The sequence below is a fragment of the Budorcas taxicolor genome, chromosome 11 (assembly GCF_023091745.1).
Source record: "Budorcas taxicolor isolate Tak-1 chromosome 11, Takin1.1, whole genome shotgun sequence".
NCBI classification, from domain to species: domain Eukaryota; kingdom Metazoa; phylum Chordata; class Mammalia; order Artiodactyla; family Bovidae; genus Budorcas; species Budorcas taxicolor.
Genome location: NC_068920.1, coordinates 81,686,162 through 81,792,291, shown reverse-complemented (window position 1 = coordinate 81,792,291; position 106,130 = coordinate 81,686,162). Strand labels below are relative to the sequence as shown.

The 106,130-nt window shown below is 42.9% G+C and overlaps 1 protein-coding gene across 1 annotated transcript; it reads right to left on the bottom strand.

Moving 5' to 3' along the window:
* Positions 1–19,425: 19,425 nt before the first annotated feature.
* Positions 19,426–77,468, bottom strand: TMEM178A (transmembrane protein 178A). The gene is made up of 4 exons (XM_052649323.1): positions 77,069–77,468; positions 34,845–34,958; positions 31,441–31,578; positions 19,426–20,381 (listed from the first exon to the last, which is right to left on the bottom strand). The coding sequence occupies exons 1-4, from the start codon at positions 77,466–77,468 to the stop codon at positions 20,140–20,142; spliced, it is 894 nt and encodes a 297-aa protein (XP_052505283.1). The 3' UTR covers positions 19,426–20,139.
* Positions 77,469–106,130: the final 28,662 nt, after the last annotated feature.

Below are 106,130 nucleotides of genomic sequence, written 5' to 3'. Positions count from 1 at the left end.
CTGTGACTACTGTATTGCACATCGACTGTAGGGAGGCAAGGGTGGAAGTAGGCCAGTTGGGAATTTTTGCAATAATCCAGGCAAGAGAAGATGGTAGCTTGCCCCAGGATGGTGGCAGCACAAGTAGTAAGAAGCAGCTAGATTCTGGATGTATTTTGTAAGCAGAACCAGCAGGATCTGCTGATGGAGAAGACGCAGGAATGACCACAAGATTTTTGGCCAAGCACCTGGAACAGTGGAGTTTCCCAGTCAACTGTCAAGGGAACAACAACACAGCAGGAGGAGGCTTGGTGTGAGATAGCAGAAGTTCAGGTGCAGACTTGCTCGCTTTGAGATATATATTAAACATGCAAGTGGAGGAGCTGAGTAGGCAGTTGAATAAATAATCCACAGTTTAAGCTGAAGGTCTGTTCTGGAGATAGAAATTTGGGGATTTACAGCATAAAGTTGCCATGAAACTGAATGGGGTCACCATAGGATGGACTGGAGCAAAAGGAAGAGGAGCAGGGCTGAGCCCTGGGTTCCTTCCAACAGAAGAGTGATCTGCAAGGGAGACGGAGAAGGAACAAGCAGTGAGGCAGGGGGAAAACAAGAGCAGTTGCCTGGAAGGCAAATAAAGAATATGGCAGAGGGAGGGACCAACTACTAAACACTGCTAACCAGCCTAGTGAGAGAAGGCCTGGAAATTGACCACTGGATTTAACAATGAAGAGGTCATACGGGACCTTGATAATGGGAGTTTACTGTTGTAGAGAAGGAGAAAAAACACACTGGATTGGGCTCCAGAGAAAACAGGGAAAGAACCAGAGGTAGTATGTATAGGCAATGCCTTCAACTAGTTTTGCTGAAAAGAGCAAAAACTGGAGGTATTAGTTGGTCAGGGACATGGTGTTGAATGATTTCTTTTTTTTTAAGATGAGAGAAGTAGCAGCATTTTTTTATGTTGATGAGACTGTTCCAAGAAAGGTAAAAAACTGATCAGCCAGGAAAAGGGCCAAATGCTAGAACGTCCTTGAATAAGGAGGTGGTACGAGTCCATACATGGAGGAATAAGCTTTCGATAAGAGCGTGAATAATTTCTCCATGGTTACAAGTGGGAAGAAACATACAGGCATTTCTGCTATAACATGATAAATGTGTTCCTGAACACTTTTTCAGTCCAAAATCCATGCACTAAAAATAACAATTTATGGAAAAATAGGGTTGGGGCAGACCATTCCAAACCTATCCAACTTTGCAAACTGCACGCTAGCAAAAACTGACACAGGGTTTTTTTTTAAGCCTTATATTTCATATAAATAAGTCATAAAATAAAGGACTCCACCTTCCCAAGAAAAGGGCAAAGACAGCCTGCTAGAATTTAGGAGAAGGAAGGATAGAAGCTGCTGAGAAACGCCAACGGGTGGCCATTTCCTTCTCCAGGGGATGTCCCTAACCCAGGGATCAAACGCACATCCCCTGTGTCTCCCGCATTGCAGGCAGATTCTTTACGCACTGAGCCATCAGGAAAGCCCCCTCCAGGACAGAACCTGTGGCCAAACCACCAAGACCAGGAAGGACCAGGAAGGAGCGGCGTTACGTCAAGTACCTTATTCTGCAGCTTGTCCTTTCAGCTCACCCCATTGGAGTCCTTCCCATTCGGCAGCTTTTATCTGGTGGAACAAAATATTAATGTGCTGGGGAAAAAAAATCACTTGTGATCCAACCCAATTTCCATATGACAGTGACATCATCCCCCTACTTAGCAATAATATTTAATGCCTGTCACAGAAACACACAGCGTAGGAGAACAGACTGTAAGTGGGAGCAGATGCTGGAAGGTGGGCGGATGTGATGCCAAAAGACTGTGGAAGTCTTCCGACCACTTCCATTTTCTCAGTGAAATAGTATGTGGTTATTTCGCCAGTTTCTCGGTCTGTGGTTGGAACAGCTTCCCTGTGCAGTGAAAGAATCCACGCAATGAGTTCCAAACCAGGAGCTTGGGGTGTCTGTTATTGAAGGACTAAGGTTACGTACTCCCTAGGCTCCCCCTTGCTATCAAAATGACCAAACTAAACCAACGCTGTACGTCTGTAGGAACTGCAGATCTTGCTGCCACCAAGAAGAATGAGGCCCAGATGCTCGAGGGCACGGATCCCATCACTTGGCATCTGAATGCAACCTGTGTCAGCTTTGGGTCTGCTGCTCTGGCCCATTTACTTCTCCTGGAGGTCTGGGTAGGAGACAGCTCTCTAGCCGGTCCAGGCACACTGGAAGCAGCTCTGCATTTTGCCCTTAGGACCCAGGAGAGTGAATGATGCCCAGACAGTCGGGGATCAGCCTGGATGCTGCGTGGACTCTGCCGCAGGTCCTAAAAGGGAAAGTGCAGCTGCAGCTTCTTGGCTTTTGGAGCAAAGCCAAGCTTTCTTATGCAAGTAGTTATTCTTTTGAAATAACTCTTGCTGCTAAGGGCTTGACCATAGGATTTTAGGTGACCATGTGACCTAAGCTATCCATCCTGAGATTCGATCCAGCAAACCAAGAGTGTGAGGGCTCAGTCTGACAGCATGCCTTCATCAGATGGGAGTGACATATACCAGCACTGAGTGTGTGTGACCGACAGTCCTCATCCAGCGAGGCGCCTCCTGCCTGCCACTCCCCTCCCTCATAATCATGGTCCCACAGGGAATTCCCAATGAGCAGATCACCAAGGAGGAAAAAAAGCCAAATCTGGTTTGCAGATGGCTCTGCCAGTTTAGCTGTTATCTGCTGGTATTTAACTCCCAGAGCATTTCAGCCCCACTTGGGGTCAAAGGACGATGGGGAAAGGAAACATTCCCAGGGAGTACCGCTTGAAGTGGTCTGCAATGTCCACTTTACCTGAAAGGAGAAATGGCCTGGGAGGAGGATGCCCACCAAGTCACGGGCAGTGACTACCAGTTTGAAAGGGTGGTGAGCAACATGAAGTGTGGGAAGAGGAATGTGGATGGACATCTCAGGATGGGCCCCCATATGGGAGAATCATTGGGTCTCAGTCACTGGAATGGTTAAGAACTCCCACTGTACATGAGACTCAAGTGTGTGAGCAGCAGATTGCCTGGCCTGTGCCTTCCATGTTTTTCGCGCAACAGCCTCACGGACAGAGTGGGCGTGGTTTCAGACACAGAGATGGGGCACTGGCCCAACGAGGACTTCTCACCAAGGCTGACTGCCTGCTGCCTCTGCTGATGAATTTCCAGCAGCAGTGACCAGCCCTAAGACTTCGATATAGTACCACATGGAGGAGGGGGATTAGAGTGGAGACCCTTCCTGTCCTCACTAGACTATCCGCTCACTCTGGACTCCAACTCTCCAGACCAGCCATGCCTTTCGTGGACCTTGTTTCCCTGCAACAATACTTATCAGAGTTCATTTACAGTGCCGTGTGTGAGACACACCACTATGAGATCTGTGAGACCAATGTTCACTGAATTTCTAGTCTTGTACCATCTGCCCCATCACCCGAAACAGAAGTCCTGATGGCAGGGTGGAAGGGCTACTCGACACTCACTGACTGTGCCAGCAGAGAGAAGTCCTTGAGAGGCCGAGAGGCCTCCTTGCAGAATGCTATATGCACTATGAACCAGAGACCAATAGATGGTGCTCTTTCTCCCGAAGTCAGAAAAAAGGGACTGGGGGTGAAAGCGGAAGGCAAGCCTGTTACCATACCCCACTCTCTGGAAGGGTGTCAGCAGAAGGATCTGGCCTCAGGAGTCAGAAAGGCACAGAGGGCAGCATTCCGGGTCCAAAAGCAATGGTACAAACTGCAGTGTGGGTGCCCAGCAGAGGCTGCAAGGGCTCACTGACAGCAGTCCCGTCACAGCAGGTGGATGATGCTTCTGGCTGGGTAGCCACACAAACTAATTTCCTGCCCTCCTGAACACCTTAATATACATATTTTTAATGATGTCTCTCTGCTAAACTGCCTAGAGTAGATCCTGTCGGTTGCAGCTGGGAACCCTGACCCACACACCTGCGTTACTGAAGCCCACTCCCGTCCTCCGGGCGCTGCCCTCTCCTTCTCGGTGGGGTGTGCTCACCTGTTCTGCATTTATCCTTTTGCCAGGTGTCCATTTGTCCTTTTGCCACAGGTCTTAATTTTATATAATTTCCACACCCCCACTTCACCAAAATTACTTTTAATGTTTTGGCTTCTTAAAGATGTTGAGCAATAATACAGTCTTTTTCATTCTGTGCCTAAACCATACTTGAATATTTAGAAGAGAAAAAAGAAACATGCAAAGTTGGATATCTTTGTGTGTGTAACCAAGATGCAGCAAATGGTAGGTAGAAAATCTGTTTCCTCATGGACTTGAATGACAGTTGGTGGACATCCTCAAAGGCAGTGGTTCTATCTTTGCATACTTGGCAGAATTAAATCATGGTTTCAGGGTCTGTTAAAACAGCTTTAATAATCAAATGCACAAAATGATAAAGCTTTTTAAAATAAGTTTCCAAAATTTGAGGATATCTTCTAGTGGGAGGATTCTATCATATTTTCCCCCACCCTTGGCACAGGGCATGGCCCCCAAGAACAGTTGATATTCCTTGAATGAAATTAAACTGGCTCCTGTTGGCAGGGAACAAATAGATGTTTGTGGATCTGAGGACAGTTAATTAAAGAGACACCCAGAAAGCCATGTGAGAGACAGACAGCTGTCTGGGGAGAGGCCTACTTTCTACATAACCTAGAAAACTAAGCCTCCTCAGGGATTCTAAATATATTGATTTTTCAGGAGGAACCACTCACTTGGATATTGGGTAAATATGAGTGTTCAAGGAGCCATGCAAGAAAGCTTTGGGGCAAAAATTAGTGAGATGAGAGGTCTTCACAGAAAAATCCTGGTAATAAGAAATCTTGAGTATTTTCATGCACATTATACAAACACTACATATTTTTACATAGTGTTTATAACATTTTCAATTCTCTTATTCTTTCAGTCATTCATTTGCTCCTTCATTCATTGGACTGCCAAGTGTCTCTGAGTACCTGCTGTGTGTCAGGCTCTGGGATGCTCACTGGTAAAGTGAAAAGGTGGGCAGGGAGCAGGAAGACAGCAGCCAGAGGTCTCCACGTATGACAGGGCTATCCCCGACCTCCAGACATAGAGGGACAAAATCATTCTCTGAAAGAGCTTGACAGGGAAAGATGGACAGAGTCCAGGATTGAGAGCAAAAAATAATGGATTTGTGGGGAGTTTAAAAAAACTGAACACATGCCTAAGTATGACTAGCTTCACCTTTTAGTTACATCATCTTTTAATGATGTCTCTTCTACTAAATTACCTAGAGTAGAGTCTGTCAGTTGCAGCTGGGAACCCTGTTCTGCACACTTGGGTTATTGAAGCCCACTCCTGTCCCCCGGGCACTGCCCTCTCATTCATATAAATTCTGTGAATTTATGATGCTCAAGAGATTCAAGAATTCGAAGTATCATTTTGCCATCCGAATGCCACAATCATTTAATACTGTCAGTTTTCATCAAGTTCCTTCAAGTAATGGCCTTCTCAAATGTGTAATAAATGAGAACAGTTACACCAGGCCCTCTCCCTGCCCATCCTCCTCTTCCCATTTCTTCTTACCACTGAGTGGCTGTCCTCCTAGCTGCCCTTCTGTGGCTCCTTCCCTTGATATGTCTACACTATTTAGATTGAATTCACCTCGGAAGAGTGGGCATATTAACCATGTATTCTGCCAGGGGCCCCCAAATGCCCAGTCCTGGACTCTCGGTATTAACATGATTCACTGGGCCAGAGGTTTTTTGGTTTTGTTTTTATGTAAGTCAGATAGTTCATCTTTCAGTGTCCTATCTTTTTGCCTTTTCATATTGTTCATGGGGTTCTCAAGGCGAGAATACTGAAGTGGTTTGCCATTCCCTTCTCCAGTGGACCATGGTTTGTCAAAACTCTCCACCATGACCTGTCCATCTTGGGTGGCCCTACACGGCATGGCTCATAGTTTTGTTGAGTTAGAAAAGGCTGTGGTCCATATGATCAATTTGATTAGTTTTTTGTGATTGTGGTTTTCATTCTGTCTGCCCTCTGCCAGATAAGGATAAGAGGCTTATGGAAGCTTTCTGTTGGGAGAGACTAACTGTGGGGGAAACTGGGTCTTATTCTGATGGGTGGGCCATGCTCAGTAAATCTTTTGTCCAATTTTCTGTTGATGGGCAGGGCTATGTTCCCTCCCTGTTTTTTGACCTGAGACCAAACTATGGTGGCCTAAAGGAAATCAGTCCTGAATATTCATTGAAAGGACTGATGCTAAAGCTGAAATTCCAATACTTCGGCCACCTGATGCAAAGAAATGACTCCTTGGAAAAGACTCTTATGCTGGGAGGGATTGGGGGCAGGAGGAGAAGGGGACAATAGATGATGAGATGGTTGGATGGCATCACGGACTCAATGGACATGAGTTTGAGCAAGCTGCAGGAGTTGGTGATGGGCAAGGAAGCCTGGTGTGCTGCAGTCCATGGGGTTGCAAATAGTTGGACACGACTGAGCGACTGAACTGAACTGAAGTCAGATGATATGTATGACTGTCTTGCTCAAAGCCCTCCAGTGATTTTCCCATTTTCCTCAGAATAAAACCTAAAGTTTTTTTTTTTTTTTTTTAAACCTAAAGTCTTGATCTGGCCCCTGGTACCCATCTAACTTCATCTCTGACACATCCTCTCTCATTCTGACCTTGCCAACCCAGGAATGTGCAAAGTTCTGTCCCATCTCAGGCCTTTGGATTTGCTGGCCCTCTCCCTGGGCATCTCCCCTTATGCCTGCTCTGCTCAGGCTCTCAGTTGAAATGCCCTCTGATAAGCAAGGCCATCCACGGCCTCCTTACCTAAGCCAGCCAGCACCTCACCCTTCACATCTAGTCTCAGAGTTCTTTTTCCATTTCTCTTTATATGTATGACATGCCCGTCTGTTGGCTGTCCCCCCACTGTTACAGCAGCAGGTCCTTGAAGGCAGTGGCCTTACTGATTTGCTCACAGTTTCTCTCCTGTACTGAAGTCAGTCTCTGACACATACTAGGCACTCAACATAGATTCGGTAATTAAAAGACCACATGAAGATTCCATTCCACGGTCATCTTCCAACCAGATGAACAGAGCCAGAAAGGCCTGGATGCTAGACCAAGTCCCCCCTCGCTCTGAACAAATGCATGCACTCCAGAAAGGAAAAATGTTCAACTATTAGTCCCTGAAGAGAAATTCCCCCCGCCCGCTTTCTTTTCCTTTGTGACATTAGAATGTATGGAATCACGCAGCCCAGAACCAGCTGCTCAGTCGTTACTAGGTAAAAGCTTGACATTTTCTGTGACACCCTTCTTGATTATGTAGGCGTATCACAGCCCCACAGGCTGGCTGCTTTTAAAAATAATGAAGTCGTACTAAATTTCACTTTAACCCATTGCATTCTTTCCTCCTCTGGCTCCCCGCAGTCACTGGTCTTTTTTTGGACAAGGTTGTGAAAAGCGGGCATCCATGCATCTGGCCCTGTCCAGCTCCACAAAACTCTTAGCCCCTTAATCCATCTCTCTCCAGCTCACCCTCATTACTCCCTCTCCTTCACCTCAGTTCCCTTGAAAACCATTCCTCACTCCTACGAACACTCTTTAAACTGTTACTTGATTTGGAAAATCCTTTGTTTAAGAACTAGCTCATCCTTTGAATCAATACCACATTCATCACATGTGTTATCTCCTCCAGATTACCTTTCACACTTGGTTTAGTTTCCATCCCCCAGTCCACTTTATCTGAGAAATGTGTTGGCACAATAGTGATTTACTGTAGCCACAGCAGAGGCATATAAAGCAGACACAGATGCCCCATTGGCATGTTTGCAGGAACACAGATACTTACTTTGTTCAACCTCAACAGCTACTTAGCTCTTCTGTTCAGGGTTTAGATGCCTCACCAGAGACTGGCTAAGAGAGCTTAGGTTAGTACTCAAGTCTCAGTGTCCTCTCTTGTCAACAGTGATGATGATGAGGGCCTCCACATACCTTCCAAGGCTGCACTGAGGTTTGGTTTGGTTTTGAACACACCACTCAGTGATCAACCTCTCCAAGAGAAAACATAAAATGACGTACTCTCCTTGATTCATTAAAAAAACAAAAATAAGAACCTGTAGGATATCCTTTTTTGACTCAACATCAGATGGCTTTACTTTACTGTTTAATTGCCATGCTCTATTTTCAAAGTCAATTTGCATTCAACTTGGATAAATAAAAGTTTACAGAAGTCTTCCAAGTATTTCATGGGCTTCTCAAAAGTGTGGTGATTGCCAACATCCCTGGAAATCACATAAGCTCATGGATGTCCACGGAGGTTCAGGAGAGGTGATTGGTTTTCGATACTGTACATCAAGACAGTCACAAAACAAGGGCTAAAATCCATGAGTCTCTGAGATCTGATACTATCTCTAACCATATAGCCTCCTTTCTGAGTAATTGCTCTCATTTAACAATTTTTAAAAAGCCATCAGGAATGCTTTCTCAGGACAAAAGAAAGCAGACTCGCCCGATTATATATTAATCTTTGAGCCACCCTGGTGACATGGGAATTTCTCAAAACGTTCAGTGGGGGAAGTGCCAAGAAGGTAATTAAAATTGCTGTCATACCTTTAGGCTGCTGAAGGTCACTCATGTAAGGAGAGGTTCTGTGCTTGTAAAAATAGGTCTGGCATTCTTTAGAGAATTACAAAGGTCAGTGTGTGCTCTGGTTTAGAAATGCAGTAGCTTGATTAAAAACTGCAGAGCAATAACTTCCAAGGGGAAACCATTAAAAAAAATGTGGGGGAGTATGAACGTATCCAGATGTATACAACTTTGAAAAATAAAATCAAATATAGTTAAAAGTGCACTGGCAGTGTTTGTCCTGGGGCTCCAGTAGGTGGTGTGGATGTCATGTGGAAAAGTGGAAAAAGTAATGACTTTAGAGTCAGCAGGCCAGAATCTAAACCTTGGCTCTGCCATTTGATACCTTACCAAAGGTGATTTAACCACAAGGAGCCTTAGTTTCTCCATTTAGAAGGAGCTATAGAACCTAAAATGGACTGAAATCAGTGAATTTAACTCAGATGACCATTATATCTACTACTGTGGGCAAGAATCCCTTAGAAGAAATGGATTAGCCATCATAGTCAACAAAAGAGTCTGAAATGCAGTACTTGAATGCAGTCTCAAAAACAACAGAATGATCTCCATTCATTTCCGAGGCAAACCATTCTGTATCACAGTAATCCAAGTCTATGCCCCAACCAGTAATGCTGAAGCTGAAACTGAATGGTTCTATGAAGACCTACAAGACCTTCTATAACTAACACCCAAAAGAGATGTCCTTTTCATTATAGGGGACTGGAATGCAAAAGTAGGAGGTGCCTGGAGTCAAGAGTCAAGGAGTCAAGAGCCAAAAGTCAAGAGATACCTGGAGTAACAGGCAAATTTGGCCCTGGAGTTCAAAACAAAGCTGGTCAAAGGCTTTGCCTGAGAACAAAGGCAGAGTTTTGCCAAGAGAACACACTGCTCATAGCAAACACCCTCTTCCAACAACTCGAGAGGACTCTACACATGGACATCAACAGATGGTCAACACCAAAATCAGATTGATTATATTCTTTGCTGGAGAAGGAAATGGCAACCCACTCCAGTATTCTTGCCTAGAGAATCCCGTGGACAGAGGAGCCTGGTGGTCTGCTGTCCATAGGGTCACCGAGAGTCAGACATGACTGAAGCGACTTAGCAGCAGCATATTCTTTGCAGCCAAAGATGGAGAAGCTCTATATAGTCAGCAAAAACAAGACCAGGAGCTGACTGTGGCTCAGATCATGAACTCCTTATTGCCAAATTCAACTGAAACTGAAGAAAGTAGGGAAAACCACTAGACCATTGAGGTATGACCTAAATCAAATCCCTTATGATTATACAGTGGAAGTGACAAATAGATTCAAGGGATTAGATCTGATAGACAGAGTGGCTGAAGAACTATGGATGGAGGTTTGTGACATTGTACAGGAGGCAGGGATCAGGAACATCCCCAAGAAAAAGAAATGCAAGAAGGAAAAATGGTTGTCTGAGGAGGCCTTACAAATAGCTGTGAAAAGAAGAGAAGCGAAAGGCAAAGGAGAAAAGGAAAGATATATCCATTGGAATGCAGAGTTCCAAAGAATACCAAGGAGAGATAAGAAAGTCTTCCTCAGCTATCAATGCAAAGAAATAGAGGAAAACTATAGAATGGGAAAGACTAGAGATCTCTTCAAGAAAATTAGAGATGCCAAGGGAACATTTCATGCAAAGATGGGCATAATAAAAGGCAGAAATGGTAGGGACCTAACAGAAGCAGAAGAGATTAAGAAGAGGTGGCAAGAATACACAGAAGAACTATACAAAAAAAGATCATGACCCAGATAACCACGATGGTGTGATCACTCACCTAGAGCCAGATATCCTGGAATGCAAAGTCAAGTGGGCCTTAGGAAGCATCACTACAAACAAAGCTAGTGGAGGTGATGCACTTCAAGTTTCAAATCCTAAAAGACGATGCTGTGAAAGTGCTGCGCTCAATATGCCAGCAAATTTGGAAAACTCAGCAGTGGCCACAGGACTGGAAAAGGTCAGTTTTCATTCCAGTCCTAAAGAAAGGCAATGCCAAAGAATGCTCCAACTACTGCACAATTTCACTTATCTCACATGCTAGTAAAGTAATGCTCAGAATTCTCCAAACCAGGCTTCAACAGTACATGAACCGTGAACTTCCAGATATTCAAACTGGATTTAGAAAAGGCAGAGGAATCAGAGATCAAACTGCCAACATCCGTTGGATCATCAAAAAAGCAAGAGAGTTCCAGAAAAACATCTACTTCTGCTTCATTGACTACACCAAAGCCTTTGACTGTGTGAATCATGACGAACTGGAAAATTCTTCAAGAGATGGGAATACCAGACCACCTGACCTGCTTCCTGAGAAATCTGTATGCAGGTCAGGAAGCAACAGTTAGAACTGGACATGGAACAACAGACTGGTTCCAAATCAGGAAAGGAGTACGTCAAGGCTGCATACTGTCACCTCGCTTATTTAACTTATATGTCAGAGTACATCATGAGAAATGCTGGGCTGGAGGAAGCACAAGCTGGAATCAAGATTGCCAGGAGAAATATCAATAACCTCAGATATGCAGATGACACCACTCTTATGGCAGAAAGTGAAGAAGAACTTAGGAAAGTAATGAAAGTAAAAGAGGAGAGTGAAAAAGTTGCTTAAAACTCAACATTCAGAAAACTAATATCATAGTATTTGATCCCATCACTTCATAGGAAATAGATGGGGAAACAATGGAAACAGTGACAGACTTTACTTTTTTGGGCTCCCAAATCACTGCAGATGGTGACTGCAGCCATGAAATTAAAAGATGCTTGCTCCTTGGAAGGAAAGTTATGACCAACCTAGACAGCATATTAAAAAGCAGAGACATTACTTTGCCAACAAATGTCCGTCTAGTCAAAGCTATGGTTTTTCCAGTGGTCATGTATGGATGTGAGAGCTGGACTATAAAGAAAGCTGAGCACTGAAGAATTGCTGCTTTTGAACTGTGGTGTTGGAGAAGACTCTTGAGAGTCCCTTGGAGTGCAAGGAGATCCAACCAGTCCATTCTAAAGGAAATCAGTCCTGAATATTCATTGGAAAGACTGATGCTAAAGCTGGAACTCCAATACTGTGGCCACCTGATATGAAGAACTGACTCATTGGAAAAGACTCTGATGCTGGGAAAGACTGAAGGCAGGAGGAGAAGGGGACAACAGATGATGAGATGGTTGGATGGCATCACCAACTCAATGGACATGAGTTTGAGCAAGCTCCGGGAGTTGGTGATGGACAGGGAAGCCTGGCATGCTGCAGTCCATGGGGTCACAAACAGTCGGACATGACTGAGCAACTGAACTGAACTGAATGTTTGTAAGAAACATGGCCTGGAACAGTCCCTAAGAAAACTCAGTCCATCCCTTCAGCATCTCATCGATGTTAAGAGACAGAACTGGAGAGGACTTAAAAATCAGAGCTTTCTTTTCCACTTCTCATTTATATCTAACATTTACAAGAATGAAGGAGACCTGGAAATTGACAGGAATAAAACTCCAGCACCAGCCTCTTAAATTCAAGTGCTTTGAAAATGGGAAGTGGGTTTTTTGAGCACCCAAGAGAGTCCAGAACTAACAAATGGAAACCAGGGCTTAGGGAGAGATGAGAAAACCTCAACAATTTGTGCAGCTGCCTGGGTCCCTTTTGCAGCCCAGTGCTTAAGAGCTTCCACCAGTGTGGTGAGCTGTGATGTGTTTCATGTGTGGGGAATGAGCGTGAAGCCCACTGATGCCGCAGCCAGTGAAGTTAGGTTCCAGCATGGCCCAATTCCCAAAGCAAGTACTGAGGCCTCATCACAGTCAACTTGACTGACAGGCAAAGCCAGGAGGATAAAAATAAATGGTGTTTTATAATTGAAGAACTAAACATCCAGAGCCTGACATCTGTCTGATTTTTGAGGGATCTGTTGTGTTCTGGGGGCACCATCAGTGGGGTCCCAGGCCCTTCTTGCCAGGATCTAGTGGAGCCTTCATGAACCCCCACTCCGGCAAAGTTTCCATGCACTTTTCAGAATTCCCAGAGGATGCCATTCCACATCTACACAGTATTTAGGGGATTTACCTCCAGGGGCCTGTGTAGATTTAGAATGTTTCCTAAATCGCTTGAGAATACAGTTCTCTACACTCACAACCCACGCTCTCAAGGTGGGGGCATCATCCGAGACCTGGCCATCCAGAACGAGCAGATGATGGGGTAGTGGTCTGTGCCTTTGGTGAATGTCAGTAATGCCAGCCCTCAGACATGATGGAGACTTAATGAAGGCAGGCCAATCGTCTGTCAGGTAGAATTTAAGCTAGGGGTGGCCAGGGCGTGACATCTGCCTTCCCCATTCACTTACAATCACTACATCCTTTCCTCTCTGGCTGGGCTGAAATCTTCCCAATCACCAGTAATTGATCAAGTTCACACTCACACTGAATCCTATTTGCCAACACTGGTATAAGCAGCTTCTGGAAAACAACTATAAACCAAAGAGGACGAGGCTAGCCATTGGATCAGTTAGAGAGAAGGCACATTGCAGTCACTAGAACACATTCTCAACTACAGCTTTTCAATCCTGGGCTCCACTCAGGATTTATCTTAATCCAGGTGCCATCCTAGGTGACACTGTGTTTGCCATAAAACTTTGTATTGTTTTCTTTTTTTCAAATTACTATATGCCTTTTTGATATAAGAACCATAATTTCCTTAGTAAATAACCTATTTTCTTGGGCTCCAAAATTGCTGTGGATGGTGACTGCAGCCACAAAATTAAAAGATGCTTGCTTCTTGGAAGAAAGGCTATGCCAATCCTAGACAGTGTGTTAAAAAGCAGAGACATCACTTTGCTGACAAAGGTCTGTAATAGTCTTAGCTATGGTTTTTCCAGTAGTTATGTATGGATGTGTGAGTTGGACCATAAAGAAGGCTGAGTGCCAAAGAACTGATGCTTTTGAACTGTGGTTCTGGAGAAGACTCTTCAGAGTCCCTTGGACAGTAAGGAGATCAAACCAGTCAATCCTAAAGGAAATCAACCCTGAATATTCATTGGAAGGGCTGAAGCTGAAGCTCCAATACTTTGGCCCCCTGAGGGGAAGAGCTGACTCATTGGAAAAGACCCTGATGCTGGGAAAGATTGAGGGCAAGAGGAGAAGGGGATAACAGAGGATGAGATGGTTGGATGGCATCACTGACTCAACGGACATAGTTTGAGCCAACGCTGGGAGATAGTGAAGGATGGGGAAGCCTGGTGTCCTGCAGTTCATGGGGTCACAGAGAGTCAGACACGACTTAGCAACTGAACAACCAAAAATTACTTAGTTGTCATCCTTGATAATGTCTCCTCTTTTCCCCCTCTCCATCTACCTTACCAGCATGCATTAGTCAATTCCATCTATAAAGTATATCTCCCCACTTCTATCTTCCTCATCATATTCGTACCCACCATTACATCTCCAGGACTCCAGCAACACCCCCCCCCTTCTCAATGGGCTTCTCCACTTCAAGTCTTGCATCCTTCCAATATATTCTTCATCCAGCAACAACACTGACATTGTTAAAACAGAAATCAGATCCCATTGTTGTCCTTCATTAAAGACTTTCATTGCTTTTCAAGGCCAGAATGAAACCTCGTCTCCTTATGGTGACCAGGAAGGCCCTGCCTATCTTGGAAGTCTCTCCTACACCACTGCCCCTTGCTCTCGCTCTTCCAGTCAGTGGTCTTCCCTCATTTCTTGTCTGCAGACAGACCCTGACAAAAGTCCATGTGTAGCCCAAGGCCTTGCACATAGCAGACAGTATTCTACTGTACAGTACATTCTGACAGAGGAAAAAATAGGAAATAAGACAGAAAAGTATCTTATTTTATAGCCAACCAATTTGTTTTCCTCTTACCAATGCTATAAGAAGACATATTCTGTTAGGTTTTAGAACAATTAGAAATCTTTCTTTTGAAGGATGGCAAAATATAGGTTGTATGCAAAGAGGAAATATATTGGATAGCCATGTTCCCAGCATGCAGTGGGGTGACCTGAGCATCTTCAGGCATTTGTGGTTGTCCTACAGCAAGGAGAACTTCCGGTCAAACGACAGGGCCCCAGGGAAATTCAAATAATGCCGTTTAAAAGGGTTCTTGGTCCGTATAGCTATTTACATTCAAAGGAAATAATTTTTGAAGCATTCCTTTCAGAATTCCAATTAGAGATTTGAAACATATCAGCACATAAATGGAGAAACTTTAAAATGAGGTGTAGAACCATAATGAGGTTACTAATGTAATACTGTTTGAACCATCAAATAAATGTCCCATGGTACTTAGTTCATAACACATTTCACATTATATCTGGGATAGTTTAATAGTCCTTTTAATTATTCTAATGAGACTTCCTTGCTTGCCAAGCTATATTCTCATTCCACTTAGCCTATAATACTACTGTTTATTTTTTATGGGATCCCTAAAATTGGTGCTAACAGAGTCAGCTCTGTCTAGGGAAGAAGAGAGTTTGTTTCTATGACTGAACTCATACATTTATTCCACAAAGGTTTATAAGCACCTGTTGGGTTCCAGAGCTAAACACTGGAGACAAAACTCAAACAAGACACAGTTTACACCTTGCAAGAGTCTATCATCCCGTTAGGGGTGAGCAGGTGATTAGTCAACTGGGAAGTCTTCAAGAGGCAAACTCATCCCCCTCGCCAAAAAAAAAAATTTAATAATGTACTTTTCATGTTACTGAGGATAGATTCAAATAAGAATGATATGAAGTGAAGTACATAGCCAATGAAAACATAATTCAAAAGAAACTTACTTAATAACTGGATTGAATTATTTTAATCCTGGATTTATGGAATCCTGTGGGGCCTGAAGGGACTTCCTAGGTGGTGCTAGTGGTAAAGAATCCACCAGCCAATGCAGGAGATCCAAGAGACGCAGGCTTGATTCCTGGGTCAGGAGGATCCCCTGGAGGAGAAAATGGCAACTCATTCCAGTATTCTCATCTGGAGAATTCCATGGACAGAGGACCATGGCGAGTTATAACATATAGTGTTGAAAAGAGTTGTGTATGACTGAAGTGACTTAGCATGCACATGGGGCTTAAAAGGGTAACAAATTTTTTATTTGTATTTTATTGCATTTCACTAGAAAAAGCTTCACAGGGGCAATAATTTTGGTCTGTTTTGCTTCATTGGTGTTCCCCAAGTGCCTAGAAAACCACTTAGAATTCAACAAATATTTGAAGTATACCAGGACTCTTGCTTTGGAGGGGGCAATGGCACCCCACTCCAGTACTCTTGCCTGGAAAATCCCATCGACGGAGGAGCCTGGAAGGCTGCAGTCCATGGGGTCGCTGAGGGTCAGACACAACTGGGCGACTTCACTTTCACTTTTCACTTTCCTGCATTGGAGAAGGAAATGGCAACCCACTCCAGTGTTCTTGCCTGGAGAATCCCAGGGACAGGGGAGCCTGGTGGGCTGCTGTCTATGGGGTCGTACAGAGTTGGTCATGACTGAAGTGACTTAGCAGCAGCAGCAGGACTCTTGCTTATTAAGGGTAAGGGTGCTTCAAAGAAGGAGGGGATAGGGTTTCCTTTGAGTGGGCAGCAATGTTCTAACATTGCAAATAAACCAAAAATGGTACTGATAAAAGGAGGGGTCCATGGGGCCTATGATTACCTCATTAAGGCTTTGGGTAGAGCTCTCTGTTTTGGTAAATGTTATCTATATGTGGTAGATGGACCTGAATCTTAGTCTACAATCTTGGGTGTTCTGTAAATTTATTTACTTTTTATTCAAAGCCCTTCCTTGCAGGTTTAGGGGGTATTTGCTCTCAGTCATTACTGGGGACACACACAAACTGTACCAACATCCCCGGACCTCCCAAGGTCAGACAGACCACCACTGAGACGTCCACTGGTCGCCCAGTTGTGTCCAACTCTTTGTGACCCTCTGGACTGTATTCCACCAGGCTCCTCCATCCATGGGAATTTTCAGGCAAGAATACTGGAGCGGGTTGCCATTTCCTCCTCCAGGGGATCTTCCCGAGCCCGGGATCAAACCTGGTCTTCTGCACTGCAGGTGGATTCTTTCACCGAGTCATTGGTGAAATCCTTCCGAGAAATGCACAGACCCAGCTAATCACAGGCCTGCCACCCTTTTCTCTCTCCAGTCTCCGGGATGCCCTTGAGCACTTCTCACCCACAAAGTCAGTCCTCTAGCCTGGCCTCCCTTCTGGATTTCTGCATCCTCTCTTCAAGGAGATCAGCTACCTCTGCTTTCTGCTCTGCAGAAATGCTCGAGGCAAAAAATACACACACACACACACACACACACACACACTCGTAGCCTAGCTACAGGCATGCAACTCCAAGTGGGATAGAGAGAACATGAGAACAACATTAATGAATTCTTCTGCACATTCACTACTGTGTGGCCATTTCAATCACTCCTCATTTGCAAGACAATGAAGAAAACAGCCTAAGGACTGGAAGCCAAATGCCCGTCTTTGGCAACATTTACTCACACTCTAAGACAGTAAATAGAAAGCAAGAAACCTTGCTCTGAGCTCACTTTGGCTGAAAGGCAGGGAAGCTCTGTTCTTGTCAACACAAGTTTGAATCCTAAGTGTACTCCCCTGACTTCTGGGCAAATCTTTCTAGTATGTGAACCCTTCAACCTTCTGTCACTCTGAGGCTCTCTTCCACTCACACCTCAAGCCCCTGGGAAGCTTCTCAGAAACTTCAAAAGTCACTTACTCAGACGCTGCTCTGGTGGTTGGAATATAAATGCTCAAGAGTCCTGACATCTTCCATGGGGCCCTTTAAAGAAAACTTCAAAGAAATGGCTCTCCGGCTTTGAAATTTTCCCACATAAGTAATAAATGAAAATAATTGCCCCTTTCTATACATCTCTGATCTCATCCAGAGGGATGGGTTTATTAAATAGGCCTGAGAGATTGTCGGGGAATATAGCCACAGGCCTCAGCAAGAGCTTATGAGATCACCCGGGTCATCTAACCTCTTCTGAAAGGCTTACGTGACAATATGCGGACACCATCGCTTGGAAATCAAGTTTGATTTTGGGGCAGGGGTAGGTAGATGATCACTGTCCTTTTACAATCACCAAATCAGGTTTTATCATGAAGAGAGAAAAATCTTTTACAAAATTAAAATCTGAAACACTGCTGTACTTCTGGTATAGCATCTTTTCTCCTTTATAGACCATCTTTCTCACATGTTGTGTGTAGAATACCAGATAATGCCAAAGGTAAAAGGAAAAGCAAAAAAGTTAGCTAGTAAACCCACCCTTCCATCTAGGGCTTCCCAGCTGGCACAGTGGTAAAGAATCCGCCTGCCAGCGCAGAAGACACAGGAGATGCTAGCTCAGTCCCTAGTTTGGGACGATCCCCCGGGGGAGGAAATGGCGACCTACTCCAGCACTCCTGTTGGGAAAACCCCATGGACAGAGGAGCCTGGCGGACTATATATAGGCCATGGTGTCACAAAGAGTCGGACACGGCTTAGGAACTAAACATACACACTCTTCCATTTAAAAGATAAGGAAACACCATGGAAGAGTTTTAATTTTGTCCTAATACCCACACATTTGAAAAAAAAAAAAATGAAGCAAATGCTCTGAGTCTGCCCTTTAGCGTCACTGTCAGTAAAATGGAATAAAAGTACCTACCTGGATGATCAGGCCACTCAAAATAGTTCTTCTCTCGCTCTCAGCACAGCCTCTGCTTGATCCATCCCTGCTCTACCTACACTCTACCCAAGGGAATATGCTTGCCCCTGCCCCTTAGGCCAGAATGGCTCCACCTGCTAGTTTATTAAAGGGAAACGTACACCCTCATAATAGTTGTTAACCTGAGGGGCGGGGGCTGTGAGGGAACGTGTCTCAGCTTCGTTTCCCTGGTAACTAATGAGCCAACCTGACTCAATTCCCTTAGAAATGGTAGCCTCCTTCTCCCCCAGGTGGCAAAGACCACTGCCATAGCCTGCCTGCCGTCTACTGAGGGGTATAGCTCTAGGACCTTTTTGCTTCAAATGTGTACGATTTCATGTCCAATAAACTGTTGATGTCTCTCTGTTGCTGTCTCTGGGCTCTGTCTTCCGTCTTGAGGCTGGTCATCCACAAGGCTTGGAGGGTGCTGCCTAACCCCACCTGATAGAACTTTTGAGAAGATTTGAATTTTGATATTATACCTGGAAAAAACATAGTCCAGTTACTGGCACATAGTACGTGCTAAATAAATGTTAGCTATTAAGGAGATACCACAGCTCTGACCCAGTATAGTGATTCTCTATCACAGCTGCATGTCATACCTGAGGTGTTTCTTTCCCCAAAATATTCAAGTTGAGGCCCAGCTGCAGATATTCTATGATAATTGGTCAGAGACAGGGCCCAGTTTAGGTACAAGTGAAGATGATTAAGCAGGTGATTCTGATGCGCAGCCAAGGTTGAAACCCATTGGCTTAGGATGTCCAAGGATAAGGCCAGAAACTGTAAATCCTTATCACTGGCTAAACACCAGCCATACCACAAACATGGAGGAAGAGGGAGAGAAGAAAACTCAAAATACTTCGGTAAGGCTTTAAAAGAAGCTTGAACAATGATATCTTTTGTCAATAGCATGTGTGTGGGTGCCACAAAAAATGAATAAAACTGACCAACCTCACTGAAATGAAACAAGTCTGTTAAAAACAAGAGTCCTCACCTGTCCAAATGGCTAGGGAGACCTACTGCCACGGCTGAAAGACAGAAAAACACACCCAGATTAACAAGGAGGCAGTCATTTAATGCAGAGATCCAGTTGCCATGAAGAGACAGGTTGAACAACACACAGGACTTCAAACAATACTGCATAGTATTACAGGGTAACTCTTCCACGGTTGGTCTGTTTCTCTTATGATTTCGATTCCAATACAAAGATGGAGAAGAGACTTCAATTAAAAAATAAATAAGGCAACAGAAGAATCTTCTTGTAACAAAAAACATCAACGAATAATGCACAAATATTTGGAGCTGACACAACAAGAGACCATTAGGACAAGTTCTGAAGGTGCGGCATGAAAACTTAACAAGCATGGTACAACAACAAGAAAATTATTCTCGCTTTGTTATGAATCCTTTTGCAAATAGAAATGACTCTCGGGTAATTGTTATATACAAACTTTCTGAAATAAGTGGCAATCGTACAAATTTTTCCATTGCAGTTTCCTCTCTTTCTAAACCGAGAAATGTTCCATGGCACTGTTCCCTACTCCTCATAGTCAAAGCATAAATAGTCATTAAAGCACTTGAATCCACAGTAGTCTTGTCCTCAGAAAAGTATGGAGGTTTTGCATGATTAGATATCAGTCATCCACAAGGGGCTGGCAGGCAACAGACTGGAATGTAAAAGACGGTATTTGTGCTTGGGATCCTGACTCAAACTCCGCTCCGTCCCCTTCAAGAGTCGTCCGCACTGTGGACGGGGCCACCAAGCAGTGAACTTGAGTGTGGACAGTCATACCGTGGAGTCCCTGCCAGACTTTAGATGTGCAATCTTGGTCCGGCTGATAAATGGGTAAGCAATGCAGAGACCTCCAGCTGCCACAATAAAGCCTAAACTGCACCAGGCACAAAAGATAGACCAGCTGTAGCCGTGTTCCACATCATCAGGCAGGCTATAAATTAGCTTCGGGAGCCGGTTCAAATCATAGGAGATGCTGGCAGCGTAAGTGCAGAGGGAAATGGTGCAAAATATTCCTATAAATAATACAAAGAGAGCAGAGTGATCCGTTACAGTCTTGCCAGCTACAGGCAAATGCCAGACAGGCCTTTGTGAACATCAGATCAACAGATGAGATGATGAGTCCAAATTAATAGAAGATCCACAATTCTTTCACTTGAATTACTTCATTCAACAAACATTGGCAAAACCTTTACGTGCCAGACTGTATGCTAGGTTCTGGAGACACAGGAGTGAAAAAGACAGATAAGGGAAATTCTGGTAACTTGAATTATTCAGAATTATCTAAATTAAATGGTATGTATATATGAATTTTTTTCTTCCTAAAAACTTAGAAATTTTGATCATTTTTAAGGAAAAAATCTTCTATAATTACTCAACCCTAATACAAACAATTTTCATTTCCTTTTTATTATTTTTATTTATTTTTGGCTGCACTGGATTTTCTTTGCTGTGTGCGCGCTTTCTCTAATTGCAGTGAGCAAGGGCTACTCCCTAGCTGTGGTGCTCGGGCTGTAGGTGGCCAGATCGGTAGATGTGGTGCTCTTTAGTGGCTCCAAGGAATGTGGGATCTTCCTGGACCAGGGGTTGAACCTATGTCCCCTGCATTGGCAGGCAGATTCTTAACCACTGGACCATCAGGGAAGTCCCAAGTCTCATTTCCCTTTGTTCTCTACCTGAGTTGATGCATTTTTTAGAGAGCTGCAATCATACCAAGTCTTTCTTTTTCAAGAAACATTATCCTTGAAATTTATCCGGTTGTCTGTGAATAATATCTTAAATTAATTTTTACAAGTTTCTTTTAAGGCACAGAGCTTGGCATGTTCTAGGGCCTCAAAAATCTTTATTTTTAATGAATGGATAAAAAAAATTTAAATAACATAAATTAAATCCAAGAAGCTGGAGTTGATGTAAAATAGCTGACATTATACATAGGAGATCTATAATTCAGCCACTCAGAATGCAGGTAATTTGGGTGGCCTAAGGAAAATGAGAGTCCCTTGGACTGCAAGGAGATCCAACCAGTCCATTCTAAAGGAGATCAGTCCTGGGTATTCATTGGAAGGAATGATGCTAAAGCTGAAACTCTAATACTTTCGCCACCTCATGCGAAGAGTTGACTCATTGGAAAAGACTCTGATGCTGGGAGGGATTGGGGGCAGGAGGAGAAGGGGACGACAGAGGATGAGATGGCTGGATGGCATCACCGATTCAATGGACATGAGTTTGAGTAAACTCCGGGAGTTGGTGATGGATGGGGAGGCCTGGCGTGCTGCGATTCATGGGGTCACCAAGAGTCGGACGTGACTGAACTGAACTGAAAGAAAATGAACAATTTAACTTGTTCATGTCAATATGCTATATACAATTGTCCTTTCAGAACACTAAAATCAGCATTCTGATAAAAATGCTGCAAAAGCCCAAAAGACAGGATTCTTAGTACTCAAGGATGTAGATGCTTCTATTTCACTACAGTGGACACCCAAGGATGCTCCTTTTTGGTAGGTATGGGATTGCAATAAGGCAGTTGCTGAGCTGAAGGTGGGTAATAAATACAAAAATGAAGTCAAGTATCAGAATGTTTCATTCTGTTCTGAGTCCTGCACATCTGTTTTTAGTATTTTGGTTTATCCCTGTGTACAAAGGAGGTTATATCCATTTGCTGGAAAATTGCTTTGGTAACCTTAGGGATCTCTGCAGCATCTCCATAGGATTCAGAGACAGGTTTGGAACTGTAAAGAGAGGGTGAAAAGTAACAGACCCCTACATCCCTTTTTAATAGAGCTTTGGGTATAAGAAACACCAGAAGAAAACAAACTCAGAACAGGCACCAACTGGGAGGAAATAAAGATCACCTTAATGCCTCCTTTTTTCCCCTTAATGACATTTTTAAGTGCTAGAATTTTTAAGTGCCTGCACTTAAATCGCATAAGGACACATTGCCGGAATCCTTTTCCAAATGTGCGTTTAGAAATGTTTTAAATGAAAAGGACACTTGATCTGAGGTGATTTGATATCTCCTACTCTTGGCATAATTCTATTTTTAGACTCTAAAGCGATTATGTTTTATAAAATCTTGTTTTCTGACTTCTTGCTCCAAATTATTATGGTAAACACATTGCTTTTTGAGTTCTCTAAAGAAAGATCATGATGGAAATAAGTCTTTCATAAAGGATTGGTCCAGTTAAAACCAGAATACTATTTTCAAACCATGTAAAGAGCAAATGTTCTTGCATCTACATGAATCTTTTCACTGGCAGCAAAACAAAGACAATGTTTTATATGTAACAAGGCCTGTCTAATGAGTGCTGGTAATAGAACAATAGGCAGAAGAATTTGATCTCTAGAGTATCAGCGGGTAAAATATTAAAAATAGAACAGTAACCTGCTCACAGGAGAACCAACTCTAATCTGCATCTATCTGTCTGCACATAGCTGAGTGCTTGAAAGTGAAGCTTTTTATAAGTAACATATTTTTAATGACCTCAGAAAGTATGAGTTCAAACTAAGACTCTTAAGCATCCTTTGATGTCCAAATGCATTGGGCTGGGATGAAGGTAATATGCATTCTGGTCCCCAGCTCTACTACTAATCACTGTGTGACCTTGAAATTACCTAACCTCTCTGAGTTTCATCTAGGAAAAAAAATGGGGGCTTGGTTCCTGAAGTCCCTCGCTGTGGCAATTTTCAGGGATTCTATTATTCCACAATATAGCATAGAGCCAGGCCATTTCCCAAAATTTCCAAGTGAATCTAGTACTCAGTATTATACAGCTAAATAAAAATTGAATGAGTCATGAATTTTTCTTTCTGCACATACTCTTTTTGATTTTATACTAAACTTAGATTTTATTGGCATCTCTCCCCTGCCAACACCCAAAACTGCTTTGAGTGAAATGAACTTTTTTTTTCCCTTGGTTTCTCCTCTTTTTTTTATATAAACAATGATTGTACTACAATTAGAAAATGCACATAATACAATATTGTGATGGTTTTTGCCATACATTGACATGAATCAGCCACGGGTGTACATGTGTCCCCCATCCCCCATCCTGAACCCCCCTCCCGCCTCCCTCCCCATCCCATCCCTCTGGGTTGTCCTAGTGCACCAGTTTTAAGTATCCTTCTTAATGCATCAAAACCTGGGCTGGTCATCTATTGAGTGAAATGAATTTCAGTGTAACAACACCAGCTCATACTGAACAGAAAAAGATTGTAACCTGAGGATTTAATCTCTCTCTGCCCTGAGTGTCATGCCCAGGGCACTTAGTTTGTTCTTACCTCATGGACACTGTGAATGATATCACTAATAAAAGGTTTTTGTTTTTTTCCCCCCCAGCACTAAGTTGCCAGAGAGCTGAAACTCCCCTAAAAGGTACATTTGTACCCACACCCCACACCCAGGAGCAAAAACTGGCAAATTCATGGCATGCTTTTTGGCTACTGACCTCACCCTTGGATCCATCTTGCCTCGCAAACTTGACTGCTTCTTTGTCTTATTTGTATTTCTCATTTTTATTTATCTTATCTTGAAATATACACATCTCTGTGCCACTTAAGTTCTTTCTGGAATAGGGCATCACCGAACCTTGATGAAAACCTGCTTTATTTCCTTCTGCCTTTACTCTCTCAGCTGGGATGGGGTAGAGGAGACTCCACGAGCCTATAAATATGCCTGATATCTGCTCCTCCCTCTCCCCACAACTGTCCCCAGAGGCTGCTCTTCTGGGGACATTGTTTTCTCCCTCCAAGATGCTCTTGAAGTGGTTCTGAGTGAGAGAAAACTAAAGATGAGCCAAAGAGCATATCTAGGAATTTCCCCTTTCTGGGCCCTCACAGCTCTAAGGAAGTTTGCACATACATAGCTGCCACAGCTCTTATTCATGGGCTGGGCAGCACTGTTTCTGATTATTACAAAGAAATGGAGGGACAGAAGACAAAGCAGTGTTTCCAATGCTTGCAACCAGCTTTTGGAAAAGAGGCCTACTCCATTCAAGATATCTTTAGAAGAGGAAAGAAAAACCCTAACTTCAAAGACGCTAAGGAAAAGTGTTTAAAGGATGAAAACATCTTTGGTGTAGCTAGACTTGGTCAGTTTTGACCCTGTTGAATTCTATTTCCCTACACATGTCTTATAGCCTACATGTGTGTTAGTTGCCTGGGCTGCCTTAAGAAAGTAGCAGCAGACTGGAATGGCTAATACAACAGAAGTTTACTTTATCACAGTTCTGGAGGCTAGAAGTCTGAGATCAAGGTCCTAGAAGGGTGAGTTTCTTGCAAGGCCTCTCTCCTTGGCTTAAAGCTGGTGGTCTTCTTGTGCCTTCACACATCCTTCCCCAGATAACTATTTGAGTCCAAATTCTTCTTCTTTATAAGGATACCAATCACCTTGGATTAGGGCCCACCCTAATGATCTCATTTAGATTTAATTACCTCTTTAAAGACCCCGCCTCTAAATACAGTCACACTCTGAGGTTCTAGGAGTTAGAACTTCATACGAATGGGAGGGGGGCCACACAATCCAGCCAACAACATTGTGTGCATGTGTTCAATGTATGAAGTACATTTCTATCCCTTTTATAGGCCTAAGCAAAACTTTACTGTTTTAAGAGTTATTTACTCAGTTTGATCCCTGGGTTGGGAAGATCCCTTGGAGAAGGGAAAGACTCCCCATTCCAGTATTCTGGCCCGGAGAATCGCATGGACTGTATAGTCCATGGTGCCTCAAAGAGTCGGACACGACTGGGCTTTCTTTCACTTTTCACTTTCTTTCACTTTCACTCAGTTCCTCAAGAGTTATTTATAAGTGGAATTCCCTGGAGGTCCAGTAGTTAGGACTCTGCACTCCCACTGCCAAGGACACAGGTCCCTGGTCAGGGAACTAAATTCCCACAAGCTGTGAGGCATAGCCAAAAAATAAAAGAGAATTATTTGTAAGCCCCTCCTACATTCCAGACCCAGTTCTGATTATCATAGAGGTAGCTGAGTTGAATGAGTTCTTGATGGTCACAGCCATCATTTTCTTGACACTAACATGATTGTGAACCCCAAATGTTCTTTCCATTCACTTCCAAGCACGCATCTCAGGGAAAAGGAGTAGAGACCCCCTCCCCACCCCAGACTTCCTGTAAGTTCCACATGGGGCCTAATAGCACAGAGGACACGGGAGTCAGCAAAACCTGCTGAACAAAATTGAGTTCTGCAATGCAGTGAGTTCTACACACCTAAGAACCAATTCATCCCAAATTGCCTTCTGTAAGATTTACCTTGGAAAAGGAAATGGCAACCAACTCCAGTATTCTTGCCTGGAAAAATCCCATGGACAGAGGAGCATAGCGGGTCACAGTCCATGGGGTCACAAAGAGTCGGACATGACTGAAGCAACTTAGCATGCAAGATTTATCTAGATATCAAGTTATTTCAGATAATGTTGCCTTTTTGTCAGTAGCAACTTAGTTAATGCAAGATATGGGATGAGGGCACGGAAAGATAAGGTACCAACCTTGAATTTCTAAGTTCTAAATCAAATGATCCTTCTTAAAAATCCACGAGGAGAGAGGTCACCTCTCTTCCCTCTTCTCTTAGACTTTTCCTTCATTTTCTCCTCTCTCCTGACCAACCAGGAGCTCCCTGGGGCAACCACCACTGATACTTTTCAGCCCAGCTAGTGGTGCCAAGGAAAAGGAGTTTATAAGTCCCAAGCCTCTACCCTGGCTATTGCTGGTAGCATCCTCAAAAGGGTGAATAATTACTGGTTCTGAAGAGCCCTGTAGGCAGTTACTTTTCTTATAAAATATTAAAAGATTTTCTGCCAAAATTCTTAATTAATTAGAAGATACGGTGATATCACAGAATTACAAGACTGGAAGGGATATTTTCAGATCAGGAAAGAAGTGAATTTACGCTGCATCTCAGATCATCAACCTAATTTCCTTCCCTAAACTCTTCCCAGTGCCCGTGGCCAGCTAATACAGTGTAATTAGGGTAACTGGGCCCACTCTTCTGACCATCCTCCTTTGATGTGCTTGAAAGGCAGAAGAGAGCAGAAGTTGCTTCATTCTGGATAGCCTGTTTGATAAATAACGTAGCTGCAACACCCAAAGGCATAAACATTGATTTTTTTTTTTTTCCCCACTCCTTCAAAAGATGGCCTGCCCATCATTCTGGTCTCTGCAATTCCACAAAAAAAAAAAAAAAAGCCTCACACTACTTTTCACACAGATTACTCAAAGAGCCATTGCTAAGTTGCCTTAACTAAATGACTGGGCAGGACTAACAGAGACAGATGACACTTCTTGAAAAAATCAAATACATGATCCACAGGCTGCAACTACTAAACCCAGAAAGCATCCAATCTTCTTCTGAGAGATTGCAGCAATGTCATTGACCAGCAAATCTTGGTCTGATGTGACACAAGGCTATTGACAGTCCTTATTGATCCTGCCTACTGTGAATATTCATATGTTTGGCTGCAGAAATGTTAATGTATTTGATTTTAGACCCTGCTTAGGGTGTTAGATAATACAGAATAATATTACCTTTCTAAAAATCTAAAAAAAAATTTTTTTAATCCTGAATTCCAAAGTGCACCTGGCCCCAAGAGTTTCAGATATACCATTAAGAACCTATTGTTTTAGGTAATAATCAATGGATACCCTAGATAAGTCAATAAACCTACAGAGGAGGCCTTTAAAAAAAAAAAAAAATGAATGTATTGAAGCAAAACAATGGATTGCCTAATGTGGGTGTTATCCATCCTGGAACTTGGCTGGGGTGGCCTGGACTGTTTCTTCTTTCTCTGCTGTCCCAAAAGCCCTGTATTGTTAGCAGTGGTCACTCCTGGCACAGCCTATGAAGGGGAATGGAGGCCCCCAAATATTTGCACTGAATAAATTAACTTTTGAAAATATTTATATATCTAACAAATGATAATCATCTTTCTATCACAAGGGTGATCTAATGAAAGCATCATTTGAAGCTGATGCACATGCTCACTAGCAGTGCCTGAAGGCAGTGCTGTCTGGTCGAGGGCAGCCCCTCACCCCGGATCATTAGTCTTACTTCCTTAGTCCTCTGGATATGCCTCAGTGACAGGGTGTGTAACCTCAGAGGACATGAAGTCAGAAGGCTCTATTTGGGGCCCTGTGCCCCTGGCCCTGCTGGAGGACTGCTTGAGAGCCCCCAGGGAATTAGGATGAGAAGTGACAGTTACAGCCCTGCTGTTCCACATGTGGGTAATCAAGAGCTGTCTGTATGCAATAAGACAGAAGGAGAGATCGTTTCCAAGTTTCCATTTTAACATCTCAACTGTCACATCACTGATGATCTTCATTGAAGGTTTGACTAATAAATTCAGGTAGAGTGAAGATGCCAGCACCTTAGAGGAGGCTAAGATTAGCATCAAAAATCGGTGGGAGTGACGCTGACTAGGACCGCCGAAGACATTTCTGCTTAATTAAAATCAATTCTTTTAACCCTTATTTGCTCTCATCTCCTGCTGCTCCTTGGAAAGGTCCTATAGCTAATTTATCTCATGTAGTGGATTAACACAGCTATCTCAGTGTTTACAAAGAAATGGAGAGGTATTATTTGTAGTAGCAAAAATGAAACAAACCTCCCTAAATCCCACAGTACAGGACTACAGCACAGCAAATAACCTCCATGGAAGAAAATGCAGCTATTAAAATTGATTAAAAACAGAACACAGAACAATATAGGGACATGGGGAATGGATTTGGTGTGATGTTCAATGGAAGCCTAGGAAAAAAAACACTTCCCAAATGATGAAGGTTGCAAACATTTTTCTTCTTTTTTTCTTTAAACTTTTTCTTCTGAAATAACTGTAGACTCAAATGCAGCTGAAAGGAGTAACATGGTAAGGATGGAGGATGAGTGGGAGGGAGGCTCAAGAAAGAGGGGATATATGTACACTTACAACTGATTCCTGTTGTACAGCAGAAACCAATACATCATTGTAATTATGACCCAATTAAAAAATAACATGTGTGTAGGCAAGATCCTACATACCCATCACTCGATTTCCCCAAACAGTAACGTCTTATATGTCTCTAGGATAACAGCACAGCCAGCAAACAGACAATGACACAATCCATCCCCCTTATTCAGATTTCACCATTTTTATACACACTCACTTGTGTGTGTGCACACTTAGTGCCATGAATGTCACCATGTGTGCAGACTATGTGACCACTTTCATGGTCCAGATACAGGGCATTTCCATCATGAGAACGCCCTGAATTATCTGCCCTTTTAAAGCCACAGCCACTTCTCTCCCCTTTGTTTTCTTTTGTTTTCATGAGACAAAGATGTGGGCAAGACTTGGTTTAGGATAAGGAAAATATTTTCACAATCTAATTTTTCAGATGGTGACATCTATAAGTGGATTTTCCCTTTAGTCCAAAAAAAATGTCATTTGGGCAATCAAAATCAAAAACAAAAAAAGCCAAACCGTGTTATGTGGGTGTCTGTCTATCCTCCGGGACTGGTCATCAAACTTCAAGTTGACAAGTTTGAGATTTTGGGGAGGGGTGTTGCAGTGGGGTTTTGCTATTGTGGCTATTGTTCTGCTTGCTCTTTTTTGTTTAACAATTGCACAGGGACTTTGATAAATCCTGCTGAGCCCTGAGTCAGTCTGGCCCGAAGTTACACACTCAGTTGAGGGTTGAGCGGAGGCAGGTGGGGCTAGCTCAAGAAACTGGAGCCTATTATACAGAGTGAAGTAAGCCAGAAAGAAAAACACCAATACAGTATACTAACACATATATATGGAATTTAGAAAGATGGTAATGATAACCCTGTATGCAAGACAGCAAAAGAGACACAGATGTATAGAACGGACTTTTGGACTCAGAGGGAGAGGGAGAGGGTGGGATGATTTAGGAGAATGGCATTGAAACATGTATACTACCATGTAAGAAACGAATCGCCAGTCTATGTTCGATACAGGATACAGGATGCTTGGGGCTGGTACACGGGGAAGATCCAGAGAGATGATATGGGGTGGGAGGTGGGAGAGGGGTTCAGGATTGGGAACTCAGGTACACCCATGGCGGATTCATGTCAATGTATGGCAAAACCAATACAGTACTGTAAAGCAAAATAAAGTAAAAATAAAAATTAAAAAAAAAAAGAAACTCTGTTCCTAACTCTGCTCCGAGCAGACCCAAGACTGAACTCCCGCCTCCTCTCATTTAAAACTAAACAAGCCCCTCCGCCTCCCAAGAAATGCTCACTGAGGCTGGCTTTTATGGCCCTATGATTTATTTTCATGCCAACAATTGTTTCATATCTAAGAGCATCCTAAATTATTTATGCATTACCCACATTAAAAGTGTCCTTTAAAAACTAGTACTACTGAGGCTTTTGTCTGACCCTCAGCTCCTTTCATTTTCCTAAGGATACAACATGTGACCTTTTGAGGGCTGGGGGTGGTGAATCTGTACTTTGATGCCTATGAGGACGAGAATTAGAAAAATGAGGGCTCAGCTAATAAAGGAAGGGAAGAAAAGGGAGAAGATTTTTAGCCTCCCAGGGCTACAGTCCTTCAGTCTCTGTGTAATCCCCCAAATTTGGAAAAGTTGATGTTCTGCTATGAATTTATCAGGACCCAGGTGACTTCTAAATGCTCTGTTCACAGTGATCATCCAGGTTCCAGATCACTGCCAGTTACAGCTCCATATCACCAGGTAGAAAACGCACCCACAGAACTTAGAAGGAAGGGCCTCTGTGGCAGAACTGGGTTAGGCGGGCTGACTGGTTGACCCTCCACCTGTCAGTCATGAAGACAGAGAAGACAGCGCCAACCACCGAGGGGTGCTGCTGCCTCCAGGTAACACCGGCTTGTGGCCGTGACAGTGAGAAGTGTCAGAAAACCCAGTCATGCTCACTTGAGTAACAGGACTCCAGAGAAGCAAAAATAAGCTTATTCAAAGTGCCTGCACATCTAGAGTAATAGCGCCCTGGTGCTAAGCGTACTCGGGTGAGACTGCTAACTTGGCACTCACTAATCACTATCACACTCACGTCCTGAGAAGAAGCAGGAGGAAAGATTTTTTTCCCCAAAGCCATATTCAGTCAATTTCAGCCTTCAATTCAGCTCTTTTGACTCGTTCTTAGACAAAAATATCCTTCACCTGCTAATCGGTAAGACCAGCTGTGTCTCCACACACTCCCCACCCAACCTCCTGCTTTAAAATGAAGTCACTGCTCGGTTTAAAACCTTCTGGTGACTTCCATCACCCTTGGATTAAAATCCAAGCCACTGCCTGCTTCTCTGCCTCACAGGATGCTGTCCCTCCCCTCCTTGCTCTGCGGCCACACTGGTCTCTCTGTAGCTCAAAACACAAGCATCACCCCAGCGCTCCTTGGGGCTTGGCATTGTGCCTTGCTCTGCCTGCAGCACACTCCCCATTAGAACAGGGTCCCCAGGCCAACTCGTTTCTCTCTCACAGCTTTATGGCTGTCATAAACGATCATTCGTGTCTCCCCACAACAGAAATGGAGAAGGATTTTATCTGCCTTAATCTCTGTGTGTCTTTAGTATGTAAAGCAGTGCCTGGCCCACAGTAAGTATTCAAAAAATATCTGTAGAATAAAATGAATGAATCTGTTTTTGTGCGTAAAAATGACACCAGTGACTCCATCACTAAGGATGGACTGAGCTGACCTTCTGCCCAAAGGCAGACTGTGCTGAGCTATCATTCTCTGCTGGAGGGTTCCTAAGAACCAATGGTCCACTTTTGCTAAGAGTCCACATCAGAGCTAGGGGGGCAATATGAAAGAATGAGACAGAAAAATCAGATCTGCCTCGTACGGAGATTAAACCCAAGACATCTCCATCTAATCTTGTAATGCACCACAATAGGGAAACCAGGACTGTGTTTTTAACATTGCTATTTTCTTTAAATTCTGTATTGCCCACCAAAGCCAAAGAATCTTTTGGTTGCTTTTCTCACAAGTGAAAATAAAATTAACAGAGAGATAACAAAGTGAAGCTACATGCTGCAGAACAGCCTTCACTTTTTCTGGGAAAGGTGTCAGAGGTGCTCCACGTACCTGTCATGAGGAAAAGGAGTCCAGCCACGTGCTGGGTCAGGCTTTCCTCCCAGAAGAAGCTTACTGTGGCCACAATGCAGCCACAAAGCAGGACAGCCACAGCCATGCCCAGGAAGCCAGCAGTGATTCTTCTTAAATCTAATCTCAAATACAAACATTCAAAATAATAAGAAGGAGAGTTATTTAAAATTAGAGAATCAAGAGCTCTGTATACACTGTGAAAATTAATAAGTTGCATAGATAGGCATAGCGTCTACAGGGCCAAGGTGATTTAGGAAATAAACTTCACAGGTATTTAGTAAGAGGACAGATAGGGTATAATGAATTGAGGTATCAGCATCTGCCTTCTCTAAATCCATGGAAAAGTCCATACCAAGTAGAACACAGACCAGAGGACACCAGGGCAAACAAGGGCTATAGATAATGAGTTACTTAACAAACTAAGAGTTTGTTTGCAAACAAACGAGGTTGTACTGAACAAACTGAAGAAGGTTTGCAAAAGAACTTTATTATCCTTCAAAGAGCAACAGAAACCTAGGTCACCACCAACTGCAGTGACTGTAATTAATTTGACTTTGAGGAAAAAGTCTAAAAGGTAAGCTACAGTGAAACATGGTTTTACCTGTGCACCAAGGATGCCAATTATTTTATTTTTTAAGTTATATTTCCTCCTGCCTATTTTCAAAAAGAATTTGAGAAAGTGAAAGCAGTTGTACCTAAAATGGGACCCAAGATGTACATATAAGACATCTGCTCATAAAGTCCCTCTCCCCTTAAACAGGTCCTGCAACCCATGCATCCAAGTAGTCAGGTTAAGGAAGGGCTGTTTTCATGGCCAAGCCCACTGTATATGCAACTGTCAAGTTTGGCCTATCACAAAACCACCAATGGTTGTGATCACTGGGCCAGGAACCCATCCCCTCCCCACCTTCTGGGCCATAACCAAGAGACGGACTGACTTCATGTACTTTGGTGCACTGGGCTTCCCTGGTGGCTCAGATGGTAAAGAATCTACCTGCAATACAGAAGAGCCAGGTTCAAACCCTGGGTCAGGAAGATGCTCTGGGGAAGGGAATAGTAACCCATTCCACTATTCTTGCCTAGAGAATTCCATGGACGGTGGAGCTTGATGGGCTATAGTCCACATGGTTGCAAAGAGTCCGACATGGCTGCGCAATGAACACTTCAAATACTCTGATTGCCCACCTTCCTGTTATTTTCTTTTTCTATTTTCCTCTTTTTTTAAATTTGAATGAAGATACTTTTTTAAATTGTGGCTAAATTTCTCTGAGCCCTCTTAAAGCAATAGATCCCAAACATAATGCTGACCCTGAGACCAGTCAACAGTCCTGGGCAAGGTGGATTATGCGCACCTATGCACATACAGAGCCCAGACAATAGGCACGCCCTGCTGCATGAATGTGGGCTGCTCTGCAAAGGTGCCCAGGCAGACACCACCTCAGTGTGTCCCTGCGGCTCCCGGGCAACTCAGGGTGGTGTATACAGGGTGAATTACTGTAGCTTCCAGTCTTGGCCTTGTCACACATGGTTCATCCCTTTCTTTCAAAAGAATTTCTTATTTCCAGCTCAGAGCATCTATACTGAATCAGGGCATTGCAGCCTAGAAGGGAAGGTGTATACATCAAAGAGCTAGGGGTCACAGACACAGTTCATTTAAAGGGGCTGTTTAATATTACAGTGTAGGTCATTTTGAGACATTCAATGTCATCATAGCTCAGCCACCATAATCTCACAACCTCCTAAATTCCCTGTGATTCAAGTTTTATTTTCTATGGCCATTAAAACGTATACACACAAGGTTCAGATATAATCCACATGTGATTCACATTAGTACCAGACATGTTAAGCTTATCTGGTAAACATGGTACAGATCACCAAGGGTGACTGTCTTGGAAAGAGTCACACCTGAGACTGCCGAAAGCATCTTTCCATGAGAACCTCAAAGAGGATTAGGAGGACAATGCTCAACATGGTCTTGCTGGGCGAGTAAAGAGATAAGGTTTTTTTCAGGACCCTGTAATGATTTTTTCTCACTTAAAACCAATGACCATGTGGCTTTCTGGATAGATAATTAAGGCAAAGAACCCCAAACATGCTCAAAAGTAATTATAAGAACACTTAGATAAGGCTCTGACTAAGATCTGTTGAGAAATGACCATTAAGATCAGCCAGCCAAAAATAATTTTCAGGAATTTTCAGGTTTATTAAGAAATAAACAACATTTAAGCCAAGGACTTTCCAAGTTCTAAACGTGCCAATCACAATATTTGTAATATTATACCACTGCTGTGGGCAGTATCTTAAGAGCTTCCATTTATGTACTTGAGATTCAAAATAGAGCCCTTTGCTCTGCAGAGAGATTTTACTTTGCAAAATTAAACTCTGCCTTTGTAGTGACTTTGGTCACCAAACAAGATCACTGAGGTCCTTGCACTGATTGCATTGGAAATGACAATGTCAACCTCTGACTGGGGTAAACACTAAAAAGAATTAGGCCTAGTATTTTTTTGCTTTCCTGTATTAGCTGTCCCTAGGCAATGTGAATCAATAGTTTGCAGGTAAATATCAGTTTTATTTGGTGTCACGCTGCACGATCCTCTCTGGACTTTCACATTTTCCTGACAGTAACGAAAGAGTTCCTGCCATCAAGATGTGGAGGTAACAGACACCTTCTGAGAAAATTATAACATGCACTCAATAAAGATATTTGAGCAGAAACACCAAGGTCTGAGACAGAAACAGTAACTAAAATGAATATTGGATAAACAAAACAAAAATAAGAGCACCTAAGGTATAATCTGGCCACCTCATGCAATGAGTTGACTCAGACTCTGATGCTGGGAGGGATTGGAGGCAGAAGAAGAAGGGGACGACAGAGGATGAGATGGCTGGATGGCATCATTGACTCGATGGACGTGAGTCTGAGTGAACTCCGGGAGTTGGTGATGGACAGGGAGGCCTGGCGTGCTGCGATTCATGGGGTCGCAAAGAGTCGGACACGACTGAGCAACTGAACTAAACTGAACTGAAGGTATAATCTCCTGGGCTCATTGAGACAATTGCCAGATCAGGGCCTTGTACCCTATGACTTGGTAAAGGAAACACCCAGGATGTGGCTTGTATACAGATGCCACCAGGACAGACAAGCTCTCTGCACTGTCTCCCAGAGCCCCACGCCTGACTCTCACACGTCCGACCTGCAAACAAGCTGTGACCTTGGTATGGTGAGATGACCCTAAGTCTCTGCCCAAGTCAGATGGGGCCCAGAGGCCCACGCAGGATCAGCACAGCATCTTTCAGTCCAGATCTGAAACGGCTGGTGGGAATGCTTTTTGTTCGGAAAGACACCGCTTCCCCTCCGACCCCTTCCCGGAAATACTCACGAAGCAGGTGCCATTCATCTTGCTGGATTGTCTTGGTCAAATTGAAAGGGATGTTTCGCAAGCGGATTGGCTGAGAAAAGTGGTACTTGATGGCTGTACATCGCTGTGCAATACCTTGAAGGAAATAAGAAATGTGAGCTACTAGTTTGTGCATTTGTAGAATTCTGGAAACTGAAGGCAGGATACTGCATCCTAAACTGGCTTGAAGGGACAGGGAAGAAGAATCTATAGATTACTCTCATTAATAGAGACAAGTCAAAGCAGTAAAAACCCAAAACATGAAATAGTTTTTGAAATCACGTTTCTACTTTTGAATGTATTAAATTTGATAAGAATCTAAACTCCCTTAATTGTTTTTTCAACATTGAATTTGTGTTAATTAAACACAAAACTCCTCAAGGAGAAATGGCCTAGAAGTATACAGAGGATTGGGAGAAATCATCTTGGAATGTTAACACAGATAAATTTCATGCATCCAAGTATGATCCAACCTCAAACTCTCAAATGGGCTGCATCAAAAAGTACATGAGGAAGTGTGTTATTTATAAACCAGAAGACATTTTTCCATAAAGAGCCTTCCACATGATGGTTTAAGTGGTAATTAGGTCTCCAGACAACCCACAAGAGCCTAACTAGCCCTAGAGTAGCTGAAATAACTCCTTAATACAAATTTTATTGATCTGAATTTGAGGTCCTAAGAGAAAGGGTAACATTAAAAGGAGAAAGAAATGTGTTTCCTCCCTTTTCTGGTTGTTTGCATAATATTTTGAAAGGGGCAAATACCCACTACTTTATCTAGCAACGTCTTCTATAGTCCCTTCCAATCCATGCTTTTATTGCATAGATTAACACAGGCCTATTTTTCCCCTAAAATTTGCTGGATCCAACAAAAGTATCTATCTTCCTTTCAAAGTAAAATAAAACAAAACGTTGTTCTTTCCTTGTAAATCACCGTGATCAGTTGTTTGGATAAATGCAAACTGATTAATTTTTAAAGAGCTGTGAGTACATGTTAATCCTTTAACTCAGGCAGCTGTTAAAAAATATTCTCATAGATGCACATAAATCTCTAATTGGTAGACTTTGAGTAAATGTAATAATAAAGTGAAATTTTTTTAAAGATTGGACATTGAAAAGGGAGATTAATATTTGAGCATAGTTAATATCATGAGTCAGTTAGCCCCTGATATGAAGGCACCTACAGGATCATCTCTCTAAGTTTCTCAGTCATTAGTGTACATAAGAATCACCTGGGGAGATAGTTTAACATGCAGACCCTGAACCTCACCAAAGATATTCTGAATCAAAAGATTTGGGACGGAGCCACAAACCTGACTTTTAACAAACATCCCGTGTAATTCTGATACAGGCAGCTGAAAAATACTACCCAAGACTATCTCTGCTTTTTGGAAGCTTATTTTTCTTTTCCTTATGAAACCACAGATTCTCCAAAAAGCTCAAAAGTGAGACTGAAGTTACTCAGTTGTGACCGACTCTTTGCAACCCCTTGGACTAGTAGCCTAACAGGCTCCTCCCTCCATGGGATTCTCCAGGCAAGAGTACTGGAGTGGGGTGCCATTTCCTTCTCCAAGGAAATAAAAAGCTCAAAGCTCCCTTTTATTTTTCTCTTTGGTAGTGAGGTCTATAAGCCATATTAGTTCAGTGTTTATATATGTTATGGTAAGCAAGAACTGAAGGGCTAAAGCAGAGTTGAACGACATGCCCCAACACACACACACTGCCCATCAGCAAAGACTGGGAACTTATTGATTCTAGGCGGTTAAGGACATTTCCGTATAGTCATTAGCTTCCCACTAAGCTAGACAAGCAGAAACTTTAGGGCCTACATATGACAAAGGATACAGACTTCACAGAATTAGTTCAGTAGAGTCACTAAAAATAAAAAATAATTTAAAAAATTGACACAAAAAACAACAACAAACTCAGAGCAGGAGGAAGAATCTAATTTCCAGAATTGCTATATAATTTTAAATGCCCAGTTTCAATTAAAAAGTACAAAGCAAACACAGAAAAGGAACATATGACGCGCACATAGGAAAAAAAAGGTCAGTCAATAGAAACTATCGCTGAAGAGGCCCAGACACTGGATTTACCTAACCAAGACTTCACAGTTCAAGGCTTTGTTTCTTGGGTTTTGTTTTCTGTTTTTAACACACCGCCAAACAGGTGAGATCTTAGCTCCCCAACCATGGATTGAACCCCTGACCCCTGCAGTGGAAAAGCGGAGTCTTAACCACTGGACCACCAGGGAAGTCCCTAACCAAGACTTTAAATCAAATGTTCTAAATATGTTAAAAGAATTAAAGGAAACCATGTCCAAGGAACTAAAGGCAAGCGTGAGAATGATGTCTCACCAAATAGAGAATATCAGTAAAGCGATGAAATGTATGAAAAGAAAAATAAATAGAAATTCAAAAGTTGAAAAGTATAATAACTGAAATTTAAAAATTTATTAGAGGGGCTCAACAAAGTTTTGAGCAGGCAGGAAAAATAATCAGTCAACTTAAAGATAGATCAATTGAATTATCCAGTCTGAGGAATATAATGGGAGTTCCAGAAAGGAGGAGAGGAAAAAGGGACAAAAAGAATATTTGAAGAGATAATTGTCAAAAATTTTCCAAATTTGATGAAAAAATGAATCTATACATCTAAGAAGTTTGATGAAGTAAAAAAAGGACAAACTCATATTCAGATACACCATCATCAAACTGTTGAAAGCCAAAGATGGAGACTCTTGAAAACTACAAAAAAAAAAGCAATGTATCATATGTAAGGACTCCTCAAAAGATTAGAAACTGACTTCTCATTAGAAACCATGGAGGTCAGAGAGAGTGGAATGACATATTCAACACACTGAAAGAAAGATTGTCAACCAAGAATTTTAAATGCAGCAAAGTTATCCTTCAGGAATGAACAGAAAATGAAGACATTTCCAGTTAAACAAAAACAGAGAATGTGTCACTAGCAGACCTGCTCTATAAGAAATAGTAAAGGAAGTCCTTCAGGCTGAATGAAATAACAGTAACTGAATCCACATGGAGAAACAAGCAAACAAAAACATCTGTAATGTTACAAAACAGGGAAACATAAATGGAATTACCTTAAATATAAATAGACCAAACATTCCAACAAAATCAGAGATTGCATTATAGGTAAAACAACATGCTCCAACTATGTGATACCCACTGCTGCTGCTGCAACTGCTGCTGCTGCTGCTGCTGCTGCTGCTGCTGCTAAGTCACTTCAGTTGTGTCCAACTCTGTGCAACCCCATAGACGGCAGCCCACCAGGCTCCCCCGTCCCTGGGATTCTCCAGGCAAGAACACTGGAGTGGGTTGCCATTTCCTTCTCCAATGCATGAAAGTGAAAAGTGAAAGTGAAGTCGCTCAGTCGTGTCCAACTCTTAGTGACCCCATGGACTGCAGCCTACCAGGCTCCTCCATCCGTGGGATTTTTCCAGGCAAGAGTACTGGAATAGGGTGCCATTGCCTTCTCTGGTAATACCCACTAGAGACACACTTTAGATTCAAAGATACAAGTAGATTGGAAGTAAAATATGGAAAAAGATACACCATGAAAATAGTCACTGAAAGAGACATGGAATAGCTATCAGTTCAGTTCAGTCGCTCAGTCGTGTCCGACTCTTTGCGACCCCATGAATCGCAGCACGCCAGGCCTCCCTGTCCATCACCAACTCCCGGAGTTCACTCAGACTCTAAACTAATATAAAAAAATTAGACTTTAAGACAAAAACTGTTACTAGAGACAAAGAAAGACATTTTATAATGATAAAAGGGTCAACTCACTAAGAAGATATAACAACTTTAAACACATTTTATCTGCTTACCAACAAAGCCCCAAAATACTCAAAAAAACTGACATAATTAAAGAAAGAAATAGACAACTCAACAATAATAGTTGGAGACTTTAGCACCCCACTTTCAATAATGGTAGAACAGCGGAGAGTTAAGAAATAAACAGAAGGTTTGAACAACACTATAAACCAACTACAGGCATCTATAGAACACTCCACCAAGCAGCAGAATACATGTAATTTTCAAGTGTACACTCCCCAGCATACACCATATTTCATGTGATAAAATAAATCTCAATGCATTTAAAAGTCATACAAAGTATGTTCTCTGACTGCAATATAGTGAAATTGGAAATCAATAACTGAAGGAAATTTCGGAAATTCAGAAATTTGTGGAAATTAAGTAACACTTCTAAACAATGAATGAGTCAAAAAGAAATAACAAGGAAAGTTTAAAAACACTTTGAGATTAATGAAAACAAAATCACAATATGTGGGAATCTATGAGATGCAGCTTGGAGAAGGCAATGGCAACCCACCCCAGTGTTCTTGCCTGGAGAACCCCAGGGACGGTGGAGCCTGGTGGGCTGCAGTCCATGGGGTTGCTAAGAGTCGGACACAACTGAGCGACTTCACTTTCACTTTTCACTTTCATGCATTGGAGAAGGCAATGGCAACCCACTCCAGGGTTCTTGCCTGGAGAAGCCCAGGGGCGGCAGAGCCTGGTGGGCTGCCATCTATGGGGTCGCACAGAGTCGGACACGACTGAAGCGACTTAGCAGCAGCAGCAGCACGAGATGCAGCTAAAGCAGTGCTTAGAGGGAATTTACACCTGTAAATGCCTACATTAAAAGAGAAAGCCTCAACTCAGCAGCCTGACTTTCTATCTGAAGAACTAAAAAGAGAAGAACAGACTAAACCCAAAGCAGGAAAGATTACATAATTAGGGTAGAATTAAATTTAGTAGAGACTAGAAAAACGAGGAAAGTTTTTTTAAAAAATTGATTCTTTGAAAAGATTAATAAAATTGACAAATCCTTATCTAGACCATTCAAGGCAAAAGGAGAGAAGACTTGAGTTACTACATTCAGGAATGAACCAGAAGACATCACTTTACAAAAACAAAAAATGGTAACAAGAGAATACTGTGAAAAAATTACATGTCAACAAATTAGATACTACAGATTATATGAGAACTTCCTAGAGAGACACAAATGACCAAAACTCACTCAAGAAGAAACAGAATATGTAAACAGATCAATATCAACTAAAGAGTCTGAGTTAGTTATCAACTTAGTTAAAAAAAAAAAAAAATTCCCACAAAGGAAAGTCCAGAACCAAAGAGCTTCACTGGTGAACTTTACCAAATGTTTAAAGAAGAATTAACCATGTTTCATAAACTCTTAAAAAAAAAAAAAAAGAGGAGGGAACAATTCCCAAATCATTAGATGAGGCCAGTTTTGCCTTGATACAAAAAACAAAGGCATCACAAGAAAAGAATATTACAAAACATTTCTTATGACTATGTAGTCAAAAGTCCTCAATAAAGTACTGCTGCTGCTGCTGCTGCTGCTGCTGCTGCTAAGTCGCTTCAGTAGTGTCCGACTCTGTGCGACCCCACAGATAGCAGCCCACCAGGCTCCGCTGTCTCTGGGATTCTCCAGGCAAGAACACTGGAGTGGGTTGCCATTTCCTTCTCCAACAATAAAGTACTAGCAAACTGAATTCACCAAAATATAAAAAGGATAGAACATCATGACCAAATGCAATTTATGCCAGGATGGTAAGGTTGGTTCAACATAAGAAGATGAATTGAGATAATATGCCTTATCGATAGAATGAACTGCAGAAACCACCTCAAAGATGAAAAAAAAAAAAAAAAGCATTTGTCAAAAATCATTTGATACCAATTCTCATAATAACTAGATATAAAATAGGTATTATTAATTCCATTAGATAGGAAGGAAAATCTGATGCTCACAAAGTAACTAGACCAAAGCAATAATACAAAGTACAAAGCAATAACCAAATTTTAACTTATATGATGTCACCCAAACTTTGCATAATGCTCACTCAGAAAAGTTAGGAATCCTGACTCTTTTAGAAATGTTTCTTAATTCTGTGGGTAGTGAGACCTGTAGTCAGTTTGTTTTCATGGAAAGGCATTTTATTTTAAACACAGGAGTGTATACATGTTAATCCCAAACTCCCAATCTATCCTTTCCTCTCACCCTTCCCCGCTGGTAATCATAAATTCAAGAACTGTAGTTATTAAATGAACTGTCAGTTTGAAGTGAAAAACAAATTTTTCAGTTTAGTACAGCATATGCTCTTTTGGAAACAAACCTGATACCGAAATTGAGGCTTCTGTCTGTACATTTTCCATACCTTTCAACACACATTATTCAGAGACTGGATTGGCTCATGGTTGACTCAGTGGCTTCAGCCTTCCTGCATCTCACAGAAGCTGCTAAGGCCAGATATGGGGTTGGACTGGGAAGAAATTCTCTCAGACTCAGAGGGCTGGCCTTCTACCAACTCCTGTGCTAAGAAAATGTTTGGTCCCTTGCTAAACATCATTACTAATACTCTCAGAGCCCATTTCCTCCTCCATCCCTGCTGGAAATGGGTGTGATCCCAGGGGGCAGAGGCAGTAGCAGAAAGGAGGGGGGCAGCCAGCCCAGTGTTCTGCTCCCCACACGTGCCAGGGATGAGGTAAGCACTGCACACGCAACCAAATTACCTTCCTTTCCCCAGGAGGCTTCCAGGCTAAATTTAAACTGCCGAGAACTCTGAAATGAGAAGAAAAAGGAAGTGGGGAGAGTGACACGGTCTGAATGGAGCATCTAAAATCCCAAAGATTAGGAGTATAGTGGGGAACCCAGAGCAACTTCCTCGAGTTTGCAAGAAAATGCTCTACAGCCTGGGAGTTACACTCCCTTGAAAGATTATTCGAGATTTCAGGCAGAAGTGGGAGTAAAGATGGAGAAAGGACTGATCAGCAGTAGGGTCAGAGGCCTGCCATTAGCTCTTTTATATCCTTTAAACATTTGTTCCACCATCACAGCAGAAAGTCAAATCGATTTGAAAAGGAAAATATATTATTAAGTTCTGATTTCCTATAGCACACACGTAAAACTGACAAATGAAACTTTACGAAAATCAAACAGGAAAAAATCTATAGTTGCTTGATGGTTTGCTAAAGACAAATTAAAGTTCTTTTGATAAAAAGACAAGAATACATATATACATAGAGGGTGGTCAAGATAGAAGTTCCATGAGATATATTGAAGAGTGATACTGTGAAAATCCACAAGGAGGCATTCGATGCAAATTTTTTCAAAGCCATGCATGCAAACTTTGAAATTAACTGGCTTTCCGGGCTTAGAGAGCAATGAATCTGGTTCTCTGGAAAGGAACACAAAAAGCATGAGATCATAGCACCAGATGGCATCACACAATGGGGGGAAGAGACACGCAGGGGGTTGAAAAGAACAACTCGTGGTCTATATTTAGTGATTAATTAGCTTCTTAAAGGGCCAACAGAGCCACTCTAATGATGAGATAAACCACAGAATAAGATATATAGACTATGCTGCACAAGGGTTAAAACTGGGACTTAGGGGCTGGTGAATTTCTGTTGTTTCTGATGCTTAAGAGAAATGAATCAAATTCTGAGCTAAGTTACAGAAACTCACACTCTAGGTTAAATGACAGGGAAAAGTGAGAAACAGCAGAAGATGCTGTAGAAAATCATCAGTCAATGACGAGGCAGTACATGCAGTGGCTGAAGGCCTTGCGGTCAGCCAGACTCAGACTTGAACCCCAGCTGTACGATTTTGGGCAAATTACTTAACCTCTCTGAGACTCAGTTCGCTCATCTGTAAAAGAGTGGGAACAATGGCAGATACTTCACGGGGTTATTGAGAGAAACAGAGATGTGGCACAGGATGTGGCCCACTCTACGGCTCAGTAAACATCAGCACTGGATTATGAGTTATCTCTCAGCATCTGCCCGTGTTCACCACCAGAACAATCAGACACACTGGGAGTCTGAACCCTAAATGAGCATCACACATCAACCCAAATGCACAGAGAAATACACACACTCATGAAACACCTGACTGTGCAATGGTCTAACCAGTGGCTCTCCTGTTTCCTCTCCTCCTTCACCACCTCTCAAGACTCCTATCGAATCTTCACTTCACACCTGAACAGTTAGCTGGCTAACTGGCCACTCTGCCACTATTTCCCCACCTTCCACCCCACCCTGCATGCCACTCTTAGATAAACCTGCTGTGCGAAGGTGTGGGGCCTCTGGAGCCTTAGGTGCCCATCTGTAAGGTAGGATATGAAAACCTTTATGATTGCTGCTATATCCACCTGTCTTTCACAGTATCATGAACTTAATATGTTTCTTTAAATTGATAACTCTACCAAAGCCTTTGACTGTGTGGATCACAATAAACTGTGGAAAATTCTGAAAGAGATGGGAATACCAGACCACCTGACCTGCCTCTTGAGAAACCTATATGCAGGTCAGGAAGCAACAGTTAGAACTGGACATGGAAAAACAGAATGGTTCCAAATAGGAAAAGGAGTACGTCAAGGCTGTATATTGTCACCCTGCTTATTCAACTTATATGCAGAGTACATCATGAGAAACACTGGGCTGGAATCAAGATTGCCGGGAGAAATATCAATAACCTCAGATATGCAGATGATGCCACTCTTATGGCAGAAAGTGAAGAAGAACTAAAGAGCCTCTTGATGAAAGTGAAAGAGAGAGTGAAAAAGTTGGTTTAAAGCTCAACATTCAGAAAACTAAGATCATAACATCCAGTCCCATCACTTCATAGGAAATAGATGGAGAAACAGTGAAAACAGTGGCTGACTTTATTTTGGGGGGCTCCAAAATCACTGCAGATGGTGATTGCAGCCATGAAATTAAAAGACGCTTACTCCTTGGAAAGAAAGTTATAACAAACCTAGACAGCATATTAAAAAGCAGAGACATTACTTTTTCAACAAAGGTCCCATCTAGTCAAGGCTATGGTTTTTCCAGTAGTCATGTATGGATGTGAGAGTTGGACTATAAAGAAAACTGAGCACTGAAGAATTGATGCTTTTGAATTGATGTGTTGGAGAAGATTCTTGAGAGTCCCTTGGACTGCAAGGAGATCCAACCAGTCCATCCTAAAGTCCTGGGTGTTCACTGGAAGGACTGATGTTGAAGCTGAAATTCCAATACTTTGACCACCTGATGCTAAGAGCCAACTAATTTGAAAAGACTCTGATGCTGGGAAAGATAGAGGGCAGGAGAAGAAGGGGACAACAGAGGATGAGATGGTTGGATGGCATCAGTGACTCAACAGACATGGGTTTGGGCGGACTCCGCAATAGAAATGGGTTTGGGTGGACTCCGGGAGTTGGTGATGGACAGGGCGGCCTGGCGTGCTATGGTTCATGGGGTCACAGAGAGTCGGACACGACTGAGCGACTGAACTGAACCGGGACACAGTTTTACTTGCCATCCTGTAACATTGTATTTTAGAATTCTTTATTTATTTGAAAACAAGGTGCCTTGCACAAGGTAGGTGCCACATAATTGTATAATGAATAGCTTTAAAGCTGTGCCAATGTAGCAGCTTCCACATTTAGGCAAACAGAAGATAAGAACATTTCTAGGGCACTCTGAGAGCAATATGCTCAGAGTTTTCACTGTCCAACTCTGTCTTGTTCCTTCTGAGACCATACCATCAGCTTCCCCCTGAGTCAAGCGCAGGTTACAAGCCCCTACCTTCTATCCCTGACCCCCAGCTCACTTACCTGTAACTGGTCCCCACTGGCTCCCCCCACCCCTCCCAGACATGTCCCATCTCTTCCTATACCTCCAACCTTCCCCTTAGAACAACCCACAACCTACTAAGCCCTCAAGGCTCAAAGTCTTCATTCAAAAAGTCTTCTCTGAGCACATGGCCCATGCAGCTCACCCCCTTCTCTGGCTTTATTTTGATGTTCAAGGCTGAGCCACACAATCTGGCGCTAATTACTCAGCCTTTATTTCCTAGCAAATCAGCAAGTCTGCCTCCCTCGAAAATCTGAAATTCCTTAAGGGCCAGACTGTGACTTCCCTTCTGGGTCTGTGACGTTTAAGAGGTACGTCAGCCACAGCTGTTGACGAATGCAGTATAACTGATACTTCGGCTCCTCTAGCAGGTGAAAGGGCTGGTGAACAGTGTGTGTGGCTTCCTAAAACATTTCAAAAGCAACTTGGAATTCCAAAACTGGCCCACGGGCAGAAAAGAACTCTTTCCCCACCAGCTCTGCCTGCACACATCCCAGGTTAAAAGGAAGGATCAACTGTGGGGTCACAGGGCAGGGTGGCCACCATGTTCCTACCTAAGAGATTTAATTTCAGGGGAAGTCAGATGCTAAACAGAAAAAAGGAAAGGGTTTCCTCATCACCTCCTTGAATCACCATGAACAGCTTTCACTTAGATAAATAAACTAAGTACAGTAAGCCTAGTAGCTTAAAGCTGATTTTTAAGCCTAAAATGACCAAAACCAGTCCTGAAGGGCAAACCCATCATGAAGTGTCCAGAACTGAAGGGAAAAAGATATAAAATCAGTAAACCTATAGTGTTGCTGTCCGGTAGAAATGGAACACAAGTCACATAAATAATTTTAAAATTTCTAATAGTCACATTGTAAAAATAAACAGGGGATATTAATTTTAATATATTTTAACAAGCAATCAAGATTTTGAAAATTATGCATGAGATATCTGACGTGCTTTGTTTTTACACCAAGTCTTCAAAACCTGGTGTTTGTTTTCCCTTATGGCACATCTCCTTTTGGAAGTCTCCTTTCAAGCGCCCGTAAGTCTCGCGTGGCTGGTGCCTCTTGCACTGGAGACAGGAAGTTTCCAGATGAAGGTGAATAAGACTCTATAAAAGCAACTAAGAGCAAGAAGGGTGGATACTGGAAGTGCCTGAAAGGTGTGAACGTTATTCTTTGCTGAGACTCTTTCTCTACAATATACTAGCTTGTTCTACTATAATTACTGATTAATACTAGTGGAGAATCAATTTTTAGCAGTGTGGAATTGTCTTTGTGTTCACTCTGTTGGAGCCAGACAGCCTGGATTTGTATTCTGGCTTCACCACTCACTAGCTATGTGCCCTTGGCCAGTTACTTAACCTCTCTGGGCATCAGTTTCTTCTGTCGTAATATATAGACAATGACAGTACATCTATCTCACAGAGGATTAAATATATAGTACTTATACAATACTCATGTAATATTATTCGTGCACTTATTATTACTATTGTTAATACTACTACTGTTACTACTTCTACTGCTGCTATTTTGAAGAAACCCAGACAACCATACTATTAAAGGTAAGATGCAGGTGAATTCCTTGAACTGTGGTAAACACATGATCTCTGGGGTTCAATGCCAGAGGGATGGTTCAATGCCAAGTCTGATGGATTCAACCTATTGCAGAGATACTGAACATCAACACAGGAAATTTTTTTTAAAAGTGACAGTGGAGAAAACCAGAAATAATACTGGTCAAACAGGCCCAGTCCTGTGTAAAGGTGGACACCATCACTGGGTTAGGGTTATGACTGGTCTGCTGAATTTGACTTTCCTTTAGTTATGTTGCTGGGTCTAAAACATAATCAAACATTTAAAACTTGCAAACCAGGGACTCTCAGTTTTGAACCGTCATGGCGCACCATTAGAGACGTATCTGGTGGCTTGGGGATTTACGATTAGAGGCTGAAGAGAGGATGTGATTTTCTGTGGCTTATGGGGGTGTTAGCCCAGCTGGACACCCTCTACCTCCCTCCCTCCCGCCCTCTTCCCTTCCCTCCCCTCCCCACTCTCTCTAGCAGGATATGAGAGAACTGAAATGTAGAGACAGGTCCTGGCCTCTTTTTTTTCCATCTCAGAGGTGCCAGTATGGGAAACAGGGGAGTGATTACACCACTGGAGAGAAGGCAGATGCACTAGTAACTGACACCCGCTCCCTCGCCCTATTCCCTGAGCCCCGGCTCACGTGAAACCAAATACAGCCATCAGCTAGTGGATCCAGGGGCATTGCACACTGTGGCATTTTCCCTTCCCCCCACAGGGGATACCATGTTGCAGGGACAGGCCAACAGTCATTTCTAGTTACTCCTGCTCTGGTCACAACACGCTGACCTCAAAGAGATCAATACACTCTGGACAATAGCTGTCTTAATAGTACCTGGGTCTGTTGTTAATACATACTTGAAGTTAAAATCTCCTGGACTCAAGAAGGCAACCAAACAGTCAGTGTGGGAAGCACATAAAGCTGTCTGCCCCAGGACTTCAATTCATGTGAATGTCAATGAGTATATGTTTTTTAATCAGAAGGTTAAACTCTTATCCTCTAAATATTGGGAGACACTTGGGAATGTGCGGTTTTTTGTGTGTGCATTTAATCTATGTGTATAAGAAGCAGTATGCGCAGTACTGTGCTCAGTCACTTCAGTCATGTCCGACTCTTTGTGACCCTATGGACTGTAGCCTGCCAGGCCCCTCTGTCGATGGGATTCTCCAGGCAAGAATACTGGAGTCGGTTGCCATTCCCTTCTCCAGGGGATCTTCCCAACCCCGGGATCCATCTCCTGCTCTCCTTCGTCTCTGCATTGCAGGCTGATTCTTTACCTGCTGAGCCACCTGGGAAGCCCCACAAAGAAGCTGCATGCAAGAGTGCAAACTAGATCAGCTTTGGAACCAGCACATTGTGTAATTTAAACAATACGCTTGCCTACCCTGAGCCTCCATTTCATTTGTAGAACAGAGGTGATACAATCTCATAGAACTGTTGATGAGGGTCAAACAAGGTCACATATATGGAGTGTTCTAACACTCCCTAGCCCATAACTGATGCTTCATAAAGGCCAGTGTCCATTCACACCCCTCTCTTCCCACCCTCTTCATAAGCAGGGCCATTACAGAGTGAGTCCTGACTTGAGAGATGGCAGGAATTTCATCCTCATCTCCAGCATTTGGGGAAAAAAAAATACTGGCTGTGTGTCAGTCACTACCTTTGGCCATCAAGAGTCAATCACCTCATCATTTATTCTTTATTTCATTTGCTCATTCATTCAACATTCATTTAGCAAGTGCCCTTTAGATGGAGAACCTGCTTTCTGAATCTAGAACATGGTTCCACAGAAACTGAAAACTAACAATATCAAACCAAACTACAACTCTAAAATGGGGGAAGGGGGAGAGAGTGGAGGATGAATGGGGAGAGAGAGGGAGCAATCTCCCACCTGCCACATATGAAGTATGAATATGAAGCAGCTCAGTCGTGTCCGACTCTTTGCAACCCCGTGGACTGTAGCCTACCAGGCTCCTTCCTCCATGGGATTCTCCAGGCAAGAATACTGGAGTGGGTTGCCATTTCCTTCTCCAGGGGATCTTCCCTAACCAGGGATCAAACCGGGGTCTCACGCATTGCAGGCAGACGCTTTAACCTCTGAGCCACCAGGGAAGCACAATGACCTGCCACATGACGACCTATAATACTGATGGCTTTAGCAATTCCCCAACTACTCAAAAAAGAGCAACTTTCTGGAGAAAAGCTGCCTCCTGTAGAGTGGGTTGGCAGTGTCCCAGGGCAAATTATCCTTAAAAACAATGCACTCCTGGCCCTTTCCAGGTGCCTTCATAGAATTCTTCAAATTGAGCTACACTTTCAAAACTTTGTTTCCTCCATAAAGATAAGCCCTGGATCGAGCTGAATTGACTAACTGCTACTATACATGGAGATGAGGAAAGCAATGTTTGGTAGAGCTAATTTATGAAAATATAGACAAGAGCAATAGCTCTGCTGAGACCGTGAAAAAGATCTAAACATATTTAGTATCATGAACAATGTTCTCGTGTCCCCTTCACCAGATGGGCTGCTGGATTTATGCTGGGATGTGTCACAGACACACATCAAAATAAATGGAAACTAGGAGCCCCTTTAAAACCACCCTTAGGATCTCAAGAGAGAGCCTGTTCTATTGCTGGCTTGATAACTGACAGGGTTGTACTCTTGGGCTTTCATAGATGATTGAAATCAATTTCAAAAAACTATATAAACTATTTTAAAACAATATCTTCAACTTTTTCCAAGTAAAGATCAAGGCTAAGTACTTGGATGTAATCTCACAAATGACAGAATGATCTCTGTTCCTTTCCAAGGCAGACAATTCAATATCACAGTAACCCAAGTCTATGCCCCAACTAGTAACACTGAAGAAGCTGAGGTTAAACACTTCTATGAAGACCTACAAGACCTTTTAGAACTTACACCCAAAAAAGATTTCCTTTTCATTACAGGGGATTGGAATGCAAAAGTAGGAAGTCAAGAAACACCTGGAGTAACAGCCAAATTTGGCCTTGGAGTACAGATTGAAGCAGGGCAAAGGCGAACACAGTTCTGCCAAGAGAACACGCTGGTCATAGCAAGCACTCTCTTCCAACAACACAAGAGAAGACGCTACACATGGATGTCACCAGATGGTCAACACTGAAATCAGATTGATTATATTCTTTGCAGCCAAAGATGGAGAAGCTCTATTCAGTCAGCAAAAACAAGACCGGGAGCTGACTGTGGCTCAGATCATGAACTCCTTATTGCCAAATTCAGACTCAAATTGAAGAAAGTGGGGAAAACCACTAGACCATTGAGGTATGACCTAAATCAAATCCCTTATGATTATACAGTGGAAGTGAGAAATAGATTTAAGGGACTTGATCTGACAGAGTGCCTGATGAACTATGGAATGAAGTTCATGGCATTGTACAAGAGACAGGGATCAAGACCATCCCAATGAAAAAGAAATGCAAAAAAGCAAAATGGCTGTCTGAGGAGGCCTTACAAATAGCTGTGAAAAGAAGGGAAGCAAAAAGCAAAGGAGAAAAGGAAAGATATACCCATTTGAATGCAGAGTTCCAAAGAATAGCAAGGAGAGAATAAGAAAGCCTTCCTCAGTGATCAATGCAAAGAAATAGAGGAAAACAACAGAATGGGAAAGACTAGAGATCTCTTAAAGGAAATTAGAGATACCAAGAACTATTTCATGCAAAGATGATCTCGCTAAAGGACAGAAATGGTATGGACCTAACAGAAGCAGAAGATATTAAGAGGTGGCAAGAATACACAGAAGAACTGTACGAAAAAGATCTTCATGACCCAGATAATCACAATGGTGTGATCACTCACCTAGAGCCAGACATCCTGGAATGTGAAGTCAAGTGGGCCTTAGGAAGCACCACTATGAACAAAGCTAGTGGAGGTGATAGAATTCCAGCAGAGCTATTTCAAATCCTGAGAGATGATGCTGTGAAAGTGCTGCTCTCAATATGCCAGCAAATTGGGAAAACTCAGCAGTGGCCACAGGACTGGAAAAGGACTGCATTCCAATCCCAAAGAAAGGCAATACCAAAGAACGCTCAAACTACCACACAATCGCACTCATCTCACACGCTAGTAAAGTAATGCTCAAAATTCTCCAAGCCAGGCTTCAGCAGTATGTGAACCATGAACAGATGTTCAAGCTGGTTTTAGAAAAGGCAGAGGAACCAGAGATCAAATTGCCAACATCCGCTGGATTATAGAAAAGCAAGAGAGTTCCAGGAAACCATCTGTTTCTGCTTTATTGACTATGCCAAAGGCTTTGACTGTGTGGATCACAATCAACTGTGGAAAATTGTGAAAGAGATGGGAATACCAGACCACCTGACCTGCCTCTTGAGAAACCTGTATGCAGGTCAGGAAGCAACAGTTAGAACTGGACATGGAATAACAGACGGTTTCCAAATAGGAAAAGGAGTATGTCAAGGCTGTATATTGTCACCTTGCTTATTTAACTTCTATGCAGAGTACATCATGAGAAACACTGGGCTGGAAGAAGCACAAGGTGGAATCAAGATTGCCGGGAGAAACATCAATAACCTCAGATATGCAGATGACACCACCCTTATGGCAGAAAGTGAAGAGGAGCTAAAAAGCCTCTTGATGAAAGTGAAAGAGGAGAGTGAAAAAGTTGGTTTAAAGCTCAACATTCAGAAAACTAAGATCATGGCATCCAGTCCTGTCACTTCATGGCAGATAGATGGAGAAACATTGGAAACAAGAGACTGACTTTATTTTGGGGGGCTCCAAAATCACTGCAGATGGTGACTGCAGCCGTGAAATTAAAAGACGCTTAGTCCTTGGAAGGAAAGTTACGACCAACCTCGATAGCATATTAAAAAGCAGAGACATTACTTTTTCAACAAAGGTCCATCTAGTCAAGGCTATGGCTTTTCCAGTGGTCATGTATGGATGTGAGAGTTGGACTATAAAGAAAGCTGAGCACCGAAGAACTGCTGCTTTTGAACTGTGGTGTTGGAGAAGACTCTTGAGAGTCCCTTGGACTGCAAGGAGATCCGACCAGTCCATCCTAAAGGAGATCAGTCCTGGGTGTTCATTGGAAAGACTGATGTTGAAGCTGAAATTCTAATACTTTGGCCACCTCATGCGAAGCGTTGACTCATTGGAAAAGACCCTGGTGTTGGGAGGGATTGGGGGCAGGAGGAGAAGGGGATGACAGAGGATGAGATGGCTGGATGGCATCACTGACTCAATGGACATGAGTTTGGTAAACTCCAGGATTTGGTGATGGACAGGGAGGCCTGGTGTGCTGAGGTTCATGGGGTTGCAAAGAGTAGGACATGACTGAGCAACAGAACTGTACTGAACTGAAGCAATTTTAAGCAAAACTGACAGTTTTGAACTTCACTCCCTTTACAGCTTCAGTCCACTTCTCATAGTTAGGTGGCCTGGTAGGTTCCAGAGGCAGGAAGCAAAGGAGCAAGAAAATCTCCAAATTGGATGAATTATCAATGATTCACTCCAGCAAGAGCTGAGGTTGGCACTCCACCTTCCAGGGGCAAGAACCTTACGGCAGAAGAAGCCAAATCTCCAAGTCATTTGTAGCAGCAGCAGGAATACAATAGGCAGGGCAAGATCCCCCTGTATCCAGCAGCTTTTACACTATTTCCCATGAGTTCTGGCTCTTCCAACAGTTCCATGGGCATTTCTAAATCATGACACAAATCTGCAGCTAGATAGCACACTGTTGAGACCCCCCAGAACTGCTATAGTGCAGTTATAGGAAAATGATAATCATGCTCTTATTTATTATATAGCCTGTGATGCTATAGTCAACGTGCCTTCTCATGCATCCTTTTAAGTTACATAAGGCACCTATCGTGTCCCTTTCACAAACAGGGCACAGTGGTCTGCCTTAGGCCACACAACTAAATGGTGATGATGATAGTTTACCGAGGACTTGTTCTGTGCCAGGGTCTATGCTGAGAGCTTAACCCACATTTCTCCCAGGAGATAGGTTCTGTTATACAGAGGAGAAAACAGAGGCTCAGCGGTTCAATAATCTGCCTGAAGTCCCACAGCTAACAAGTGACAGAGCTGGCACTGAATTTGCATCTGCTTCCAAAACCAGTTCTTAGATATCTTAACAGACTCTGTCAGATGAGCGTCACTGTGATCATATCTGACCACATCTGATCATAACTAATTAGTCCTCTTACATGAACAAGGACAAAGCAGGCAGGCATGGATGGACATATGGCGTTGTTTATTGTAATATTAATGTGTGTATGTCCATCCTCTTTGCTCTCATACTGCCCTTTACCCACAAGGAAGCAGACACAAAGACCGAAGGAAACCATTATCCAAAGCTCTGCAGGCAAAATTTCTTTCCCTGCTCGGTGAACAGGTTTTCAGGTGCTTACAGAGGCAGAGGAAAAACAAAAAGGGCACAGGAGTAGCTGGGGAGAGAAAGGAAGGTGTAGAAAGGATGGGAGGGGCAGGAGGGCCATGCGAGGCAGAGATTCCACCTCAGAGCCCTGGACACACATGGGTCCCAAATCCAGTGACGGGGCAGGGGTGGGGGGTGTTGGGGTTCAATACCTAAAATGAGAATGGAAAGGATAAACTTCCCCCTTGACCAAGCAGAACTCACCTCTGATGGGAATCTCTGTGGGGGCTGGGAGGGGGAATGGGCAGGAGGAGGGAAGGCCCACCCCCCAGCTCCCTACTCTAAATTGAAGTCCCCATCCTTCCCCCTACCAGAACTAACCACCTACCCACACAGTCCAAGCAGGCAAAATAACCATTGGATGCTTAATCCTGAAGCATAAATGCACCTCTGTCCAGTTCCAGGGATAGTGTGAAGGAGAGCTGTGATTCTCTGTTTCCACCTCTGCTTATCACATCTGGTCATCACAAGTCCTTACTGGAGGACGAGCACAGGACAGGATGACCTGAATATAGTCCAGAGCTGTACCTTATTTACTACGATCCTCACTGCACCTTATAACACACACACACACACACACACACACACACACACACACACACACACACACACTTATACACACTGCCAGATTTCAGCCCACATCTCATCCAAACATCCCCACCAAATGTTTCCAGTCCTAATTTTACATCAGTCAGAATAAAAGACACAGACAACCGGGCAGGAAAAAAAACAAAAAGTGCCAATAGGCAGTTCAGCTAAGTATCACTTCAATCAGCTATTTGTGGATATGGCGCTAAGAATCCAGAAAGTAGGCAGAGTTGATCAGAATGACAAAAGTTACAGTTTAACCCTTAGCCCCTACTCATCTAGTCGGGTCAGCAGCAACGAACCTCTCCTTTGCTCCCCACCCGGCCCCCTAGCCCTGTGCTCAGTGAGTTCTCTCCTTCAGCTACCTGCTCAGCCCAGAGCTATAGCCCATTAGCATTCCTATCACTCTCCTCAACCCAAGGGGAAAAACTTCCAGCTGCCTCATACTTAAGCATCACCCTCAGCACCATAAGCCTGAGCCTGTGCATAATTGACAAGGAATATGTTGATAAGGAGTGGGACTGTTCCAAGTTTCTGAAGGATAACTAGGTAATTAAAAGAAAAACCTAATTTAAGAAAAATCATAAGAAATGCTTTAAAACTCTCTGGCAACATCCTTTATGGATTATCCTCTTTTACAGAGACCTCGGTTTTGCCTTTGTCTGCTTTTCAAAGCCCAGGGCTAGATCGCCACTGTTTGAGGGCATCCACAGCCCCCAGCCTCCTCTAGGGGTAACTTAAAAGCCTGGACTAGAAGCAGAAAGGCCAATTCCATTCCTCCTCCAGGCTCAGAAGTATCTGAGTTTTCTCCGGTCTGAGCACCTGGAGGCTTCTTGCTCAGGACTCAGCATAGTACCGTCTGAGGACCCTGGCAGCCCAGCCAGCAGTTGCCCTCACTTTTATCAGGCAACACAAAAGGACTAAGAGAACCCCATGAACTCCCAGGAGCGCCAATATGTAGAGATAAAATCAGCCCATGCAGTGCTCCCTGCTTCTGGCTGCACCACTTACCTGCCTGGCTGGCTTAAAAACATAAAGAGAGCCGGCCAGCTGCCAAAATATACCCTGAGACAGACAGACCCACACACACACACACACACACACCTCCACTACCACACACCAGGTAATCCATGAGCTCCCAATAGACAGCCTGGGCCAGCATGTTCTTCATTCCACTCAGCACCCTCTCCTCGCAATTGGCTTAACATTAAATTACGGCCCCACCCCCTGCTACCTTTGATTTCACAGGCTATTCCAAGGACTATAGGGAGGAAGGAAATGGCAACTCACTCCAGTGTTCTTGCCTGGAGAATCCCAGGGATGGGGGAGCCTGGTGGGCTGCCGTCTACGGGGTCGCACAGAGTCGGACATGACTGAAGCGACTTAGCATAGGGAGCACAGGTACTTTTGATGCTTGATCACCTCCTGCATTGCCCCCACCTGGGGGCATGGGACTGACCTGGCCTTATCTAGTTTGATGTGTTGGGAACAGTTCTAACATCAGCAAATGAACCTTGTGACTTCCCCTCAATCCAATTCTACCTATAAGTGAAAACAAACAAAAGTCTTACCCTCAGGGAGTCTAGTGAAGGCCAGTGGCATTGTTGAAATTAATAGGACAAGCAGATGCAAAATTATGACTCTGACATAAAGGAGACGCACGCAGTGACTGGAAACCATAGAGGAGGGTGTCTGAGTGCTGAAGACAAGGTGGAGACAGTTCAAGCACACTGAGGTCTCGAGGATGAGCAGGATTATCCTCGTGGAGCAGAAGAAAAGGCACACATGAGGGCTTTGCAGAAGGAGGCCTGTGGGACTGGGGTGCAGAGGCCAAGGAGGTGTCAGGGAAGGTGGTACCAGAGGGGAGGTGGAGGCTAGATCACAGAGAGCCTGAAGGTGGATCTCCACTGTGAAACTCCACTGTGAGCCTCAGTGGAAACAACCCAGATTGTAAAAGATCAGAATCAATTAAAAAAAAAAGAAAAACAGCCAGAAAACACTTCCCTTTTTACCCCTAGTGTGGAGAATGGACGGGAGCAGGCGCAGAGTCATTTGAGTGGAGATACAAGCAGGTGTCTACAGAACTGCCCAGAGAAACAGGTTCCCAACCAGGGGAAGGCAGAGAATATCTCCTGCAGTGAATCTTAAAACAGAGCCAGAGTCAGCCAGGTCACAGGGGTGGTGACATTAGAGGCAGCAATGGGCATTCCAGACAGAAGAATAGCAAAAGGGAAGGCAGAGAGGCAAGGAGTGTTTACAGGGACTGATAGGAGGTTCAGTACTGTGTGAGATGGAGCATGATGAGAAACAAAGAGCTAAGAGGGGAGGTTGAAGTGAAGTTGCTCAGTTGTGTCCGACTCTTTGCGACCCCATGGACTGTAGCCTACAAGGCTTCTCTGTCCATGGAATTTTCCAGGCAAGAGTACTGGAGTGGGTTGCCATTGCCTTCTCCAGGGGATCCTCCCAACCCAGGGATCAAACCCAAGTCTCCCACATTACAGGCAGACGCTTTACCATCTGAGCCACCAGGGAAGTCAGAGGGGAGGTTGTCAGAGAAAACTTGATCCTATCAGTTCCCTGCTTAAACCCTTCTGTGATTCCTGATAACTTGCTGGATGAGGTCTCCTATCAGAGACCAAACAGGAAAAGCTCCCTCCCCCACGATGCAAGGCCTCATCCAGCAAGTTATCAGGAAGTACAGAAGGGTTTAAGCAGGGAACTGATAGGATCAAGTTTTCTCTCCAGTAGATGATTCGGTCAGACAGAAAAAGGGGATAGGTGGAGAGACAAGAGCCGGAAAGATTAGTTACCTAGAAGGCTATGAGTCCACTAAAATACTCTGCAGATATTAAAAAAAGATTAAAACTGGAAAACTCTTGTGGCTCAATCCTGGATACAAGGCAGTATATATCATATTATCTAAATATGTCTCTGTACTTTTGGTGACCAGGGTGGAAGGGTGGGAGGAAGGGACAGTTAGGGAGTTTGGAATTGACATGTACACACTGCTATATCTAAAATGGATAACCAACAAGGACCTACTGTATAGCACTGGGAACTCTGCTCAATATTATGTAACAACCTAAATGGGAAAAGGACTTGAAATAGAATGGATACATGTATATGTATAATTGAATCACTTTGCTGTATACCTGAAACTAATACAACAGTGTAAATCAACTATGCTCCCATATAACATAAAAGTAAATATATATATACATATGTCTTTATATATTTGCATAAAAACTGGATGAAAAGAAATCAAACTTTGAACAGGATTATATAAGTAAGTTGGAGGGCTACAGTTGATTTTTGTTTTCTTCTTTGCAATTTTCTGTATTTTCTATAACGAGCACATGTTAATGAGAGTTCATAGTAAGAAAGAAAGATATAAACCACAGAGACAGCATGAACCATCCTATCACACTGATGGCAACAATTAACATTTCGTGAATGCATGATGTTTAGTGACCCTAAATCTTAAGCCACAAGATAAATATCATTCTCTCCCTGTTCACAGAGAGGAAAATAAAAAACAAGGAAGCAAAATGATTCATTTAACATGACACAAAGGGCTAGAGGCAGAAGCAGATAGGAACAAGGTAGACGCAGGGACTCGAGCTGGTTCAATTCCTTTTTTGCTGAGAAACTATTTGAACACAACAATTCATGCACAGTCCCATAATTAAGACAGCCAAAATAATTAGAACCAGCCCAACAGACTGCATGATTATCAGCCCAGATCAATAAAGAAGAAGCCAGTGCAAAGCCGTGGATAGACAAGGCCACAGGCTACACTGTTACAAGGACTGTGATTCCAGAATCCTGAGTGAGATTATGACAGTATTTTTCAAGAAGTGAGGAGGGCCAGCCTTATAAGGGAAGACAGCAGAAGTTGCTTCCACACTGTGCCCATCCTCATGCCTCCCGATGGTGTTAAAAGAGAGGAAAATTCCAACACAAGTGGGACACGGTTGCTCACTTAACTCCCATGCCAGAAGAGGTAGCATGGTTCTATTTCTCTAATTACTGATCATCTCCTGGCTTTCCCCACAGCTCCATGATCCTGGAGCTACATGATCCTGGCTGAAGCCACAGTGACATATATTGGACACTCCTGGCTCCCTCCTCCCTAGGATGAGTTCCTATCCCCTTCCTGGGCCAGGCAGCTGTGGTGCCAGGATAGCACCAGGCCTGACTGCTGTCCTTCCATGAGTGCCCAAAAAACACAGCAAAAACAGCCTCATGGGAGACTGGCCCATGTGATCCTTATTTATTTATTTATTTTAAAACTTCAGAAAAGCTTAGAGAAACCCAGTGGTTTCTATATTATATTTTTTAATTTTTTAATATAGTTCCTACAGCCTAAAATAACATTCTTGGCTTTGCTGGATGGGAGGGGTGAGGTCATGGGGAGGGAGGATGCGAAAGGGAAGAGGCTGCCCCAAACTGCCAAGCTTGCAGATTAAAGAAGCACAAATTAGTCAGTGTCCAAGTTTATGCTAAAATGGACAACACTGAATTTTGCAAGCTAATAAAGTGGTGTTTACTTATAAATATACAGAAAATGAATAACCAATTTACATTTTCTCAATCCACCCGGGCAAGTGGTCTTGAGGATCAATAGAATAACAATTAACTGGAAGTTCAGTATCCAGGGGTCCTAAATTAACCTTACCACAGTAGACCCCCCTGTACATGCTTCATCTAAAGAAGGTGGAAATGGGAGGTCATGGTGGAGAATGGCTGGCAAGTCAAGGTTGTGAACAAGATGACCTTGTGGGATGCCCTACAAACATGACTTAGCCCTGTCTGTCAGTTTCCTGGATACTCTCACAGACCCACACATCTGCCCTCTCAGTGACCTTTTTCTATTTTTGAGCCCTTTTAGTCCCTTGGGCTATGTCATTTCTGCCCAGCTCCCAGTCTGACTTTCTCCCCCGGAAGGATGGTCACAAACATTAGATCATTCCATAAACAAGAAGAGCCGGACACTTTATCCAAGGGTCTCTTCCTGCAACACAGAACACCCCAAAGGCCTCGGGCAGTGACCTGAGGAAGCCTCCAAACCTTCACACGCTGGAGTCCCTCCAGAAACCTCACCTGCGACTATTTGCCCAAACTTCAGACCTAACTCCCAACTTGCTTCACCTACAGCTCCCGGTTCCTAGCCCATTAGAAGCAGCAAGGTGGAACACAGAAAAGGACAGCTCAAGACAGACAATGGAAACAGAAGGAAGTGATATTTAGAAAGCAGCATTAAAATAAAAAATCAGAACCAACACAATCATTTTCGTGAAAAGTATAGTGTTATCGCGTCCTTTGGTTTTGAGGCACATAGTTCCACATACCTCTGTGCTCCCCAAGAGGAACATATCATATTAATATGCTATATCCCAGTTATTATATCATAGTTCATAGCAACAACCTTGAGTCATTCAGCAAAAGTTAAATTTAGCGCTCTCTGTTTCAGAAGGCAGATGAGAAGCGTGCAATCCACTGAATAATACATGCATCCAATTAGATAAAAACAAGTTTCTGAGGCACAAAAAGGTGGGTTTTAGCTCTCTGGAAAACTCACCTTTTCCTTCCTGACACTATAAATAAACCATAAAAAGTAATAATCTGGAAAACTCTGAAATCATGAAGTTCAACTTTAAAAATGAGAAACTTGGATTTAGAGAGGTTTAAATGACTTGCCAAGGTCCCATGGGTGGCACAAAAGCCAGGACCAGGCCCACAGTTCCCGGTTCCCAGGGTTCTCCATCTCCTCCCCACTCCACGTGCCCATCTTCCCCTCCGTATACAAACAGTAATTAACAGCAGTCCCTATGTTATTCTCCTCAACGCTGAGTCAGAGAACATGTCTCCTTTTTCTCGTTGTAAAAACTGCTCTGAGTTATATGGAAGGAATCTGCTGTGTAAATTTAAGGTGTTTTTCCTCATGAATTCCATGAATATCACACTCCTCGTCATATGGCTTCTACAGAGTAATTTCAGTTTCCTAGTGCATTATCTCCCACAGATTTTGTAAGAGTCTTCCTAGTGTTACTGTTTGTAAAAGGAAACAAACAAATTCAAAAAGAACGAAAAGACTTTCTAAGAAATATATCCCCGAATCAACAGACCACAGTGAAGACCGTTAGTGATGACTCTTTCTCCTTGGAATTTTGTCTCCCCCATCTTCACCATCACCAGTCAAAACAGGTCTCTCTCTCTTTTTTTTTCCTTCCTCTTGGATAAACTTCTAAATCTTCCAAATGCCCCAAATGCTTATGATGGGGAAAGGTGAGGCGGTGGTATGCTCAACTTCCAGACCATATACGCACACTGTCTTCCGGATCTCACGCTCTCTCTCAGTAAGAATCACCCCGACTGTGATGGGGATAACTCAGATGATTATCTTGTCTGCCCATCTCTGCTTTGTCTGGAAGGATTTAAGTGAAAACAACTGGTCCAATCAAATATCAGAAGTGGTGCAACAGATGTACCATTCTAATCATTGCCATGGACACCTAAAGAAGTTTACCTGGGCATAGCCTTTTGTCTACATAAAGGAGAAAATGTGGGGGCAAGGAAAGTCATATCAAATTCAAATTTTTTGAATAGGGCTTTCAGTGAAATTAACTATTATGCCAGTGAAATTAACTATTATGCCAGTTACAATATGTGGCAAGCCACCTAAAATATCATTTGAGGGGAGAAAAACAACCAAGTGAATAATGAAGATTCATAATATGAATTAAAGTGATCAAATATAACTTCCAGGTATTTAACACAGTGGATTATTAAATTCAGAGAGTACATCTCTAAAACCTTTGAACAAAATGAATCATAGTAGATAACTGGATTTCTCTGACTTCATGTGGCTTGTGAGTATTAAATACTGTCATGAACCAAAAAAGGAATAAATGCAGGATTTTTTTTTACCTGTAGTAACAAAAAAATGTGTGATTTTTTTCTTTCATCAGAATCTTTCAAACTTCTTTAAAGAAGTTTAAAATGAGCAAGTAAGGCAAAATTTAAATTATATGATACAATTTTCTAAAGGGCACTTCTTTTTTGCTCTCTATTATAAACTCTAACTTCAGTTCCTAAAGCCAGGTATAACTTATTATTACCAATTCCCTGTGAAATTATCTAAGAAGAAGAAAAAAAAATTATACAGTTGAGTCCTTCCAACCAAATGGCAAACATTGCTTGGGCAGAAAAGAATTCCTGGAACAATATGGAAAGTCCTGCTTTCTCCTTTGAAACCCTCAGGAAATGAAAAAGAAAATTAGCAAAAAGAAAGCATGTCACATTCAAAAGAGCAAAGGAAAGAAATGTGGGTGAACAATTGAAAAGAGAGAAAGGTTCTCAGATTTGGCTTGTCCTAATGCTTACCTGCTTCTAGAGAGAAATGACCTTTCTCTATCCTTACATTTTGCTGAGTTAATTAAGCTACTGTTTTGCTGGGCATCCTATAATTACTGCCACTTAATGCTGCAAAAGACCCAGCAGGTTACACCAATCCGACCCATATATGCACAAATGAGAAAATGAAGATCTGAGAGGTGAGGTGACTCGCCCAAGGTCACATAGCTAGTTAATGGCAGAGGCAAGGAGATGCCCCGAGTCTCTGACTCCTGTCACCTCAACAAACTGCAGAATAAACTTGCTGAGAGGGAGCTGATTTCAGCATGCCAGAAAAGCCACCGGTCCCTTGGAGAGCTCTCTCAGCTTGAAGAGCCTGAAGAGCACACTTGAACCCCACATGGTCTTCCAGGCTTTTTGTCAGCAAACAGCCTCCTGCCTAAGACCTGACACAGCATCCAAATAGCTCAGAAACAAGCCTGATGAAGGGCAGCCACCAGGAGTCTTTCAGTGATTCATTCTAGCTCTTGTGCTTTCTGGTGAAAGAAAGTATGTAACTGGACTTGAACAGTGGTACTGAGAAACAGAACATTTAATAAGCCAAACCTGTACAAGGAAATACAGAAAAAACCTGGGAAAATACTACCTATCTATTGAGTTCCTATCATCTGAAAAACCACCAAGTCAGGTCCTGTGAGAGAATAAAGGAAAAGTTCCTTGAAGATAGGGACTTCCTGCTATGGGATATAAGCTGAAAGACGAGAAAATCGTAACAAAAATGTAATCCTTTTGCTAAGGCTATGGTTTTTCCAGTGGTCATGTATGGATGTGAGAGTTGGACTGTGAAGAAAGCTGAGCGCCGAGGAACTGATGCTTTTGAACTGTGGTGTCGGAGAAGACTCTTGAGAATCCCTTGGACTGCAAGGAGATCCAACCAGTCCATTCTAAAAGTGATCAGTCCTGGGTGTTCTTTGGAAGGACTGATGCTAAAGCTGAAACTCCAGTACTCTGGCCACCTCGTGCAAAGAGTTGACTCATTGGAAAAGACCCTGATGCTAGGGGTGGGGGGCGATTTGAGGTCAGGAGGACAAGGGGATGACAGAGGATGAGATGGCTGGATGCTATCACTGACTCGGTGGACATGAGTTTGAGCAAGCTCCAGGAGTTGGTGATGGTCAGGGAGGCCTGGCGTGCTGCAATTCATGGGGTCGCAAAAAGTCAGACACGACTAAGCGACTGAACTGAACCGAAGAACATTTTGTGAGGAAAATCCTCCATAGAGAAGCACCCTGTTAGTTTTACAGTGGTTTTTAGAATACATCAAAAACAAAAGCAACCATAAATGTTTTGTTTTATATAATATTATTACTGCTCTTTTAAAATGCCAATTGCTTTCCCTTCTTTGAATTGTTAGTGTCCTAGTCTTTGAAAGCTCAGAATAAGTCTCTCTTCTCCCTTTTCTTGAACTGAATGAGTGGGTGAAAAAGAATGGACCAAATATGATGGTGATTTGAATCAATCCAGTGGAATTTTTTCAACAACTATTCCATGGGAAGATAGCCATATGCCAGATACTGAGCTAAGTGGCATCTGTTCCCAAGCTAGGTAGGGAGCAAAGTGGGCAAGGAAATAAACCACAATATAATGTGCCTGCATGCTCAGTTGCTCGGTCGTGTCCAACTCTTTGCAGTCCCATGGACTGTAGGCTGCCAGGCTCCTCTGTCCATGGAATTTTCCAGGCAAAAATACTGCAGTGGGTTGGCATTTCCTACTCTAGGAGATCTTCCTGACCCAGGGATCAGACGCAGGTTCCCTTTGTGTCTCCTGCATTGGCAGGTGGATCTTTATCACTGCGACACCTGGGAAACCCCACAATTCAATATAGAAAGTAATAATATAGAGATATGTACAAAGCACACTGGGGTGCTAACTAATAAAGCAATTAATTCTGCAGATAATGAGAGACTAAGGGGAGAGTCAAGGAAATCTAGAGAGGAAAAAACAATGGAATCCTTCAAGGAGTGACCAAATGGACAAGGAGCAGTGGCGTTTCAGGCAGAAGAAACAAATTCCACAGTGACACAGAGTGAAGGGCATAAATACTGAAAGAAGAGCAAATGATCTGGTGAGGCCCGACCCCAGATTTCAAGGAGAAGTGTCTGAGTACATAACAAGGAAAGGAGTTGGAGCCACAAGGAGAAGGCTTTTTTATGAACTTCAAAGAAGTTCAGACTTTTAGATATGGGCAGTGTAATGATTTTGTTTTGGTTTTGCTTGGTTTTGACCCCATTAGCCATTTTAAAGCATGTAATGTCTTGCTCCTTAGTACATTTTATTACCATTCCTACCATCTATCTCTAGAACTTTTCTATCAGCCCCAAAGAAAATCCTATATCCATGAATCGGTCACTTCCCCATTCTTCCCTCCTATTTTGCTATCTCTATGGCTTATTCTGGATATTTCATATTCATGGAATCATATAATACTTTGCCTTTTGTGTCTGATTTCTTTCGCTGAGCATAGTATGTTCGTGGTTCATCCATGCTGTGGCATGTAGCGGTACATCATTCCTTTCTAATGTTCCATTATATAGACATAGCATATTTTCCTTAACCATTCATCAGCTCATGAACACTTGGGTTGTATCCACCTTTTGCCTATTTGGAACAGCGCTGTTATGAATATTCATGTACAAGCTTTTGTTTGAGCCCCTGTTTTTCATTCTAGAGTATATTCCATTCTAGGTTATATTCCTAGGAATGGAATTGCTGGATCATTCGGTCAGTCTGTTTTTACCTTATTGGGGAACCCATCAGACAGTGATTTTTAATCCAAGTAAAGGCATGATAAGATGGTATTTCAGAAAGATAAATGAACTTGATAGATATTTAAAGAAACAAGATCTTAGAGGGTTGGTTCCTCAAAGATCTACCGAATAGTTGTTCATTTGCTCTTTCCTGCTTTATTTCCTGCCTCTCTACTTTTTTTTTTTTTTTTCTTTTTGAACCTGCAAATTGGCATGCAATCTGGTGGTCCTAAAATATGTCCTCCCACATACCTTGTGGCTCTACACCATCTTTTGAGGCTTCTGGGCTGAAATCCTGCTAGCTCAGCCCATCTGCAGCAGTTCAGATTGTCTTCTTGCTTTGTAATTCCTGTTGTAAAGAGGTATCAAGCTTTAATAAATAGGCCTCTCAGTTTCAAATAAGAGGTCCAAGAGGAGCACAGCAATGCCATCAGGAAAGGTGAAGTGCCCTGGAGTGTTGTGACTTGAACACTCCTGCTGAGATGCTTGAGCTTCATCTTAATATGCTCTCCTTCCATCCCACTCCTCCAAACACAGAATTACATGTCGCTGAACAACCACTTCCTTAGGTGACCTTCCAGCTTTGAACAACACTGACCTCATCAACCCAATGTGTATTAAATTTATAGCAACTGCACTATCAGATCTTAAGAGTGCATCAAAATTCTCTAAAATGTATAGTTTTGAAAACTTCACATTCCATTGTGTTAAGTGCAATTATGAAGAAGCCTCCATAAAAACAACCATGCAGTCCCTGGGTTACTAGAGATTAAAGAGTCACCAACCAGCCTTTAGAAAAGCAAAGCACAAAGCTTGCAGGGTGCTTCGATATGCCCATGAAAAATAGAATATGCTGCTCCCAAATATGCCACGCTGATATAAGAATCATTTTGAGCTGAAGGCAATTGAGAAGAAGCAGATACAAGAAAAACTCTGCCCTTCTCCTACTTGCCTAACAGCAGGACATAAATTTATAAAGGTGCTGCCTTCTTCTTCCACCAAGAAGGATAGAAGTTAATTACCAGAGATAACTCTAGATTCTCATCAGTGAAGAGATGGTAGCAGAGGAATCTACATAACAATCCTTGCTAATTTCTAGCCCTGATTTACCACCAGTCTCTCCTAATATTTGCCTTCCCACAATCTGTCAGCCCTAGAAACTCAAAGTCCTTTTCCTTTGTCTTACCAGTTCTCTAAAAACGTACTGTTCCTTCATTAAGATGTCATATAAACCTAAGTCCTAAACACCACTTTGAGCTACCAGTCCCCAAGGGCTCAATTTGCATGATGCACACAGTAACCTCTGTTTTTCTGTCTTCATTTGTCTTTCATGAGTCAATTTACAGGAACCCAACCTGAGAATTTAACAAAGCTAGTGGAGGTGACAGAATTTTAGCTGAGCTATTTCAAATCCTAAAAGATGATGATGTGAAAGTGCTGCACTCAATATGCCAGCAAATTTGGAAAACTCAGCAGTGGCCACAGGACTGGAAAAGGTCAGTTCTCATTCCAATCACAAAGAAGGGTAGTGCCAAACAATGTTCAAACTACTGCAAAATTGCTCTCATTTCACACGCTAGCAAAATAATGCTCAAAATTCTCCAAGCTAGGCTTCAAAAGTACGTGAACTAAAAAATTCCAGATGTGCACGCTGGGTTTAGAAAAGGCAGAGGAACAAAAGATCAAATTGCCAACATCCGTTGGATCATCAAAAAAGCAAGAGAGTTCCAGAAAAACATCTACTTCTGTTTCATTGACTATGCTAAAGCCTTTGACTGTGTGGATCACAACAAACTGGAAAATTCTGAAAGAGATGGGAATACCAGACCACATTATCTGCCTTCTGAGAAACCTGTATGCAGATCAAGAAGCAACAGTTAGAACCAGACATGGAACAACAGACTGGTTCCAAATAGGGAAAGGAGTACATCAAGGCTGTATACTGTCACCCTGCTTATTTAACTTCTATGCAGAGTACATCATGAGAAATGCTGGGATGGATGAAGCACAAACTCGCATCAAAATTGCCAGGAGAAATATCAATAACCTTAGATATTCAGATGACACCACACTTATGGCAGAAAGTGAAGAAGAACTAAAGAGCCTCTTGATGAAGATGAAAGAAGAGAGGGAAAATCTGGCTTAAAACTCAACATTCATAAAACTAAGATCATGGCATCCGGTCCCATCACTTCATGGGAAATAGATGGGGGAAAAATGGAAACAGTGACAGACTTTATTTTCTTGGGTTCCAAAATCACTGCAGATGGTGACGGCAGCCATGAAATTAAAAGACACTTGCTCCTTGGAAGAAAAGCTATGACAAACCTAGACACTGTATTAAAAAGCAGAGACATCACTTTGCCAACAAAGGTCCATACAGTCAAAGCTATGGTTTTTCCAGTAATCATGTATGGATATGAAAGCTGGACCATAAAGAAGAATGACCACCAAAGAACTAATGCTTTCCAACTGCAGCGCTGGAGAAGACTCTTCAGAGTCACTTGGACTGCAAGAAGATCAAACCAACCAATCTTAAAAGAAGTCAGTCCCGAACATTCTTTGGAAGGACTGATGCTGAAGTTGAAGCTCCAGTACTTTGGCCACCTGATGCGAAGAGCCGACTCATTAGAAAAGACTCTGATGCTGGGAAAGATTGAAGGCAGGAGTAGAAGAGGACCACAGAGGATGAGATGGTTGGATGGCATCACCAACACAATGGACATGAGTTTGAGCAAGCTCCAGGAGATGGTGATGGACAGGAAAGCCTGGCATGCTGCAGTCCATGGGGTCACAAAGAGTTGGACACGACTGAGCAACTGAACAACAGCAACAATCTGAGAATTTAGGGATATAGAGAAAAAAGATGTTCTTTTACTCCCCTATCCCCATCAGGGCAGGCTGTAGAGTGGGAATGTGGTAAATCTGGAAGCACCAGCAAGAAATCTGGGTTCTCTCAGTCCTGTTCTCCCTATGGAACAATCGCAGGTAGGACTGGACCATTGTCTGGACTTGGTGCTGCAGCAGCACTAAAGCAGCCACACTTCCTTTAGCTAACAGTAGCCAGACTTCCTTCAGGTATCAGGCAGGCAAGTGCCTCCTGGGGACACTGAAATCTTAGCCTCTGTCATGAGAAGCTTGATTGGTCTAAGGGGATCATGATAATTCCATTCAATTCACTGGGCATTGGTTTAGGAATGGTCATGTGACATAATTCTAACCAATGAGGTCTGTGGGAAATCTGGGAGCCTTCTGGGGCATTACATTCATTCTAAGAATGTTTTAGGAAAAGGGGGGCATGCCCTTTCTCCTGCTTTAGCCTTTGAACTACTGTTGCATGAGGAAGTGACCATCAGTCCTGTTGGTGACCAGGAAGAGACAAGCCTGAAGGCAAAGCTGCCCATGCTGCAACAACTAAAGCCCAAGAGAATTCAATTGACCAGCCTAGTACAGGCTTCCTCTAGACTTCTTGTTTTGGGTGAAAACACATTCTTCTTGTAGGTTAAGTCATTTTTATCTGGGTTTTCTATTATTTAGCATTAAAAGATCTTTAGTAAACCTGCTTATGCAACTGGATAACTGTTAATCAAGTGTTTTATTAATAGCATTTTTAAAAATTAGACTTACAACCAAAATTATAATGTTTCATACCTGACCTTTTCAGAAATTAAAAACTCCAGAAACCTACATATATGGGACAATACTTAGCCGGGGGATGGGGGAGGAATAGGTCTGCCATTTTAACCTGCAAATAGAACAGGAAGAGTGCTAAAACAAGAACCATGTGATAACTGAAAAAATAAAAACATGCTCTAAAAAACACCCATGCCACAAATTTCCAAAATGAAAATCTGGGGCATATTAGTAAGGAACATTCAATTTCCCCCATGGCCTATTCAAATATGACTGCAGAATCATCTGTATACGGGTTTACTGAATTGTGAACTCTGTTTAATGCCTCTCAGGGTCTCTCAGACAGATTTATTTCAATAACTCTGTTACACTTGGAGGGCAAACAAAACTATGACCTTTTATGATTCCTCCTGTCATTTTTTTTTTTTAACTTTCTCAAATCAGGTGTGTTGGGATGGGTTCAGAAGACTAACAGGTAATGAGTTCTTAATAAAGTTCCCAATTTCCAAATCAGAGGTGGTGCCTGGGGATGACTTTGGGAGACTGAAGTACACATGCTCATGGTATCCATCAGCTTCCTGTATAAGCCTCACCCCTAAAAAATACACAAACTGGATAAAGCCTCCACTCCCACAGCCAATCAGACTGCTTTCTCTAAGTTTCTTCTGCATAAGATCAAAGGACCTCCCCTGTGCAAAATCTAGAGTCTATTTTATAAATTAAAACTTATTTGAGATTTTGCTGATAACAACATTCTCTCCTTCACAGACATTCTAAAAACACACTTTCTGAGTGAAAAACAGAGAGTTAGAGCTGGTGTGCCAGGAATTACATGTAATGGGCAGAAGTGTGCAGCGTACAAGAAAATTCTCTATCATGGCATCATAGTAAAAAAAACTGGGTGAGGATCACAGCTCAAAGTTCCTTTCAACTCTATGAATCTTTAATTCAACATGTGCTTACCCATTTTCCTCCAACCAATTTGAGTTTCTTTCAGAAACAAAAGGTAACCCTTGAGAAAAAAAAGGAAAGAAATGCATGACTTTGATGCTTCTTCAGCAGACATTTCTGCCTGGATTCTATCTTCTACTGCTGAATAGTAAGTGAGTTCCTTCTGCCTTTTTGGTTTTGTTTCTTTCAAAAAACTGAACAAAAAGGCAGTATTTTTCATAAACGTTCTTATCGGCAGTCACTGTCGCTTCTTCTGCCACTTGAATTCAGCCTAGCTCTTTCTTTCTGTAGTATTTGTTAGTTTTAGATTCTTTCAACCAACATTTCCATTGTCTGAACATCAAAGTTGCCCTAAAATACTAAGGATCAAACTAAAATGCTAAGGATCCCTAGATGCTAAGGATCAAACCACTGGGAATAAGTGACTAAGTATTAGTGGCATAAAACAAATACTGAACTTTGATTGACCCAGACTCCATTACTGCCATTGGCTATTATATTTTTAGTTTCTCCTCTCCTACAGTTTATCTTCTGCTGAGTCAAATTGTTGCTCTGATGATCAGTTTCATAATCTTTCAATCCCATGACAAGTGATCAATTCTGTTGTTTTTCAGGATAACTTCCTTGAATACCATTTAATGGGATGCCTATACTAAAAATTCCATGACAACTATAAACATTACTGTAAGGAGTTCTCAAAACTGTGAGAACGTAAGGAATGGCATTCAAACTCAAATTAACCAAAAGCCCCTACCCACCTCCTCAGACCCCCTTTCTCGCTACTGAGGGTATCCTTAGAGACAGCAAAACCTCACAGGATAAGGAGGACATAGCACCCACGTGTTACACTAAGCAGCCTCTTATTTTCAAAAGCATTTCTTTTCAACAGTCAGTAACATTTGCTGATTTCTGAATGAAGCAAATACTTACATCCCCCACACCAAATAAAAATTCCTTAAAATACAGGCAAAAGAGATCCAAGTCACATACAGCCTCCTAACCCTACCCCCATCCTCACTCTCTCAATTTGCCAGTTAAAGACCCTAAGAATATATGTCAGTGTTTTCTGGCATGGCAGATGGAAGCATCAGTGTTGATTTACAGTTGAGGGACCTATTTAAAGGGACAGTAAAGCCTTCTGGATTATCTATACATTCAAAATTTCTCACATATTTCTGGAATCACTTCCCTGTCTACCTGTACGGTATCAAACAACCTGGTGGAACCAGAAGGGAACAGATTACATCCTTTTGGTCCTTAGAGGAGAAATGAGTTGATTGATTTTTTCCCATGAACAAAACACTTAAAAGTCTGAACAGTGGGGGCATCCAGCAAGTTGTAGAAAATAATTCAGTGTGTCCTCAGTCAGTCAAGATAACGGAAACTGAAAAATGGTTTGTATTGTTCCCCTTTTTTCACTTGCTAATGCATTTCCTGATGGGTGTCCCCATGACATTATTGTTTGGTCTGCAATCAGCTTATCTGGATGAGTTACAAGAAAGATGGAGTGCAGCCTGGAGTTTCCTGGTACTCTACAGCAAACAAAGGCTGTCAGCTTCGTGATGGCTGATGTGGACTCTCTCGGGCTCCAAGAAGTTCAGTTACATCTTTTTAGTTAAAACTTGCAATAAAACAGATTAATCACTGCAACCATTTTTAACCGCAGGGAAGCACTATATGAAAGTGAAAAAAAAAAAAAAAAAAACCAGCATCAATTTTACCAGGTTTTGAAGATAAAGTCCATTTTCTACTGTCAGGTGCCTTTATTTTGATAAAAATCTTTACAACCAGTTGTGCAAAGCTTTAGACAATAGTAATGGTATGCTGTTTTTAAAATACATATATATATATATATATATATATATGTAGTAGAAAAAACTAATTTGTTACACTTACAGCAAGTCTACAGGGTTAAGATGATCTTATCTGAATTGCCCCCAAATTATTGAGCTACTGTTTTACTCCAAAGGAGATACATTTGCTACTTGTACTATTTGCCAGATCTCCAGCTTAGTTATTTTCAACTTTTTCCTTCCATCTCACCAATTGCTTCTGCAAGGGAGAGGGAAGTGAAGGGGATGACCAAATCAGATTATTTTTATTCTTTTAACAGCAAATAATACAAGAAAATAGGCCTCAGATGGTCACATAATTGAGTATCAAAGAAGGACAATGGAATCTCTCTGAAAGATGAGATGGACACAAGAAAGACAAGCTCAAGGACACTGCCAACCTGATGCCACAGCTTGCTTGGCAGGGGTCACAGCTCAGTTACCTGGGATATACTGCACTGCAGGTGTACTCAAAGAGGAAAGGAGAGTTCATTCTTGATAACTGTTGGGAAAACTCTAGGACCAGCCTAAATTCCTTCAATGTGGCCAATCACCATCGTTTGCCATTTGCCATTGACACTGGGCATCTCAGTTACTCCCTCAGGGAAATGTAACTCCCAGATGCTCCCCCAATAAAAGCTATCTTCTCTTTCAATCAAGAACACTTGCAATTATGAGTAGTCTGCCTGGTGGTGTTTAAGGGCTCTTTCTGAGCTTTGAAGAAGAGAAATCAGGAGCTAAGAAAAAAATCACAGCAACTCTAGTATGATTGGATGTGAACGTTCTATGGCATAGCAAAAAACTCTTCTGTTGTTCCCCTCAAGGCCATTGCTAAATGTAATCCATGAGACATGGTAGATACAAATGTTATTGACTCTGGCAATTTTGATCACAAACCACTTAAAGCACCATCCACTTTTGTGTTTATGAATCACTATTAAAAGGTGACTTCTCTTTGCAGATGGAAAGAATAGAAGCAAATGTCTTTTTTGATATCAGAGAGGCAAGTGAGAATTTAATTTCTATGCAAGATAACCTTCAGGAGTGTTATCAATAGGATGTGTTGAAGCATAGGATGTCACACTCAGGTATGTTCAGCCTCAAGACACTGCAGCACAAAACTACAAATCTACTCATTAAGAGCTGTGTAATATGAGCTAGCAGTTGTTTAATCATAAAGTCGCAGGTAATACTGTTTCATGTCAGAAATGATACGGAAATAAAATGCATCTTCTTCTCTCCCCTGTGCAAGATGAATATGTGATACAATGGTGCTGGGAGACCCACCACAGAGATCAGCCACGATAGTAAAGAACAATCCATCTTCTGCCCAGATGAGAAACTCAGGCTTTGCTGATGGGCAATGAGAGAAGCAGTCTTCCAAGAGAAAGGGGGATATGCCAGGCGGTACACAAGCAGTCCTCTTATGTACCCCCTGGAACATAGACAAACTTTTTTTCTATTTATTAATATTACCCCCATCCCTTCAAGGTTTGTGTTCATTCATGTTTCACGATGTATTGGGTTGGCCAAAAAGTTCGTTCGGTTTCCCACACACGTATATAAAAAACATGAAATTTTTGGACAAGCCAATATATTTCAGTACAGAGTGTGCAAGCATACTCAGTTGCTCAGTCGTGTTTGACGCTTTGCAACCCCATGCACTGTAGTCGGCCAGGCTCCTCTGTCCATTGGATTATCTCAGCAACAATACTGAAGTAGGTTGCCATTTCCTCCTCCAAGAGATTTTCCCCACCCAGGAATCAAACCCACGTCTCCTGCAGCTCCTGCATTGGCAGGCGGATTCTTTACCACTGCATCATCTGGGAAGCCCATGTAAGTACAGTTCCTGTATCTAATTTTTAAATGAAAAAATATAAATTACATAGAGTAGGGCTTAAGACAGTTTCAGAGACCACTGCCTTGAGAAATGAAGAGAGAAAAAGAAGTCTTAGTGATATCCCCAGCACCCCCAAAACTGAAGAATCCCTTTGCCAGCAGCATCTTCTGGTCCAAGAGAAGGTCCGAGAACAGTGTGTAAACTAATGGGTCAGGAAGGAGAAAACAGTGCTCGCCTCCCAGATTTCCCAGATACATCTGCTCTTGGGAGATAATTATTCTAACACAAACGATACTTTGGTCTACAAATGAGCTGGAGAAAATCATCAATCTATTTTTGTGTCAGGTAGAACTTGGTGGGTCCTGTACAGACTATTAATTTCATGGAAAATAAGCCAACAGGGAAAACAGATAAATCATTAGCAGAGTGAGGAAGAGACCCAATAAATTCCTACCAATCCTCCTACTTTCTCTTTCTTGCAGAGAGTAAAATGACAAAGTATTTATGTCCCACTGTCTTTGATATCTCTGTTTATCTCATTAAAGGAAAATGCTTCTGAAACCACAAGGACATATTCTATTTCAAGTTTTAAGAATTCAATCCCAAATGATTTATACAAGTGAACAATATGACTACAGAATTATAATCTTCACATTTCTAAAATTCTATCATTCTTAACTTCATAAAAACAAAACACTACAACATTCATTTCCCTTTTGTTTATTGCAGGCAATATATAATATTAGGATTCTGTTTACATAAACAAGGAACATATATTTGAAAAGTAGTGTGGATTGCTTTTAATGAAAATTTTTAATTAAAAATTTTTTTCAATTAAACTTAAGGCTAGTAAGAACAGTTGGCACTTTTGATATCATTTCAATGACTAATCCCTACTCAAAATTAATTTCTCCAAAGTTCCATATAATGTATTCACAAGACTCATCAATGTTTATTTATTAAAGTCAGTGTTTTCAGTAACTGAAAGAAGCATTATAGAATGTTTCCAACTGAGTCTCTTTCCATCTGTCCTCCTATTTTACTGTTCATCAAGTAGTTTAAACATAAGAACTGCACTTTGAACAGAATGTCTGGTGTCACCCAAAGGATCCGGCTCTTCATCACTCTGCAGTGTACTTTCTGTCATTTACCTACCAGTGCTAGCAGCCTGCCCAAAGTGTTTATCCCACAGCCTACTAAAAGTAGTTACTCTATAACCTACTAGAAAATAACTACAGTACTTGATATAAACTCCACTGGGGCAGGCATTTTTATCTATTTTTTTCACTTCCGTATTTTCTATTTTTTGAAGTAAAAGTGAAAGTCACTCAGTAATGTCCGACTCTTTGCAACCCCATGGACCATTCAGTCCATGGAATTGTCCAGGCCAGAAATTCTGAAGTGGGTAGCCATTCCCTTCTCCAGGGGATCTTCCCAATCCAGGGATTGAACCCAGTTCTCCTGGATTGCAGGCGGATTCTTTACCAGCTCAGCCACAAGGGAAGCCAAATTTTCTATACATAGAAGAAAACCTGACATTCAATACATGTTTATAGAGTAAATAAATTGGATGAATGGTAGGAAAAAAGAATCTATCTTTAGGTCACCTCTTGTCATTTCCTGGGCTCTGTACACAATCCATGCCACCTGCCTTCCTGGCTTTCTTTTATACATAAAGGCTTCTTTCCAATGTGGTATTCCCAGGGGCACAAAGGGGCCTGAGGCCCTCCTCTTTAAACCCATTCTTTCAAGTTTCTACCACAAGGCTTCTTTAACTGTTCTAGCCTTCCTACTGCTGGATGAAGTGAAGTCGCTCAGTCGTGTCCAACTCTTTGCGACCCCATGGACTATAGCCTATCAGGCTCCTCCGTCCATGGGATTTTCCAGGCAAGAGTGCTGGAGTGGATTGCCATTTCCTTCTCTAGGGGACTTTCCCGACCCAGGAATGGAGGATGATTAATTTGCAAACTTACCAGAGACTGTCTTTACTTTGAACAGCAAAGCTTTGTTAGCAACAAAAGTTAGCTGCAAGAAGGGTCTACAAGGAACAATAATTAACTGACCAACTCAAACGCAAAAGAACTCTCACATGTGTAGCTGAAATCTTCCTAATATTAACTGACAGAATAACAGGGTTTTGATGGGCATTTATTTCTATAATGCAGTGCGAACTTAATATCTCTACAGCATTTGTAAGGTCTCATGTTATCCCAGCGGGCAAGATAGTAAAATGTGGATTAGTCAATATAGTAAGAGGACTTGGTGCTGGAAAACCTATATTCAAATTGTGTTGGGGACTGGTCCTTCGTCAGCCTAAGAGAGTAGCAGTCTAGTCTTGGTTCTTAATGGGTTTATCAATAACTTTACCTCCACTCTTATTAAGGTCCTGGTTGGAGGTCCAATCTAGACCTTCTAGGGTCACTCTGGGCTAAAAGTAAATTAGAATCACAATGAAAGGGTGACATTCAGAGTCTGACAGTTTTCCCAAATACCTGCCCCAATAAGACGGCTGCTTTTCTGGTTCATATGATTTCTCTAAAGTAGATGAACATATAGACTTTTATGCTGCATTTCTAAGCCAGTCTCTTATAGTCCACACTGTCTGTTTATTTTCCCTCTACATCTCTCAGAAATACTTGCCCCACCTCTCATAACAGGAAACGGAGACAGTTCCAGTTGTGAGAAGTCTTCCATGATAACAATTCTATACTTTCCCCTCTGCAACTTTCACCCAACTCCTGGCTTTGTGCTCTAAATCCACACAAAGAAAGCTGATCTCTTTTTCTCTCAAAAGTTCACTAAACAAGTCAGGTACTTCTTGTGGCCCTTCCCATCCCTCCCCTCTCTCTTATCTGAGTCTACTAAATCTTAGGACTCATAAGGTAATTCAGAGAAGTAAAGATGAAACATGGGACACTAGTGGTCCAAATTTTTAAATTAGATGTGATGTTAATTTCTAGCTAGGGGGCTCATTTAAGAAACCCAGACACCGCCACAAATGCCAGCACATACCACAAACGCCAAATTATACCACAAATGCCAAAACAAAAGTAATGTTTACCTAATAGAGGTGTCAAAAATCATCTGTTCAAACTATTCTCAGAATCACAGAATTTTAAAACTATTCATTTCATCCATTCATTTCACAGACGATAAAACTGAGATCCAAAAGTAGCCCAAGGTAGATGGGGAGCAATACTGAAAGTATTGCAGGCCCTTTCGGCCCTCTCCCAAATAACAAATTATGATCCTACAATGTACTGAATGTCATTTCTCCAAACTTCATGTCTTAATAATGGCAGCTCGTTAACTTCCTAGGAAGCTAAATTTACATTGCTATTAGTACAACAATGACAGATTTCAGAACTAGAAAAAAATCCCCTAAAGGATACTGAGCCTTCCTACAAGGAACAAGAAAACTGAAGACCAAGGAGGCCTGGACTTGGAGGAAATACTGAGATTTAGTGGTATGGGCAACAATGGAGCCCAGGTCTTCTGATGACAAGCTAGAACTCTTTAGTATTCCACCCAAAGAATTAGCTAAACACCAGCAATATTACAAAGCTGAAATCATTTTAATCTAAACTTGTGTTTATGATGAGAAAACTGTAATTCTTTAACTAGTACACAAGTTCCATCTTATGGAAGTGCTAGGCTGGACAACCATGTCAGAAAGATGTAGAAGGGAGTTCAAACAATAGGTGGGAGGTTGGACTGAATGACGTCTAAAGTCCCTTCAGCCTCTAGGATTATTGAATTCTGAACTTCCCTGGAGCTGAACACCTCAGCTAGCCAGGACGAATGAGGAGGTAAGGAATGTGCAAGTGTCCTGTGGGGCATCCTCTCCTGCCCTTGGATTGAATGAACTCTACCCTTCTGTATCAGGCATTATTCCATATCCAATTTACATGCAATCAAATACTCTAGGCACAGGAAGAATGTAAGGAAATGCAGCTCTGTCATTCATTCCCCAAGACAGACTACACTGCTTAGCTTTCAAAACTGCCTTGCCTAAATGAGCATTCCATAACTGAGCTTCCACTTTGAGCTTTTACAGTTTGTTCATGTACTATGCTACTATCAGCATCAATTATGCAGCATCTTCATGAGGAGAAACCAGATTTGGATGTGAGGTAGGAGAGGAAAGAATAAAGCGCAGTTTCCAAAAGAAGGTTATTGTATCTGCTCCCTGCTCCCCAAAGCACTGGAGTCCTTCCACCACAGACAGATTTCAGATGGCGGTCCCCAGCTGAGCTAGCCATGGGAAGCAGGAAGTTGACATGTTTGAGAAATGAGGAATGCGCCAACTAACAAGACTTTGAGGCTAATGTTATTAACTCCCCCCTTTCTATGTAATTCCATTCCAAACCAGAATTCAACACAAATCTGCTTCTTTGCTTTCCTGAATGGCTACTAAAGATTTAGATGCACTGATTTTATACGTCTTCTTTTTTCTTTTGCAATAATGAGTTCCAGGGAAGAACGTGGCTTTTTGTTGTTGTTGTTGTTGTTGTTTTCCCCCGTCTCAGAGAAAAAGAATTTATCATAAGGGTCAAGCTCTGACAGCTAGAAGAAAGCTTCAGCAATAGGACTGTCACACTGAACGAGATCACAAAAAATAAATAAATAAATAAATGCAAAGGATCCAACACGCCAGGTATCGTCTAGACTTCAGAAGAGCAAACTGATGTTAACAAAACAGCCTAACACGGTATCAAAATCTGAGCGGGTGATTCTGTAGAGACTGCCGGTGATTCTGTAGAGACTCCGTGTGCAAATACAAAAAGCTCTACTTTAAAAGGCTTGGGCAGGTTTTCCACTCTGCTCGCCCTGAACTGAGGATGGTGCGCCCAGTCATCAGGAGGAAGGCTGCAAAACAGTCGATGTCCTAGCTGCATTCAGCTGCCTCCACCAGGGCATTACTGTCGTTTGAGGTCTAACCCAAAGGAACCCCGCACTTCGGGGTTTAGAGGAAGGTTCCTCCGGCCTCCTTAGCTCCCCATTAGCCTGTCAGACTGGCATGACCACATCAGTCCCGTCTGCTACCAACATTAAAGCAGTACAAGAATAAAGCCCTTTCCTCCTCTTCTGAGATTTGCACCACTTTTCTTCCAAAGGTATTTCTGAAAGGAAAGCAGAACTTGAGCGAAGGAGCCCAACTGGGCAAGGTTGGGTCTTTTTGAGGGTTCCCTTCCTCGCCAGCAGCAATCGTCACATGCATTCCAAGTCGGGCCAGGTGTACAAAGAGAGCGAAGGACGAGAGAGGAGAGGAGAAAAGGGGGAGGAAGGAGGTCGAGGAAGCAAAGCAGACAGAGGAGGATGAAGAGGAAAGAAGAGCGAGAGAGAAGGGAGGGACGAAGAAAGAAAGGGAGAGGGATAAAGAAAGGAGGCGGCGGGGAAGACGAAAGAGTGTGCCGGGGACGCGGCGGGGAGGCGGCCGTGGGGACCGGCGCCCCTGGGGAGCCACGAGCTGCGCTCCGCTAGCGGGCGCCTGGGGCGCAGGGCACGCCCGGCGCTCACCTTTCAGGATGAGGGTGTCGATGTCCCGGTCGATGCCCAGGAAGTAGCACTTCCTCCAGAGGCCCGAGTAGGTGGCGAAGAGCGGCCGGCCGCACTCGGCGTCCAGCCCGCCGAGCCCCAGCAGCGAGCGCCAGGACTCGGGGTCGGCGCGCCCTGGGCCGCCCGGGAGCAGCCGGCGCCCCAGTGGGGGCGAGTCCCGCAGCGGCAGGTGCGACAGCGGCATCAGGCGGTTCTTCTGGTCCGGGGGGTCGGCGCCCGCGCGGCTGCGCTCGCAGCTCTCCTTGTGGCGCCGGGGGTCGGTCTCGTACCAGTGGTCGGTGAAGATGGCCGTGACCAGCAGCCCCAGGGAGCAGAGGCTGAGGCCGAGGCTGAGCGCCGTGACGAGCGCCCGCGGCTCCATGGCTGCTCGCCCCGCCGCCGGTGGGCCCGCGCGCCGCCGCCAGACACAATGCACTTGGCCTCGGCTCGCTCCGCTCTCTCTCTCCCGCGCTCCCCCACCTGCCCCCTGCCGCCCGCGGCCTCCGGCTCCCGGCCCGGCGCGCTCCCTCCTCGGCTCCCTCCGACCGCGCGCCCGCCTCCTCCCGGGCCCGCCGCTCCGCGCCACCCGGCGCCTCGAGCACTTCCTCGCTGCCCCCAACCCCGCTTCCACCGCCGCTCCCGCAGCCCCTTCCCCTCCCTTTTGGAGCCCCCTCGCCTGCTCACCCCTAGCTGTCCACACCGCCCGATCGATCCTTCCGCCCTGCTCTCCCGACACTCCTCTTCCCTTTCGAATCCCTCTCCTCGCCACCTTCACTTTCCCCTGTCCCCTCCTCTCTCCCCTTCACGCAGTCTCTACTTTGCCCCTACTTTTCTTCAACTCGGCCTCCCCCTTCTTCGTCCCTGTCTCCCCGCTCTTGTCCCTTTCTGTCCCTGCCCTGGCCGCGATGCTTCTCCCCAGCTACCCACGAGCGCTCAGCCGTCCTCTCCCCTCCGACGACCTGAAAAGACATCCACCCACATCAGACTCAGTCTTGTCACTTGTCCAAGTTGATGTTGATCAGTGTCCCGTTTTATAACCAGAAGCGAATCCCATCTGGGTCGGGCTGCGCGGTGATACTTAACTCAGGAATCTGGATCCGGAGCCCAAGACCCTCTCTCCCTCCACCGACGAACGCAGCCTCTCAGACCCCTGGGCGGCTCTGTCACCCTGTCATCCCCCGCTTTCCCTCTCCCTCGCCCACGGCAACCTCTCAGCGCTCTCTCCGCTCCGGACCCTCTTCTGAAAGAAAAGACACCGAGTGTCACTAGAGCGATGGACCAATGGCCAGAGACTTTCCTCCCACTCCAGCCTGCTCGGAGATGGACTTCTTTCTCGTCGACCACCTCCATCGCCCACTGGAATGACGGCCTCCTGGAATTTCTACAAGTCTATAGTGATCAATAAGCCCTTGCAGTGGCACCTGGTCTGTGAGGTGATTGTTGTCCTTAAATAAAGAAAGTCCTTAGTAATAAATCAAGGGGATGATTTTTTATTTTTTCCTCCTGTGCAGCTTACATGGGCTGGGAGGGTCAGCAGCGGAGCAATACTACACACCAAAGTCAACATCTCAGCTTGCTTCTGCTTTCTAGGGCACTCGGAGGCATTAATTGAGAGTCGCAGGCAGAGTCACATTTTCTAAAATGAGGAAACCTTAGGACTCAGGGTCCTGAAAGAGTTAATCGCTGTGTTGTGTGGAATCTGATGATAGAGGAGCAATACCCTCCTGCCACTTAATGCCCAGGGGGCCACATCACAGACAGAAAACCATGCTGTGGGAGCCCAAGGATACCAAGTTTTGTGTTCTTTTGCCATATTAATGATCAAAAGGTGATGAGGCATTCATTAGACGCTAAATGACATTACTCCACGATTTAATGGGACTTATTAATTAGTGCCCCACATCAGTTGGTATGAATATGATTTATATATTTCCTCTGAAATGACCTCTGTAAAGGTGGTATAAGAATCTTCCTGGGATTTGTTTTCATTGCTGTTTGTACTCAGCATCTTCAGAGGGTATATTGCCCATGAAGACTGTGTACCTCCCTGCACAGATAGATCACTGGAGCAAATCTTTCAGTCATATTGGGCACCCCCTGCCTATTTCTGCTGACCTGACAATGTGAATTATTACTTGGATTGTCTCAGCAAGATCTATGGTGAGCTTCAGTCTAATTAAGGAAGACAATTATAATTTTAGTGTTCCTCTCACCTATAAGCTTTTCCTTAACAGGAAACGCTAAGCTCATCAAAGGAGTCTTATCTGGATTTACACAAAAAAATGATGAGACTTAGAAGCTTGCTTTTATTTATACTCTATAATATGTGTAAAATCCTCAATCTTTATGGATACACAGAAAGAATATCTTTCACTGTGAACCCACAGCTGATATCTGAAACTCACTCTAGTTATCATATGTCCTTTTATTTTTTGAAAATGCCTCTTGAGATCAAGATATTACAAACCCTGCAAGTCCCAAGGAAAGTCAAACCTTAAGCAACTCTTCACTCCCTTTACAAATCCTGATGTACTCCAACAAATAAATAAATAAATAAATATTCTGCCACATTTCAGAGTCACCTGATTATCTTCACACAATAACCATGCCCCCAACTGAAGCCAACAGAAGGAAAACTCTTTCTCAGGCACTACTGTTTAACTTAAAAGAAAATAATGTTCTGCTTTATTTTCTTAGCCAGAACCCTTTGATCATACCCTTCTCCGAAAACAGCATTATCCTTGAAGTTCATTTATGTCTATGTTTAAGACCAGTCTCAGCATAGAATCCAAAGGTTACTATATGATGGATTACCCTTGACAGTATTTCATAAAAAATGTCACACATTACAAATATGGGCCAGCAGCATGTAATGAGAGCACTGCTTCTGCTGGTGCAGCATTAACAGCATCAGCGGGAATGTGACATATGATGTGTACACAGGTTTTGCTATAGTAACTGAGTATCGCGCCATCTATGTTCTTAAAATTTCTCTTTCGGATATTTCCAACAATGAACTATCATGCACTAGGCCCACTCTGCTGGGGAAGTAGGAAATACAAAGACGAGTCGATGGTTCCCATCTTCTGGATGCTCCCAGACTAGTAGTGAGAGGGACACATAGCTTTTTGTGGTACTGTGAATAATGAAAAGACTAACTGCCTGGGGGAGTCAGGAAGGTCACTTAGAGGTAGTAACTTCTGAGTAAGTTCTCAAAGGATGTGTTAAACTTTGCCAGGAGGACTAGATCAAAGATGTTGGCGTTGTGGCCACAATATAATTCTGATTTATCTATCTGCCTGATAGATTTGGAGACTTCCATATTTGAAGCCCATAGTATAAAAGAAGAATATTTTTCTACATCTTTAAATCATAAAGTTGACATCTTCTAATTCCTGAACACAAGCTAAGTAGTTGCAGACCAGTACAAGCCTACCCTACCCAGAAGCCTAACTAACCCGGAATACAGCCGATTTAGGAGAGCATTTAGCCTGGCAGGGAGTCAAAATGATGGGAGATCAAATATCCAACCGGAGCACCAAGGCATGTCTTGGCTGTGGCAGTGCTGTGTCCACAGTGCTTTCAAACTTAGATTTTTCTTCATTTGTCTTAAATTTCCCTTTGCCATCTCCAGATTTGACATTACCAGTATCTCCCTTGGAGAATAACAGTAGCCTAAAATGACAGGGACAGAGCTAGAGAATTTCTACCTGGGCATCTCACTGTGTTGTGGAACTCTGTACGTTGAAAGGCCAGTTCTTATATTTCCCCTATGGTTCAACTGCCCCTCCTCGCTTATCCCTCTTTCTGGTGTTGACAAATGTAGATATTTTAGAATTTTCTATCACTCACAAAGTGGTAGGGATTCTTCCTTTGAAATATCTTTCTAGCCAATCTCTTCTCTACATTTCTACCTCTTGCTATCACTATGCCTCTATCATTCACATCTGGATTATTATTCCAGCTCCCTCCTTGGCTCCCATAATTCCAGGACATCTGGGTTTGTGGGCAGCTCTTCCTGAAGTTATCCTGGATACTGTTGCCCAATGCATCTTCCTCCAGTGTTGTCTTCGTGACTTTCATCCTTCAGTGTCCAACTCTCCAAGTTACAAAGAAATATCCTTTATATTACTCTAGAGCCTTCTTTGTTACTGTCAATATTCCATAGCATTTAAATATACCAACTGATGTGTTGGCCATCTTTAAATATTTAGAAAACAAAACACTTTTGCCTTCTCACACTTATCATAACACCTAGGTGCTTTATGACATTCGTTGCATTTCTCTCTATAGTCAGGAAGTTCTTAAATTTTCTTACAAAAAGGTACACTCACACACACAGGGAGAGAGAGAGACCCAATCATCACAGAGCTATGGCAATGATTTATTGACATACCCATGCCAAGTTAACCCTGCTATAACCATGAATATTCTAAAAGGCCCTTTCACCCCAGTGCTGAGACCAAAGTAATATCTTTCCTCATTTCAAACGTTTGGATTCCACAGATTTTAAACTGTGAAGTTTAATCAAAATCACACTCTAGCTTTCATTAAGAGTAGGGGTTTATTCTTGGTACTATTAGACATTTTTCCAGCATTTAATGTAAAGATAGAGTCAATATGTTGTTGACCTACAATATGTCATTTCTGTAAATAATTGAGGTATCTTACATTAATGTCATCATTCTAAACTGTTCCCCTGTAACAATTTTATTTTAATTCAACATTTATTGAGTACCCCCACTGTAAGTTATTTTGCTGGGTCATACTGGACGATGTTGAAATGATGAAAAGCATGGCCTGTGCCCTCAGGGAGCTTTAGGTTAGTGGAGGAGGAGGAAGAGAGAAACCCAAGAGGCTATAAAGAGAGATGCTTGGACTGAGTGCTATCACGGAGGTGCAAACAATATGCAACACAGACAAATAGGGAAATCTGGCACAGACAGATCCATTCTCAGTAGGAAGAATATGGTTAAGCCAAGTGGAATACATGCTATCTCAGAGAGGCCTTGGAGGAAACAGGGTATTTTCTGTATATGTGTCAGTTGAGTCCAGGGCAAAGCCAAAAGTAAATTTTAGAAGTAGCACCTACTATGGTGCTCCTCTCTACCTACCCCACACATGTTGTAATTCATCTTGCCATTTTGTCACTAACTGGAAGCCTGGAACCAGAAAATACCACAAAGCCCCAAAATAGATGGTGCCTGATAAATTTCTCATTTCACTGACACACCACGGAATGTCACCATTCTTTTTCACATTCCTGGATTAAGCTGTTTCCTTTTTAGAGCCTTTAAGCACATATGGTTGGGGAAAAAAAAAAATCCACGTTCAAAGAAACCCATAACCATGTTAAGTCCCACTCAGAGTGTGATGTTTTAGCAGATGGTGGCTCATTAATTGCCATACCTAACTGTATTCCCTGCCTTATCTGTGTGTATGGATACTGGGTTTCTAAGTTGAGGGATAGTTCAGCTCACTCAGGCCATATCTGACAACCCAGGCAGAGATACCTAGTCTCTCTGATCACAGCAGCTAGAGATGCTGTCCAGGTGAACAAAAAAAGCTAGTGTCTCCAGGTGTCTCTCCTTTCTACCTCGAATCTCTTCTCTGCGTTTTACCCTCCCAAAGGCACCAGGATTCGGGGAGCACACAAGCACTAGAGCCAGACCACCTATAAATTCCAGACCCACTGCTTCTCACCCACTCATCCTTAGCCAGTGACCTAACCTCGCCGAGCCGCACAGATTCAGAAAAACAGGGGTATCAGCATCTACCTCTCAGAATCAATGAGTCATCGTTAACACATGCTAAATATGTTTCCTCCCACTCCTCCCTGAAACATGCTTCAGAAAACCCATAGCCTAATCATACCAAGCCCATATTGCTTAAATGTCATAAATACTAATAGCTAAACAAGTTATTAATGACATACTTTTTTTCATGTGATTATTCGTCTTCTTCTTGTAGGAGAGGCAATCTATCCATACTCTTCTTGTTTGTTCAGTTAACATGTAGTGAGCACCTGCGGGTCAGGGAGGGAGTGTTCCAAGGAGAGGGAACTGCCAGTGCAAAGGTCCTGAGGCATGAAAGGGCTTTGTATCACTGAGGAACTGGAAAGACACCCCTGTAGCTAAAGAGCAGTGAATGAGGCAGTGAGAGGTATGAGATTCGGTTGCAAAGTTAGTCAACTGCCAGTTCATGCATAGCCTTGAAGGACATTCTATAGAATTTGGTCTTCAGTCAAAAGAAAATCTTTGGAGAGTTTCAAGGAGGGGAGGGGCCCAAATTGATTTAATTTTATTTTAATTGTATTTATTATTATTTTTAAATTGATGGCCCATGGGCAATATTGGACCTATAGGGACATGTAATTAGTCCTTTTCTTCTTTCTTTAAAAGAAATATTTAGTAAATTCATTGGTTTGGCTGTGCTGGTTCTTAGTTTTGGCAGAAGGGATCTTCGGTTGCGGCACACAGGATCAGTTCCCTGACCAGGGATCAAACCCTGCCCCCCTGCTTTGGGAGCATGGAGTCTTCGCTATTATGCCACCAGGGAATTCCCTGATTCATGTATTAAACATCATTAAGTGGGAAATGAATTGGGGCTGGGGATGGCAGGTATGAAAGCAGGGAAACCAGGGAAAGTAGGCTATTGCAATAGTTCAGACAAGCGATGTTAGTAGCTTAGACTAAAGACACAGCAGTGGAGGAAGAAAAGTGGGTCAAGGTTGAACTCACAGAATTACTGGGAGTCTATATGAAGAAAAGGTGAAATCAAGAACCAGGCTGACACTTCTGGTTTGGGTGTTTGCATGGTGGTATCATGTATTGAGGTGTCTGATGTTCTTGGGAAGGAAATAAAGAATTCTACTTGCGGCATGTTAGCCTTTGACTGTGTGTGCACTAAGTCGCTTCACTTGTGTCTGACTCTTCGCAACCCCATGGACTGTAGCCTGCCAGGCTTCTCTGTTCATGGGATTCTCCAGGCAAGAATATTGGAGTGGGTGGCCATTTCCAAACTGTGGAAAATTCATGAAGAGATGGGAATAACATACCACATTACCTGTCTCCTGAGAAACCTGTATGCAGGTCAAGAAGCAACAGTTAGAACCAGACATGAAACAGTGGACTGATTTAAAATTGGGAAAGTAGTACATCAAGGCTGTATATTGTCACCCTGCTTATTTAACATCAATGCAGAGTCAGTCAGTCAGTTCAGTCGCTCAGTCGTGTCCGATTCTTTGCGACCCCATGGACTGCAGCACGCCAGGCTTCCCTGTCTATCACCAACTCCTGGAGTGTACCCAATCTCAAGTCCACCAAGTAGGTGATGCCATCCAGCCATCTCATCCTCTGCCGTCCCCTTCTCCTCTTGCCCCAAATCCCTCCCAGCACCAGAGTCTTTTCCAAAAGTCAACACTTTGCATGAGGTGGCCAAAGTATTGGAGTCTCAGCTTTAGCATCAGTCCTTCCAATGAACACCCAGGACTGATCTCCTTTAGGATGCACTGGTTGGATCTCCTTGCAGTCCAAAGGACACTAAAGAGTCTGCTCCAACACCACAGTTCAAAAGCATCAATTCTTCAGCACTCAGCTTTCTTCACAGTCCAACTCTCACATCCATACATGACCACTGGAAAAACCATAGCCTTGACTAGACGGGCCTTTGTTGGCAAAGTAATGTCTCTGCTTTTGAATATGCTATCTAGGTTGGTCATAACTTTCCTTCCAAGGAGTAAGCATCTTTTAATTTCACGGCTGCAGTCACCATCTGGAGTAAATTTTGAGCCCCAAAAAATAAAGTCTGACACTGTTTCTAATGTTTCCCCATCTATTTCCCATGAAGTGATAGGGCCTGATGCCATGATCTTAGTTTTCTCAATGTTGAGATTTAAGCCAACTTTTTCACTCTCCACTTTCACTTTCATCAAGAGGCTTTTTAGTTCCTCTTCACTTTCTGCCATAAGGGTGCTGTCATCTGCATATGTGAGATTACTGATATTTCTCCCAGCAGTCTTGATTCCAGCTTGTCTTTCTTCCAGTCCAGCGTTTCTCATGATGTACTCTGCATATAAGTTAAATAAGCAGGGTGACAATATACAGCCTTGACATACTCCTTTTCCTATTTGGAACCAGTCTGTTGTTCCATGTCCAGTTCTAACTGCTGCTTCCTGACCTGCGTATAGGTTTCTCCAAGAAGCAGGTCAGGTGCTCTGGTATTCCCATCTCTTTCAGAATTGTCCACAGTTTATTGTGATCCACACAGTCAAAGGCTTTGGCATAGTCAAGAAAGCAGAAATAGATGTTTTTCTGGAACTCTCTTGCTTTTTCCATGATCCAGCAGATGTTGGCCATTTGATCTCTGGTTCCTCTGCCTTTTCTAAAACCAGCTTGAACATCAGGAAGTTCACAGTTCACGTATTGCTGAAGCCTGGCTTGGAGAATTTTGAGCATTACTTTACTAGCGTGTGAGATGAGTGCAATTGTGCGGTAGTTTGAGCATTCTTTGGCATTGCCTTTCTTTGGGGCTGGAATGAAAACTGAACTTTTCCAGTCCTGTGGCCACTGCTGAGTTTTCCCAATTTGCTGGCATATTGAGTGCAGCACTTTCACAGCATCATCTCTCAGGATTTGAAATAGCTCTACTGGAATTCCATCACTTCCACTAGCTTTGTTCATAGTGATGCTTTCTAAGGCCCACTTGACTTCACATTCCAGGATGTCTGGCTCTAGGTGAGTGATCATACCATCATGATTATCTTGGTCTTGAAGATCGTTTTTGTACAGTTCTTCTGTGTATTCTTGCCACCTCTTCTTAATATCTTCTGCTTCTGTTAGGTCCGTACCATTTCTGTCCTTTATCGAGCCCATCTCTGCATGAAATGTTCCCTTGGTATCTCTAATTTTCTTGAAGAGATCTCCAGTCTTTCCCATTCTGTTGTTTCCTCAATTTCTTTGCATTGATCACTGAGGAAGGCTTTCTTATCTCTTCTTGCTATTCTCTGGAACTCTGCATTCAGATGCTTATATCTTTCCTTTTCTCCTTTGCTTTCCACTTCTCTTCTTTTCACAGCTATTTGTAAGGCCTCCCCAGACAGCCATTTTGCTTTTTTGCATTTCTTTTCCATGGAAATGGTCTTGATCCCTGTCTCCTGTACAATGTCATGAACCTCATTCCATAGTTCATCAGGCACTCTGTCTATCAGATCTAGTCCCTTAAATCTATTTCTCACTTCCACTGTATAATCATAAGGGATTTGATTTAGGTCATACCTGAATGGTCTAGTGGTTTTCCCCACTTTCTTCAATTTAAGTCTGAATTTGGTAATAAGGAGTTCATGATCTGAGCCACAGTCAGCTCCTGGTTTTGTTTTTGTTGACTGTATAGAGCTTCTCCATCTTTGGCTGCAAAGAATATAATCAACCTGATTTCGGTATTGACAATCTGGTGATGTCCACGTGTAGAGTCTTCTCTTGTGTTTTTGGAAGAGGGTGTTTGCTATGACCAGTGCATTTTCTTGGCAAAACTCTATTAGCCTTTGCCCTGCTTCATTCCGTATTCTGAGGCCAAATTTGCCTGTTACTCCAGGTGTTTCATGACTTCCTACTTTTGCATTGCAGTCCCCTATAGTGAAAAGAACATCTTTTTTGGGTGTTAGTTCTAAAAGGTCATGTAGGTCTTCATAGAACCATTCAACTTCAGCTTCTTCAGCGTTACTAGTTGGGGCATAGGCTTGGATTACTGTGATATTGAATGGTTTGCCTTGGAAACGAAGAGAGATCATTCTGTTGTTTTTGAGATTGCATCCAAGTACTGCATTTCAGACTCTTTTGTTGACCAGGATGGCTACTCCATTTCTTCTAAGGGATTCCTGCCCACAGTAGGTCATCTGAGTTAAATTCACCCATTCCAGTCCATTTTAGTTCGCTGATTCCTAGAATGTCGACTGTCGACGTTCACTCTTGCCATCTCCTGTTTGACCACTTCCAATTTGCCTTGACTCATGGACCTAACATTCCAGGTTCCTATGCACTATTGCTCTTTATAGCATCAGACCTTGCTTCTATCACCAGTCACATCCACAACTGGGTATTGTTTTTGCTTTGGTTCCATCCCTTCATTCTTTCTGGAGTTATTTCTCTACTGATCTCCAGTAGCATACTGGGCACTTACCGACCTGGGGAGTTCCTCTTTCAGTATCCTATCATTTTGCCTTTTCTATGCAGAGTACATCATGCAAAATGCTGGGCTGGATGAAGTACAAGCTGGCATCAAGAGAGCTGGGAGAAATATCAATAACCTCAATTATGCAGATGACACCACACTTATGGCAGAAGCTGAAGAACTAAGGAGCCTCTTGATGAAGATGGAAGAGAAGAGTGACAAAGCTGGCTTAAAACTCAACATTCAAAAAACTAAGATCATGGTATCTGGTCCCATCACTTCATTACAACTAGGTGGGAATAAAATGGGAACTGTGACAGATTTTATTTTCTTGGGCTCCAAAATCGCTGCAGATGGTGACTGCAGCCATGAAATAAAAAGACACTTGCTCCCTTGGAAGAAAAGCTATGACAAACCTAGACAGTGTATTAAAAAGCAGAGAGATTACTTTGCCGACAAAGGCCCCTATAGTCAAGGCTATGGTTTTTCCAGTAGTCATGTATGGATGCGAATGTTGGACCATAAACAAGGTTGAGCGCTGAAGAACTAATGCTTTTGAAATGTGGTGTTGGAGAAGACTCTGGAGAGTCTCTTGGAGAGGAAAGAGATAAAACCAGTCAATCCTAAAGGAAATCAACCATGAATATTCATTGGAAGGTCCGATGCTGAAGCTCCAATAATTTGACCACCTGATACAAAGAGCTGACTCACTGGAAAAGACCCTGATGGTGGCAAAGATTGAGGGCAGGAGAAGGGGGCAACAGAGGAGGAGACGGTTGGATGGCATCATTGACATCAATGGACATGAGTTTGTGCAAACTCTAGGAGATAGTGAAGGACAGGGAAGTCTTGCATGCTGCAGTCCATGGGGTCGCCCAGAGTTGGACATGACTGAGCAATTAAATAATGACAAAAGTTTGAGATGCCATTTAGAAATCTCAGTTGGATGCATGAATCTGAGAGTCAAGGAAGGAAGTTTTGATTGTAGAGATGTCAGCAGATAGGTGTTAAATGCATGTTGATATTTAAGTTCACAGAACTAGGTGAGATTGCCTAGGGGAGAGTGTAGCTAGGAAAACTAGGAGGTCTGGTCAAGGCAGACTCTAAGACTCTCAAGCATTGAAAGCTCCACAGGGAGAGGAAGAGCCACAGAGGAGACCACGAAGAAAGGTAGGAAGGAAACCAATAAAATGCATGTCCGCAAAGCCAAGCCAGGAGAGTCTAGTGATACGCTTTGATGACATAGCAACAAGACATATGGAGTCCAGGGTGTGAGGTCAGAGGGGCTTGGGCTCAAATTCTATGTGATTGTTTTGTGGTGGGGGTGGTTTAGTTGCCAAGTTGTGTTGGACTCTTGCAACCCCATGGACTATAGCCTGCCAGGCTCCTCTGTTTTGTGGGAAGCAGGATTTACTTAGTATCTCCAAGCCTTTGTTTCCTCATCTGTTTAATGGGGATCAGAGTAATAATATCCTTCTTAGAGCTGCTATGAGAACCAAACACATAATGAAAATGAAGCATTAGCATCATAGAGAATAAGAAGGCTGGCCTGTAATAACTGCACCATGTGCGTGGCAGCAGTGATGGCTCATCATTCACCATCTTCAACACAGGTATCCGGTGGCTGCTCACACCTGCAGGCCACAGTCTCCACAGGGTACAGAACACTATTCTCCCAAGGACTGTGCCCAGTGAAAAGCCTGGAGTTTACCATAAAGCATCAACAAACATAAGTCATCTATAGTACTGGTGAAATGATGGGCATTCAAAAGTATGAGAAAGCATGATGCTCTTTCAATAGGTTATTTTATTAAGAACCAATAAAAGAAGTTTAATGGTATTTTGTAAATAGCCAAAATAAAAGCTGCCAGAGTATGATAAGGTATCTCCAACCCTCAAGGTCTCTAAAATGGACTAGATAGAAAGGTGTCTGTAGAAAATAACTGCCCATTTTTATGGATACAAATCACATCAGAGGAACAGAAGGAGAACCTGGATGTCCCCTCCCCATGTAAGGAGCTGGGGAAACCCAGAGAGGACAGGGGAACATAAGCCACATATAAATAGCATCTGGATGAGAGGAGAAAAAGAAGAAGAGCAGGCAGAAAAAGGCAAAGACTCAGAAACGACCCAAGACCCAGCCAAGATGCAGCTCCCAGAAGGCAGAAGGCAGCTCTCAAGTGATGAGAAATCTAAACTTTGCCCACACGATCAAAATTGACATCCCAGACTCACAGGCTCAAGACCAGGGCACAAAAATTGAGTCAAACGTCCCTGAACATGGTGAATTCAACACAGAGGCATTTGCCCTCCTCCCCTCAGAGAGCAATGTTACCACCCTGATAACTCTGTTTTTTTCCTTCAATCCTTGATTTGGATAAGCCTCTTGAAAAATTATTTGACTCCTGGTAATCATTAGCCAATACATGAATAGCTATTATGAAGCAGATATTCTGAAGAAGACATAACAATGTATTGTGTTCTTTACAGCTCTTGGCAGTGTAATCATCAGATGCGCACAGTGCTTGGAGAACCATCCTGTTCTTTTGGAAGGAGTCACCTTGGCACACATCTCTGCGCAGCTACACCTGAGCCCCTGTAATAAATGGGTGTGTGTGGATGCTCAGTTATGTCCGATTCTTTGTGACCCCATGGACTGTAGCCCACTAACCTGCTCTGTTGATGGGATTTTCCAGACAAGAATACTGTGTGGGTTGTCATTTCCTCCTTCAGGGGATCTTCCCGATCTCCTGGGTCTCCTGCATTGGCACGTGGATCCTTTACCACTGAGCCACCTTACCACATGGCACTGATGGTCACCCAAGTGGAGAAGCAGATGAAAGCCTGAGGACAAATTACCATTTCACCTCTGACCATCAGTATGGAGAGATAGACCTTGTCAGGGTCAGATGTATGAGGTTGACTGAAAAAAAGAGAGAGAGAGAAAAGCACCAATGGTCAAAAAGGAGTCCAGGTAGGTGGCTTTGATGCATGAGCTCCATCTGCCTAATTTATTTTGTGTCTGCAATCTGCATGTGATCAAGAGCCTTGAACAAGTGGCAAGTCATGGAAGGGGCAAATGGTGGGGGAGATGTCGCTTAGTGTTTTCCAGCCAGGCCACCATGTGCCCTCATGAGCCCCACTGAAACAAACACACAACAGATTCTTCTCCCCAAAGAATCTTGGAATTTAGCCAAAAGAAATACCTGAAGTTTTAAACAGTGGAGTTTGATCCCTACTTCAGGACTTGCTGAATATTCAGAGAAATTCTTTCATTTTTCCATTTCCTTTTCTGAAAGCTACCTGGTTTTTTTGGTCCTGAATAGTATGGACAGAGTTTGAATTACTTGCTTTTTCCATCCTCACTCAGCAGTTCAGCCTTTTCCATATCAACCACTTTTGCAAAGAAGCCCAGGTTCTTTGTGTCAATAAAATGAGAACTGAAAATGGCTCTCAGGGCAGCATTGTTAACTGGGCTTATAGAACACTCTTTTCAATGTTATATTTGGTAGCGATGACAGCAAACTACATACAGCATCCTGAAAAGAGGAGGTCAACCCAGAACAGAGCCAGGATCAGAACTAAGGTTGTCTGGGATTCCTGGGAACTGAAAGGAGATTTGGAGAAGAGTAGCATAGAAGTACTCTCGAGACAAAGGAAAAAGAGGTGACAATAGCTAATAGTTAAGCACAGCACAGCGTGATCAGGAGATGATCACTATATGCCATCATTCTATAAATCTGTAGATTAAAATTTCACCAAGTAAGCAATATATCAAGCATTAGGCACAGTCCAGAGTGGGTGGGAACAATTATCCCCCAGCCTAGTTCAGTAAGGGTTTGGGTATTTAAAAATTTGGATGGCTGATGCTTAGGAGAATGGCCATTTTGACAGTTCCCCTTATCTTCTTGCCTACTATTTCCCATCTATGGTCATGGAGCTTTTATGGCTTTATAGATTATACATACATAATGGTATGCAGCTGACATGTGTTGATCACCTTCTATTTGCCAGGCATTGTTCTAAGCGCTTTCATATACATATATATATATTTTTTTTTTTTTTAACTTAACCTTGTAACAGTCATCATCATCATTATCCTGATTTTACAAATAAGGAAACTGAATCACAGAAGGGGTAAATAACTTGCCCAAGACCATACCCTCAGTAAGTGGCAGAGCCTGGACTGAAGCCTGCATGCTACGACTCCAGGACCTTTACTCTTACCTGTTATTTGTGTGATTATAGAGAGATGACTTGGAGAAGGAAATAGCAACCCACTCCAGTATTCTTACCTGGAGAATCCTGTGGATAGAGGAGCCTGGTGGGCTGCTGTCCATAGGGTCGCACAGGGTCAGACATGACTGAAGCGACTTAGCATGCATGCATGCATGCGTTGGAGAAGGAAATGGCAACCCACTCCAGGATTCTTGCCAGGAGAGTCCCAGGGACAGAGGAGTCTGGTGGGCTGCTGTCTATGGGGTCGCACAGAGTTGGACACGACTGAAGTGACTTAGCAGCAGAGAGATGACAATGTTTTAAACTGGGTGATAATAGTAGAATGATGATAAGTGGTTGGATTCCAGATCAATATTGAAAGTAGTACCAAAAGGATTTGCTAGTGCATACAATGAGAGAGAAAGAAAGGGACTGGGTGGAGTTATCAGCAATGGACACAGGGAGGCTATGGAAAGTATAGGCTGGAGCAGTGACAGTCTCAGTAGCTAGATCTGGGATGCACTGAGATGCCTATTAGATGTCTAAGTGGAGATGCTGAGCAATTGGATACATACATCTAAGGCTCAGGGAAGAGGTTCAGGTAAAGATAGAAATTTGGGGGCTAACAGAATCCACTTATAGATGGTACTTTACACCATCAGATGAGATGAGACAAGAGGGGCAAGAACTGAGACATAGAAAACTGTTACAAGTTGAGGTCTAAGAGATGAGAAAGTGAAGTCGGTCAGTCGTGTCTGACTCTTTGCGACCCCATGGACTGTAGCCTATCACTCTCCTCCATCCATGGGATTTTCCAGGCAAGAGTACTGGAGTGGGTTGCCATTTCCTTCTCCAGAGGATCTTCCCGACCCATGGATCGAACCCAGGTCTCCTGCATTGCAGGCAGATGCTTTACCGTCTGAGCCATCAGGGAAGTCCAGGAGATGAGTAGGAACCAGCAAAAAGACTGGAGAGGCAGGGCCAGAGAGAAGTCTGGGAAGCCAAGTGAAAACAGTGTTTCAAATAGAAGAAAGTCATCAAGATTGAAACATTTCTGATTGGTCTAGCAAGACGAGAAATAAGAATTGACCACTGGATTTAAGAAAAAGAGGAGGTCTTTGGTGACCTTACTAACAGCACTTTCAGCAGACCATTGGTGATGCAAGCTCGTCTGGAATGCGTTCAAGACAGAACAGTAAGAGAGAAGTTACAGCAGTGCAGACTAGCTACTTTTTCAAGGAGTTTTGCTGTAAGAGGAAAGAGAAAAAAATGAATAGAGGCAGAAGTGGGATTAAGAGAGGGTTTGTTTGGATTTTTGAAAATGAGAAGATAACAGCATGCTATGTATTGATGGAAATTATCCAGGAGGGATGGAGAAATTGATACAGAAAAGAGAAGCAGAAATACTGAGGTGGAATCTGGTAGATAAGTGGAGAGGTTGACTTAGGTAGGGGAGAAGGCAATGGCACCCCACTCCAGTACTCTTGCCTGGAAAATCCCATGGGTGGAGGAGCCTGGTAGGCTGCAGTCCATGGGGTCGCTAAGTCGGACATGACTGAGCGACTTCACTTTCACTTTTCACTTTCATGCACTGGAGAAGGAAATGGCCACCCACTCCAGTGTTCTTGCCTGGAGAGTCCCAGGGACAGGGGAGCCTGGTGGGCTGCCGTCTATGGGGTCGCACAGAGTCGGACACGACTGGACTTAGCAGTAGCAGCAGTGACTTAGGTAGATACCTGCAGAGTTCATCCACAGTAACAGTGGAAAGAATTTAGGACATGGTGACAGTTGCAGAAAGACAGGTGAGGGGTTGATTGTGCCTTATGGAAGTTCTTGGCTGATTTGCAATGTGCTCTGCAAATGTGAATGTGTTCAGAAGGAGAAAAAAGTCTTTAAAACAGAGATGGCCAGAGAAGTATTGATGGGGAAACTGATACTTGAGCTTTGAACGGTCTATGAGAGTAAACTAGTAGAGAAAGAGCTTGAATTGCAGGAATGGAAAACCATGTGAACCCAGAGACAGTAATGAACAAGTTATGTTCATGGGAGAGTGAACAGCCTGGTCCTCCTAGAATTTTCGTAATGAAAAGTTTAAGATAAATGTAGAAATACTGATTAGATTTAGAGAGTAGAGGGTTCAAACAGCACTAAGATCTTAGGCAATGAAGAAAAGAAGAATGACATGATGGAAAAAGAGAGATTAAGAACTGCTCTAGCAGTGGTGGTGAAGTGCCGAGAAGGACTTCAGATCACCCAGGCAAGTGTGATAAGAATCAGGAGGGCAGTACTGGAAGCAAAAGAAAAGATGCCAGAAATATTAGGAATAAAAATAGTGAATAAGTCACCCAGAGGGGATTAAAAAAGTCAGACACCAATGCTGGAGATTCAAGCCAAGATGACTAGGACCATGACAGATTTGTTGACTAAAATAAATGAACAACCTTTATATAAGTTGTTCAGTTCAGTTCAGTCGCTCAGTCGTGTCCGACTCTGCAACCCCATGAATCGCAGCACGCCAGGCCTCCCTGTCCATCACCATCTCCCAGAGTTCACTCAGACTCAGGTCCATCGAGTGTGATGCCATCCAGCCATCTCATCCTCTGTCGTCCCCTGCTCCTCCTGCCCCCAATCCCTCCCAGCATCAGAGTCTTTTCCAATGAGTCAAATCTTTGCATGAGGTGGCCAAAGTACTGGAGTTTGAGCTTTAGCATCATTCCCTCCAAAGAAATCCAAGGGCTGATCTCCTTCAGAATGGACTGGTTGGATCTCCTTGCAGTCCAAGGGACTCTCAAGAGTCTTCTCCAACAGCACAGTTCAAACACATCAATTCTTCGGTGCTCAGCCTTCTTCACAGTCCAACTCTCACATCCATACATGACCACTGGAAAAACCATAGCATTGACTAGACAGACCTTTGTTGGCAAAGTAATGTCTCTGCTTTTGAATATGCTATCTAGGTTGGTCATAACTTTCCTTCCAAGGAGTAAGCGTCTTTTAATTTCATGGCTGCAGTCACCATCTGCAGTGAATTTCGAGCCCCAAAAAATAAAGTCTGACACTGTTTCCAATATTTCCCCATCTATTTCCCATGAAGTGATGGAACTAGATGCCATAATCTTCGTTTTCTAAATGTTGAGCCTTAAGCCAACTTTTTCACTCTCTACTTTCACTTTCATCAGGAGGCTTTTTAGTTCCTCTTCACTTTCTGCCATAAGGGTGCTGTCATCTGCATATCTGAGGTTATTGATATTTCTCCCGGCAATCTTGATTCCAGCTTGTGCTTCTTCCAGTCCAGCATTTCTCATGATGTACTCTGCATAGAAGTTAAATAAGCAGGGTGACAATATACAGTCTTGACGTACTCCTTTTCCTATTTGGAACCAGTCTGTTGTTCCATGTCCAGTTCTAACTGTTGCTTCCTGACCTGCATATAGGTTTTTCAAGAGGTAAGCCAGGTGGTCTGGTATTCTCATCTCTTTCAAAATTTTCCACAGTTTATGTGATCCACACAGTCAAAGGCTTTGGCATATCAATAAAGCAGAAAAAGTTGTTTTTTCTGGAACTCTCTTGTTTTTTCGATGATCCAGCGAATGCTGGCCATTGACCTCTGGTTCCTCTGCCTTTTCTAAAACCAGCTTGAACATCAGGAAGTTCACAGTTCACGTATTGCTGAAGTCTGGCTTGGAGAATTTTGAGCATTACTTTACTAGCATGTGAGATGAGTGCAATTGTGCGGTAGTTTGAGCATTCTTTGGCATTGCCTTTCTTTGGGGTTGGAATGAAAACTGACCTTTGCCAGTCCTGTGGCCACTGCTGAGTTTTCCCAATTTGCTGGCATATTGAGAGCAGCACTTTCACAGCATCATCTTTCAGGATTTGAAATAGCTCTACTGGAATTCCATCATCTCCACTAGCTTTGTTCATAGTGATGCTTTCTAAGGCCCACTTGACTTCACATTCCAGGATGTCTGGCTCTAGGTGAGTGATCATACCATCATGATTATCTTGGTCTTGAAGATCGCTTTTGCACAGTTCTTCTGTGTATTCTTGCCACCTCTTCTTAATATCTTCTGCTTCTGTTAGGTCCATACCATTTCTGTCCTTTATCGAGCCCATTTTTGCATGAAATATTCCCTTGGTATCTCTAATTTTTTTGAAGAGATTTCTAGTCTTTCCCATTCTGTTGTTTCCTCAATTTATTTGCACTGATTGCTGAGGAAGGCTTTCTTATCTCTTCTTGCTATTCTCTGGAGCTCTGCATTCAGATGCTTATATCTTTCCTTTTCGCTTCTTTTCACAGCTATTTGTAAGGCCTCCCCAGACAGCCATTTTGCTTTTTTGCATTTCTTTTCCATGGAAATGGTCTTGATCCCTGTCTCCTGTACAATGTCATGAACCTCATTCCATAGTTCATCAGGCACTCTGTCTATCAGATCTGGGCCCTTAAATCTATTTCTCACTTCCACTGTATAATCATAAGGGATTTGATTTAGGTCATACCTGAATGGTCTAGCAGTTTTCCCTACTTTCTTCAATTTGAGTCTGAATTTGGTAATAAGGAGTTCATGATCTGAGCCACAGTCAGCTCCTGGTTTTGTTTTTGTTGACTGTATAGAGCTTCTCCATCTTTGGCTGCAAAGAATATAATCAATCTGATTTCGGTGTTGACCATCTGGTGATGTCCACGTGTAGAGTCTTGTGTTTTTGGAAGAGGGTGTTTGCTATGAACAGTGCATTTCTTGGCAAAACTCTATTAATCTTTGCCCTGCTTCATTCCACATTCCAAGGCCAAATTTGCCTGTTACTCCAGGTGTTTCTTGACTTCCTACTCTTGCATTCCAATCCCCTATAATGAAAAGGACATCTTTTTTGGGTGTGAGTTCTCAAAGGTCTTGTAGGTCTTCATAGAACCATTCAACTTCAGCTTCTTCAGCGTTACTGGTTGGGGTATAGACTTGGATTACTGTGTTATTGAATGGTTTGCCTTGGAAACAAAGAGAGTTCATTCTGTCGTTTTTGAGATTGCATCCAAATACTGTGTTTCGGACTCCTTTGTTGACCATGATGGCTACTCCATTTCTTCTAAGGGATTCCTGCCCACAGTAGTAGATACAATGGTCATCTGAGTTAAATTCACCCATTCCAGTCCATTTTAGTTCGCTGATTCCTAGAATGTCGACGTTCACTCTTGCCATCTCCTGTTTGACCACTTCCAATTTGCCTTGATTCATGGACCTGACATTCCAGGTTGCTATGCACTATTGCTCTTTACAGCATCAGACCTTGCTTCTATCACCAGTCACATCCACAACTGGGTATTGTTTTTGCTTTGGTTCCATCCCTTCATTTTTTCTGGAGTTATTTCTCCACTGATCTCCAGTAGCATATTGGGCACCTACTGACCCGGGAAGTTCCCCTTTCAGTATCCTATCATTTTGCCTTCTCATACTGTTCATGGGGTTCTCAAGGCAAGAATACTGAAGTGGCTTGCCATTCCCTTCTCCAGTGGACCACAGTCTGTCAGACCTCTCTACCATGACCCGCCCGTCTTGGGTGGCCCCACAGGCATGGCTTAGTTTCATTGAGTTAGACAAGACTGTAGTCCTAGTGTGATTAGATTGACTAGTTTTCTGTGAGTATTGTTTCAGTGTGTCTGCCCTCTGATGCCCTCTTGCCACACCTACTGTCTTACTTGGTTTTCTCTTACCTTGGACAAGGGGTATCTCCTCACTGCCGCCCCCCTGACCTTGAACGTGGAATATATAATTAAGTAGGTATATAAATCAAGTTGGAGAACAGGTTTGGAGATTTAAGCTATGGACTTTGGGATATGAGAGGACAGAGGGATACCTGTATAGAAATGTCCACCAGATAGTCAGAAAAGCAGAGTCCGCAGGTATCTACATAGAGGCAAACATGTTGAGAAGCCCATGGTTAACTGGGGTAGAAGAGCAGAGGTGGTGTCTGAAGGTAGACCTGGGAGGAGGACAAGGAACCAGGGCCTAGCGGCATGCCGTGAGTTAATCAGGAGAGCCACACAAGCCAAGGGCGGGGAGTTTCAAGAAGGGCCTGGTCAAGGGTGTTGAGAACCATGGGAATATCCAGCAGCAGACTGAAGAGTAAGAAAGGGTCTCAGTGACATAATACCTGGGACCTTTGGCGAGTGATCATCAATAAAGGAGTTAAGGCAGGAATCAAACTTCTGGGGTCTGAGGGATGGATAGAAGATGAGTGAAAAAACAGTAACACATGTTGATGAATTGTCAGAGAACTTTGGCAGTCAACTGTAGAAGAAATCATTCCATAGCTAGAGAGGTCAGGAAGATTAAAGATTTTGAAGGCAGAGAAAGCTCCTGGATGTTCAAAGGAGAGGCGTGGAGAGGAGAAATGAAAGTTATCCCCCAAACGGAAATTAAAGTAATAATTTGCATAAAGAAAAATTATGATCGAATTAATATTATTATTGCTTGCCAATAACAAAATTTCACTTATCATAGATTAACTGGTCAAATAGAGAATTTCTAAAAATCTATGGTTATCTCATTAGATCTGCAGAGCACAGCATGCGTACTCAGTTGTGTCGAACTCTACAACCCCATGGACTATAGCCCACCAGTCTCCTCTGTCCATGGAGTTTTCCAGGTAAGAATACTGGGGTGGGTTGCCATTTCCTCCTCCCAAGGACCTTCCCAACCCAAGGAGCAAACTCTGGTCTCCTGCATCTCCTGCACCGGCAGGCGGATTCTTTACCACTGCACCATCTGGGCCGACTCTTTTGTTACCCTAGGGACTGTAGCCCATCAGGCTCCTCTTTCTCAGGCAAGAATACTGGAGTGGGTTGCCACTTCCCACGCCAGGGGATCTTCCTGACCCAGGGATCAAACCCACATCTCTGCTGCTGCTGCTAAGTCACTTCAGTCGTGTCCGACTCTGTGTGACCCCATAGATGGCAGCTAGCAGACAGATTCTGTAACACTAAGCCACCTGGGAAGCCCCATTAGACCTGCAGGAGACAAAAATGTAGGTCTAAAGGCAGACACTTCCCTTTTCTATTTCAGTGAGGATATCAACTTTGTGGTTGTGGTGGAGGGGTGGTTTAGTTGCTAAGTCATGCAGGCTACAGTCCATGGGATTCTCCAGGCAAAAATACTGGAGGGGGCTGCCGTTTCCTTCTCCATTTGTGGTTGTGGTAGGATAGAATAATCTGCCCATCCCACCCCCAAAACCTATGACTATATCACCTTAGATGGCAAAAGGAACTTGGCAGATATAATTAAGGTCTTGAAGTCTTGAAATGGGGAGATTATCCTGGATTATTCCAGTGGGTCCAAGCTAATCCCATGCATTCCTAAAACCAGAGAACCTTTCCTGAGTATCATTAGAGACAGGTGGAAAAACAGTTAGAGAGATGCATCATTGCTGACCTTGAAGACAGAGGAAGTAAACAACAGCTGGGGAATATAGGAAACCTCTCAAAGCTAGAAAAGGCAAGCAAACAGATTCTCCCCAAGAGCTTTTTTTTTTTTTTACTATTTCAATATTCAGGTTTATCTTTCATCTTTATTGAAGTGTAGTTGCTTTACAATGTTATGCTAGTTTCTTCTGTATAGCAAAGTGAATCAGCTATATGTATGTGTGTGTGTGTATATATATCCCCTCTTTTTTTGGATTTTCTTCCCATTTAGGTCACCACAGAGCACCGAGTAGGGTTCCCTGAACTATACAGTAGGTTCTCGTTAGTTATCTATTTTATACGTAGTATCAATATTGTGTATATGTCAGTCTCAATCTCCCAGTTCATCCCCTCCTTCCCCCTGGGTGTCTATATGTTTGTTCTCTACATTTGTGTCTCTGTAGAGCTTTTAGAGAGGAATGCAGCCCTGATGATGCCTTGGCTTTAGCCTGGTGAGACTAACTTTGGACTTCTGACCTATAGAACTGTAAGGCAGTGAATTGTCTTAAGTCCTTAAATTGGTGGTAATTTGTTATAGCAGCAATTGGAAACCAGTATTTTAAATTGCTTTCTTTGTAAGATGGTAGCCCACAATTCACCACTATTTCCCCTCTTCTCTGACCCACTTACCCCTCTGATCATGTTCCAAGCGTCTACTGAATTCCAAAAGACATGACAATTAAAGTTCCTAACAGCTGGCGTGCTGCGATTCATGGGGTCGCAAAGAGTTGGACACGAATGAGCAACTGAACTGAACTGAACTGAACTGAACTGAACAGCTGGAGGGTGAATGTCTCGCCAATTTTCCTTAGATCCTGGCGTCCATTTTCTGCGTGCCTTTATCACAGCTGAGCACTCATTCCCTCCAGGCGTGCTCTGCCTGCCATCCAGGAATAGGAAAAGCTGGAGGATGATTGTAGTGAATGCTCCAGAAAGCAACAGAGAAGCCTGAGCACCAATAAGCTCCAGTGACTGTGTCCACTAAAGTCACAGGAAAGATGCATTCAATGAGCTCTTCAGATTTGTGCAGAACCCCGAGCTGTTTCCTGTACCAAAGAGTGGGAAAGACTTTTTTTTCTAATTTCACTTTGAGCTCAATCAGAATGGATTTCCACCTGGCATTTAACAGAATGGAGCATATGTTGCTACCGCCCTGATTGCCTGAACCCAAGTTATTAAAGCTCGAGAGATTGCCTTTGAACTGCAAACACGGACTCTGTAAAAGGACCCAAGTATCTTGAGAGTTACTTATAAGGCGAGTGTGTACTGAATGAGGAGTATTGATCCAGAAGAGGGATTTATTGTACAGGAGGAAGGGAAGACATCAAGGTTAACTAGTAGATATAAAAGGAGCTAAGTTAATAAATCCAGAGGAAGGTAGACAGATCATGAATACTTTATGGAGAAACAGCCAAAAGCAAACAAACAAAAGAAAGAGAAAGACAAACTGTATATTCTTAGCACCATAAGTGAAATGTGTCAAGAACACAGGTGGGGTATTGACAAAGTGCAGAAGGTCTGCCCTAGCAACTAGTTGGTCGGCACTGGGGCTTACTTCCCTTGTTAATGATGTTATGATAAGACAAAAAGTGCATGAGATGTCTAATTAGCACCATTTTGAGAGGAGATCTTAGGAGGGGTTTAGAGGAAGACAGTTGTGCAGCCATGAATGAGATTAGTTACCTCATGAAATTAGTTACCTCTAAAAGGTTAAGAGGGACTCCTCCAACAGAGAGAGTTCCTGGCTCAGAGACCCCCTGCTCCTGCCCTGTTGCTTCTCTGATGGAACCAGCAAATGGCTATACAATGTGTTTGTGTATAAGCACTGTCCTGCCAGGTCTACATGGGAGAAAATTCTCAGCACACAGCCAGTGGTGCTGTGTAGAAGCTGGTGACTTGCTCTGCCTTACTGATATTGAAGAGGGTGTGCCAGCCACGTGGGTGCATGTTGAAGAGGCAGTCAGTGGCACTCATCACTCATGGTAAAAATATGACCAGTATTCAATAATGTATGTGGGCTAATTTTTTAAGTAGACTTGCTTAAGAGTATGTTACATTACAGAAAACAAATCTATTGATCCTGATGAAGTCTTTACATAAGTCATTCCTGAAAAGATGAAAGATGTGTGCTTATTTGTACATTTTTCAGAGACCTCTAATTAGACAAGGGAAGGGGCAGGTGTTGAGAGTGGAGGGGCAATAAGGTGATAAACTTTTTCAACTTTAAGATGCATTTTTGTTGAAATTCCTTGGCACTTAGGGCTTATATTTTGTCTTCCTGTACCTTTAAAATATATGTGTATATATCAGCTTGCATATGCTCACACATATTTGTAAATATATGTTGTTGCTTAGTCACTCAGTTGTGTCCAACTCTTTGCGACCCCATGGACTGCGGCACACCAGGCTTCCCTATCCCTCACCATCTCCTGGAGTTTGCCCAAGTTCGTGTTCATTGCATCAATGATGCCATCCAACCAACTCATCCTCTTACAATCCTCTTCTTCTGCCTTCAATCTTTCCTAGCATCAGGGACTTTTCCAATCAGTTGCCTGTTGGCATCAGATGACCAAAATACTGGAGCTTCAGCTTCAGCATCAGTCCTTACAGTGAATATTCAGGGTTGATCTCCCTTAAGATTGTCTGGTTTGATCTCCTTGCTGTGCAAGGGACTCTCAGGAGTCTTCTCCAGCACCACAGTTTGAGGGCACCAATTCTTTGGCTTTCTGCCTTCTTTACAATCTGGCTCTCACAACGGTATGTGACCATTGGGAAGACCACAGCCTTGACTATATGGACCTTTGTCGGCAGAGTAATGTCTCTGCTTTTTAACACACTGTCTAGGTTTGTCATTGCTTTCCTGCCAAGAAGCAACTGTCTTCTGATTTCATGGCTGCAGTCACCATCCGCAGTGATTTTGGAGCCCAAGAAGAGGAAATCTGTCACTATTTCCACCTTTCACCCTTCTATTTGCTATGCAGTAATGGGGTCAGATGCCACGATCTTAGTTTTTTAAATATGTAGTCTTAAGCCAGCTCTTTCTCCTCCTTCACCTTCAAGAGGCTCTTTAGTTCCTCTTCGCTTTCTGCCATTTGAGTGGTATCATCTGCATATCTGCAGTTGTTGGTGTTTCTCTCGCCTGTCTTGATTTTGGCTTGTAACTCATCCAGCCCGGCACTACATATACTACCTCTCAATATATACAAGTTAATAATGTAAGTATATATAGGAAGGTGAGGTGGGAGGGGCTAGAAAGATCCCAGCACTAAGAACCCACTGCCACCTGGTAACTGTATAGTTTCATTAAAGGAGAACTGAAGAAAGAAACTATCTCAAATGACAAAGCAATTCAGTGGTCCCAGAAGAAAACATGTACAAGCCTTTTCCAAACTTAGTAATGCCAAACCAGTGACCCATAATGAAAGTATGCTGTGTCAGTACACATAATATTATAGAGAGTGATAGGTTATATCCAACCCACCCCTGCTTGACAATTCTTTGCTTTCTTTTAAAGCTACCTTGATTTAAAATATATATATACATCCACTTGGCTATGCCAAGTCTTCCTTGTGGCACATGGGATCTTTAGTTGTGGCATATGGGATCTACTTCCCGGATCAGGGGTGCTCCCTGCATTAGGAGCTCTGAGTCTTAGCCACTGGGCCACCAGGGAAGTCCTAAGGCTACCTTAATTTAGATCAGCCTTTTTATTCTGAAGCTTGGACACCTAGGGTCCTGTTGACCCCAGAGAGCCTGTCGCTTTGAGGGCTAGCCAACTTCAGAGAGAGTTAAGGACTTGTGGGAGCACACCTCTCATATGCAAACCAACCATCTCAGAGCCTTGCCCTAACCACCTCCTTGAGTAGATTTTCATAGCTGAGCCACTGTTCCTCTGCCCTAGTCACCCCAGAGCCAGAGTATCAAAAAGAGGCAGCCCCTATATCCCAGAGCCCACTGGAATTATTCAGACTAGTCAATCCTAAGCTTGTTCACTCTGCTTCACCTGTTTCTTCCTGCAGAAACCACAATAAGGGCTCTCACCTTTGCTTTCCCTAAGGCAATGGCACTCCACTCCAGGACTCTTGCCTGGAAAATCCCATGGATGGAGGAGCCTGGTGGGCTGCAGTCCATGGGGTCGCTAAGAGTCGGACACGACTGAGCGACTTAGCAGCAGCAGCTCTGTCTCCTGTCTGATCCTGCTGCTCTCCTGTATGCCCCTCCCCTTGGGAACTGTGAACAACAAACTAGTTTCTCAACCGCTATCATCTCTTGATCTATTGTCCTCACCATTCCTGAATAAAAACAAACCTACCCCCTGTGGGGATAGGTTTCATGAAAACTGTGTTGATGAGTGAAAAGATTAGGATTCAGCTGTTGGGGAGATGGTACTAATAAGACCAATAATTCAGTCATAAGAAAAGTCAATTTCTTTTATGACCCATTGCCAAATATTCACACTGCAGATCCAGTTATTTGCAAATACTTAGAACTACCATGTACCAACTAGTTCTGTAAATAATCATCTCTCTACTCTAATTCAAATAGAATGCTTATGTAAGTAGTGAGAATTACCTAGACCAGGAAAGAACCACAGTTCACCTCTGATGCACCATGATCATCTGTGCCACCTGGAATGCAGAGCCATGACAGGGATGATGTGACCTTGGATTCTTTCCAACCAATCTGAAATAATCTGCCCTTTAAATCACCTCACAAATATACAGCCTTTAACTTCATACCCAAATATGCTCATATGCAGCCCGGATGGCTGCCATGTCTTTACAATGTATCTTTAAACACATCCATAAAATTGTCCCAAAGTTAACTGGGCAGTATAGATAAGGAGGGTCTATAAAGTTTTATTTTAACCATTGTATACTTTTATACTTAGAAAACTTCTCCATCCCAGTTGCATAGTTGAGGAATCAGAGACCTAGAAAAAGAGTTTTTTCTAGAACCAATGGCTAACTGGGGATAAAATCCCTACATAACTTCTATTGATTCTCTACTAGCCTCACTAGTTGTGTGATTTAGAGCATGTCTACAAACTTCCCTAAACCTTACTTTTCCTGAAAACAAAGATAATAGTACCACTTCATGGCTTTGTTGTAGTATTCAAGATGTGAAAAGTGATTGGCAAACCATAAAACAAAAAATGAGTAATGTATTTCTTGCTGTTGTTCAGTTGCTCAGTTATATTCAACTCTTTGTGACCTCACGGAATGCAGCATGCCAGGCCTCCCTGTCCATCATCTCCCAGAGCTTGCTCAAGCTCATGTCCATTGAGTCTGTGATAACATTCAACCATCTCATCCTCTGCCGTCCCCTTCTACTCTCACCTTCAATCTTTCCCAGCATCAGGGTCTTTTCCAAGGAGTCATTTCTTCACATAAGGTGGCCAAAGTATTGGAGTTTCAGCTTCAACATCAATCCTTTCAATGAATATTCAGGACTGACTTCCTTTAGGATGAACTGGTCGATCTCCTTGCAGTCGAAGGGACTCTCAAGAGTCTTCTCCAACACCACAGTTCAAAAGCATCAATTCTTCAGTGCTCAGCTTTCTCTATGGTCCAACTCTCACATCCATACATGACTACTGGAAAAACCATAGCTTTGACTAGATGGACCTTTGTTGGCAAAGTAATGTCTCTGATTTTTAATACACTGTCTAGGTTTGTCATAGCTTTTCTTCCAATGAGCATGAGTCTTTTAATTTCATGGTTGCAGTCACCATCTGCAGTGATTTTGGAGACCCCCCCCAAAATAAAGTCTGTCTCTGTTTCCATTGTTTCCCCATCTATTTGTCATGAAGTGATACAACCGGATGCCATGATTTTTGTTTTCTGAATGTTGAGTTTTAAGCCAGCTTTTTCACTCTCCTCTTTCATCTTTATCAAGGGGCTCTTTAGTTCCTCTTCACTTTCTGCCATAAGGGTGGTGTCATCTGCATATCTGAGGTTATTGATATTTCTCCCAGCTACCTTGATGCCAGCTTCTGTTTCACCCAGCCCAGCATTTTGCATGGTGTACTCTGCATAGAAGTTAAATAAACAGGTTGACAATATACAGCCTTGATGTACTCTTTCCCAATTTTAGAACTAGTCCGTTGTTGCATGTCTGGTTCTAACTGTTGCTTCTTGACCTGCATACAGGTTTCTCAAGAGTCAGTAAGGTGTTTTGGTATTCCCATCTCTTTAAGAATTTTCCACAGTTTGTTGTGATTCACACAGTCAAAGGCTTTACTGTAGTCAATGAAACAGAAGTATATGTTTTTCTGTAATTCTCTTGCTTTTTCTAAGATCCAACAGTGTTGGCAATTTGATCTCTGGTTCCTCTGCCTTTTCTAAATCCAGCTTGCATATCTGGAAGTTCTTGGTTCACATACTGCTGAAGCCTAGCTTGAAGGATTGTGAGCATTACCTTGCTAGCATGTAAAATGCAAATATATGATAGTTTGAACATTCATTAGCATTGCCCTTCTTTGGGATTGGAACGAAAACTGACTTTTTCCAGTCCTGTGGCCACTGCTGCATTTTCCAAATTTGCTGGCATGTTGAGTGTAGCACTTTCACAGCATCATGTTTTAGGATTTGAAATAGCTCAGCTGGAATGTTATTAAGAGTATCATTAAGAATGTTATTAAGAGTATCATTAGGTTATTCCCAGGTGGTGGTAGTTATAAAGAACCTGCCTGCCAGTGCAGGTATACTTAAGAGATGAGGGTTCAATCCCTGGGTTGGGAAGATCCCTTGGAGGAGGGCACAGCAACCTACTTCAGTATTCTTGCCTGGAGAATCCCATGGACAGAGGAGCCTGGCATGTTGCTGCCCATAGGGCTGTACAAAGTTGGACACAACTGAAGCGACTTGGCACACAAAGCATGCACAGGCTGACGAACAAAGGGGTCAGGCCAATAAATGACTTGAACTTACAGTCCCACCTTCTCTCAGAAGACAGAACACATATTCTAGAAATACACTCAGATGAAATCCTTCATCCAAAAGCCTGAAGCAACCATGGAGCCTCTGTTTGTAATTATGGATTTATTCTTTTTGGCTACTGTGTAATCCAAGGATTACTCTGGGCATCTTGACTGAAAAGCTTTTAAATTATTTAATCTCCTTTTGCAAATATATATTTAGCTTCAGAAGTAATTCATGTTAACTGAAAACTTTCCAGTAAAGCAGAAATGTAGAATGCCAAAGT

What these genes read in the sequence shown, in the direction of transcription:
- TMEM178A (XM_052649323.1), bottom strand. Translation starts at nt 77,468, where the DNA reads ATGGAGCCGCGGGCGCTCGTCACGGCGCTCAGCCTCGGCCTCAGCCTC. An exon ending in CGACACCCTCATCCTGAAAG is followed by an intron (nt 34,959 to 77,068) that starts GTGAGCGCCGGG and finishes ATTTCCTTCAAG; the next exon opens with GTATTGCACAGCGATGTACA. An exon ending in ACTCCTTTTCCTCATGACAG is followed by an intron (nt 20,382 to 31,440) that starts GTACGTGGAGCA and finishes TATTATTTATAG; the next exon opens with GAATATTTTGCACCATTTCC.